Here is a 125,946-nt window from a genome sequence, read left to right as displayed (position 1 = left end):
GAGTTTTTAGTTCTGTTAAGCAGGACATCAGAGTCATAGTGAGTTTGTTCATTTAACTTTGTGTAGCATATTTGTATAATGCAATAATGCATAATTTTGTCCACAGACCGAAAAAGTCACATTCATTCTATTTAGACAAGGTTTGAATTGTGTAAGTGAATGAGCAAATGTGTACAAGACATTATTAGACACAAAAAAAATATTGAAAATAATAACTATTCTAGAATTTTACATTACTGATAAAAGATTTTGGTCAGTGAGATTTAAAAAAAAAATGTTTTTGAAAGAAGTATCTGATGCTCAGTCACCAAAGCTGCATTTACTTGATAAAAGATACAGTAAAAATAAATATTGTGAAATATTATTACATTTTTTTTCTATTTTAATATGTCATTTATTCTTGTGATGCCAAAGCTGAAATTTCAGCAGCCATTACATAGAAAAATGCTGATTTAGTGCTTAATAAACATTTTTTATTATTATCATCAGCTTTGTGAAAACCATGATACAAGAGAATTTATTTGAAACAAATCTTTTGTAACATTATAAAAGTCTTTCCTGTCACTTTTGATCAATTTAATGCATCCTTGTTGAATAAAAGTATCAATTTTTCTGTAAGTTTTTTAAGAAACCTACGATTCTACAGTGTTTAATTGTCATAATCCATCTGATCCGAATCATTTGCATAAAAAGAGACAATTCTTTATGAAAACTGAGGATGTTTTTGTTCATATATTATAGACTATAAATAGCCTACTGTAATGAAAGGGAGACATCTATTGATCATTTTGAAGAGTGCACTTCTAGAAGGACCAACTTTATACATCAGTAAGTCTAAAGTTACAATCACACACACCACAATAAAATCAGAAACGTGCATACATATATACCATCCATTATTCTCACATTATACTAAATTGTCTTCTACGACAATCACGCTGAAAAAAATTATCAATAAATTATGACAACATGTTTTTACAATGCTTTAACTCATCAAAATAAGTTAAGCAATTTTCAACTTTCAACTAATTTAAGTTGAAATTACTTAAACAACCAAGTTGATTGTACTTAAAAAATTAAAGGCAGCAAGTCTTTTTTTTTTCAGTGTAAATATAATGTGAAATAAATGTCTTTTGTAATTTGTTGTTATAATAATGGCTTTTTTTATGTTAGCATGCCAATCACTACACCTCACCAGTCATAGGCAGAACCACCTGGCCTCATTAATTCATCATTAATTCAGTTATGCTAGGCTACTAAATCCAGAAAATGCAAGCTATGCTTACAAAAACTGCTGGTGCTTGCTTGCGTAGGTAATAAAACAAAGCTTACTTTTGTCATCTAATGCCTGTCAGGCATATTTTACCTCAGCATTGTAGATCAGAGAGCAAATGCCATGTAGGAAAGCATATTCAGAGCAAGTATCTGTTAATTGGCTAACGCTGTCACTACTGATAGGCCGCTCGGCTCTCATTGGATTAGTTGCTAAGCAACCTATTTGCTAAATGTGTTGTCATGGATTCAAATGTTCGAAACGGTCTGCTGACCACTGATAACAGGGTGGTGAAGGTAGGCTAGTGTAACACTCCAGCTCGGGATGCCCGAGGATGATTGTAGGCTATGTGTCGCACCTGTCTGACATTTGCAACTGTTCAAATATCTTCTGCGAGCGCGTGCTCGTCTCTCGTGATGCTGCATCATGATAGACAGCACGCATTGTGTAGACACGCACGTGAACAGCAGTCGGTTACTGACAACGTTTTACGACGTCGGTTACAAAGAAGAGCAAATCGAAGCGGCAGCTACATTAATTGTGTCTGTGTGTCTGCTCATTATATTTGGTTTCTCTCATTTGTGCTCATTTCACCCCCGGAATGCAAATTTTAATCCTGATTATTTCCGCCAGATTAGTGGTGCAGCAGAATAAGAGGGGGAATAATGCATTTACACCGAACAATTCCAGAATCTCACGTTTTGTCTTTTATAGGCCCGTTTAAGCGTAGGCTATTTCACTTCCTTTGTGTTTTGGTATGAGCATGATTGGTTTAGCAGCCTGGTGTGAAAATCGAACATTAAAGGTTTGCATAGATAGATGGTTGTCAAAAAATATCTGAAATTCAAAAGACGAAGAGCTCATTCAGAAACAGCCCGAGGGTTCAATACTGCAGCTCTACACCAAAGGGTCATTCAGTCCTATAAAATGCTCCATCTCAGTTCTCCAAAAAATTATACAATAATTTGCAGACTTTTTGATTTTTTTTAGTGGTTTTGTAATAACATAGTAGCTAGTTATAAATTCGTATTCAAAACTAAATGAACAGCAAATGTAAAAGCAAAGGAGGGTAAATAATACAAAAGAATGAAAGATCAAATGTACAAGCAAAAGAGGGCAAATGTGCAAAAGAACTGTGAAAGAAAGAAAGAAAGAAAGAAAGAAAGAAAGAAAGAAAGAAAGATCAAATGTACAAGCAAAAGAGGGCAAATATGCAGTAAAAGAAAAAAAGAAAGGCATAGGAAGAATGAGTGAAAGAAAGAAAGACTGTACAAGCAAATATGCAAAAGAAAGAAAGGCATACAGACAGAAAGGGAAAAAGAAAGAAGGAAAGAAAGAAAGATCAAATGTACAAGCAAAAGAGGGCAAATATGCAAAAGAACTGTGAAAGAAAGAAAGGAAGATCAAATGTATACAAGCAAAAAAGCCAAATATGCAAAAGAACAATGAAAGAAAGAAAGATCAAATGTACAAGCAAAAGAAGGCAAAATGCAAAAGAACAGTGAAAGAAAGAAAGAAAGAAAGAAAGAAAGAAAGAAAGAAAGAAAGAAAGAAAGAAAGAAAGAAAGAAAGAAAGAAAGAAAGAAAGAAAGAAAGAAAGAAAGAAAGGTCTCTCCCCCAAAAAAGTCTCTCAATTGTGACTAAAAAAGTGACTGCTATATCTAAAATTTCTTTTTGGTTTAATAACTGTTCTGTAAATGAATAAAGATTTTGTGAAAATACTCTTATTGGGACTCTGTTATAAGTATATTACTGTGTTATGCTGTAGAACAAGTGTAATTGTTATACATTTGGAACATACTGTATAGTGGCCAAAACAAGAGTGATGTTGTTTTTAATAACCCTAAAGTTCGATTAAACCATCAAAATATGAGGAAAATGTTTTTATTTTGTAAAATATTTTAAACATGAGGGAAGAACCAAACACTATAAACTGGGTTAAGGTATTTATCTGACAAAATTAATTTGGCAAAAAAGGGTTAACTACAGCTACAGGTTTTATTTATCAAAAAAAAAAAAAAAAAGATTTATAGAAAAACTAAAAGGTTACAGATTTCATTGGTTCTGTCTTGTTTTTGCATGTGTTGATAATTTCTTTGTATGACAGCCAGGCCAAAACGTTCTGAGCAACTACACAATGCTTACAAAATCTTTAACACATTTTTTAATAATATTTGAATAAAGATTGAAGATATACATTTTCCTTGGCCAGACATCACTGTAGCCACTACTGTATATAAACTTACATCAAAGTATACATTTTTATCAGTAGGCTATGTGTTTCCTGGGAATTGAACCCATGACCTTAATGTTGCTTTTTTACTGACATCTTCGACAAAAGATACAAGAGTTTGTTTCCTCCTTTTAAAAGTAGACAAGCATATTTATGTTGGTTATGATTTAATTTGCATATACATTTACCAGCATGGAAAGAACCAAACTACATCCTCACTTTACATGGATTTTCCTTCTCTTCCCATTCATCCGCTCAGAACTCTTATAGGTGCGCTGCGTCTGGATGCGGACTGAACCGGATTTACTGCAGGCTTATTCAGTGTGGCAACTGTTGGCACAACTGGAGGAAGAGATCCAGCCATGTCGTAATTGTTCTGAGAGCTGCGCTGTGCCTCTCAGACTCTCAGTGCAGGTTAAGTGACTGTCTTTGGCCACTGCCATGATTCCTTGGCGAACGAGCAGCGGTGTGAAACAGAATGATGTTGATTGTTCCCCGGGTCGCTCCATCATGCGTGTGGATTCCCGAGGCTTGTGTCTGCGCTATTGTGCAGCGCTTTACTCCAGATGCCAGTCATGCCACATCTAGCCTATTCCCAGGCAGAGAAATCAGGAGTGACGAGTGGCACCATGCCACCACACATTCAAATATTACTACTGAACCTGAGGCGGCATTGCAGCATAGTAAAAAAGAGTGTTATGTAACATCATTTACGTATTATATAGTATATACACTCACCAAAAGGATTATTAGGAACACCTGTTCAATTTCTCATTAATGCAATTATCTAATCAACCAATCACATGGCAGTTGCTTCAATGCATTTAGGGGTGTGGTCCTGGTCAAGACAATCTCCTGAACTCCAAACTGAATGTCAGGATTGGAAAGAAAAGTGCATGGTTGTTGGTGCCAGACGGGCCGGTCTGAGTATTTCACAATCTGCTCAGTTACTGGGATTTTCACGCACAACCATTTCTAGGGTTTACAAAGAATGGTGTAAAAATGGAAAAACATCCAGTATGCGCCAGTCCTGTGGGCGAAAATGCCTTGTTGATGCTAGAGGTCAGAGGAGAATGGGCCGACTGATTCAAGCTGATAGAAGAGCAACTTTGACTGAAATAACCACTCATTACAGACGAGGTATGCAGCAAAGCATTTGTGAAGCCACAACATGCACAACCTTGAGGCGGATGGGCTACAACAGCAGAAGACCCCACCGGGCACCACTCATCTCCAATACAAATAGGAAAAAGAGGCTACAATTTGCACGAGCTCACCAAAATTGGACAGTTGAAGACTGGAAAAATGTTGCCTTGTCTGATGAGTCTCGATTTCTGTTGAGACATTCAGATGGTAGAGTCAGAATTTGGCGTAAACAAAATGAGAACATGGATCCATCATGCCTTGTTACCACTGTGCAGGCTGGTGGTGGTGGTGTAATGGTGTGGGGGATGTTTTCTTGGCACACTTTAGGCCCCTTAGTGCCAATTGGGCATCGTTTAAATGCCACGGCCTACCTGAGCATTGTTTCTGACCATGTCCATCCCTTTATGACCACCATATACCCATCCTCTGATGGCTACTTCCAGCAGGATAATGCACCATGTCACAAAACTCGAATCATTTCAAATTGGTTTCTTGAACATGACAATGAGTTCACTGTACTTAAATGGCCCCCACAGTCACCAGATCTCAACCCAATAGAGCATCTTTGGGATGTGGTGGAACGGGAGCTTTGTCCCTGGATGTGCATCCCACAAATCTCCATCAACTGCAAGATGCTATCCTATCAATATGGGCCAACGTTTCTAAAGAATGCTTTCAGCACCTTGTTGAATCAATGCCACGTAGAATTAAGGCAGTTCTGAAGGCGAAAGGGGGTCAAACACAGTATTAGTATGGTGTTCCTAATAATCCTTTAGGTGAGTGTATAAGTGCTTGAAATGATTGTGAATATACATGCGGTATTGCTATTAATTAAATTACCATTTAGGCGCCTTTATCCAAAGCAACCTGCAGTGCCTTCAATGTATTTTTTTATTTGTGCAATCCCACTGTAAAAAAAAAAAAAAAAACTTGTTGCCTTAAATTTTTACGTACAGTCAACTTGACTGTGTAAGTCATTTCAACTTAAATTGCATTAAACTGGCTTAAAAATTAGCTGAATCTCGTATAACTTAAAAAATTTAGTTTAAAATGGCTTAACTTATTTTGATGAGCTGTAGTAATGTAAAAACATGTTGTCATGACTTATTGACCATGTAATTTTGTTTTTTACTGTGTGCTCTAACAGAATACAGCAACCCCTAGCATCGATTAAGAGCATTACATGATTGCAAATCTAGCAAAAGTGCAATTGGAGACTCGAAGAAGAAATTCAGCTTAATTAGAGTTTGTATGGTTGCTGTACTGGTTTGTCTGAAAAGTCTTAACCCCTCAACTGTAACTGAAAGCATTTTTTTAAGTATGAAAAAGTTATGGAAGTTTAAATTTACTGTAAATCAAATGTACTGTAGCCTACTAAATATTTTTTATTTTTTACTATAGACCTTATGTAGCCCCGCCCCTTTTCAGCGCTGCGCTCGTTGTCTTTTGACTTCCGGTTTTATTTTCACAGCGATCTTGCGTATTAATGAATGAACGGCTCGTTTTAAAATCTTCCCGGTCTACTGACATTTGTTAAGACATCTGATTTAAACATTACAATCCTCATGATAACTTTAACTTTATATTAAGTAAATCCACTTCAAAAGCTACCCTATTATCTAAGCTAGCTCTTGGACAGCAATGGCATAGAAATATATATAGAGCGACTGCAAAAACGGAAGTTCAAAGACAGTATTCTAAAGATGGCGGCGCCCTTGTTTCCCTGGCGCATAAGGTCTATACAATTACTATAAAATCAAAGCCACATGTGTGTCTAACCAAGTTGTGTTACAAATTTGAAGTTGATATCACAAAAGTTCCTATGAGAATTTGTTTAGGCGCTGTACCAAAAATAGCCACCGGGTATTTCTCACATTCCATTGAATTTTGATTTGATGCATTCTCCTGTAACAGATGAATACATTTCTGTCCAAATATCACTTCTATCACAAAATATGGAACATTGAGACTCAGGCCTTTCCGATGATATGTGTTTTGTCAAGATTAGAAAAGGTTTTGATTATAAAGTAGTTAAAATAAATTTTGTAATATGAAGCATAAAATTTAAGTCGTAAGCTTTAGAATGATACCTAATGGTGATTACTAAAATATGTAAATATGTGATATGAAAAAAGGCGTTAAAAAAAAGAGCGCCAAGCGGAACGGTGACAGTTACTGAAATATTTATTGGTTGGATCCTCTGCATAAAGAGGCATTCAGGTTTGTAAAAAAAAAAAAAAAAATATTGGGATGTTTATAATTTTATGCTGCATGTTAATTATTTAAAGCTTAATCATGCAATCATGCATTGCTGTAAATGAGTTTTAGATTAAGTGGTTGCTGTTTACTTTTACATAGCCTTTTTGCCAGCACTTTTTTCTGGGCCCTATGAGAAGGTTATATTACTGATTAAATATAAGTCTCTTATGCTCACCAAGGCTGCATTTATTTGGTCAAAATACAGTAAAATTACACATATTATTACAACTTAAAAATAACTATTTTCTATTTTAATGTATTTTAAAACATCATATGTTGGCAAAGCTGAATTTTCAGCATCATTACTCCAGACTTCAGTGTCCCACGATCCTACATAAATCATTCTAATATGCTGTTGTGATGCTCATGAAACATTTTATTATTATTATTATAAATGCTGAATCAGTTGAAACAAAAAAACCATGATGCATTTTTTTCAGTTAGCTCCAAAGAACAGCATTTATTTGAAATCTTTTGTAACATCATAAATGTCTTTACTGTCACTTTTGGGAAATTTAATGCATCCTTTTGCTGAATAAAAGTATTAAATAAGACCTTGCTGAATAATATATTGTATTGTCCTCCATTTTTCCCTAAAGCGATCTGAATCCAGGTTTTTATTCTGTCTCGGGGTGATATGAGTGTGGACACCTGTCTGTGTGATGCACCTGGAATAATCTTAGTGTTACTTAAGTATCGCCACAATGTATGCATACAAAAAACAATACTGTGACATTTCACGTTTGCTGATTCTGAGATTCCTTTGTGCTGGAGAAGTAGAGGGCAACTGAGATGGCATCAGGTGTGTGCGTGTTTGGGCTCTTTCTCATAATAAGTGAAAGAACAGTGATCGGGGTAGACTTGACCTTGGACTTGCAGGCAAACACAGATCTAATACCCACTAATACACAGTGAACTTTAAATGAACATTGCCTATTAAAAAAAAAAGAAGAAGCTCTTTGGGGCTCATGTCCCTGTAGGCTTCATTCTGACACTCACACTTCCTGAAGTCTTTTTTCCATCATTCTCTGTGACTGCTTTAGGTCCCTTAAGCAGTATATGTGGTGTGTGTGTGTGTGTGTGTGTGTGTGTGTGTGTGTGTGTGTGTGTGTGTGTGTGTGTGTGTGTGTGTGTGTGTGTGTGTGTGTGTGTGTGTGTGTGTGTGTGTGTGTGTGTGTGTGTTGCAAGCAAACAAACAAAAAAGCCATTGATGACTTGATTCCAGCTGTTTATCTTTGTACAGTATACATGGTGACAAATAGGCTAATATTATTCATCATGAATGGATAGCCTACATTTAGAGTGCACTGACATTTTTAAAAAGAGCTGCTCTTCTCTTTTTAAATTCTCAAAAAAATGGGTTTGTACACCCAAGCAAACTCAAACTATGCATCTATACATGCATAACATCTCCATGCATATTTTCATGTTGATGCTTTGCCTGGCCTACTTGGTCGAGTTAAAGGAGATCATGATTATGTAATGTAGCTGTGTTGGAATATGTACTGTTTCCACACACTTGAATGAGCTTTAAGAAAATGTCACTGGACATAGAATTACGCCTACAAAATGCTGAATGGTAAACTGAATAAAACCAAATGCAGAGACTGGGTTTATCTTGTCAATGCTATCTGCTAAGTTTGAGAGGAAAAAAATCCCACTTAAATTACAATAGCAATTGACAGAAATGTTCTGTCAATATTTGATTCCCAGTCAAACGTATTTTGGACTGACAAAACTACATTTTATAGTCAAATAAATTGTAATTTGATAACATCGTCCAATAGAGAAAAACATTATGGTCACGGTTCATTTTGTTAAATCCAATCCGCGTCTGTCTCCATGGAGCTCCAGAGCGTCTCTCAATGCCGAACACACTCGGCTCTTTCCGTAAAGAGGAACGGTTTTTGCCGAAGACACTCGGCTCTTGCCCTTATGGAGATAATAGGTAGTTACTCGTGGAGGAGTAGTTATAACCGTCTCTCGGCTCTTTTCGTTTGGAGAAACGATTAATGCCGAAGTCACTCGGCACTTTCCGTACGGAGGCGCGATTACAGCCGATTCCCTGCTCTGCGCTCGCGACTCTGGCAAATCACTCATTAAGCGTTGTTTTGGTCTTGTCCTATCCTACTTACAAGCGCTTTTCTCTCCAACAAGAAAATGGATACCGCTAACCAGGTAGGAAATATGTTAATGTTTGTGCATTTGACAATATTGAAAATCACGAGAAGTGTTTAAAATGTAGTCGACTGAAATGTGCCAAATCAAACTGCATCAAATGACGTTATTGATGTTCTTTGTTTTTACTACAGATTGTGTCACTTGGGACATTCCAAGTTCTTAAATTACCTCTGGGATTCATCCGCGTTCTGGAATGGGTAAGTGTGCGTAAAACACGCGTTTTTCCTCTCACCTTTCTCAAACTCTCTTTCTTTTACTTTTCTCAGTTGGCTCAATAAACTTGGTCCAGGCATGTGTAGGGGAGATAGAGGTTTTTACAATCGTTTTCTTTTCTTTTTTTAACCATCATTCTTATGTTGTAGTCAGTTTTGAATAAGTAGCTAGCCTATTTGCCACAGCCATATTTATAATAGGTCCCTTAATCCATTTGGGCATTTCTTTGTATCGGAATTGGGCACGTTAAAAGGAACCGTTTTGAACCGTGTCATTTATTTTAAACATGTAAATTACTCCTCATAAGTGTAAGTGACATATTCTGCTGATGACATGATCAATCCCATTTAAATGAACCGAGGGGCTCGGGTTTATATAATGCACCAGCAGTCAATTTTTTCATGGGTTCTGCTCTTACTCGTTTTTTACTGCAATAAAGAGGAAATTGGTAAATGTAAATGGAGTCAATTTTAAGATGACCTCTAAACTTGATGTCTACGTAAATTGAGTGCAAATTGTTAATATATAATTGGTGATAGTAAGGTTTACCATTATGCTAAAATCACTGCAGATTTTTTTTTGCTTTCTGCACATGGTCTGTCCATGCATAAAATGTGTTTTTAAACAAGCAGATGTGTATATACATAGCAAAATACATTTGCTTTGATATTTATTCCTTGTGCTAAGCTGATATTTGTGCAGTATATGCAATATATAATGGAGTATATACTGGGACTTGTTTGTTTGCATAATGTGTCACTTGTTTTATACTTGATGTACTTGATATACTTGATACTGTGAAACCTGAAATTACTATTCTGCCACTAATTGTAGCCTCTAGTGTGAAAAAAAGAAGCTAAAATGTGTTTTCCCACGGCCATCTGATCTGGGAAGTGTGTGCCATTCGACTTGCCATGGTGTCACACTCTGATGCTCTGACATAATCTAGTTGATGAGACTCAGAAAGTATCTGATCTATAAGGACATGTCCAGTTGTACAGTGTATGTGTGTCCTTCTGCAAGTCTTTCTGGACTGTTAGTGGCAATATGTGGCTTTAGTACCCTATTATCAGGTTCTTTGCACAACAACAGGATTCACAGAAAGCAAAACTTATAGAAATGGTATTTTCATATGAGATGCTATCATTACCATATGGCAAGACATATGTGCAGAGCACTTGCAGCTCTTAAAGCTAATTTACTGTGCTAAGAAAAACAATTGTGGTCTGGTCTGCCTTAAAAAACGATTTAAAATGGCTAATTTATTGTGTTATGACCTGTTCCACAGATAGAATTAATAGAATAGAATAGAATAGAATAGAATAGAATAGAATAGAATAGAATAGAATAGAATAGAATAGAATAGAATAGAATGCACTCTTAGGAAAAAGAGGGTTCAATGGGCTATGTGTTTTTGACTCAGTTTTAAAGATCTTTTAAAGAAATATCTTAAATGATTGCAGAATACTTTCATGTTTCATGGGTTGTTTAATTAGTGATAAAGCATGTTTACTAACCGTTTAATTCATAAAACTTTATTTAAAAAAAATATTAAAGCAAAATTAATTAATTAAAACTAAATTCATTAAATTATCCCATTCTCATGATGGGAACTCCTAAAAGGTTCTATCAAGCGCCTGACAGAACCCTTTAATGTTTTTCTTCTAATAGCGTAGAATATATATATATATTCTTTTTTTTTTTACATGAGCAATGTCTTCTAATTTTGCAGATATTTTATTTATTACATCAAAAATAGAATTTCTAAGCCTCCCCTGTGCTATCCTTACTGTTCGCTGCAAAGTCAAAAGGTCAAGTGCTCTCTCAGTCCCTTTTTCCGTCATTAAACTGTATGGAGAGGAGAAAATTAAAACATTTACAATGCCAACCATAAACGGCTCTGAGCTATGAGCTATGCAAATGTGAGGCAGGCATAAGTGGCAGCGCCATTTTGGATAATTATTGCAATTGAATGCTGGGGGATTGGAGGATGTGATGCATCTTCTCCTGAGGAAATTAATCTCCCCGCTCTCCATTTGAAGTGTCCTCTGAAAAAAAAAAAAATTAGAAGCTTATCACTGGGGAAACATGCTGTCTTAATCACTTTTGGTCACACAGTGTTTTTTCTCTGTGTGTTTCTGTCTGTATCTCTCTCTGCAGGTCTTTAGTTTAGTCTCTGCCTCTGTAGTTTCCTCTCTGCCAGTTTTTTTTTTTTTTTTTTACACAGTGATTCCTGCACAGACGCCTCTTGATATTTTCTCCCTCCCTCTGTCTCTCAAAAGCAATTATTTGTGAATCGTGATAATTAACCAATTATTAGGCTGTTGAAATTAGATGACTCACCGAGACCAATGACACATATTAAAATATGCAAAATGATGTATTATGGACGAGTGGATAAATGGTTGGTTGGTTGGTTGGATGGATGGATATAAATGTATGGATGGATATATAATAATATAATTTAATGATATAGGACTGCATTCAACAATACACAGCTAGCCGTGAATTATCCCACTTATACCATGGACTTTTTCCAGCGTTGACAAGTTAAAGCTGTCATTGATGTTTGCAGTGCTAAATTTGACTGGAAGGGTTACAATTTTCATTTGTTAGATATAGCATTCTGTCCTCTTTAAATCAGACACAGAGATAAAGTAGCGCTGTTACATTAATTTGTATGAATTATAACATTTGTCTGAATGAATTAGCCTATCGCTGGATCGAGAGAGAGAGAGAGAGAGAGGCTCTGTTTACACCTGGTATTAAGATGCATTTTGTACTGACCTAATCAGTAAACATTATGAGAAGTGTGCTAACCAGACGGCCAGGATTTATACTTTGTTGGCTGAAGACCCAAGTTTGGTTTGAAGATGAAAAATGTACCAAGCACAATGTTCTCTCACCATTCCTGATTTCTAACACACACTCGCAGCGTTCGCCGTGGTCTTGCTGCTGTCAGAGCAGAAATTAAAGCTGGTGCTTTTCGTGTTTTTCCGTTGTCTCCGGGCATGTTCATATGTAAATTGCAATAAAAAATAGTGATCTCTAAATTAGGCTATTATAGACAGTGGACTAAACGCTACTACAGTTAGCCATCTCATTCCAAGATCTTTTTGTGTGAAGTTAACAAATCCATCACACTCAATTTTTCATAACTCGCCTGTTTGTACTTAATAAACCAATAAAAACATTTGGCGCGAGGTCACAGCGTTTGGGTTTGCGCGCTCACGAGGTTTGCGAAAAGTAAAGGCTACAGGCTAAAACACTCGAGGTTAAAGCGGCGTCTCTTCGGAGCTGTCATTTTCTTAAATGAGCTGCGGCAATGTTTCAAATGAGCTTCTGACGCTAGACAAACATCTTTATTTTCAACGCGATTACCTTGTACCCAAACCATTTCGAAACTAAGGAGCCATTTGTCCTCCGATTACATACAAGCTCCTCGGCGCCGCGTTTGCGGGACTCATGTTTCGCGCTGTAGGGGATTTAAAAAAAGTGACGTGAGTGTGTGTGTGTGTGTGTGTGTGTGTGTGAGTGTGAGCGGGAGGTAGAGCGGCAGAGAGATGCGACGCGACAGAGTTGCGAAATTGCAGGCGCGGCTCGAAATGGCTGTTATTTCAAATAGCGTAGCATGTTTTAAACTAATCGGTTAACCGGTTTCAACCGGCTAATGAGGCTCGGTGGTCGGTCAAGAAAAATTTTAGTTTTCGCCATCCCTACTTGTGATCCAATCGACCAAACGCATCTAAATACCAGGTGGAAACAGGGCCAGAGAGAGAGAGATGTGTGTGTGTGAATTACCTGCATCTGTACAGAGTCTCTCTCTACTGGCAATGAAGCTGTGAGTTTAAAACAGACATTAAAATCTCTTTGCTGCTTAATGTAATGTGGCAATTCAGTTCCGAAGTTCATTTATTGATAAAAAATTGCGGGCAACATTGACAAGTTTCTGTCCTCCTGTTTCTGTGTGTTCGCAGCGCGATCTCCAATGTATGCGAGTGACCTACGTGTGAGTGTGCTTCAATGAAAGCAGCGCATTAATATAGAACGATGATTAAACTATTGTGCATTAAATGTTTTTTATTGCACACCTTCCAATCAGTCAGAAAATACATTTATATTTTGTTATCCATTTTATCCATTTTCCAAAAAGCTTGTCCGATGTAAGATCGGGTGGATGCCTGAATATTATATTATATTATATTACAGACAAATACAATAATAATTGTATTTTAAAAACAACATTAAATTATACACATTATTTGTTTTCTATGGCTAAGAAACCGTAAGTAGTTTATGAAGTCAATTCATACAGTCGATTTATTTGAAACGTTTTTTGACTGCTGAGACTGAGCAGACTGGTGATTCATTGATGTAAAGTTGACTGACAGGATGGTAGAAGGTTTTACAAATTCACAGAAGAAATGTTCTTTGACTTTAGATGTTCATCAAGTTCACTGGAAAGGTTGACTGGCTTTGGGCAGATGTGCTTTGGCTGCCTGTGCGCAGATGTGCAGAAATTCATCTGTGAAAGGTTGGCTGCCTCTCTGTTTTTCGATCTCGAATGAGGCAGTGGTTTCATGACCCACCTTTTTGTCACATGGATAAGACACAACAGAGGAAAGACTGAAGAGCTAAACCCACACTATCTTGTGACTTAAAGTCCTGTAAAATATAATGAATAGTAGAACAACAGCTGTAAATCTATAAAACATTTTTGTTAAAATCTTTGAAGAACCAGTTCTTTTACATGTTTTGTGATTAGTTTATGACAAAAGCCAGTGGCAGGGTCAACACATAAGCTCCAACCTATATGCAAACAAATATACAGTCGGATTGCATCCTGGTCGGGTGTCCGATTCTGACTAACCGCTGTGACAGTTACCTCAGGGCAGGGGGAGGGGCTTGTGATATCATGTGACCAAGTAGCCATGGAAACTCCATAGGGAGACAGCAACTGAGGAAAAGAAGGGGGGACAGTGTTTTAAAAATAAAATGAGATTTTATGCCTACTTATGATCAGTGAAGCATACAAAGAGCGCCCAGATACACACTGGCTGAGTGTGTACAGTATAGGCCTGAGTGCATTGTACAGACTGGTAATGATCTCTGGGACCATTCAACACAGCTTATCTTATAAAACAATACTTGTAGTTTGCAAATTGTGTTCCAGCTGTGTAGAGAAAGACACTCATGTTCTATTTATAGACTTATTTAAATCCCTTAAACATTGTCTGTGTTCATCAGGTTATCTGGTTAATGCTAAATCACTGTTTTTAGCCGTCTGGCATCTTGCAACTAGACTGATGCTTCCGTGCGAGAACATGGGATATTTTTACTCTTGCCACATACTGTGGGAATCATTGGAATGAAGCGTGGCATGAATGCAGCGGTTGGGGGATGGAAAGGTTTGGCTTTTGTGTGTATGTATATGCATGTGTGTGTGTGTTTACATTCAGCAGCATTTAGAAACATTCAGGAAGTACGCTGTCTGAGAGTTCAATACGGGCTGAAAGTGAAGAGGTTAACTGGCACGTCACTCTTGAGCGTGTTTTGTGTGTTCACCCATGGATAAGAGATGAGTGGATGCTTTAATGTGACACAGGTGCATTCTGATCTATATCCACTGACAAAAACAACAAAATCATTTTTAAAAGCAGCTTAAATAGGATCACGTTGTTCTTTAGAGTTCACATCTATTATGCAGTTCTCTTTCAGTTGCTGTACTAACATTTCTTATTCTTTTTCTACTTTCCTATAAGCTCAATAGAGCTGTGATCATGGTAATCTACTAGTTGGTTAGTTTGTTGTCTGAACAACTAGTCAAGTAGTCAAATATAAGTATGCAAGGTCGCGTGCACTAGATATCAATCAGTACTTTTCTTTTTCTGCCATCTTCAATTTTTAACAACTGACCTTTTTCCTGAATTATAATATATATATACAGTATATATACAGTATATATATATATATATATATATATATATATACATATATAGTACATATATATATATGACCTATAGATAGATAGATAGATCTATTATAGATAGCTAATTAAAAATATGAATCAATACTAATCAAATAACACACACACACACACACACACACACACACACACACACACACACACACACACACACACACACACACACACACACACACACACACACACTCACACACACACAAGAAAATAATAATATTTATTTTTACATAACGTTTTTTAAAGTACAAAGACTGATATTTGTATATTCTCTAAGCTGTTTGGTGCTTTAAACACACCAGTAGTACCGTAAAATCATTCATAAGATCTCAGGCTCTCCTTTTTTCCTTTCCCTCCATCATTTTGCTCCTCTCTCTCTCTCTTTCTCAGAGTTGCTGTGTGTCTAAGAAGTCAGTGGGTCTGTGTTGGTGTAATCTTCTCCCCCTCTTCTCCTCTCTGCGCTCTTCATCTTTGCCCTGCAGAACACAGCTGGGGAAGCTTGATAAACAAGCCACGGCATCGTAACACTCACCCGCTCGTAGTCACACCAGTGTGCGCATGTGAGAAAGAGCGAGACAGGGAGAAAGTGAGAGCGGAGGGATGGAGAGGAGAATGCAGCTGTAATGGATGAGAGGAGAGGGGGTGGGTCTCCAGAGCTTCTCGCCATGCTTGAAGCGAGTGTGTTCAGGGCTTAGTTTGTGTGCTTGTTTGTTTGGGCAAGCATGTGCTTATTCATGTGAGGGTGTGCATCTAGTGCAGTGATGTGAGCGTCATTGGCTCACACTACACACCAGGCTTGTGCACAATTCAGAATTGAATTGAGAATGACTCCTTAATTCCAATTAAATTCTTGAATTTGAATTGAATTTGAATTGATGTCAAAAACAGGATCTAGAATTACAATTCGAATTTGAATTAAAGGAAGCAGAATTGCAATTCAATAAAAATTCAAAGAAATTCATATACATATTTGTATATTTAGATATGATTGCATTATAATATGTGGGGTGGCAGTGGCTCAGTGGTTCATGTAGGTTGTCTACAAACCGAAAGGTTGGTGGTTCAATCCCCGGTTCCACTTGACCAAGTGTCGAGGTTTTCCATGAGCAAGACACCTAACCCCAGACGAGCTGGTTGGCGCCTTGCATGGCTGACGCCGTTGGTGTATGAATGAATGAATGTGAGGCTATGGCGCTTTGGCGGCCATAGGTCTGTGAAAGCGCTATATAAATGCAGTCCATATACCATTTAGTCACAGAACAAATAATTAAGTTTGATTTATTGTAATTGTAATTTTTTGGAACATGATGGAACATGACTCCATTTCCCAGAATGCTTTACTTTAACCAAGTATTTAAAATGGTTGCTAAACAATTTGAGGTGGACATTTGTTTGAAAGCACAATTTGATGGCCAACACTTACAACTTCACTCTGCACCTGTTGAGAGAATCTTTAGTGTTGCAGGAAAGATATTCAGACCAGAACTGTGCAGACTCAATGAAAAGGAGTTGAGGAGCTATTGAGAATTAGATGCAACAGTGTTGCTCAGTAATTTTTTGCATTGGAATAAATGATAACTTCATTTACAACAACTTTGTGTTTGTGTGATTACTTTGAAATGAAAATTACATTGGAACAAAACTAATTAAACAACACTGAGGGGGTAATTTATTTCAAGAATTTGATCAATATATATTTTAGAACAAAATGTACGCAGGGTTGAGGAGTAAATAGTTATGTGAAATGAAATTTCTGTTATTAAATTAAAAAATTAAAGTAATTGTATTTAGTTGTATTACTGAGGTAAAATGTTTAATTCAACTAGTTACTAATCAACTTAAAACGAAATTGCTTTGCTTTGATAAAGTTATCCAAATAAAGTAATCCAAACCACATTTATAATGGGTAACTAATAACAGTAAGCAATAACATTTACAAAGTAACCTTCCTAACACTGAATGCATGCGAGACTCAACACATTCTTTCTGTTGTGTGACTGTGTGGAATTTCTTTGAATTGCCATGAATTTAATTCCACTTCCTGTCATTCCAATTCAAATTCAATTCAATGTCCTGTGGGGCGGAGTAAATTCAATTCAAATTCCAATTCATGAATTGAATGGAGGCCAATTCTGAAATTCTGAATTTTGCACAAGCCTGCTACACACACATTCACACACATGCTTGAGACTTTGACTCATATGGTACTGACACTTGCGGCATAATTTTTACTACCACAAACATATATATTTTTTTTTAAAGCAAAAATTTTGGTTGAGGCACTTACAAGTGAATGGGGTCAATCTAAAATAGTGTTGTTGTTTTTTTATATATATATTTTTAATTTTCATTTTCTTTAAATATAATTTTTATTTTGCTTTAATTGATTTTTATTTCAGTTTTAGTTTTTGTAATTTTAGCACTTCATTTTATTTTATTTGATATAGTTGCCAACACTGTAAAAAAAAAGGTATTTTTTCAAGAAAATACTATTTCAGTGTTTCTACTTTACAATTTCACATTAAATTCAATGTTATTTGCCATTTCTTTTTAATTGTTTGGGAAATTTACTGTTTATTTTTGACAGATAATTGTTTCTATGCCATTTTTTTCAGTGAATGCAACATTTCTAATTTCCATCTAATATTTTTATATATATGGATTTCAGTGAACAAAAACGATTTTAAAAATAGTTTTAGATAACAATAACAACACTGCTGTAAGTTTTAAATACTTACTGTTTTAAGAATAAAACCAGAAGACGTCAACAATGTGAGTGTTAACATAATTTTCGTGAAAAAAAAAAAAAACGCTTACTAAACTTTTCTGTGTAGTTATAAACAATTTTAACTTCATTGCCACAACAACATACAGTCTAAAATACTAAAATCACTGTAAATTTACATATACACTCACCTAAAGGATTATTAGGAACACCATACTAATACTGTGTTTGACCCCCTTTCGCCTTCAGAACTGCCTTAATTCTATGTGGCATTGATTCAACAAGGTGCTGAAAGCATTCTTTAGAAATGTTGGCCCATATTGATAGGATAGCATCTTGCAGTTGATGGAGATTTGTGGGATGCACATCCAGGGCACGAAGCTCCTGTTCCACCACATCCCAAAGATGCTCTATTGGGTTGAGATCTGGTGACTGTGGGGGCCATTTTAGTACAGTGAACTCATTGTCATGTTCAAGAAACCAATTTGAAATGATTCGAGCTTTGTGACATGGTGCATTATCCTGCTGGAAGTAGCCATCAGAGGATGGGTATATGGTGGTCATAAAGGGATGGACATGGTCAGAAACAATGCTCAGGTAGGCCGTGGCATTTAAACGATGCCCGATTGGCACTAAGGAGCCTAAAGTGTGCCAAGAAAACATCCCCCACACCATTACACCACCACCACCAGCCTGCACAGCGGTAACAAGGCATGATGGATCCATGTTCTCATTCTGTTTACGCCAAATTCTGACTCTACCATCTGAATGTCTCAACAGAAATCGAGACTCATCAGACCAGGCAACATTTGTCCAGTCTTCAACTGTCCAATTTTGGTGAGCTCGTGCAAATTGTAGCCTCTTTTTCCTATTTGTAGTGGAGATGAGTGGTACCCGGTGGGGTCTTCTGCTGTTGTTGCCCATCCGCCTCAAGGTTGTGCGTGTTGTGGCTTCACAAATGCTTTGCTGCATACCTCGGTTGTAACGAGTGGTTATTTCAGTCAAAGTTGCTCTTCTATCAGCTTGAATCAGTCGGCCCATTCTCCTCTGACCTCTAGCATCAACAAGGCATTTTTGCCCACAGGACTGCCGCATACTGGATGTTTTTCCCTTTTCACACCATTCTTTGTAAACCCTAGAAATGGTTGTGCGTGAAAATCCCAGTAACTGAGCAGATTGTGAAATACTCAGACCGGCCCGTCTGGCACCAACAACCATGCCACACTCAAAATGGCTTAAATCACCTTTCTTTCCCATTCTGACATTCAGTTTGGAGTTCAGGAGATTGTCTTGACCAGGACCACACCCCTAAATGCATTGAAGCAACTGCCATGTGATTGGTTGATTAGATAATTGCATTAATGAGAAATTGAACAGGTGTTTCTAATAATCCTTTAGGTGAGTGTATATATAGCTCAATTGAAATTTATAGCTCAAATAATACACAAGTTTTAAAGGGGTGGTATAATGCCCTTTTCACAAAATGTAAAATGTGTCTTTAATGTCCCCATAGTGTGTATGTGAAGTTTTAGCTCAAAATACCCACAGATATTTTTATATAGCATGTTAAAGTTGCCACTTTTTGAGGGTGAGCAAAAACACACCGTTTTGTGTCTGTTCCTTTAAATGCAAATGAGCTGCTGCTTGCGGCGCAGAGGGCGGAGCTTCAACAGCTTGTGTCATTGTACCTCACTTAGACATGCACTGAAAATTTCTAAAACTTTTAGCCTTTTATGTTCAGACCGGAGTCAGATGATGTCAACGGAGTCAATGATGGAGAGACTCAAGAAGAAGTGATAACATGTAGAATGCAACAGGACGTCTCTGAATGGTTAGTTGATGAATTTATGTAGTTATCTTCTAGTCATTGATTAGCATATTCTGTCTTGATAATCTATAAATCGTGTTCAGGGGGCGGGGTTTATGTAAATTCTAGGGTTGGTAATGTCACTAACCCGGGAGGAATGTCGTGTAGTCCCTACCAGCCATTTGTTGTAGTCCTTAATAAGCAATTTCTTTAAAAGCAAATATCTCCCTTTGCTTTGAACTTTGAGCATTGTAACTTTGCAGATGTTGTTTATGCACAAACAGCAACATTACACACTAACTAAAGTTAAAAAAGTGAAATCATACTCAACCACCCCTTTAACTGAAAATTAAATGAAATCATACTCAACCACCCCTTTAACTGAAAATTATATATAAGTGCTTTTATAAAATTTCTAACTTCAAGAATGGAACCCATTTACTTTAATTGTAAGCACCATTTATTGTGGTAATAAAAATAATGCTACAAATACTGTTAATTAAGCTTAAACCTTATTAAGACCTTTATTCACTTTTGGTTCCCCACAAAGTTGGTAAAAACTGACCCACATACACACACAGGGCCATCACTATATGGGAGAAAGGTGGTGACGATTCTAGCTTTCTGCTGCCCCGCGATTTCAACCTAGGGATTTCAACGTGATTTCAACCTAGCCCACAGCAACAACCTGCACCGGGGCCCCAGATACCCTAGCAAAGGCCCTGCACACAAACACACACACACACAAGCGAGTCACATTAGGATGAGTTCCTCTGCTTTAATTACTGCAAGTGAGTAAGTGGCAGTAGATGAAGCAGGAATAAATTAAAGCATCATAATTATGACTCACCTACCTCTTCTGGGTCTTGATTTCAACTCCCAGAAGTCCACATTAACTGTACTACAGAGATTCTGCAGAAAAGTGATCAGATCAGACCATACTCATTTACTTAAAATTAATTGGTATTTTGTGTGTAAATTATTTGATAATTTATTTCTAAGCTAAGAGTTAAATGTGATGAAAACAATCCCCTACAAACAAATCACTGTCTGTGACTGTAAATGCTCAAAGTGTTGAGGCTCATCTTGGTGCTGTCACCAGATGGCGCTAATTCATTGCAAGTTATCACATCCATTATTGTATAATAATCTTCTTCTTGCACATTAATATACAGTCAGTCCAAATGGCAGAGGGTCCAAATAATGATTACTAAGAAATGACAATGTCAAAAGAGCAAAATTCTGAAACCAAAATATTTTTTGTGGTATCTGCATTCAAGATCACTTTATTTGTATAATATATATAAACATATATATAGTAACAGTTTCAGCCGTTTCATCAGCTGCAACTCCACCCACTCATTCAAACTCACCTGAGTACTGATTCCCAGCACCTGTCACTAATCACCTGGGACTTGCCTATATACACATACTCACCAACTCTCAGAAAAAAAGGTACAAAAGCTGTCACTGTGGCGGTACCTTTTCAAAAAAGTACACCTTTGTACCTAAAGAGTGCATATTAGTCCCTCAAAGGTAAATATTGGTACCAAAAGTGTACATATTAGTTCCAAAAGTGTACATATTAGTACCTAAATGGTACATATTAGAAACATTTTGAAGGGTACTGTCCCAGTGACAGCTTTTGTACCTTTTTTTCTGAGAACATGTAGTTGTCTGGTCTTGTCTCCACTATGTGCAAGACTTACCTGACTCTCTACCTTATTGTTTACCTGTATCTTCATAATCATAATCATCTGCAGTCTGCAACCTTTCCGGGTCATCCTGCAAAGACAAAGAACTATTATCATCAGGTTAAATCATTTTAGTGCCATTCACCATGCTGTGATACTTGTGCTGTTTCTCTGAATCTCTTCAATAATTAGGCTTCCTGTTGCCTGTTCTTCAGTATCGCTGACAGAAGCCCAGACCGACTAAATGAAATGGATCCCGGGACTCCTTCAACTTCTCCCGCTGATCTGTTCGCCGACCTGATCCATCAACTCCGTCAGTCGCTCCTTCCGCAAGCCACCTCTTCCTGATCTGCATGCCAGTCCCATGGCCCTACCAGCGACATTCTCAGGCGAGAATTGCAGTGGCTTTCTTCTCCAGTGCACTTTGCTGTTTGAAATGCAACCGCAACGATTTCGTACGGATAAAGCAAAGATCGCATTCATCATTTCTCTGCTTTCAGGCCGAGCGCTCTAGTGGGCCAAAACCATTTGGGAACAAGCAGGCAAGGTAACAAACACTCTGGATGCCTACTTCACTTTAATGAGGTTTTGATCAAACCACAAGTTCACTATCAGTTCATGATCAACTGTTTTGACTAAAACAAGGCAAATATTCGGTGGCTGAGTAGTGGATGGAATGAAACTGCCCTTATCACTGCTTACCGACAGGAACTGTCACCTTCTCTGCGAGCCATCTTTGATGACAGCTTTGGTTTGGAAAACCTTATTCACCGATCCATGTGTGTGGCTCAACACTTAAAAGCCTGTGAACATGAGGAACACATGGAAGTTGATTAATTTCATATATCACCTACTGAGAGACAAAGACGCATTCAAAAACATTTGTGCCTTTATTGCGGGGCTGAGAGACATTTATATGTTCGACCACTTCGCCCAGCGGTGAGCAACATTAATGTTCATCCCAATGTAACCTCTCTGCTGCATATTCCTGTATCAGTGATGTCTGCCCATCATTATGTTTCAGCAAAGGCCCTTATTGACTCGGGCTCCGCGGGAAACTTCATTTCAAGAAACTTCATCGACCGCTTCTAAATCCCGAAGATCCCTTGTCAGAAGAAATTTAATGTTCAATCCATTCTAGGTAAGCCGCTTGGAAAAGGCTTTATAACTCACTGCACTCCGTCCCTCACGCTCCGCATCGGAGTAACCCACTCTGAAACAATATCATTGCTGGTGCTGGATGGATCAACGGTCTACATCATTCTGGGACGCCCCTGGTTACAACAACATTGGTTGCTCCTAATATTTCCTGGACCACTGACAACATTCTGGAATAAAAGGACTGCTTTAATTCCTATTTAAAACTTCCTACCTGAAATCAAATCAGCAGCTGATTCGTCCAATGTGTTTCTCCAAGCAACCACCATTGAAAGTCCAGAGAAACATCACCAGGTCAAGATTCCTGAGGAATATGGGACGCTTCAGGACGTGTTCAGTAAACAATGAGCCTCCTTTAACTCCTTATAGGCAATGGGTAGAGTGTACCTGTTATCCATTCCTGAACAAAAGACCATATAGGAGTATGTAGAAAAGGCTCTTCCCCAGGGATACATCCGTCCTTCTACATCCCCTGCCGCTTCCAGCTTCTTTTTCGTGGCAAAAAAGGACTTGGCTTACGGCAGTGCATCGATTATCGAACCCTCAAAAAACAAACTGTCTTACATATATCCCCTTCCTCTGGTTCAAGTGGCTCTGGAAATTCTGAGAGGTGCTACTATCTTCACCAAGTTGGACCTAGCGCGTACACTCTCATTCGGATACGGTGGGGGGATGAATGGAAGATGGCCTTCATAACACTATCAGGGCACTACGAATATCGGGTCATGCCATACGGGCTGTCCAACACACCCTCCATGTTCTAGACCTTCGTGAATGAGGTGTTCCGGGAGTACCTCTATCGTTTCGTGATCATCTACATTAAAGGGATCCTAATCTACTCCTGGAGCGAGGCAGACAATCGCCTCCACGTTATGCAGCTCCTTCAAAAGTTAGGAGAAAACAATCTTTACCTCAAGTTGGAGAAGTGCAAATTCCATGGTTCATCCATGCAGTCCCTGGGCTACATCATTAAGACCAGGGGAAGGTAGACGCAGTGCAGAATTGGCCCACTCCCACTACCGTGAAAGAACTTCAATGATTCCTGGGCTTTGTAAACTTCTACCACCGCTTCATCTTCAATTTCAGGACCTTGTCAGCTCCTCTCACCTCCCTATAATGCAAGACGCCCAAGTCTCTGTCCTGGAGAGGCATTCCATCAGCTCAAGCTTGCATTTAGCACTGCTCCCACCTTAATCCATCCAAACCCAGATCTACCATTCATCATTAAAGTTGATGCTTCCTGAACTAGTGCAGCAGGGGGACCCGCCAAACTCTATCCATGTGCCTTTTTGCTATCAAGCTGCCCTTGGAAGAATGGTGTCACTGGCTGGAGGGGGCAACCCATCCATTCGAGGTCGCATTGATGTAAAGTGGTTGTGTTTGTCTTATCCTCCTGTGAATTTAATAAAGACAGTTTGTGTTTAGATATTCTCATTTGTTGTGCGTTTGACAGTGTTGACCAGTTCAACTTGTGTTACACTGCTTAGACATTGAGCTCCAGCCTCTTAGTGGACCCATTACAGTGAGCCAATGTTAAAGCCACATTCAAAACAACTGAGCAGTTCTCTGATGAGCATGAGTGCGCTGCCGATACAGGGCCACTTCTGCCGTGCTCTACCAATTCACATAAATGAGAAATTGGATTCCCTGAGTCTTTCAAGCTAAGAAGACCACTGGGTTTAAATAAATACTTCCCTGTGCAACTCACTACTAACCACAAGAGAAATTAATTTCAAGCCAGGTTTCAAAGGCTTTTCCTCTGTCTGATACACTCAGCCGTGGAATATGAGGGCTGTATGATTTACAGCACTGAAATAAGGGTCCCGGATGCATTTTCTTTTAGAATCATCATTGGTTCAATTCATTTTTTAACATTAAAATACAGTCATTTAGAAGTCAATCCCTAAATAACTTTTTTTTCAATAATAAATGTTTGCTTGTTTAGATATTCTATCATAAAGTACAGAAAGCTCAAATGTAATGTTGTTAGTTAACATAATCAAAATTGTGTAATTATTGTCTATTGAACATATCTGACTTGAAAAAAGCTCACTTTATGAGTGTTTTGGCAACCATATCTATAAATAAATAGGCTTTATCTGATTTTTATTTGAGAATTGTAATTAAAAAACTATTTGATTCCTTATGATTTTTTAAAAAATTATTTACTGTTAAATTGGGGGGGGGGGGTGACATTTGACATCATATAGCCTATATAAGTATGGTTTAAGACTAAATTTAAAAAAGGGGCAAATGTAATAGTTCAACACTCTGGAGAAGTAATTAGAGACACAGTAAAAAGGTTTAAAAATATTGTAAACTTTCTATATTATTTATAATTTAAATAAAAAAATTGTTTGTTTTGATTGGTTGTTTGAAAAGTCAGCCTAAGGGACACAAATCTTCTAATTCTTCAAAATAAAAATAATCTATTTATCCACAGAATCATCAAAATCCATACATGTAAAGCTTTTTTTAAATTATTTTTTTTAATAAAAGGGCAGAGAGAGAAATTGGCAGAATAATTTTCATGGAGTCATTCAGTGCAGTTTATTAATGACATAAAGCACTCTAGAGACCTCTCATTCTAATCAAACGATACTGAAATATAGCTCTGAAACATTCATCACACCATAAACCAGTTGACAGTTTTTATCAAAAATGATTTACTACTAAATAACAGCTGTTTCATATCCATTCCAGCATGTAACATCTCTCCCACTGGGAGAATGTTCTGTATCCCTGCAATACATTTCAATGACATGGATCATTGTCAGTGTACAATGCAGCTAGTGCAGTGTTCACCCTGTCTTGTAGCTTTCTGAGAATGTGTGTGAGGGCGAACATTTGTGCCTGTGTGTCTGATGGTGTTCTCTCAGCACAAGTTTCAGTGAGGCTCAATGATAGACACCTCAATGAGGGATTGTGGGAGCTGTCTTCAGCGAGACAGTGGCATAGGTGGCTTTGAAGATGCACATACTGAGTTCTTCATTGAAATGCGTTTGTTACCATTGATCTGAGATGAGTAATCCCGATATACTGTAAGTCTTAATCAAAAAACAATACAGAAAAATGTGGAGGCCGTGAATCTAGATATTAGATGTAACTTCAGTTTGGTTTGTTCTGTGGCAGTTTCTTATTAGCTATATGTGTAAAATTACAAATTTAAATTGAAAGGACATCCTAAATAATTATGCTTTTAGGTTTACTTGATGCATTTCGCAATGGTCCTAACTTTTCTTGATGCAACTTTTCTGTTTGAGCTTTAGTGTGCAAATTCTCGGTTAGCAGTTAAAGCAGTAGGCTACACTATCAGCATGCCTATAATTTTTTTTTTTTTTTTAAGTAGTCAAACTAGTCAACTTCTCTAATTAACTAGATGATTGTTGAAAAACTTTTTCATCAGTTTTTCTCATAGTTTTAATATTTATATATTTATGTTTTATTATAATTGTTCTATATTATTATTTTATTTGAATTATTTTATTTTATTTTATTTGGATTTTTTTATTTTATTTTATTTTATTTTATTTTATTTTATTTTATTTTATTTTATTTTATTTTATTTTATTTTCTTTTATTTTCTTTTATTTTCTTTTATTTTATTTTATTTAATTTTATTTTATTTTATTTTATTTAATTTTATTTTATTTTATTTTTTCACAGCAATTCCGGGACTACCAAAAATTAAAGTATTTTATTTTACATGATTGCCATAAATGACATGGAAAGAATAAAATATGTTACAGAACAATGTTTTTCCAACATTGTTTTATGGATAGCCACCAGAACTTGTTTATTATTTATTATTATTATTATTATTTATTATTTTTATATATTGTAATTTAATTGTAAAATGTTATTTTACTTTACTTTACTTTATCTTATTTTATATTTTTACAGCAATTCCTGCACTGCCAACAATTAAAGTTCTTACATAATGGTTGCCATAGAAATTTTAAGAAAAATATATATGTTACAGATCATTATGTTGTCATCATTTTATGGATAGCCACCAGAACATCTTAATGTGTTTTCTCAATAATCAATCATTTATATGTAGTAGAGTATCAGAGTTTCTCTGGGGATTTCAAGACCTATATTGTGATCCACAAGCACATAGAAGAACCATATGGTACCTACAGTTTTCTCCTTAAAATAAGGTCTTCTATTTCTGTGGAAGCCCTTCATCTTAAAATTGAAGTGAGGCATTCCCCAAACCCCAGGTCACTCAAACCCTCCTCTGAAGATAGAAGCATGACACAGTTTCTCTCTGGCACAGATTTAAGTCGTCTCATTACTCTGTTGGTTAGAATCCGTGAAAATATTCTGGTGGGGAAAGACAAAGACGGGACAACTCTCCTCATTACCAGCTCAACAGGTGCTATACGCACATATGGGTCGTTGAGAGAGAAGCGTCCTTTCTACTGGCTGTCGAGCTCCCACGCACTGCTCACCCATTCTCCCATGGGTTTCTCACACCTGTCCATTAGATTCAACCAAAATGGAGTGTTATTGTACCTCTGTCAGACACACTTTCATTTGATTGCATCAGCACAGGGTCTCTGGTTTGACTCCTTGTGGTGAGTGGATAAATCCATCACAATAGGATCTCAGCTCTTGGACTGGATACTAAGTGGAGTCTAGAGGCCATACTGGGGAATCCTTAGACTTAATACTTAAGTTGAATTCTTGAATGGGAAATAGAGAATAAATGTTAAGATAAAAGAGTTTGGTGTATATGGAAGACATGCCGGTGCCTTCGGAACACAACTGCACTTGTATTTAGTGAAAACAGCATTATATACACATTTTTATTAAATTGCCTCTTTAATATAAGCTATTGCCCCTTTAATATAAGCTGCAGTCCGTAACTTTTGCCGCTCTAGCGATTAATAAACAGAACTACATGCGTCTTGCGGAAGAACATTGTAGCCTGGGATACTCCACAGTGGGACGACCTGAACCAATCTAAAATAGTAAAACATAAACACAAACACTTATTATAGGTGTATGATTCAGAATAAGACAAAAACACGGTTTGGAAATAGATTCACGATGTAGGCCACTCACTCATTATATAATTTTTTTACATTTTGAACACAATTATTTTTAAATATAAACTGCAAACACCATAATTTCCAGGTGTAGCAAGGTTATTATTGTTTACTCAAACTAAAAACATTAAAAACAATTTTTTTTTGACTTTTCCTTGGATGAAACTTCTTGAATGTGTGAAATTCACCACCAGTTCTGGTATGTTGAGGGTTTAACGCACATCATGAGACTCTAATGCTTATTTCCATTACCTAGACATAAGCTTCATTGTTACGGGGTGTAGCTTTTCCAAATTATTTTGGCATGATGTGAGCAGGCAATTTGAGGTTAGTCTTGAGAAGGCATCACTGTTTTTGCCATAATGACAGGCCAGTGAATTCTTATATTAGTAGCTGTTGCCTATGGTAATTAATCATGTTGTTTATTAGCAGAGCTGGCATTTTCCATACATCTGAAATAGGCGTCTACATGACAGTAACAATAAACTCTAACACTATTATCAGCATGTCATCTAACAGTTTCATAACATACAACATTATTGTTGCCTTAACAGCAATGCTAAAAAAATGTGCCTTGCATAGAGGTGAAGTGTCACATCCCATTGATATTCAGATCAGAGTTCTCTCATGCTGCGTGTTTACAGGAGATTTTATTTGTTTACATCTGGGGATCTTCCAATTCAGTTCTTCATATTACTGATAGGCTACAGCACCTTTCAGCCATAAAAAATAGGTTTCATCTTTTTCAATGCATTGCTGTAGCTTTGAGAAAAATGCCATGAGTTTCCCATTTTTAACAAAGGGTTTGAAAGCTTTAAACCCATGTGACTGCTTTCAGTTCCAGAAAGGCTGTAAAAGAACTGTTTTTTCCTCAAAACTTTAGTAGGGTGTCTTTTGGGCTTTGAAACTTTTTAAAAATGAAAGATACTTTCATAAATATCTTTTTTGCATCATCATTAAAGGGACATCTTAACATTTTTAAAAGTCAGTTCAAGCTTAATGACAAAATACACAAAATGCCACCCTGTTATGAAATACATAACAGCATATTACCATGAAAAGATTATGTGTGCTTTTAATCTTATTTGATCAAATATTAGTTATAGTTTTGTATTTCTTTTTTTTTTTTAAACTCACACATTTTACTCTTAAGTTTAAAGTATAATAACTTTAATCAATAAAGCTTTAAACTATCCATTAACATGCTAAACATTTAATTGAAATATTTTAAATGTTTTTATTTTTTGGTTGTGCAAACGTTAAAAGAACATTACATTTTGCAAAAATTATATTTTGAATGTTCTCTGAACTAAACAAGTAACTAATGCTGTCAAATCAATTAATCGCGATTAATCGCATCTAACATAAAAGTTTGTTGTATATAATATATATATATATATATATATATATATATATATATATATATATATATATATATATACACACACACACACACATTTTACATATTTACAAACTTTTATTTTAGAAGCGATTAATTGCGATTAATCGATTTGACAGCACTCGTATGGTAACATTTAAAAAACATTAGACGAGCATGCATCTGAAATGCTTCAGAAACATTCCATGAACGATGCATAAATAACTTTTTAAGTTAATGATAACATTATTAAAGACCAGCCAACTCTGAATGAATGTTATATTAACATTACTGGAAGAACATTTGTTCATAACTTTGAGATAACCTTGCCAGATTGTTAGCAAAAGTTCAGAGAACGTTCCCTGTTAGCTGGGTCTTCCCTTATTGCTTGATTTCATTTATTTCATCTGAATGCAGATCTGTAGCATTCAGTGTACAGTCTTGACTCATGACTTTGTGAAGTGATTTTAGTTAGGGAGTTCCTCTGTGTGTTTGTGCCTGTAGAGCAGAGCAAAGAAGGGAGTGCAGGGTTAGACTTTGAGAGCCACACAGAAGTGCCAACCCTCTCCTGAGCTCACAGTCGAGGAGACACAAGCTCGCAAGACGAGGAGATAGAGCAGAGAGACGAGGAGAAGATACAGATACTCTTAAGAGCATGTTCTGAAGCTGGATATCTCTTTAGCTTTTAAATGTGTATGGTCATATTTGCTCCGGTAAGTCCTGGCTTCAGAATCTCTGCATGTCCGGTGTTACATAGTGATTAATAGAGCTAAACTGACCTAATATTAATAATATTCTATGGTAGTTTTTGTTGTAAGATCTGAGATTTTTGTAAGTTTTGTGGTGCAGTTTCTCCCAACATCCCATTTGTCAGCGTCTCAGAGACCTTTTAGGTGCGAAAATTGCTCTCTCACCATACTGAATCATTCATAATTCTGAATAAGTGAGATTTCTATTTCTGTTTTATGAATGACTCATTATTCATGATCAATGAAATGCTAGCAAAAAAAGATTTGGTTTCCAGTGTTTCTCACAGATGTTCAGAGGTCCTTGGACTCATATGGAATCTGTGCCGATTTGAGCTTTTTTGAGGTTTAAGAAACTGGAAACTGGATTAGGAAACAAGAATGTCTGTAGTTCAGCTGTTGAGGAGGTACTCCGCATATGTCTTATGTGTTACCATGGTGACTGACTATTAATCGCTGAAGGTATCGTGTTAAGATAATACCTTATACCTTGACTTGTAAAGTAATAAGCTAGACTGTACATCTATTAAAATAGTCTCACAAAGGACTATATGTAAAAGTATAAGTGATCCAAGATGAATATATGTAATCAGAAGAGCTTCTGAATTCTGAGAAACTGAACCTTAAAATTTGTTTTGCACCTTTTTCCAACATTTTCTGTTCTGAACAATGTGTATATTATAATTTCTTTTTTAAATGTTTTTAAAAGAATTATCTTTTTCAGGAGAATTTTTTTCAGGATTATCACTCCAGTCTTCAGTGTCATGTGATCCTTCAGAAATCATTCTAATATGCTGATTTGATGCTCAGTAAACATTTCTTATTATTATCAAAGTTAAAAACATATGTACTGCTTATTTTTGTGGAAACCATGATACATTTTTAAGAAATCTTTTAAGAATCGAACATTCTAATGAACAGCATTTATTTGAAATAGAATTTTTTTTAACATTGTAAATTTCTTTAAAAAAAATCTGTACATTTGTTTCCATGGCCTGACATAGAAACAACCAATGATGTGACCAATGACAGATATGCTGAGTATTTGGGGGAGCCTGTTTGAAAAAAGATAATATTTTTGCAATTCCATTTGGTGTCAGTTGTGGAAGAGAAATGACACAATTCACTTTTTATTTTTAAGGGAAAAAGTTTGTATTGCAGTACTTATTTTATTATTTTTTACATTTACTGACACTATAATTGCATCATTAACATAGTTTTGCCACAGGATTCTTTATATTTTGCATATTGAGCACTATATCGATCAGTACGCTTTCAGTCCTTCACATTGCTCTCTCTTGAATTTTGAATATATTCTCATCATTGATTTTTTTTTCAAGCTGCATATCTGCAGAATGACTTGTATCTGGGTTCAGTGAGATGTATCACCTCCTACAGAGAACCCATTCTCATATCAGTGTTGCAGAAATGTGTTTTAGGCGAGTCAGATTTGTTCTCATAGAGCTTGTCCTCTGTGCTTAATAAGACTAGGCTTCACAATAGATCCACAGCCTAAATAAAAAAGGATAATGGACATATAAAGAGAAAAAGACTGGGAAAGAGGCGGAGGTTATAGAAGAATCTGTGGAGAGACTGTGTTAAAGAGAAAAATGTTAAAGACAAGATAATTGGAGACAAAGAGTGACAGAGAGCACCTCTTTGTGTGTGTGATCATGAAATCATAGTTTCACTCAGTGTTTGCAAACACCTTTTGCAAATGTGCTTGACATCTGCGGATGAGAATTAATCACGTTTACAGTGACTCCGACTTAATTGAGATTGGCCACAGTCTCATGTCGCTGTAATCCAGTATCTAAATAAAACAATGTTTAGAGCAATTAACTTTACTAGTTAGAAACTATCCTTTAAGCTGGTGTGGAAACAGTATCTCCCTTCACTTTTCATAATTATAAAGTCAACATTGAACTTCTGTAATGTATAACGGATATTTGAAAGGAAAAAAATGTGACAGAACTTGATTGGGTGAAAAGTGGTCTCATTACAGGTGATTGCTTGGTGACATCAGCTGAAAAGGAAAGTCATTTCAGGTCAGGGGCGATGCAAGTTATTACGAACATTTTTGTAATGAGATTTATAGGCATATCCCACGAGTTTGTTATGCCTGTATATAAGCACAACCTCAAAAGATGTGCCTAATACACTGTTAGACTTTTCAAGGGTTTTTTACAGTAACTTACTGGCAACACTGTTGCCAGTAAGTTACTGTAATTAAGAGTTACAGTACCAAACCGTATTTCAGTTTTGTGTAAATACAGTGCATTACTGTAAAAACGAAGCTAATCAGTACAGTGCATTACTGTAAAAACGAAGCTAATCAGTACACTACTGTAATTATTTTTATTTGTACTAAATATAAATTAGATTTGATAATTTTGATATATGATTAATTTTATTTTTATCCTACATAAGTACTACTTTCATACAAACCAATTAGACAAAGTTATCACAAAATACCATTTTTTTATTTAAAACATTTCGGATATATCACAAAATAAACATGCCAATGCTGTAAATGATGTGTGAAATTTTTACACATTAATGGGTGAGTTTAGAGACAACATTTTTTTGTGTTAATTTTAACTCATTCATTGTGTTAATGATTTTAACAAAGTAAAAATGTCAGAGAGGTTAGCACAAAGATGTGTAAACGTGTTAAATTAACACATTATGTGCTGTCCTTCACTGCAAACATTTTTGAAAACATACATAAAACCATAAACAAAACATTAGCATTTGACTAAATGAATGTAGAGTCATTGGTTGTTTAGCTTATACAAGTATTATAATGAAATATCAACCATTACATTCATAAAACTGCAGAATATAAATACATTTTTAAGCATTCAAAAAGGAAATGTCCAAAACAGGACAAAACACAGTTCTTTTCACAATACAAGACACATAACCCCACCTTAAAAATAATTTCACTTATTTCCAAAAATGTGTTGGATTCATGTACACTGGCCAAAAGAAGTATTTAAGTGTCTTAATGTTTTTGAAAGAAGTCTCTTTGATGCTCAAGAAACATTTCTTATTATTATCAATGTCTGACTGTCTACTCCATCTTTTCTACAGCATAGGAGTAAAAATCATCATCAAAATAATCTTTAAAAAGCCAACACAATGTTTTTGTCCACCTTTGTGAATAAATGAACTTCTCCAAAGATTGGTTCCTGTTCAGAACTTGATTGACAACATCAGAATGTTCCCTGGTCAGCATGCGTGCCCACAAACACAAATGTACTCAGTCCTTCAGAGGAGATCCCGGTTCCAAAACTATATGAGAGAGAGAGAGAGAGAGAGAGAGAGAGAGAGAGAGAGAGAGAGAGAATATTAGTGTCACATTATTTTTAACCTCCTTTTTTAATTTTTATTTATTATTTTCACAAAAACTTAAGAATATATATTTGTAAACAGCTTTTGTCAATAAATAGCATACAAAAGAACTAAATTAAATTATGCCAGATTAATTTTTAATTCTTACAAATCCTAAATTCTGTCCAAAAATGCTGAGATCCATAGAAAAAAACGACTGAAATCGATATTTTTAGCCCATTTCAGCTTGTCTGCAGTGAAGGGGTACCTGTTTGAGACAAATACACAGTAAGACACATGCAAGAAATCACTGTGTGATGATCGTTCTCCTTCCTCCAGTATAACCCACCTGTGCGCTGATATTAGGACCTTCCTAGTCAGGTGGGACTGCAATGGTAGAGTCTTCTGGCTAATAAAATATCAAAATAATGCAAAAATATGAACTTAAGTTGTTTAGAATGCTAGATTTGGTATGAATGAATTAGTGAGAGTTTTACTGCAGTGTTTACCTGGATACATTTATCTGGTGAGACTGAACAAAGACAATGGTCCATCTTCTGATTGGTTCATTTGCTGTGTAATAAAATTAGACATAATGCAAAGGTCACTTATTTGATATAAAGTTTATAGAGATTTTATAAGATATTGTAAGCTACCTAGTCTGCACCAGTGGCTCAAAGCAATTTTCACATAGCGTATGCTAATCATTTCAGCAAACTTATCTCAAAATATATCACAAATCTGGGCTGGCCTAACTTACCTCTGGAATCTTGCTAGAAGTCTGGCGCGAATTGGCGCTTTGTTGCAGTTGCCTTTAAACACAAAAATGGAAGTAAATATTAAATTCCATTAAAAAAAACTATAATATGGAATAGTTTGAAAAATAATGCTAAAACTATAAAGGTTCTCATCAGTAGGCCAACATTAGGCTATAAACAGAATTTCACATTAGTTTATTCACATTTATTGTTTATGTAAACGCGTTGCTCGTTGGCATATTCACAATTCAATCTAACAAAGTGTGTAAAATTGAACGTTAGCTCAGTTTACCATGGTAAAGTTCGTTACCGCAATGTTGACGACGAGTAACGTTAGGCTAACGTTAAGTTATATCATAGGTTAAACTGGGCACAATCCTGTCAACACACACAGAAGGTTTTTTTTTTTTTTTTTTTTACCTTGCTTGCTGATCTCTCTCTCGGTGAAGTGAATTCCGTCTCTTCCCCGGGCCAGACACGAACGTCGCGATCCAACAAAACACAGACCCCATTACCTACACTGGATGCTCTGACGCGACACGACAAATCCCAGACAGATGCGCCGCGGCCGTTATATTTCTGACGTAGTCCGATACGAGTCCAAGCGCTCGCGCTATTTCTGACAAGGGTCAAACAGGTTTGCATTTAAAGGTCCAGTCGCTTCAATGTGTCCAATATAGACAGCCTCTGGCTATTATAGCGTTGTAGACACGAGGTGGAAGGCAAAAATTAGGAAATAAAAAGCACGGTGGAATGTTGCCAGCCAGAGAGGCAGTTACGTCAAATACAGTAGTATACAGCAAATTTAAAAAATACAGTAAGTCTCTGTATGTGGTGTTAGACGACACAGAAAATTCCCATGATGCAATGGGAATCACAGTTATTTACTGTAAAGAGAAATAGCAGTATAATACTGGGGGATTTAAAGTAAATAACTGTAGAAATTACAGAAAAGTCTAACAGTGTATGTCTCTAACTAGAAAATGTTAACAACAGAGTGAGCCATTATTTTAGGTTATTGATGTGATATATTAGATTCCTGATGTTAGATTTTTTTATTCAAACGTTCAATAATGATATTATATATTAAAGGCACACTATGTAGTTTCAGTTTTTCTCAAACAGCGACCTCTAGAGTCGCCGTGGAGTACTTGTATGTAGCGTTACTGTCATAAATACCACTCACGCAGAGCCGTCTCTGCACTCTTCCGACCGCGCTTTCTTCGTCGACTCTGCCATGATTCACGTCTGAAATGCGTGCTAGTGTCCTCCTTAGAGGCTGCTTCATATGTTGTTCATGTATGTGATGTAAAGCAAGAGGCACCACCTCTCAAACTTGCATTGCTGGTTTTGCCAGCGGCTTCTCCCCCTGCTTTGCTATCGGGATGATTCGCCCTACTACGAGTTCGTTTACCATCGAAATGATTTCGAAGCTGTTATATTAAGGTACAAATTAAGCAACTTACGTTTTAGACAAAGTGTTGCTTGTTACTTTGTTTGTGTTACCCCAGGGGTTCCCAATCCTGCTCCTGCCGATCGACTGTCCTGCACAGTTCATCTCCAACCCTAATCAAACACACCTGCCTTTAATTTTCAAGTGAACCTGAAGACCTTAATTGTTTGCTTCAGGTGTGTTTGATTAGGGTTGGAGATGAACTGTGCAGGACAGTCGATCGGCAGGAGCAGGATTGGGCACCCCTGTGTTACCCTAACAAAAATATATTAAAAAAAGTTAAATGTTGCAACATGCTTAAGTGGTATTTCTTTAACAAATGAATCAGTTTTTGAACAAATTGGTTGATTGAATGATTCCATGACTCGCTCAAATACAGGGTGCTTCTCAAACAGAAGTCTGCATCCTAGTGAGGCTGAGTGCTTCCTAGTCCAGTCCATAAAATATCAAAATAATGCAAAAATATGAACTTAAGTTGTTTAGAATGCTAGATTTGGTATGAATGAATTAGTGAGAGTTTTACTGCAGTGTTTACCTGGATACATTTATCTGGTGAGACTGAACAAAGACAATGGTCCATCTTCTGATTGGTTCATTTGCTGTGTAATAAAATTAGACATAATGCAAAGGTCACTTATTTGATATAAAGTTTATAGAGATTTTATAAGATATTGTAAGCTACCTAGTCTGCACCAGTGGCTCAAAGCAATTTTCACATAGCGTATGCTAATCATTTCAGCAAACTTATCTCAAAATATATCACAAATCTGGGCTGGCCTAACTTACCTCTGGAATCTTGCTAGAAGTCTGGCGCGAATTGGCGCTTTGTTGCAGTTGCCTTTAAACACAAAAATGGAAGTAAATATTAAATTCCATTAAAAAAAACTATAATATGGAATAGTTTGAAAAATAATGCTAAAACTATAAAGGTTCTCATCAGTAGGCCAACATTAGGCTATAAACAGAATTTCACATTAGTTTATTCACATTTATTGTTTATGTAAACGCGTTGCTCGTTGGCATATTCACAATTCAATCTAACAAAGTGTGTAAAATTGAACGTTAGCTCAGTTTACCATGGTAAAGTTCGTTACCGCAATGTTGACGACGAGTAACGTTAGGCTAACGTTAAGTTATATCATAGGTTAAACTGGGCACAATCCTGTCAACACACACAGAAGGTTTTTTTTTTTTTTTTTTTTACCTTGCTTGCTGATCTCTCTCTCGGTGAAGTGAATTCCGTCTCTTCCCCGGGCCAGACACGAACGTCGCGATCCAACAAAACACAGACCCCATTACCTACACTGGATGCTCTGACGCGACACGACAAATCCCAGACAGATGCGCCGCGGCCGTTATATTTCTGACGTAGTCCGATACGAGTCCAAGCGCTCGCGCTATTTCTGACAAGGGTCAAACAGGTTTGCATTTAAAGGTCCAGTCGCTTCAATGTGTCCAATATAGACAGCCTCTGGCTATTATAGCGTTGTAGACACGAGGTGGAAGGCAAAAATTAGGAAATAAAAAGCACGGTGGAATGTTGCCAGCCAGAGAGGCAGTTACGTCAAATACAGTAGTATACAGCAAATTTAAAAAATACAGTAAGTCTCTGTATGTGGTGTTAGACGACACAGAAAATTCCCATGATGCAATGGGAATCACAGTTATTTACTGTAAAGAGAAATAGCAGTATAATACTGGGGGATTTAAAGTAAATAACTGTAGAAATTACAGAAAAGTCTAACAGTGTATGTCTCTAACTAGAAAATGTTAACAACAGAGTGAGCCATTATTTTAGGTTATTGATGTGATATATTAGATTCCTGATGTTAGATTTTTTTATTCAAACGTTCAATAATGATATTATATATTAAAGGCACACTATGTAGTTTCAGTTTTTCTCAAACAGCGACCTCTAGAGTCGCCGTGGAGTACTTGTATGTAGCGTTACTGTCATAAATACCACTCACGCAGAGCCGTCTCTGCACTCTTCCGACCGCGCTTTCTTCGTCGACTCTGCCATGATTCACGTCTGAAATGCGTGCTAGTGTCCTCCTTAGAGGCTGCTTCATATGTTGTTCATGTATGTGATGTAAAGCAAGAGGCACCACCTCTCAAACTTGCATTGCTGGTTTTGCCAGCGGCTTCTCCCCCTGCTTTGCTATCGGGATGATTCGCCCTACTACGAGTTCGTTTACCATCGAAATGATTTCGAAGCTGTTATATTAAGGTACAAATTAAGCAACTTACGTTTTAGACAAAGTGTTGCTTGTTACTTTGTTTGTGTTACCCCAGGGGTTCCCAATCCTGCTCCTGCCGATCGACTGTCCTGCACAGTTCATCTCCAACCCTAATCAAACACACCTGCCTTTAATTTTCAAGTGAACCTGAAGACCTTAATTGTTTGCTTCAGGTGTGTTTGATTAGGGTTGGAGATGAACTGTGCAGGACAGTCGATCGGCAGGAGCAGGATTGGGCACCCCTGTGTTACCCTAACAAAAATATATTAAAAAAAGTTAAATGTTGCAACATGCTTAAGTGGTATTTCTTTAACAAATGAATCAGTTTTTGAACAAATTGGTTGATTGAATGATTCCATGACTCGCTCAAATACAGGGTGCTTCTCAAACAGAAGTCTGCATCCTAGTGAGGCTGAGTGCTTCCTAGTCCATTCCTTCAGAGAATTGTAGTTTAGAGTCCTATTCAGCATTAAACGCTAGAATGAGACGGTTTGTAAGTGTGCATATGTAACGGAGGCCAGCTAGTAGTTGCTGTGTGAGTAAACCTCACTCCTCTGATCTCAATAGGCGCTCTAGCGACAGATTCTAGAGGCTGCAGTCTTTAGCCTCCTTGTTAGAGCGCCTGACTCTCATGCCGGAGACCCGGGTTCGAGACCCGCACAGAGCGGGGTGTGAAGGACCCGGTGAGAGGGGTTACATTGGTGTCGTGACCCGGATGGGGGTGAGTGTAACAGAGGCCAGCTAGTAGATGCTGTGCGAGTAAACCTCACTCCTCTGATCTCAATAAGTACGAGTAAACCTCACTCCTCTGATCTCAATACTCCTCGTCTTATTCTAGCGTCTCATTCAGTTCATTTCTAATAAATATTGCTATAATCCATTCCACACACACACACAATTAAGAATGGTTCATTTTGATTTCATGGTGACTTGAACTGTTCTTCATGTTATATCTCCTCAGCTTTTTGCCATCTTTGCATTTGCAACATGTGGAGGTTACTCTGGGCAACTGCGGGTTAGTGTGGACTGCATCAACAAGTCCGACAGCAACCTCAGTATCGGCATCAACTTTGCTTACCCATTCAGGTAAGGCTTGTTTAAAGCACCCCTGCGTATACTCTGCAGAGCAATAGAGAGAGATAATTACATCGCTTTGATTCAATACTCTAATACACAGGAGCATTTGATTATGTGCTAATGGTTTTATCTTTATATTCTCTGTGTGCTGCCAGTTACAAGATTTGTTTCTCGGTGAGCACAGCTGGCTTCAGTGTTTTGAACGGAAACACAACTCTCAGCATCACAGCTAATTTGTAAAATTAAATGATTGTGCTATTTGGGCTGATGTTTATAGATCCTCAGTATAATCAGATATTGTTTTCTTCACATTACACGTCAAAATGAATGATTTATACATCATGTAAGCGCTAATCAAATAGCTTATATACACTGGCGGTCTGATATTTTTTACTTTATCTGCACACCAAGGCTGAATTTATTTGATCAGAAATACAGTAAAAGCATTGTGAAATATTGTTTCAAATTAAAAGTTTCCAGTTTTCTATTGTAATATATTTTAAAATGTAATTTATTCCTGTGATGGCAAACCCGAATTTTCTGCAGATATTAATTCAGTCTTCAGTGTCACATGGTCCTTCATTTTTAAAAGTTTAAAATGTTTGTGATATTTTGTATACAGTATACAATGGAGATATCAAATTAAAATACTAGTTCAGTTTAAATCAGTAAATCAAAGTGGTATATTCAGTGTTTTCATGACCCAAATATATGACTGATTACCAATTGAAAGATTAATACATTTACTATATTTCCAAAGGCCTGTTTGTCTGTGTGTGAATAAATTCATGGTTAAATGAAAACTTTAGAAAACTTAGCCATATCTTCCATTTCAAGTATCTCACAGTATTTACAGCTCTGTCTTAAATATAAAAAAAGAGAAATTATTTCTAAGAGATAGAAACACACTCACCCATTTGTACTCAATAAATGAGTTGGCTGACACATACGCTAGAATCATGCATCAGGTCTGTCTTCATTGTTATCCATTGTGGTAATAAAGTTACATGAAATCATACCATGTCAATTTAAAGAACAGAAGACAATAGAGTTCTGTATTGAATCACCACCATAATTCTGAGTAGGCTGAAAATGCTTTCGACAGACTGGTATTCTTCTGTAGCCTCATTATGCGTCCAAGTTGTTATTTTTTTGCCCTTAAAGGTCAAGAACACACACAAGATGCCCACAGTAATGCAATGCTTTGAAGTAGCCCTAGGTCCTGCTGTATTCACTAGAGTTGACAAGTTCATAGTAATCTAAGGAGGATAAGGCAGAAATAGACAGGAACTAAAGTAACCTTGTGACAGGAACTTAATGTGCCCCTACCGGTTCCTAATTTTTTGGAGGTCTCCTATAATATTTATATGCATCCAAAGTCAAAAGCAGTTGAATTTTCTTATAATAAACATTGCAGCATCACCTCTTTTCTCACAGTGTCTGAATCCGGTCTTTCTAAACCCCGCCTTTTCGAGAGCCTACTCTGCTCTGATTGGTCGGATAGTCAAGATAGTCAGTGCGTGTCGGAAAAGAAATGGCATTACCATATCTGAATTTCAGCTCCGGGGCTTTCCTCAGCACTTGTTTACACAGTGATATGAACAGTAACAATGGCGTAACAATCCTTTCAAAGTGCATGCAATGTGGATTTGCTTTCGCAGCACAGAAAACAGCGTCTTGCTTGACTAGCTGACAACACAAACCAAACACTTCCAGGTCTCAGCTATAACTGCAGTGTTTAAGGGTGGGTCAATATAGACATTGTTGTTGGGCAGCCAATGATAGCATCAGTGGCTAGTGTGACTCTATAGAGCTGGTAAGTCCCGCCCCTTCCGCTAACCCCACTGGACCTCTAGGTTGAAAAATCGTCAATGCAAGTGAATGGGAGAAAATAATTATTTTCTGGTCTTGTTTGAATTGTGCCATGAATGTGAACATATGTTGTCTGTGAATTTTTAATATAATTTTTCGTGTAAAGAATGCTACAATTTAGCGGGTAGAAGTTTGATACGATTAGACTTTGTGTGAGAGCACTTTGTGGACTAGCCTACAACTCTTCGCTGCTTTCGACGCGTTTGAAACGTCACCACCACTCGCACATGGACGCTAGCTCACGGATCCCGCTAAACATGGCTGTGTCTTTGGTGCACTTCACCGCCAATTTTTCAGGGAGAGGACAAAATCGTTGAGGTTAGCGAAAACCACGGGTAAGTCAGCTTTATGGGGTGACGTCACATAGGCGACATGTAGTCTTTCTCGTTATGTCTTTTCCACAACTGCTAGCCGAAGAATCATACCATATACTGTCAAACTCGTAACATGAAAAATTATATAAAAAATTCACAGACAACATATGTTCACATTCATGGCACAATTCAAATGGGACCAGAAAATAATTATTTTCTCCCATTCACTTGCATTGACGATTTTTCAACCTAGAGGTCCACTTGGGGTTTTACGGATGGGTGGGACTTACCAGCTCTATAGCGTCAGTCGCTAGTGCACCTCTTGGTCTAAAGGGGTTCATACGTGAGCAATATGCTAATTTATCACAAACCTACATTGGTGTAACTCATCCAGTACTACTCGCACCACTCTGAGCAGGATTCGAACCGGCATTTTTTGCATGGGAGGTGGACACGCTAACAAGTACGCTAAAGACCATAGCCTCTATAGCGTCAGTTGCTATAGTGCACCTCTTGAGTCAAGGGGAGTGAGGTTTACCTGCACAGCTCTCACTAGGCCTCCGATCGAGCGATTTTTGCAGGTTGTGCAAAAAAAAAAAACATGAGAGTGAGTGGTATTTACATCCACTCGAGCGATTTGTTTGCTAAACTAAAGAAGCCATTGAGCATCGTCGAGAGGTTAAAAGGAATTGGATTGGATTAAACCCGCCAATAGCGTGCCAGGTGGATAAGCCAGTTTGTGATTGGTCCCCGCAGATTTGTAACGGAAGCAGGCTAGAAGAATGTACAGGTTTCCAGCCTGAGTTGCAGGGCGAAATCAAATCGCCGGCAGATCGGGCTGGGTTTACTCTACTTTTACATACATTTATATTACACACTACATGAAAGGTAATATCCAAAAAAGCATAAAAGCGGCATAATGTTATTCTAGCCAGGTGTTGACACTGAATAATTCCTAATATAACTGCAAACTGTATAAAAAAGTATGATTTTTTTTGTGGCTTACATTAAACAGGTTGAACCGGGTGGATTTTGACGTGCCGATGTGTGAGGGAAGGAGGCAAGAGCGGCTTTACCTGATCGGAGATTTTTCTTCCTCCGCAGAGTTCTTCGTCACCATTGCTGTCTTTTCCTTTCTCTACTCCCTGCTGGCCACAGTGGTCTACATCTTTTTCCAGAACAAGTACCGCGAAAACAACCGCGGACCTCTCATTGTGAGCCCTGCCGTTATTTTAGACAAGCTAATCACTCAAACCTTTGTGGACTGTCAAAGCATTGCTATTAGAGAAGACTGACATACAAGACATGAGCTGCTATTTACTGTAAAACACCCACATTAAATTTAGTCCTACTTAGCATATAGTAATGCATCCTTGCATACAAATCATTGTAATCGAGTTTAAAGCTGCAGTTTGTAATTTTATTAATGTTAAAATAGTTCTTCAAATTAGCAACAGAATTTGACAAAAAATACATGTAACACACTTTCTTCATGCTCCCCAGGACTTCATAGTGACGGTGGTGTTCTCATTTGTGTGGCTAGTGAGTTCATCTGCGTGGGCAAAAGGGCTTTCAGATGTGAAGACTGCAACTGATCCAGATGAGGTGGTTCTGCTCATGTCTGCATGTAAGGTGCAGACAAACAAGTGCAGCTCAGTGTACGGACCTAGATGGTCTGGCCTGAACACATCTGTGGTAAGGCATGAGATACTAAAATGTTGACACTCTATAGCCACACATATCTGGTGGGTGTCTAGACTTTCATTTACAACACTTAAAGGGATGGTTCAGAGTAAAATCAACCTATAGGGTCCTTTGCACCATGACCTCGAGCCAAACAAACCTTTTTCCCTTGGTCGAACATTATTAAAGTTAGAGCTTATTTAGAGATATCAGCCGAATGGCTTAGTGCAGGTGCTAATGGATCCAAGGATGTATCTCATAAATTACCCCACTAATAATGCCCAGAATGGTACCAAACTTCTACAGTAGTACAAATAGCTTCTGTACTCATAAAACGAGGCATTGGAAAGTTTGTAAGTACATCAGGAGTTTATTTAAATAACACTTGCCTGATGGCTAATGCTACCGCTAACCTGGACGTCGAGGTCACGTCAGTGATTTGGGAAAAGCACGTAAAAGTCCCGGCAGAAAGCGATGCATAAGGATGTAGTGTAACAACGAATTATTATTTTTTCCGAAGTGTTGTCAACTTAGTGTTAACTAATAATTGTTGCAAACTGGTACTACCAACAAAATATTAGTGCATTCCTGGAACTGGGCGTCATTACACTACATCCTTATGCATCGCTTTCTGCCAGGACTTTTACGTGCTTTTCCCAAATCACTGACGTGACCTCGACGTCCAGGTTAGCGGTAGCATTAGCCATCAGGCAAGTGTTATTTAAATAAACTCCTGATGTACTTAACTTTCCAATGCCTCGTTTTATGAGTACAGAACCTATTTGTACTACTGTAGAAGTTTGGCACCATTCTGGGCATTATAAGTGGGGTAATGGATGGAGCCTTCACGTGCTATGGTAATTATGGTAAATACCAAAAGCCGACGTGGAAAATGCACATGAACACCCCCTCATGTGGTATTTTCCACTGGGCAGCTCGTAGAATATTTTGATGCACGAGTTGCTGAGATGAGATAACCTTTGACCTTTTCAAAATGGCAGAGAGCAGACTGAGACACAACCGGACGTAACACACAAAGCATCCCACAACATGCTGGAAACTCAGGTAAACTCCCACTGCAACGTTAAAATAATAAGCTACTTTTATCAGCTTGATGTTGAACTAATGCTCCATGCTCGTACCATGATAAGTATGGAACCGCAACCGTGCTGAATTCTGTCACTGCAAGCACCACTTCACATTTTCTTCAGGAAATGTACATTCTAGGTTTGTAGATAAGGTTTCTTCATTATTCAAATGCCCTGCCGATGTTGATCCGTGTTTTTTACCCAAAGTTCATCCGATTCACATCTGGCCTTACGAGCTTCAGCAGAAAAAAATTATTTTTTTTTTTTATCAATATGTTTAAGTTTGTGTTGGAGTCTGTGTTTTGCTGGGCGCAGGTCGTTTCTTAGTGTTATCAGACATGTCATAAGTTGCATAAGTCATAAGTCCATGTCATAAGTTGCAGTGTCGTCGCTGTTGAGTGCAAAGGCTAGACGAGGCGAGAGGCTCGGGAGCGCGCATGTAGGTGACGTCACTGGCGGTAAATCCGACCCGGGACCTTCACATAAAAATAAGAATACTTGCTTTCAGAGGTAATAGCAAAACCCGCAAAGTGGATAATTTGAATGTGAGATTACAACCCCTTCACACACAGGCAATAAAAAAAGGATTCATTTTGGTAGAAACGGTCATGTTGCAAAGGACCCTATAGGTTGATTTTACTCCGAACCATCCCTTTAATATTGATAAGAAAAAAGAATCATTATCACTGTGTGTATAAATATTTTACAATAATTTAAAAATAAAAATATATACATTAAATTAAATGTGCTTAAGATGTATTGAAATGCATTTTATTTTTTACTTTAAAATTGATACAAAAGTTTGGGGTCAGTAAGATAAAAAAAATGCAATAAAGAAAGAAATAAAGAAACAAACAAGCAAAGACTTTTACATTGTTTCAAGTAAATGCAGTTTATATCATGGTTTCCACAAAAATATAAAGCAGCACAACTGTTTTCAACATTTATAAAAATAAGAAATGTTTCATCAGCATCAAAGCATGAATATGTGTGTGTGCGTGTGTGTATGTATTGAAATATATATTATTAAATAAAAATAATTGAATATAATGATATTTAAAATTAAATTTTATTTAAAACACTTTAAAAATATATATATATATACTCATCTCTTGGATTCATCAAGGCATTTATTCCACAGGTATTCGGCTATTTGAACTTCGTGCTGTGGGCTGGAAACATCTGGTTTGTGTTTAAAGAGACTGGATGGCACAAGGGAGGCGCAGCAAGGTACCCTGCCTCGTCCTCAGAAAAACAAGCCACGGCCTTCAACCAACAGGTCTACAACCAGGGAAGCTTTGATCAATCAGGAGCTGCTTTCACTGGAACGGGGGACTTTGCCCAATCAGAGTACAGCCAGGTGGGAAATTATGCTTCAAGTGGGCCCGTCTCCTACACCAATCAGTAACCCCATCTGCCTCTTTTAATCCCCTACTACAGGGGGGACCCATTTCTAAGGGCAAATTTCAAACATGGAGCGCCAGAGAGGAAGGAAGAGATTAGTTTAACAGATATATTAAAAGTACATCCTTTATTTCTGATTAGATAATACTATAATACCATAATACTAATATATTTTAAAAATGAATTAAAGGGATCCTCAGATGTATTGAATGGTTTTTCAACTTCACCTCTCTGTAAATGTTACCGAAATATCAGTTTACTGAACAAAGGTCGTTACACCCAAATGTAAAACTCAGTGCAATAGTTCTGGCTGCGTCTTAAGAGTTTACAAAAGTGGCATTATGTCACTACGACCAAAAGTTTTTACTCCGACGGACCATTCGGGATCTAAATAGTGTTTCTGCTTCATGAAACTGAACCAACTCTTTCCATAACCTCAAAAAATTATTCGTATTCATCAAATGCTCCATCAGAGCGTTGTTTTTGTGTTACAAAGTTAACATAAATTGGCGTTTGAAACCTATTTTACTTCCATAATGTGGCATATTTTACATAATGGAACCATTATGAATACAAAGTTGCTAAAATGGCCATTGGTTAACACCATTCATCGATATGGCAATGCTGTTTCAGAGACAGAGCAAGTTATCACATTTCCATCAAGCATCCTTATGAATATCTTCATAAATATCATTTATATTTGTGACTATCTTTTGAATAACATTCACAGATGAATCTTCCACGATAAGAGCACGTGCTTTAAGAAAGTAAATGGGGTCCGTTTTGATTTCATGTCGACTTTTAAGTGTACCTGTCCTGATGAGTTGGTGATGCAGGTGTCTGTAATTTACACTATATAACAGAGATTTCTGTTTTAATTTGTCAGTATTGATGTTAGATTGCTGTTTGTCAGGTTTCTGGATTTCTTATCCCCGGAATAATGTCATGCCGGTGGTCGTTGGTTTGGTGTTTGCACCATTGTGATTTAATGTTTGCACTGTATTTATGAACTGCATGAAGTCGTGACATATTAACCTGGTTTCAGTTTGTACATAATTTCTCTCCTCACTAACAGGGTCATGTTGTCTATTCAGTGACCTTTATTATGATCACAAGGTGATTGAAATACAATCAACACTTTATTTCCCTGCTTTCTTGTGATTTTCTCTTCTTCCTCGTCCGTTCTTTTTAAATGCATGAGGCTTTATTAACCAGAAAGACTATAAAACAAGACAAAACATCCCAATATATGTTAATGTTCTTGTTCTGATTGCTGTTGCATTTCAATGTGAATGAGTTTCTGTCTTGATATACAGTACTTGCATTTTCGATCAGTGGGTGTGAATGCTTTGATGCCAATAAAGATATTGTGCATTCCTCTAGACTGAACTTACTGCAGTGTGTCTTCTGTTCTGTTGATGAATCCTCAGTCCACGACAATGAATCAGCTGTCTCAACGACAATATGGAGTCGTGCAAAGGAATTCGATGACTATCTGACTGCCATTAAGTTAATAGACAAAGTCAGTAATCAGATCTAAATTAATTAGGAGCAGAAAATTCTCAGACGGTGCAGTCTCTTACGATATCGGATTTCTCATGGGCATAAGATTTGTGATGATTGTTCTCATCTTTTCTTCTAGCCAAGGTTTATGTCTATATAGAAATTGACATTCAAAACTACACCTATGCTAAGAAATGGGATAAGAAACAGGATAAGACATTTGACAGCTTACCTTTTAAAAAAAAATCCATGCATTAAAAATGTATCTCTGGGCCAATGATATGAAAAAAAAATGTTTTGTTAATTTATTAAAAAATATATTAAATATATAATTCATATATGCAACGACTTGAACACACCTCTTTATGACAAGCATGTTTTTAAGTTCTAAATGAGTTTTATAAGGTCAAAATGTCAGGGAGATACAACTGTCCTGATATCATAGTGAAGTAAAAAAGCAATATCATTATTGAACTATAATCTAATAATTTAAGACTTTTATGACAAGGCAAGGTTGTGTTGTAAAATGTCATGTGACTTCCCAAAAACCTAATGATAATAATTCATGATATTTGTGGAAAAAATTACCTTTAAAAATACATTAAAGGGGGGTGAAATGCTCATTTTCACTCAATCTCCTGTTAATCTTGAGTACCTATAGAGTAGTATTGCATCCTTCATATCTCCAAAAAGTCTTTAGTTTTATTATATTTATAAAAGAAAGATAGGCTGTACCGAGTCTTTCCGGGAAAAAACGAGCGGCTGGAGGCGGGCCGTGTGGGCGAAGCTAAAGCTGTGCTAACGCGCTGAGCTAACAACACATAGAGACATTTGAAGCAGTTTTACTCACCGCCCGGTTCCAACGCACGACCGCGAACCTTTATCATTGTGACTGCTCGATCCTTAAGCATTAGACGATCTGCAAAACCGTCGAATGCAGGGAACAAACAGTCCGTTGATGCTCAGGAAAAACAAACTCCATCCCCTGGTCCCTTAACGCCGGGTTCTTTGGGAATCTGTGCAGGGCTGTCTTGCCCTGGCAACCAAAAACACACTTTTTTGGTGACATTGACTTCCCATAAGCCGAGCAGAGCGCTTTGATGGCGTACTGCTTTCGCTCTCTTGCTCTGGTCTACGAGTGCGCGCGCGCCCGCGCTAAGAAGTGCCCTTAGGACCCATATAAGGAAATTCCGCCCCAGCTGACGTCACGAAGACCCATACTCGAAAAAAACTTTACGAAACTTGTGACAAACCGGAAGGACAATTTTTGGCACAGAAATACTCCTTCAAACGTACAATTTAATTTGTGAAACTTTGTCCATGTTTAGCATGGGAATCCAACTCTTTAACAGTTTAAAAAACTCAGTATGCATGAAATAGCATTTCACCCCCCCCCCCCCTTTAAAAATGGTTTCACTTTATTTTGATGGTCCCTTTAACACATTCTGTTGACTTTAAGTAACGTTGCAAGTACATGTCTATTAACTCTCATTATAATGTTATGAATAGACTGGTAGGGTTAGGGTTAGAATAAGTTGACATGTAGTTGCAAAGTTACTTGTAGTCAGTAGAATGTCTGTTGGGGAGCATCAAAATAAACAGTTAGCAGATATTTGGTAGACAGTCTACAAATACTCTAATGAGAGTTAGTTGACATATTCTTGCAAAGTTACTCGTAGTCAACAGAATGTTCAAGAGGGACCATCAAAATAAAGTGTAACCAAAATAATGATTAAGCTACTTTTCTTGAAAACAGTTTTGTCAAAAGCATTTGAAATGAATAGAACAAGCACATATAGAAATAGATTTTTAAAAGCTTTTTCCTTTTCTGTATCGTGAACTCTTATATGTCAATGATCCTTCCATCAACTAGTAAAAAAGTGATTTGAGAAGTTCACTTGCCAAAGATGCAAGCCGCAACATTTCCAGCTCAGAAATGCGACTAAGAGATGCAACTGGCGAAGCTCAGGTACTTCACAGAGTGTACTGTGAGTGTCATTGTTCATCGGACAGCTTTACTGGGTGAATGGATTGCCAATAGCGGGCCATTCTGACCTAGTCCTGATCTAATGTTCCCGTGTTACAGCACATTGGTTTGACTTCTTTTCATGTACACCTCAGTGCCGTTACCATAGAGATGGCAAGATGTGCCACAGCATGTTATAGTTGCTCTCAGGGAGACGAGCTCTGTCTCTCAGAAAGGAAGAATAGGACAACCTGGAGTCACATTTACTGGTAGTGAAAGAGAGTGTGTGGAGTGAGGAGAAACAGGCACAAGATAGATTAGTTTTGCGACCTCTGGGCATTTAACTTGCTTTAAAATAACTGTAAAATGTGGCTAAAAAAAATCACGTAGCTTTAACATTTCTATCAGCATAGATTATTTCAGGGTGCAAATGCAGATTTACACATTGGGTTTTCAGTAGTCTAGTGGCAAACATGGCTTCTTGTTAGCATGTATGTGACCCTGGATCACAAAACCAGTCTTATGTTGCACGGGTATATTTGTGGCAATAGCCAACAAAACATTGTATGGGTCAAAACTATAGATTTTTCTTTTATGCCAAAAATCTTTACGTAAAATTAGGATATTAAAGGGATAGTTCACTTTGAAATCAAATTTTGGTATGTTTTAGCTTACCTCAAGGGCATCCAAGATGTAGGTGTCTTTTTTTCCGCAGTAGTTTCAATTTTGATATTTTTAGGTCAAACCGTTCTTGTCTGGCAGTCCTATAATGCAGGTCTATGGTCACTGTCTCAAAGAGCATGCACAGAGTCCAAATTAAAACAATTCCCCATGGTCCAAATTAAACAATTCCCCATCGTAAGTACACATTGATGGCCTAAGACACGAAACGAGCGGTTTGTGTGAGAAAACGAACAGTATTTATATAGTTTTTACCTCTTGTAACACAGCCACGTCCAAGTGATCTGAGGGCCCGAGCGCTTCCTGGTGTGTGACGTGTACGCAGACTGGTGCATAGATATATATACACTAGATGTCGCATTGGCTACGGCAGTTCATTGGAACGAATGTCTTTAATGCGAAATCTAGTGTATATATATCTATGCACCAGTCTGCGTACACGTCACACAGCAGGAAGCGCCCGCGCCCTCAGATCACTTGGACGTGGCTGTGTTACAAGAGGTAAATACGATATAAATTCGTTTTCTCACACAAACAGCTCGTTTCGTGTCTTAGGCCATCAATGTGTACTTACGATGGGGAATTGTTTAATTTGGGCGATGGGGAATTGTTCTAATTTGGACTCTGTGCGTGCTCTTTGAGACAGTGACCATAGACCTGCATTATAGGACTGTCAGACAAGAACGGTTTGACCTAAAAATATCAAAATTGAAACTACTGCGGAAAAAAAGACACCTACATCTTGGATGCCCTTGAGGTAAGCTAAAACATACCAAAATTTAATTTCAAAGTGAACTATCCCTTTAAGTAAAGATCATGTTCCATGAAGATATTTTGTAAATTTCCCACCTTAAATATATAAAACATTTATTTTTGTGAATGGATGCAGCACTATCGCCAATAGAAATGGACAACTTTAAAGGCGATTTTCTCAATATTTCGATTTTTCTGTACCCTCGGATTCCAGATTTTCAAATAGTTGTATCTCGGCCAAATATTGTCCTATCCTAACAAACCATACATCAATGGAAAGATTATGTAAATCTCAATAAAAAAAAATTACCCATAAGGTCACATATGTCCATCAAGAGGAAATAATGGTCTCCATTGACTGAGAATGACAGTGACACATTGTGAAATCCATGTTTCCATACCTTTTCTAATTGGCCCATTATCACAGACAAATTACGCCAAGCAAAGGCTTCCCTCATGACAATAAGATTATGCTGGGAAAGTTTTGTTTACTCTGAGAGACGGTGTTCTTCATGTTTATCTACCCAATCTGAGTCTGAGTCATCTGGATGTGTCTTCCTGAGAGCTGATCTCCATTTCCTCAGGGCAAGGGGAATTTGGCTTAAACGTTTTAAATCAGGAACCCAATTAGAAGCACTGCATCGACTCCACTGGATTATTCATAGGATGGATGTGGCAGAATGCGTAATACTCTACTGTTCTTCATCTTGCTGTGTGCGTTCAGCTCAGCTGTAATTAAACAGTGGAGATAATCAGATGTTGTACACATGCACGCGGCGGGAAGTGTTTACCTGAGTCGAATAAACCAGATAATGGAGATTTGGCTCTTATGGTGACATTGCAGATAATGAGTCATTTTCTTCAGTTTTTATTCCAGTATTATGAATTATTAATGTGGTTACACTTTATTTAAAGGTGTAATTGATACACTGTCATTATACATTTAAGTGCTGAGTAATATTAAGTAACTACATGTACTTACTATAGGATAAATACTTTAGGATTAGGTTTGGTTTAGGGTTATTTGCATGTAATTATGCATAATTTACTTTGAAGTATATGTAACATATGTAACAAGGACACTGTAAAATAAAATATTACCATTCATGTGAACATAAATTTAAATGTAATGCAATATAACATGAAATTGATATTTATTAAAAATACATTGAAAGTGTGTGTGTATGTGCGTGTGCATTGAATCTTATTTTCTAATATTTTGTTTACATTTTTAGATCTTTTTTAAGATCAACACATTTCTTTAACGCAAATGAAAAAATTACAGTGTGAGTGTAACATTTCTATCCAGTCATTCTGGCATTCATGTAAATGCCAAATTAATTCATTGAATCATGTACAGTGTATCAATCTAGTATCTATCAAAAGTAACACAAACAAATACAAATGTAGCATCCCCAACCAGGCTTAAAAAGCCCAATTTTCCTTAGAATAGGAAAGTAATTTGGAGTGTTTTGGTAAATGCAATTGTTATGGTGCTGTATGACAGCTCTGAAGTATTAAAACCGCCAAAAGAGGCCTTGTTTGTAACCTTTAAAATACTACAGTTTTGTGCAAATGGTAAATACAATTATTTTTCTAATTATCCTCTGACACTAAGCTGATGATTAAAACAACCACAAACTGTATTTTAGGCATAAATGAAGATGCAAAAGCCATAAAAAGATGCCATTTCTCTTAACATGCCATTTGAAACCTTCAAAATACAATGTAAGCCAAAAAGTACAAACCATTTAAACAACATAATTACATCAGTAATTAAGAGTTAGGCATAAATGTATTTCTAACAGCGATAGTTCACCCAAAAATGAAAATGTTGTCATCATTTACTCACCCTCAAGTTGTTCCAAACCTGTTTGAATGTATTTTCTATAAATCTCCAATTATCTGAGATTGATAGATCATGTCTAGTCGTGTTAAATATTGTGGCAGTAGCGACATCTGCTGGTTGAGAGACACATAGCATATGTATATTACTTACATTTCTTTCAGTGAAATATTTTGCTTTTTTAATCTTTCTTTAAAATACATGCTTCTTGGTTTGATATTTTATGATATATAGTTATTCTAAATATTGCATAGGTGTCCAAATACTTTTAGATTTACCATTGTTACAGCACATTCAAACACATTAAAGGGATAGTTCACCCCTAAAATGAAAATGTTGTCATCTTTTACTCACCCTCATGTTGTTCCAAATCTGTATGAGTTTCTTTCTTCTGTTGAACACAAAAGAAGATATTTTGAAGAATACTGGTAACCAGACAGTTGACTTCAACTGTTAGATTAACAACGTTCTTTAAAATATCTTCTTTTGTGTTCAGCAGAAAAAAAGAAACAACATGGCTGAGTAAATGATGACAAAAATTTTATTTTGGGGTCAGCTGTCTCTTTAATGGGAGTGGCTTGACTCTTTTTAAAAAGCATAAATGTTGGGTCTAAAATGTTGTTTTTATTGCATTAATGTGCATAGTTTCCTATTTTAATGTTGTATACAAAGTTATTTTGCTCTGACCTCACCGATAAATAAAACCACACTGAAAGTGGTAATATTTTGGTGATGTTTATAACATTCTCTCTGTACTACAACAGTTAGTTTACAGTAAAAGTGATTTAGTTTATGAAGCTTTTGGATTAAATGGCACAGTACACAGGTCCATATTTGTTTAAAGATGGTTTATGTTACGCTCACAAGCCCAAACATTTACTTAGAAGGGGCCATAAGCTAAAATTAAATAACTTAAACACAGTTTCAGTTTGTAAAGAAAGCACTTTAATTCTGTACATGACCAACAAGAAAAGAAAGACTAAAATGAGAGAACATCTAGTGCTCATGAAAATAAAAATCAGTACATCCTAATGCAAATGTCTAGTCTCCACTGTCCATCAGACTCTCCTGGGTGTCGTCGCTATCCATCTTCTCATCATCTTTAAAATGAACAACCACAATTTTAGACGATACAACAGGCAGTATAACAACAGCAGCTGATAAAAACCTGATCTGAACTAAAACAAATTGTTTTGGGAATCAGATCAATATAAATGTGTGTCCTTTAGAATTTATACAGATAAAACTACTTACTCTCCAAAGTCTGTTGAAGTTCCTGAATGGTGGTGAGAAGGACGTGGAACTGTTTCTTACGAAGTTCCAACTGAAGATGGGTAAATAAATAAAAAAGAGAGATCAGAGTAAATATTGGAAGATGTATGATGGTGTATGTCTACAAAATCATCAAGAAATATCACATTTCCTCACCTTGTCCTCCACATTCTCTTTGATGTGTGAAAGCTGCTGGAGCTCTTTATCTAAAGCCTCAAGCTGCCTGCAGAAATAAGATCAGAAAAACACTTCACTGTCCTGTTTGTTATGTTTATAAAGGACACACAGACTACAAATTGAACAAATGTGATTTTACCTAAATAATCTTTTCAAACTTACTTTAAGGTCTCATGTCTGTCTGGATGCTGCTTGATAACTCTGGCCAAAGCATCATACTCTACAAATGAGACATGCCGTAATAAATTAGTGATAAAACCAAATAAAATATGAATTAAAATTTCTCCAAATGAGCTGTATTGAACCTTGGCGGTTTTTCCGTATCCGTTTCGCTCTCTGGATTTCCTTTTTGCACTCTGCAATTTTTTCATGGGCTGATGTTATACTTGTCTCTGTATCGGAAGAAGTTAGAATATTTTGCTACGTGATTGAACAAATGGTGATGACACTAAACAAAGTCACATTAACTTGAGGACTTACCAATATCTGCATAGATTGCTTCATAATTCTCCATTTCTTTCAGGTTCATGTTGTACACGAGCAGGGTCTTCCCCATGGAGAATTCACATTGAGCCAAAGATGTCAACATCCTTTGATACTGAGAGAACCTGCAGCAAAGTCAAGAGCGAAAAGTATTTTTAGCTAATGCTATGGTAATTAATTGATGGAACAAGGTATATAAGGAAAATTAAATCTAATGTCGGATGTATATTTTGACCCAAGTTCACACATTTTAATAATAGGTTAAATTACCCTTCCTCTGGTGAGAAATTGGAGTGGCACCATTTGGAGAAACTCTTCATGAGCACATTAATGCGCCTATCGTCTCCAGCTCCATCTCCATCGATCAGAAGACGCTTCCGAATGACCTCATCTGCAAAGATACAACAATACTATTTAAAGGTATAGCGGAGGATCTTTCCGAATTTTAGATAAGACCCGCCCTCTCCACTTTTTGAAAAGTTTGATTGATTCACCAGAATGATTGACAATTAGGAGGACCAATAGTATAGGCTATCCACCCGGAAGTAAAAAATCCTCCGCTATACCTTTAAGTCTAGCTATATATGGGTTTACCACATAGCAACAAATTTATTGGGAACTTAGTTATTACAGTTTGAATCTTCCAGTGAGTGTGCCAAAGTCACACAACATGCTTAATGACTGTTTTGGATCAAAGAAATCTTCCAAGAAAGACAAACTTTTATACAATATATAAAATATTTTGCATATTATATATATATATATATATATATATATATATATATATATATATATATATATATATATATATATATATATATACACACACACACAATTCTGGTATATATTCACATACACACCCACACCCACACCACACTAAGTCTTTCCAAATTCACAATACTTTCGATGGAATCGCAGTAAATACAATAAGAGATACCTACATCATTTTGTGCATTTCTTTGCTGCATCAGTTTTAGCATATCACATGGCTAACTAGCTATGACCCCTCATGTTAATCTCATTTCAAATGGGTTCCTTTAGTTTACAAAAACACATAGTCGGGCACAGTTGAAATTAGTCATACTGGTTTGCCAAATAAATAGAAAACACAAAATGAACACCAAAACAAAGAAATTCTTACCATCAGTGATACTACCCATTCTCCAATAGGCTAACTGAACTATTCGAAAAAGCTTTATTGACAGGCGCGCGCGAGGACACACAAGGCAGCGCTCCGCCTCTGTTGCGAAGCAAATGAGCCGATCCCGCCGACCCCACAGCACGTATCACAGCAAATATTGTGTTTATGGTTTTGTTTTCAACATTATTGAGCCATTTCAAAGTTGTGCTTAAATTACTCTTTCAAACGTTTCAACCATTCGTATGACTTCCAGTCCAGAAATGCTGTATCGGTGAGCAGTTCAGTAGTTTTTACAGTGGTTCGAAGTCCGACTCGTTTCTTTGAATCGGTTCACTAGAACCGTTCTTTAAAAGAACCTTTTCAAAAACCGATTCAGCCGTTCTTTTACGCCATAACGTCAGTTCAGTTTGTTGTATCCATGATTCAGTTTATAAAACCATTAAGTCATTAAGGACATGAATATAATACGCATTTATGTTATTTAATATTATTTAATAGTAGCCTACAATGGGTTAAAACAACGATTCAGCAAGTCTTTACCCCATAATATCAGTGCACTGTTGCCATGATTCAGCTTCTAAAAACAAAGTAATTAATATAGGCTAATATGTAAGTCATTAAACATAAATATAATAAGCTACATTAAGAAATATGACTGAAATGGTTTTTCATGTTTTGTTTACTATCAACTCATCGGCTGTTTCCTAATTCAGAGGCTGCAACCTTCAAAGACCGTGAAGGTCGTGACAGCAACGTACTAGATTTTTTTTGAAAGTTATTAAACTGTCTGAAAACAAAACAGGGTTCACAAATTGTCTAAATATGTTCACCATGGTCCGTTTCTGTATAGTAAAAAGAATATACTATATATAATCACATCTTAGTAAGATATAAGTCAACATTTGAACAACGTTTTTTTTTTACATTTGTATCATTAGATATTTGAGTAAGTTGAAACCAAACATTTACATTTAAAAGTGTAATTATACACTTAAAGTGCAATAAATAAAGTGCAAATTCTCTCAAAAATCCTGCCGTCGCTGGTGCTTAATAAATTCAGGGGTAGGCAAGGTCACGAAGGATCTATCTGTTGTATCCTTCATTTGGAGGCCGCATTTGAAGGAGCCTTCGAATTGAGACAGGCTTCGTCGCGCCACGTTGACACAATCAGCCTTCGAATGCACCCTCCGAAACGAGGATGGAGCCTCTGAATTGGGACGAAGCAATCGGTTCTTTCCGAACTGGACATAATATGCGTTTCAGCGCATCGCTTGCACACTGCAAGTTGAATCAGTTTTGTGAATAGGCTTATTCACTGAAAAGGTCTGACTCAAATGTTTCAGGAATTGCTACAGCCTAACTACCATTTTTTCTCATTGTTATATCACCAAAAAGTCATTTCAAAATTGTGTGCAAATGCATTTTAAACGTTCCAATCATTAGTTTGTCTTCCAGAAATGCTGTCTTTAGGTACAGTTTAGTATTTTTTGACAGAGGTGATAGGGTAGGTCTGACTTAGGCGAATAGGTTGATTAGAACAGTTCATTTTAAAGAAATTTTTAAGAAATGAAAAAAAATATAGCATTTCTTACATCATAACATCAGTTTAGTTTTCTGTAGCCATAATTCAGGTCATAAAAGCATAATTCAGAACAGGCTTTTTTAAATTGGGGACCCCTAGGGGGCCACAAGGGAATGCTAGGGGGTCTATGGAAAAGTTTAGACAAAAAAAAAAAAAAGATTCAACTGAGTACCTAAATAAACAAATATATTCAATTAAATAATAAAGTAATTGTAATAAATACATTTTAATTTAGCTAACTAAATAAATCGGGTGCAAATGCATTCGATTAACACATACATTCAAATTAATAATAAACTAATTAAAATGAATTAATTAAACTAAATAAATAAATGAACAAAGTAAATAACATTTGTAAAATATAAATATATATTTTTGATTTTAGTAGGTGTATTAAAATATATTTAAAAATATAGGCCCTATTTGACTAAAATAGTACAATAATACAGAGAGTAAAAAACACAATGATAGGCCTAATCAACATATTTATAACAATAATTTTCTTTATACTTGAACTTATATAACTGTATTCATAAAATATTTATTTACATTAGAAAATACCACAATTTATTCACATCTCTTGCCTGAAACCGTTTTCATGTTTTATACTCTTAATAGCTCACTCACTCATCGGTTCATATCCGAAACGTGTCTCGGTTCAACGAGTCTTTGTGAACCGGTTCAACTTATTCATTGTAAAGATCCGACTCAAAAGATTCACTAATCGTTACAGTATATCCATAAACCGCAAGTTTTTTTCTTTTTCTCGTTATTAGATTGCCAAAGTCATTTTAAAGTTGTTTCGGCTGCATGTGTCTCTGAGTTGTGTGTTTTCGTTCTCCACAGTTTTGATAGTGATCTAACGTTATAGCGAAGTGCAGTAGCAGGCTGCGTTTCAAACCCCAGTGAGCTAAGCTAACGTTACCTACTTAGAAAGCCTATTTGGGCACCAAGTCGCGTCTGAGACGCTCGAAAAGCTGTTGTGAAAGCGTCCCAACTGCTCAAATGACTCACAAACACGCACAGGAATGTAACAAGCGCGAGTACGACGCCCAGAAATGCTGTCTAGGCAGGCAGCGCTGTAGTTTTTGACACACCACCATCCTGTCCAGTGACAGGCGTGCTCGGTGCATGCGTGCTGCTGGAGTCAGCCAGTGACGTTCTTGTCCCAGAATGCTGCCTGGTAAACAGACATGGAAGCACCTGGTGAAGACCTCCACAGTCACTGAGCACTGCACTCGCTCTTTGAACTGATCTTCATTTTCAATACACCCTAAAGCCTGCGCCTTTGTTCTCTCTGGCACTCCACCGGGACCTCTGAAGTCCAGGGCATTGGTAAGAGAACAATGATGACATCGAGATCAGCTGCTAATGTCTGTTCTGCCAGTTAGCCAGTTGCATGCTACAGCAGTGCCACCAATGGCTCAGCTGCTCAGTTAGCGAGGAAGCTAAACCTGCTGCCGTCCCCCCTCCCCCTCTTATGTGTGTAACATTTTATTTTGGTGATGTAATAGTCAAGTTTACTTTGTTCGTTTCCCACCGACGACAAAGCCGCTATGTTTAGTCCTTGTAGAAAACTTGTTGTAGGAGCATTTCTAATGACTTGTGGATCTCGCCATTATTGCTTTCACTTTCCCAAGTGCACTTGCTCATTTTTGAAGTTGCATAGTGGACGCGAACTAGTGGACAGGGCAAGGAATTAATGGAGACATAAGTGTGAAAACATTAGCAAAACACTTATAAAACTTTAAGGACATGTCGTTTGACAGAAAAGCTCATGGCTTTTAAAGTTGTAAATGAAACTTTACACAAAAGGGGCATCATTGAGGACGGGAAGAGCAGGGGTGTTTTCAGAACACACTCACACACACATACAGGCTATATGTAATAAAATTGTTGGCTGTGTATATATTTTCAGTAACACTTTACAATAAGGTTTAATTTGTTAACATTTGCTAACTACATTAGTAAACATGAACTAACAATGGAAAATGCTTCTAAAACTTATAGTATCCTTAGTTCATGTTCTTTAAAGCTGCAGTCCGTAACTTTTTTGGGTTAAAAATTATCCAAAATAAATTTTTGAGCAAGTACATAACCAGCCGGTGTTCAAAACTATCTGCTTGCCTTAGCTCGATTCAAAACGATAAGCTTGTAATAATGTTTTTAATTCCTGTGGTACTGGTGGATTTCCGCGGGAAATTCGAGAATGTCTGCGTTATTACGTCACATCTGTACTGTACACATAAGGAAGGTGTCCCGGCTATGAGTGTGAGGATGTTGGAGGTGGAGATTTATATCCTTTTCTCACAGCACTTGATATAATTAAACTTGTCAATTTGATGGCGGATCCAGAAAGGTTCAAATGACAATCTCTAGTGACAACTGTAGATTCACCCATTGTAAAACGCAAGAGACTGCAACCGTGCTCATGCAAAAACAAGGATAAATATTGGAAGGGCATTAAATGTAGTCACGCAATGCTGATGTTGTTAACATTAACAATTTGAGAACAAAGTATAATTTGCACATTTTGACGTGATATGATAAGCGATCGTTAGATTTAATCAGCGCGATTTACTGCAATGCTTTTTTGCCCTTAGTTGGTCAGAACAAAAATGGATGTTACTTGTTCAGATGACATTTTCCGGTGAAAATTCTTATGTGGGTCATACTTCCAAAAAGTAGAATCTGTGATCCCGAATGACAGTATCCACACCGGCGTGGTGACTGACAGCCACACATTCTCCTCAAAACATTGGATTCTTCCGCAATGTGCCTTGCCGAGGCACAACCCACGTAAAGTTGATAATTCCGCGAATAACTGCAATTGCAGATTTCGAACAGAGAGGGCGACGAAGAGGAAAAACTACGGACTGCAGCTTTAACGTTAAAATCAAATCAAATCTGTTAATATTATATTATTTAATGGACCTGCACTAACATGAACTAACAATGAACAGTTGCATTTGTGTTAACTAACATTAACAATGATCAATAAATACTGTAGCAAAATATTAGATCGGATGGATCTCCACGTCAGAAATATATCAGATCCGACCCCGGCTCCTGTCAAAATATTTTTTTTCTTTGGTGTCCAAAACCAGTAAAACCTGTCTAAAGCAAGTATTGTCTGATAACCAAGTCTTCTATCCGCAGAAGGAGACGAAAAAGAAGAGTTTATTGAATAATGTTAGTTGTGTATGTTCAGTGCTCGGACTACGTCTGACCAGTACAAATTCAACAAGTGTAATTATACCAAAGCAGAAGCGTTTACGTCCTGTGACGTTTAAAACCTTGAAATGAAGACATTCTCTCATCTCTTACTCATAAAGACAAAAATCCATTGAACCACACAATCATAAGATTAAACAACAATAGAAATAATAAATATACTGGCAACTACATAAATGACTAATGATTTTAAAATGAAATGTATTTACACAACAGATGGACTATTTCTTCAAATTCAAATCTCTGATGGCTCATGTTGTTTTCACAGTAGTTCAAATGTATTGGAACAAACAAGCTTTGTATGTAACGGCTTTAGCTGTGCATGCTAAATTTGAAATATTAATTGTTTTTAGTGTAACTCTATGCACGCCCTGTGTTGACATAGAGTGGGTGTTAGCGCTGGTGACGGAAAGATCTTTCATAGTTCTGTTGATTGGTAGAAACACTGTAGGGGGAAGTCTTTGACATCACAAAGAACATCTCATCATAAGTCATAAATCAGCCTCCGTTTCCCTGAACACTTGATGTGTAATGCATTCATCACCTTCCTTTGACAACAGGCTAATAGTCATTCAGTTAACAGTAGAATGATGCTGTTTGTTTATGTGTTATTTCCTTATAACTGATTCAAATATGTATTGTAATGGCTTACCAGAAACATTTTTCATTTTACATAAATGGATGAAGTCATTCAGTGCAAATTCTGCTGATTTCATGCAAGTTAATTAGGTTATGAATTTGATGTTGAACTGAGCATATGCAAGAAAGTCAAAACATTTTCACTAGTTCCTTATATCCCTGAGACGGATTATCAGGCTGTCAACTGAAGGGCTCTCAGATGGTTAGCTGGGGATAGTCGTTATTGGATTGGATTACTCTGTAGCGACGGGCTCCTCCTTAAGCTTGAGCTAGTAAAAAACTGTAAAGAAAGCAACAGTAAGATTCTGTTGGCCTTAGGTCAGGAAGGCTCCTCTGTCAAAAACAACACAGTCTCATGGCAGTTCATAGCTATTTTACGTTTTGGCAAATTGTTGTCTAACGTTTATGTACAATCTGCTTACTCCCCACCCATTGGCTGTTAGGGAATGATCCTCATGCTTACTTTTTTCTAAAAATATTAACATTTTTGTACACTTCACATCATATGAATTTTATATGAAATTGCCACCTGGTAAAATAGTTATATTTTCCCTTGAGACTGGGTTAGTCAAAAAACAAATGGCCAATTCCCTAAACTGTGATTAGTACACACTGAGTATGGAAACAATGCTGCTAACAAGCCTTTCCTCTGTTTCCTTTCCGCAGATTCCCTCACTAGCTTGTGTGGCAGTCTGGAATCACCAAAGCTGATGAGGATCTACTGACTTGACCAGTTTTGTTCCAATTTTTACTTTTGACAAGGTATGATGTAAACTTATGAACACAATTTCACTCTAGGGTTTTATTTTTATCAAACCTATCAGATTAATTGTGTAGTTGCAGAATTTGTTTAGCTAATTTTTAAGTCATAGCAGGTATTTCTATGTCTTTAATGGGCTATGGTAGTGAATTGTTAATAGATTCATTATTACATAATTACAGTGAAGGTCCGTTCATACCAAGGACGATAACGATAAAGATATAGTTCTAAAAATCGTTCTCAATATCAAGCTATAACAATAACGGCACAGAGAAACAGTATCGTTGGAATCACTTTCAGAATGTTTTTATCCAGCTGATGAATGATAAAAACATTGACAGCCAATTAGAATCCATCCTGCTATAATGAGCTCAAGCATTTAAATTGACAGACATGCATGCACTTAGAATAAACAGAACGATGTCGTCCACTGGTGTTTATGCTAATATAGTTTGGGTGTAACGATACCCTCATATCACAATTCGATGTATATCACGATGCTGAACTCACGATACGATATTATTGCGAAACTCCAAGACATATGGTAAAAGGTTAACAAAAAATGCATTGATTGATTGATTAAAATGCTAAATTTGGTATTACTTTGGGGGTGAAAATGAATAGGCTTTGAATTGGTGCTGGTAACCCAATGCACAGGACAATGGTGACACTAGAATAAAAATAATCATGATTCTGAAACTGAAAATACAGAATTATTTTAGACGAATATGCTTGCACTCTGTCACTGACTAGATATATTTAAAATAATGTAGGTCACTTTTTACTGGTAACATAAGACATTTGGCATTATCAGGACCCACAAATATTCCCCATTGCATTATTATTATATTCAACATTATATAGTTTAATCTAGTACTGACACTAACTTGAATTTTTTCTCACACAGTAATTTTCATTTTGGGTGAGCTATGCACAATGCAGATTGTCACTATCCACAATACATATTGTTGTTGTTTTTTTGTATTGTGATATATTGTGACACAATGTATTGTTACACCCCTATAATATAGTTATCTTTATTGTTATCGTGCTTGGTGTGAACGGACCTTAAAGGTCCCATGGCATGAAAATTTCACTTTATGAGGTTTTTTAACATTAAAATGAGTTCCCCTAGCCTGCCTATGGTCCCCCAGTGGCTAGAAATTGTGATAGGTGTAAACCAAGCCCTGGGTATCCTGCTTCGCCTTTGAGAAAATGAAAGCTCAGACGGGCGAATCTGAAATCTTCCCCTTATATCGTCATAAGGGGAAAGGTTACCCCCCCTTTCTCTGCTTTGCCCGCAAAGAGAATTTGGCCCGCCCATGAGAAAATGAGCTGCGCGAGCGCGATATTGGTTTTTCCTCGAGAGACATCATGGCTTGCAAACGAGCGAAGCATGGCAGTTGCTCACTGTTTGGAAGTACAAATGAACACAAAAGTATTTTTTAGTTCCTTCATCCGAGCCTCTGAAGTACCGGTGGGTTATGTGAATTTCTGATGTGTAATTGTTCAAGTTCAGACAGATAATCTTTCTCTCAAAATCGTTTAATACTGTTTATGCATCAGTAAATCAAGCCAGTGACTAAACGATCAACTTCACGTCGTTTCTCTTAGTGGGATGAAAATAATTTTATTTAAACAGTGATTAAAATATATACAGAAAGCGATCAAAGAACAATCCCTTTCCAATCGCCCAAGCTGTCAATCACACAACGCGAGTTTATCTGGACATTTGCCAAAAGTCGTTATGAAACCAATGACGCTGTTACACTGCACAATGAAGCTCTTACTGTATTTACATCATGCTTGCATTGGTGAAAGCTTTAGTGAGAGTGCAGAAACTGCGTTGCAATGATAAGATCTTCATTCACACGATCAACAGACTGTCATCTGCTCAATGCTCATCACTGCAACCTTTTATGTGATGGGAATAGATCTAAATACTTTAAAAACTTATCACGATTCGTTGATCTCGATAGCTGTAATAGTAAAAACGTATAATAGCTGTAATAGTAGAAGTTTTCGAGAGAGTTCCACGTGTAATGCTAAATATTTCATATGCAAGCATGTCAGCCAATCACAGCAGTGGGTGTTTACACTGAAGTCTCACAGCAGACACGCCCCTTCAAACAGAGCGTTCAAATCCGAGGGTTAAAATCAGGCTAGGAAAAACACCTTTTATTTCTAAATTGACTATTTTTGGTCTAAAAATCATACTAACATTATAAAGGCACCCCAGGAAACATGATAAAATAATAAAATAATCCATGCCATGGGACCTTTAAGTACTAGTCCTCTTATATTTGCACTAAAGGCATGATTTTTCACGGTGGAAACAAGTTTGAATACAAGTAAAGGGTTAGTTCACCCAAAAATGATCCCCTAATTTACTCACCCTCAAGCCATCCTAGGTGTATATGACTTTCTTCTTTCAGCCAAACACAAACTGAGTTATATTAAAAATATCCTGGCTCTTGCAAGCTTTATAATGGGAGTGAATGGTACCATTTTTTTAAAGGGATACTCCACTTTTTTTGTAAATAGGCTCATTTTACAACTCCCCCAGAGTTAAACAGTTGAGTTTTACCGTTTTTGAATCCATTCAGCCGATCTCCGGTTCTGATGTATGCTAAGCTATACTAAAAGTGGTACTGTCAGAACCGGAGATCGGCTGAATGGATTCAAAAACGGTAAAACTCAACTGTTTAACTCTGGGGGAGTTGTAAAATGAGCCTATTTACAAAAAAAGTGGAGTATCCCTTTAAGCCCAAAAAAGCACATCCATCCATCATAAAAGTAATCCATACAGCTCCAGGGGGTTAACAAAGTCCTTTTGTAAGAAATATATCTATATTTATAACTTTATCAACTATATTCACTGGCTTCCGGTTACGGCCATATGCGAGTCAGGTGGAAGAGTGACCTCTGACCTGACGCATGATGTGTTGACGAACACGGAAGCGCAGAGGATAGAGCAAAACAAAACATCGTCATGAATTAGAAGCCTAAAATGAGAATTTTTAAAGAGAAATGTCGGAGGAGCTTGAGTTTGTTGCCCAGCCCTATTTGTTTGAACCGCGAGAGGCATCTAGTCTCAGGTAAGCTTACGCTACTCCTACATCCTACGTCATAGCCGGAACTCGGACAAACGTTACTGGAAGCTAGTAATCACCGTCTACAAAGTTATAATTATGGATATTTCTATTACAAAAATGCATCGCTTCGCTTCAGAAGGCCTTTATTAACCCCCAGGAGCTGTATGGATTACTTTTATGATGGATGGATGTGCTTTTTTGGGCTTCAAAAAATGTTTACCATTCACTGCCAATATAAAGCTGGAAGTGCCAGGATATTTTTTTAATATAACTCCGATTGTGTTTGGCTGAAAGAAGAAAGTCATATACAATTAGGATGTAAATTATGGGATGATTTTCATTGTGAAACAGAGTAAATACTGTTAATTAAAACATTTTTGCAGTACATTTTTACAATTAACCAGCTGACTTGTTGTAATTTGACTTCATAAATCACAAAATCAGCTTAAAGCTATTTTGCATCTGATTAAGACATGTTTGCCTCTACTATCTGTTCTTATTCTAGATGAATTGGCCCAGACATATTTGATTGTGTATGAGAGACACATTCTTGCAAGAGGAGAAATGGCTAAGTATAGCCTAGAAATTATTTGCTAATGCCTGTGCTCCAAAATGTAATTCATAACTTGTGGCTGATCAGAGTACATTAAATTTAGAGCACGCACGTATTTATATACTTTATAACAGTCTTTAACTACCTCTAACTTTAATTATCAACCAGTTACTGTTTGTGAAAGTTTGGTAAATAATTGCAGCAATGCCGGTTCATGCAACTGAGTCAAACTGTTCTTTGGATAAATGACTGTTGAAAATGTCAAATCACTCAGTATTTGATGCTCAGTGCATCAAATGATTAATTTCTGGCTGTCTTTGAAATGGCCTGCCAACCTGCCATGTAGACGTCTCTCCATTGTTTGCCATGTGCACTATTGTTTTAACCTCTTTAATCCCCAATTTTTTAAGTGAACACGTGTTTTGCTCCTTGAATTGCCCAATGTAACAAACTGCATGCATTGAAAAAAAATATATAGTTTAATAAATTATGTGATTTATTTCTTGTCACAATTGCCACCGGGGGAAACTAGAGAGTCAAATATTTCTCAAATTGCTCATTAAGACCAAACAAACAATAATTATTTAATGTTTTATTTCACTATCAAGCAATTGTGGGCAAATGGTAATCCATGAATAAAAGCACATTTTATAATGCAAATAAATAAAATGGGGCTCTGAGTTTCCTACTGGTCACAAATGTGACCATGGACATGTTTACATGTTTTGTGATCAAGTTTTATATGAAAAACCAATCTTAATAATACAATTAAAATAGACTATTTAAGTATAAATATTTAATAATTATGTATCAGATATAGTAGTGGTATCTGTATGAACTGTTTTACATGCTTCCTTTCAGAGGGACACACTGAAATTAAACGGGTCTAGTCGTGACTATTTACACAAAAATGTTCACATGAAATCAAATCAGTATGCACTTTTATTTATATTTAATAACGCTGTATAAAATAAGCTAAACAACATTTTTAGACCCTTCAAAATCGAAAGTAAATTTGGTCAAAAACAGAGAGTGCCAGTGGGATTAGACTGTTTAGCATTTTGTTTTTGTAGGCCAAAGAAAGTCATACAAAGGAATAGGTGTATTTTTTTTCTTGGAAAAAATATGTGGATTAAATTTGTCTAGTAACATGTTTTCTTATTGTCTGTCTTAAATTTAGGGGCGTCAATAACAAGAGAATGGGGAAGTTCCAAATCCGTTGAGTCGTGTTTTTTTTTTTTTTATTACAATTAAAAAACATATTAAGATATACGTTTTAATATGTGTGGCAGTATAATAAGGTAAACATTCCGGTGAAACCCGTCAGTGAAAGCAAGTTTTGAGGTCGTGCTTAAACTTTTATCTCCGTAATCTACTCTTAACGTATGTTTCGAAACACGCCGTCGCGTGCAGGGGGGGAAGAAAGAAGAAAGACGACCGAGCTCGCGAGCTAGTGAATGAATCGCGCGTTCGGCTCAATGTCATTCATTGAAGGAATCCGCTCGGCTCATTGCTGTGTTGTTACATTGTAGCGGAAAGAATGTCGGAAAGGGCCGATGATGACGTCAGGGGGGAGCAGCAGCAGCGCAGAGCGGCCAGGCTGAAGCAGCAGCAGACACAGCTCCAGCGGGGAGAAGCCTCCACAGCAATGGCGACTGTTGCGGAGCGCAGATCCCTGCCTAGTCCTGAAATAATGCTGGGACAGCCTTGGAGCAGCTGGGTCGATGCTGTGAAACTCTACGGGAGCGACGGTGAGTTGATCGGCCGCCGTCGGCCATTGCGTTTCAGCGGGCAGCCGCGTCAGATCGCGAGCGTTTGCCCGACTGCGTGCAGTTTTGAAATATTAAGAAACGCGAGAACAAGCCAGCAAGTGTAACTATTTATGTAACACGACCCAAATTGCTTCCTCAGGCACAGAATTGGAAGAAAGTTTGAAAGAGTGCGGGAAAAATCGCGAAGCCATGAGACTCTGCAGAGACGGTGAGTAGTGTTGCTTTCTCTGGTCAAAGGTGTGTTTTTGTTTTGGTGGTGTGTCCACACTTTTCACGCACCGGTTCACTGTGAAACAAGTGCGGCTGACTTTTGACAGAACTGTCCCTGAAAACTCTGCTCTTACGATAGTCAAAAGTGTTAGAAACTAGCTTTTTACTGCGTGTGTTTACATAGATTGTTCTATAGGAACATTAGACACTATACATGTCTGGGTTGCATGTTAGCACATGTGAGTTGGTGGTGAAATGAAAAAATAATGTAAAAGTAGAATACATGCTATATACTTGTAATTGTCATGCTTGAAATGTTTTAAATGTGTTCAGACACCATTATAACATTTGAATAGAAACCTGCAAGCGTAGTATATTTGAATAAGTTTACTCTAGTCACACATTTTGTTTTGTATTTAAATGTCAGAGTTATGCAGTCTGGATTGTATTCTGAATTATACTTATTTATTACACATCTCTATGGAATATTTAGATTCTGATTAGTCAAATATTTCTCTGTGTAAGGGACAATTTATCCAGGAAATAATTCTGTTTCTCTGCATCGTCTAAAACTACACTACTACTGACGCCATTTAAATACAAGTTCAATATTTCATGCCCATGTATTTATTTACCTGATAAGTGGACTGTAAAACCCAAACAAATTGCGGAAACTCAAACCATTTGAGTAAACCAATTGCCTTAAACCATTTAAGTTTTAAAACTAATATTTATTGAGTCCACATAAAGGGAGTATTTCTTAAATTAAACAATAACTTCACTTAAAATACTGTGTGTAGTAATTAATTAAATTGCTTGCCATTCAGCATCACTGTGCGGAAGTGTGAACAACCATTGCTTTTTAAATAAAGCAATATATAGTCTTAATCGGCCTCATTTATAAAATGTTGTGATAACACCATCCTACATGTGATCTTACGATCATTTCTCCATACGTGTGATTCAGAGAATGAACGTAAGCACAAAAACCTCTCTTCCAGATGTGAACTCTATAAAACGCAAATTATCCTGAAATTGTGCACAGCTGAATGGTTTCAAATCGCCACCTTGTAAACGCCCCCTAATTAATGTAATTAACATATAAAAGATCACCACGTCAAATATGAATGTGGATTTTAGCGTACTAAGTTCAAATCTTTGTGCTAGCGTACGCATGTTTTATGAATGAGGCCCAATGTGATTTGGTCAATCCTCTACTTGATATACAGGCCCTACTCTTAGGCACAATGATAACGCCCAAAAACTCAGACATACCAGTTCCAACATAACAGAACATTAAACACTAACAGATCTCTCCCTCTCCACAAACCCATAAAATAACACTTCATCTTAACTTTTTAATTTAAACTTGCTCTACTTTAAAGTCAGGAACAAAGCATGCCAGGAACTAGAAATTTGCTGTAACTCGTTCAGTTTAATATAATCAATCATTGAGTTCACATAACTTTTTTTTCTATTAAGTACAATTAACTTAAATATTTGAGTAAAATTAACTCATTTAGTACTGTTAGATTTTACAGTCAGACAACATAATCACAGGTTGTTCAGGACTCTGACACCATTCAGAGATTGTCTTCACTGTTCATGGACACTGCAGTCTTTTTGTCTTAAAATAATCTAAAGGAGTAGTTATTTTTAATTTATTATTGATTTGTTAACTAGCTGCTTCACGTTGAGGTCCTGATCACCCTGTTTATTTTGTGATAATGACTGTCTGTCTGTATATTATCCCTTACTTAGATTTAAACGAATTTATACCATGGTCTGGGTGAATACTCGATTCTGATTGGCTGCAGGGTATCCGTTAAAAAGTGATAATGGACACCTAGGAAAGGCGTCCCGTCAATTTGCCTGATGACAGTTCTAAATGATTGCGCTGGCTCAAACTCACTGATCAACTGCTGCGGTCGGGTCGCTGGCCACGTTGCTTGGCAACGCCTGTATACGGGAGATATTAAATAGTGCGCTCGACTTAATAAATAAAAACCCTCATGATTTTTACTCTAAAACACATTAAAGTATTATTAATTGATTAAATATTTCTTTCTTTCGTAAGTAACCATGGTATAAGCGGGTTAATGCCCTTCGAGGGGTCCATTATCAGGTTTTAATGGACTTTGGCGGAGGCAACCGTCGTCCATTAAAACCTGATAATGGACACCTCGTCGGGCATTAACCCTTACATAAGTGACAGCGGTATCATTTACATGTATAATGGTCAAGGTAGTTATAGTCGATCATATTTTTAAATCCTTTTTGTTGATTAAACATGTATAACTAGCATATTAATGATCCATACAAAGTAGAGGACACCTTGCAATTACTGTCATGCCTGTTTGTAAATATATTACTTTTGAAATCGCTTTGATTTAGATAATTCTAGTAGATCTTAGCTTTGTCCTAAGTTGCCATGAAGTTAATAAACGTCACCACGAGGGCTCTTTTTCTCTATTTTTCTTTCAGTATAGGAAGTGTGAGACACTGTACCTGTCAGGACACTTATCTAACAGGACATTTGCATTGACAAACATCATGTGCACCGCTGCTCCATTGCACAGTTTAGAGTAAATTGGAAGACTCAAAGACGTCGCACAGGAGTCTGTCAGATATGTCAACCTTTTGGGTTGCGTAAGAAAAAAACACCTTTCGCCTTTATGGACTGAAATCAATGGTGGTTTTATGTTATGCTTTAATTAGTGTTTTCTATCTAAATTCTGATTTATTTTAAGCATAACTGTTCTCAGGTCAGAGTAAAGTCAAAGTCTTGAACACATCTTTATGAAAGTTGTAGTTTCAATTTCAGCTTGGTCTACGCCTGAAATATTTATGTGTTACTGGATGTATTGAAAGCAGCTTATGTTGTGCTGTAGATGTGGAAATTATTGCTTCTAGCCTATACCTTACCTTAAGAGCACCATGTGTTATTGTATAGTCAGGAACTGGGCCGCAGGATGGTCCAAGCAAGGAAAAAAAAAATGAGAAGGAAAATATCCTTTAAAAATTCACATCTATATAATATATTATAATATAATTTAATAATGATTAAAGGGACAGTTCACACAAAAATTAAAATTCTGTCATCATTTACTCTGTTGTTCCAAATTGAATTTGTCTCATGATACGATTCGATTATGATTCAGAGGGTAACGATAACGATTGGATTATAAAACTATTCTCGGATGCATCTTTTTCTCCAGTTCTTTTATTAAAAATAAATACTATTTAATAATCACAATATAGTCCTTTTTGCTATTTTATAACTGTTTTTAAAAAATAAGAACTAAGATGCAAATAACAAACTTTAGAACAAATAAAATGAAATCTATTCAACTGAAGCATTCAAGTACAAAAATTCAATAATCATATGTAAAAATAATCACTGGCTGCATAGTCTTTAGTGTATTAATTACAAATATGTAAATTCTTATTAAAGCTATGAAAGTTATTCAGTCAAGAGCAGTGAGTGTTTCCCTCTGTTGCTTGATATACATTTTTTTCTAGAAATATCTGCTTTCAAGAAGTTAGGTACATTTATCTAGTACAAACATCAGATGTAAATGCTTTGCTTCCGAAGGACATACACAACTTTTTTTAATATATAATAAGAATACTTTATTTACACTGAAACAGTATATTAATATGTATGATAGGCCTATATAATTACATTTTTAAAAATGTAATTATTTTGTTTTTATGCATTGATGCAGAATTGTTCACATTAGCATCGCGATGCATCATAGAAACTAATTCTATTCCACAGCTCTAGTTCCAAACCTGTCTTTCGGTCTTTCTTTCAAACTCTTTCTTCTGTAATACACAAAAGACATTTTGAAGGATGTTGGTAACCAAACCGTTTTGATGACCATTGACGACCATTGACTTCCATTTATTAAAAAAAATATATATTTTTTTATTATTATGTTCCGCAGAAGAAAGAAATTCATATGGGTTTGGTACGACTTGATTAAATTATGGTGAACTGTCTCTTTAAAGCTTGTAGGCTACAGCTTTTGGTTTTCAGCTGAAACTGAATCTGTGAATGACACTATCCCAGAGAAACCCAGTTCATTTTCCAATTTTGAAGTTTGCAAGAGTCCCTCGCAGCAGTAATTAAAACAAAGACAGGTACATAGAAGAATATTATAAAAATAGATTTTCACGTTTCAGTTTTCCTTGAATGATAATTAGGGATATTAATACTGATCCAATGTTGCTGCTATTTGACTGAGAAGCGAGCCTGTCGTACAGTTTCCATCTTTAGCCATACTTTTGTGTAAATGTTCTGTTTTAGACAGCTTATTAAAAAGCTCTAAATGTATTATTTAAAGAACTAATGTAACTAGCGTCACTAATTCCTGTTCTTGACAATCTCTCACAAACTGCAGAACTGCCCTGAGATTAGTAAAAATCCAACTTACTTGGTCGCAAATGTTTAAAAGGCAATGGAGGCCAGAAGTTGTAATTAGGCTCTTTATTACCCATTTGCGACTCACTTGAGAGAAGAAGGATGACATAACCGAAACCGACCGTGTAACACACTGTTACTAACATCAGTGACTATGACAAACAAACAACCTTTAAGTTTTGCTTGTAGTTTTGAGAATGCATTTGAAAAAAGATACAAGTTTAATTGTCTGTCTTCGTGCCATCACAAACATCTACTGTTTGTAACAGTTATTTTGATTATATATTTAGAACAGAACATTTAGTCAGTTCATGCACGTACACTACCATTTCAAAGTTTGGGGGTTGGTTAGATTTTTAAAATTTTTTATAAAATGGGTCTCTTATGCTCACCAAGGCTGCATTTATTTAGTTACCAATTCAGTAAAAACTGTAATATTGTAAAATATTATTATAATTTAACAAATGTTATTCTATTGTAATTTTTTTTATTTCATTTATTTCTTAGATGGCAAACTGAATTTTCAGCAGACAGTACTCCACTCTTTAGCGCCACATGAATATTCAGAAATCATTCTCATATGCTGATTTGGTATGCAGTCATGTTTTAGAATTTGAATGTATTAATATTTTGTAGAAACCATTTCACAGTGGCTTGCAAAAGTATTCAAACCCTTGTTTGCTGCCTTATGTTAATCTACTTTAAATTACTTTTCCCCCACATTAATCTACACTCCATACACCATAATGACAAAGCAAAAAAAAAAGTTAGGTGTGGGCGATAAACCGGTAGACGCGATTAACTGGTAGAAATTTGTCAACCGGTAGAGATTTTGGACTATTGTATCTATCGCTGTTACACTCACATGATGTTGCTGTGCTGCACAGTTATGAAAGCTTATCATTTGCATACGTTTTTAAGCCTTGTGGTTTAAAAACCGTTGAAGTGCAGTAAGCCGCGAAAGAGAACTCATTTCAAGATATGCACGTGCTCTCTGAGAGACAATTTTTTGCCAACTAATTGGGCTTGAATGGTTAAATGCACATACCTATGTGTCAATGTGACCATGTATTTACAAGTAAACAGAGTCATTTATGTCTTAAAGGGATACTTCACCTCTGGGAAGATGAATGTGTATTTAAAATAGGTAATTTAAGTAGAAGAAATGCAAAGAAATTTTTTAATTTGGAGCTTTCTAGACTGAGAAAACCCAGAAAATGTATTTTTGGCTTATGTGGATGAAAGACAACAACTCCCAGAATGCACATGCTTCGCTGCCTTAGGAGGCCACGCCTACCGGTAAGGGAGCGCAGTTGAAAACAAACAACAAGGCTAGCCTACGTGATGAGTTTGCCAGGGATTTAGAGATCGCCCAAAATGTCCAGGATTCGGCTTTTGCGTTCTACAGTCGCCATTCATTCATTATGTTTACTGTGGCGAGCAGGACGAGGCTGACGGCCGCGGGAGAACGGCGCGAGGCCGGTGGCGTGATTACTGAGACGCGCCGGGTCTCGCATCTCTCACGGAGGAGCGGGAATTTTCTTAGCAATGGTAAAACGCACATCAACCGATCACTTGTTTAGCGTTCATGTAAACACTACATTCAGATTCACCAATCGGAATGAATTCAGTTAGATTGAAACAAAAGGTGTGCATGTAAACAATGAATGGCGACCGCAGAACGCAAAAGCTGAATCCCGTACATTTTGAACGATCTCGACGGCCGGACAAGTCCGGGAAAAGGAGGATGGTAACCCCTACTTACTCAGCTTTCTCCTACTATTCAGCTTTCTCCACAGAACAAGAGCCTGCTAGCTTAGCTTCCAAAGAAAGATGGCTGATACTGTGTACATTCTGTGAGTGAGATCCAACCCTCTATGGGCGGGCTGAAAACATGCGGACCAACGCCTTCTACTGGCTGTAGTCTTTAGCCTCTGGCCAGAAAATCCTCCGATGACGCGATGAAAATCGTCATTTTGCGTCATCGGAGGATTTTTTCCAGACAAAAAATACATAAATCTCTTGTCTCAGGGGGATATGAGGGTGGAAAGCATGGTAATTCGAAAATACTACAGGTTTTCTAATAATACAAAGCTTAATGCTAAATCCTGAAGTATCCCTTTAAGTGAACGTAAACAGTTGAGAGAAAACGCACAAGTAAAGTGACATCATCCAAATTTACCTGCTGTCATTTATTAATGCTAATCAAACAAAAAAGTGAAATCTCTCACCACTCTTGGCTGAATCACTTTTCTAACTTTATTAAGAATAAATGTGTATCTAATTTACACAGTACAGACTGTGCATAGTTCTTTTTTTATACATTTAATTTTCTAGTGCTAGAAGTTTTTCAGGTAGGTCAATTTCATTAATGTCTGTCTATTGTAGCTTGTTTTCTTTACTCTTTCTTTACAGGGCTGCCAACTTTTGAGTTTAGCTTGGAGTGAGTTTTTTTTTTTTTGTAAGGGGTATGTAATTATTATGTAAACATTTGGTAACTAAATAGAATTTTATGAAGTTTAGTGACAACATGTTACAATGTTTACATTGTACAATGACTGGTAGGATACAGTTTTTATTATTGCTTGACAAAAATTTCAAGATTTCAATTCCATTCTTGTGATTTGATTCCGATTTTGATTCAATATTGACTAATTTGGATTAGGGCTGGGCGATATGGCTGAAAACTGTATCACGATATAAGTGTTTCATATCGGTCGATATCGATAATTATTGATTTTTTTTATAACATATTTAAAATAAGGACCAGTCCAGGAGACAAATATATTACATTTAAAGATTTTTTTATTTTAAACTTAACCTACCTTTGATTATAATCCCATCAGTTATAAAGGCAGAAATGTCAACACGACCATGGAAAACTCAAAAGTCTAAAATCACAATGAACACTTAACAATTATCTCTTAACATTAAGGTGCAAAATTAAAGAATACGTAAGAAATGCTTTATAAAGGGGTGGGCGATATGGCAAAAATATAATATTATGATTTCTTTCTATAAATTCTATAAATCTATTTCTTTCTATTTTCTATAAATTATACATTGATACTTATTAAAGCTATTAATAAAGTTATTAGTCAAGAGCTGTGAGTGATTTTCTCTTTACATTTTGTTGTTTTATTAACATTAAAGGGATAGTTCTCCTTAAAATTCTAATTTTCATAATTTACTCTCTCACATTGTTTTAAACTCGAATAAGTTTCTTTCTTCTGTTGAAAATAAAAGTTATTTGGAAGAATGACCAACAGTTGATGTACCCCAGTGACTTCCATAGTATATTTTTCTCCTATGGAAGTCAATGGGGACCAGCTACTGTTTGGATACCCACATTCTTCAAAATATTAATATTAGAAAATATTAGAAGGCAATTAATATAGGGTTGGAACAACATTAGAGTGCGTAAATAATGAGATAATTTTTATTTTTGAGTGAACTATCCCTTTAAGGACAAGCGGCAACGTGTTTACTATTACTGTCTCTTTAAGAGCTGCGCGCGACGCGTCTATTATACACGCATTTGACAAGCAGATTTTCTCTCAATTTTCTCAAGTTTGCTTTTACTTTAGACATATCCGACTAGTTTATGTAAACCTTGTGTGTATATAATAGTATTAGCAAAATAAGACTCGAAAGATAACTTAGTATTCAGGCGCTGGTAGACAGGCTTTTAGTGCATGTGAGCTTCACATGTACGCGCTGAGAAACGCACACGCTAGAACAGCGCATCAGCGCGCGAATAACAGAGAAACTGACGACGGTCTTGCATTATCTGCAGACGACATTGGTCTGACTACGGTCAGACTTTAAGTCAGGCGAGCTGACTTTTTCTGTTTTATCTAGTTACTAGAGAGTGAGTGCCTTTGTTCATGCAATCAAACTTGCTTTGCTGGTTTCTTCCAACGAAAAAAATAAATAAATTATCGAACGTTTTATCGAACGCATTTTTTATTGATATTGATTAAGTGTCTATCGCGATACATATCGTTATCGTTTTATCGCCCAGCCCTAATTTGGATACATGTTTATTTTAAATTTTATTTAAAAAATAATCTCACCTAATGCTGTAAACATAGAGGGCCCAATCTGCTGGTATTATTAAAGGTTAAAAATAACATTAAATTAAATATAATGCAGTTTTTGTTATAATAACAATTATTTAATGACATAAGTAAAAATATAATAAATATGTAATATAGTGCTCAGCAAAATCTCCTCTCTAGCTATTTTTTCTATTCAATTAACATGCTATGGTCATTAAATGGCTTTCCTGAGGTAAATGTAACGTTATGTGACATAATTGTTCTCCTGCTGTTATACTGACCTCTTTCCGTGGTTGAAAAACACTAATTGGTCAATATTATGCATACTTTCGGTAAGTTGTACTGCATCTTTAAATAAAAAAGTAACAGATGATCGGTTCACGTGCACTTGAACTGAGGCGCTCAGCGATCTGTCACGTCACAAGCGCCAAACTTATTTTTGTCTGAATTTCGTAATAAAATTGACAAAATCTAAGAGCTGAGAATTAGTTTAATATTAAAAGTACCTCTTTTCTCCGCAATTTTTCTGTGCGTGAGAAAATGGATGTGTGGCGTGAGAGCGTGTGAAAAGTGTCAATTGCGTGAGTCTCACGCTCAATGCGTGAGAGTTGGCAGCCCTGTTCTTTATCAGTTTACTTGTCTTCAGTTATCCTAACAGTTTTTTTAGCCTAGCATTAGTTTAATTATATTGAAAATGGTAAGAATTGTAAAAAAAAATCATAAAAATCTTATTAAAAGCAAAAATATCTATATCGTGATGTATATCGTTATTGTGAAGAATTTTTTTTTAGTAATATCGACAAATGAAAACCCACTTGAAATTTACAAAAAAGCACCTAAAGGACTCTCTCAGACTGTGAGAAACAATATTCTCTGGTCTGATGAATCTCACTTCCAAGCATCATGTATGTAGTAAACCTGCACAATACCATCCCAACAGTAAAGTGTGGTGGTAGCAGCATCATACTGTGGGGGTGTTTTTCAGCAGCAGGGACTGCGGGACTCGTCAGAGTAGAAGGAAATCTCAATGCAGCAAAATATAGAGTTAGAATTAATGAAAACCTAGTCCAGAGCATTCAGAACCTCAGACAGGACAGAAGGTTCACCTTTCAACAGGACAATGACCCTAAGCACAGAGGTAATAAAATGCAAGAGTGTCTTATGGACAACTCTGTGAATGTCCTTGAGTGGCCCAGCCAGTGCCTGGGCTTGAACCCACTCGAACATCTCTGGAGAAACCTAAAAATGTCTGCCCACCGACAGTCCCCATCCAACCCTACATAGCTTAAGAGGATCTGAGGAGAAGAACGGCAGAAAATCGGCAAATGCAGATGTGCAAAGCTTGTCGCATCATACCCAAAAAGACTTGAGGCTGTAAAGGTGCTTTAACAAAGTACTGAGTTAAGGGTTTGAATACTTATGCAATGTGCTTATTTCACAAATCTGTTTTTTACTTTGTCATTATGGTGTATGGAGTGTAGATTGTAATTTAAAGTAGTTTAACATAAGGCAGCAACAGGTTTAACAGGCCAATGGGGAGCCAGTTTTGGGTATTTAAGATTACCAGTCCTCATTTCCATCAGTAACTAAAGAATGATTACCAAACCAAAAAACACCTAAACAAGCAGGATCTGAAAGACCCCCAGAAGCTGGTAAACACACATAAAAACTGTGAAACACTCTATTTCACACTTGCACAACTGCCGTACGATGATCAGTGAAAGGTGACTGAATGGAGAGATGTGTGGTGAGGATCTTGCAGCTCTTCATCAGATGAGGAAAAGCGAGAGGGGTGGAAACGCAGACACACCAGGGGTGGAGTTAAACCTCCGAGTGTGTTCGTGCACTGGGCTTCTAAGAGCTTCTCTACCTAGATCATTTATCAATGACAGTAAAGGGGATGGTCAAATTATACACTCACAGTCTCTTTCTCTCTCTCTCTCTCTCTCTCTCTCTCTCTCTCTCTCTCTCTCTCTCTCTCTCTCTCTCTCTCTCTCTCTCTCTCTCTCTCTCTCTCTCTCTCTCTCTCTCGTCTCTCCCTCTCACCTTATCGCTATCTCTGTCTCTCTCGCTTTGTCACAATATCTTTTTCTCTTCCTTTTTCTCCCTCCATTTTCATATCCACCGCTTCCGTCTGCATCTCTGTTCTCTCTCTTTCAGCACATTCTGTCTGTCCTCCACTTCCTCTCAGACCTGAGACACATGATTAGAAGACACTAGAATATCTGGTTTTAATGTCAAGTCAACCCAGCTCTGATGGAGCGAGCGTATCCTGTCTGCATCTCGGATATGCTGTCATAAGCATGTTGTTGTCTAATGTTGGGATTGATATCCGGAGGAGCGCTAAGGCTCAGGTTTTATTTCATTGTTATGCCGGAAAGCTCATTTGGAATTTTTAAAGGACACGTACTGCTGATGGTTTCTCTCTTAAACATATAGCATGTAACCTTTGAGGCTACTCTGAATGAGTCACTATCTGTGTGTTCTACCTGTGTGCATTTGTATAATTTAAATGTGCGTAAAATATGGAGATGTTGCCTAGTGTAGAAGTACTTATTCTGACAATTTAAATATACCTTGCCCACTCATATGACTCAGGCTTTGAATATCTGCTGAGAAAAATCCCCAACATTTGTATAGAATATAAGACGATTCTTAAAACATACAGAAATATGTTAGGCATATGTATGCATCTGACAGACAGACTTCGGCTGTTATCACATCTTAATGTGATTTTTTTTCAAAATCATTTTTGAGAGGCCATGTCAAATTAAGTTAAATATTTTTAATATAATCAATTGTATTAAATTAATGAGTTAAATTTACAGCACTAGTTTTAATGATATTGAGTGTGTGTATGTATATACCAGTCAGAAGTTTGTGTTGGAAAGATTATGTATTATTTTTAAGATTATAAAAAGGTAAAAAGGGAAGAATTTGATTAATTATCAGTGACAGTAAAGACTTTTTACATTCTTGCAAAAACATATTTCAAACTACCATTTTTATAACTTTCTATTCACCAAAGAATCCTAAAAAAATAAAAATAGATCATGGTTTGCACAAAATACACTGCCTTGCAAAAGTATTTGTACCCCCTTTTTTTTTTTTTTTACATTCATACTGTGGGGTTTTTCAGCAGCAGGGATTGGGGGATAGAAGGAAATCTCAATGCAGCAAATATAGAGTTAGACTTAATGAAAACCTAGTCCAGAGCATTCAGAACCTTAGACAGGACAGAAGGTTCACCTTTCAACAGGACAATGACCCTAAGCACACAGCTAATACAATGCAAGAGTGTCTTTTGGACAACTCTGTGAATGTCCTTGAGTGGCCCAGCCAGTGCCTGTGCTTGCTTGAACCCACTTGAACATCTCTGGAGAAACCTAAAAATGTCTGTCCACTGACGGTCCCTATCCAACCCTACATAGCTTAAGAGGATCTGAGAAGAAGAACGGCAGAAAATCGGCAAATGCAGATGTGCAAAGCTTGTCGCATCATACCCAAAAAGACTTGAGGCTGTAAAGGTACTTTAAGTACTAAGTTAAGGGTTTGAATACTTATGCAATGTGCTTATTTCACAAATCAGTTTTTTACTTTGTCATTATGGTGTATGGAGTGTAGATTGATGTGAAAAAGTAATTTAAAGTAGTTTTACATAAGGCAGCAACATAACAAAATGTTTTTAAAAAATGAAGGGGTACGAATACTTTTGCAAGGCACTGTATTAAGATGCACAAGTGTTTACAACATTGACAATAATAAGAAATTCTTTATTGAGCACCAGATCAGCATATTAGAATGATTTCTGTTGGATCATGTGACACTGATGACTCCAGTAATGACGCCATCACAGGAATAAATTAGATTTTTTAAAATATATTAAAATAGAACAATATTTCAAAATATCACTGTTTTTACTTTATAGATGAGCATAAAATACCTCTTTCAAAAACATTAAACAATCTAGACCATAATGTTTGAAAGGAAATGTATTAGCAAGCTGAATGTTCATAAATGTAACATAATGATGTTTAACATACACCTAAAAGCATAGACTGATATTTGATCAAGTGATTTTCATTTAGCCTGTTTGACCTTGTCATCAGATCATGCTTCAACTTTTGAATTGTTTTGTTTGGAAATGAATGCAATTCAGTTGCACTCGCACAGTGATGTTTTTAGAGATTAATAAAGGGAGCAGTTTTTTAATGATGTGTTATGTAGTCATTTAATTGAACATGACCAAACTGGTTTGGTTACTTGGACGCAGTTATAACAGACATACTATATAAGGCAGCAACTCACACATTTAATTAGATTAATAATGGAATGTTAGTGCGCCATATATTAGTATTTCTCTGAAGAGATGACAAGTTTTAGGTTTGCAAACATCTTGAATCAGAATAACTGGATCAAAACCCTAGCCCTGGATATCTTCTGCTTGATCTTTTGTGAATTTCTGAAGAGGCTATTGTCCTGATTTGCAGTGATTACTGTGAGAGCAACACAGGTACGCCCAGGTGACGCTGGCGACTCGATGTCATCTTTTCAGGCAGTGATGTTTTTTGGAGTGTCCTTGTGTCTCTGTGTGAAGGAGCTGCAGTGGAACAGCAGTAACAGCGCTGCTCCTGTCCCCTCTTTTAATCACTCACACTAATTAACCTCTTGGCTCTCAGACTAATGGACAGTTAGTGCCTCTCTGAGCTCCACATCTTCAGCCGACAAAACACTTCTGAATATAATGCTTGCTGCTCGTTTACCCCTTTGGTTTATGTTTATGAAGTCTTAACAAAAGGTGTTGCAAGTTAAATGTGAAGATGTATTGTCAGTGCATTTAAATATCTATCCCAGTGAAAGTTGGTCGGAGACGTGTTATTTTTAGAGAGAGAATGCAAGTCAGACTCAAACCCACATTTGCTGCATCAAGGGCATCATCCCAAACACATTGAGAATAACTGATCTTGTGGCTTTGTTTAACAAATAGTTCAAAAAAGGACACAAGCCGGAAACAAATTCGCATCTCCTGCATGAGCACCAAGACTTATCGTGCAACTGCTAGGCCTTTATATCCCAAACACATTCTCAACGCCATGGTGAAAATCTGATATTGTAGCATTTTTGATTAATAGTTTAAATTAAACCCAAATCTCTTGCATGAGCTCCAGGGCTCATCATGTCAACTGCTAAGCCATGTTTCGCACAAACACATTCTCAACAACTTGGATCATTCTCAACAAATGGATCTTATCGAATTTTTCTTAATATTATTCTATAAAAAAAGAAGTCAAAATCAAACCCACATCTCTGGCATTAGCACCATGACTCAACATGTCAGCTTCTAGGCCATGATTCAAAACCCATTTTTAACGTTATCATATATAACTGATGTTGTTGCATTTTTTTCAAAAAGACTGATTTTTCGAAAATCTCTGATTTTGTAGCATTAGCCAGGATCACAAGTAGTTTCATTGTGTGGAAAAGATTAACACGTTTGATCTATAATATACAATATAGTTATGCAACAAATGAATGTAACAAGCATGATTTTGAGAAAACATTTAAATTTCATTTTCATGAAGAATTTAAAATGTACTTTTCTTTGTCCATTTACATGAAAAATTAGTGTATCATTAAATCGTTTTGGATGTTTACTTATTTGTCAGTTTTAAATGTGATTATTGACATTTTTAAATGTGAATTAAAAAATAAACCGCTATGGGTGTGACTATTTATATTCGAAGAATGACATTTACAGTGGCTTTGGTGCCGTTTCACCGATTATTTGAATGTTTTGCCCATAATCAAATAATGTTGTTTTTCCCTGGTTCAGCATACAATCTGTTTTGTTAGAAAATGGTCATTTGCATGTTGCTGACCTCAGGTCAGGTCAAATATTTTAGATTTTTCCCAGAGTGTACAAAACAGGTAGTTTGCATTTGGAGCATGTCCTTGCTAAATAGCCAAGAATAGAAGCCATTTTCTTTCTTTCCTTATTTTTTTTAACATGCAGATATTTTTTCAACTGCTTTCATCTATTTTCAGTGCAGTTATTTGTGTGGTTTGGGTAGACTTTTTACCACAAACTCTGCTTGTCAATTCAGGGCACTTTCTGAAAGTATGAATCTTGAAAGCCAAATGCCACCTACTGTACGGCTCTCCTCCACTTGCTTTATAATCTTTTGGCCTTGCAGATTTCACTACTTTACAACTGCCACTCTTAATCAGCAATCTCACTTTCTTTCCTCTCCTCGTTTTCCCACTCAATTACTCTTTTCCTCACTGGCTCTCCCACACACCTCGCTTGCCAGAGGACCCCCTCCTCGGGCAACCTTTGAAACGCTGGCACAGTAGCCGGCTATCCCTTATCACTTATTTGTTTCCTTTCTTATGAAAACAGAGTAGCGCTGCTGCAAGTGACCGTCTGTACTGCGTGAACTCACCCATGCGCTTTTCCCGGAACGTCCCCGGAATGGTCTGGGTGGCCTCAGCTGAACTGGGCCTTTGACAAGTGTGGTGGATAGACACTGTTTATTAACTTGGGCATTTTGTGTGTGTATAATCTGATGGCAGATTCACTTCAGGCTCCATTCACTGGTTAGGTTAGATTCTACATGCATCTTACACTCATTTACTTCGCGAGTCCTAATCAGGAGTGACCTGATTCCAGCAGGAAGTCATCTGTCTTTCCACAATGAAAGTGAAAGCTGCACAAGAACATGCAACCCAAATAAATTTGATCTGTAATGTACAGTAGAGTTAAGTGTAGCGTGATTTTGATGTTTACCTCATGTTTAAAAATGTTGTTAATTGTACACTACTATTCAAAAGTTTGGGATCTGTAAGGTTTTTGAATAAGTTTTTTTATGAGGCTGCATTTATTTGACCGGAAATACAGTAAAAAAAAAAAATATTGTGAAATATTGTTGCAATTTAAAATGATTTTTTTCTTTTTTCTTCACATATTTTAAAATGTAATTTATTCCTGTGATGGCAAAGCTGAATTTTCAGCATCATTACTTAAGTCTTCAGTGTCACATGATTCTTCAGAAATCATTCTTTTATGCTGATTTGCTTCTCAAGAAACATTTCTTATTATCAGCGTTATCAAAACAGTTGTGCTGCTTAATATTTTTTGTTGAAACTGTGATACATTTTTTCAGGATTCTTTGATGAATAGAAAATTCAAAAAGAAGCATTGTAAAATAAATATTTTGGAATATTTTGAATATCTTTAGTCACTTTTGATCAATTTAATGTATCCTTGCTGAATAGTATTAAAAAAGTATTAATAATTTAAAAAAAAGTATCAACCCCAAACTTTTGAACAGAAGTGTTACAAACAATATATTGATAAAACACTAAAATTTCAGCAAATTCTGTATTTTTAGTACTTTAGTACTTCGTCCATTTGCTTTAAATGCTTTTTAAAAATTTAATCTCATTAACTAAACTAAATTTTTAAACAATAAAGTTTATTTGTTTGTTTATTTATTTGTCAGTTTGTCATTTATTTATTTACATTTTTATATTTGAATTAATACATTGATCAATTATCAGTTTTTGATGTCTTTATTACTCTATTTGAAAAATAAATTACTTGTTATTATTATCTTTTATTCAATTTATGTTTGATTCTTCGAAGCAAAGCAAAAACAAATAATAAAAACTCAGTGAGTGTTTTAGCGCAATTTTCTGACGTCATGGGATCACAACACTAAGAGATAGTAAATCTTTTTTTTTTTTTTTTTTTTTTTTTTTTTTTTTTTGTGCAATCCCGAGATTAGACCTTCCTTAACATAATGCCGAAAACCCGAAGTCTCTAGGTGGTCTGGTTGAGGAGGAGATAGAAGTGCAAGATTGGTGCTCACAGACAGAACAGAAATCATGAGTTAACAATCGCAATTTTGTCCGTTGGAAAATTGCGCTAAAAAAAAAGGTTATTATTATTCTTTCAGCTGATATGAAAAGCCATATTTATTAATTTGTCTTACATTGTAAGTTTTTCTAATAAGCAGATTAATAATATTAGCTTCTATAGTCATGCAAGTAGCTACATGTGTAACTGCGTTGTTCAAATCGCTTGCTTGTCTGAAGGGCACGAAACTTGGTATTTTGACCTGCTAATGAGTGTTTGTGTGTTTTCGCAGATATGCCCATCTTTGGCCAATGTCCTGCACAGGATGACTTCTACCTGGTCATGTGCAGCCACTGCAGTCAGGTAGTCAAACCCCAGGCCTTCCAAGCACACTACGGTAAGACCACCTTCTGCTCTCCGCAGTTGACTTGCTCTCTCTGCTCTCCCTGCTGTCTTCAATAGAGGTGTTTTAGAAAAATCTTATCTCACTCAAGGGAATTAAGACCGAAATCCCGCCTCTGCTCTGCCTCAACTATCATAACATGAAGAGGGAAGAACACAAGCCTTTGATACCCACCGCCAGAGTTCTGTTTACTATCCTCAAGTTAATATTTGATGTGCTCTTTTTAGTTGGCCCATCTGTGCTGTTTTATCCAATCTAGCACATGTAAAACCTCCCCGAAGACGTCAGAAAATTCCAGGAATAAAAAATAAAGTAAATCAAAATCACTCCCATTTCAGTACACCTCTGATCTGTGTTTTGAGGAAAACCCTTACTGAGGGTTTTTATTTATTTATTTTTGAGCCGGTTAAAATGTGTCAACAGTGTTTCTATCATTTATTTTAGCACATGAACATTGCAAATCCATTATACTTTGAGCATTTTTGCCAATTTTAAGAAAGTGGTGTCAATCAAATGGTTGCAGATGGCTTCTATGATGGAGCTGGGGTCTTTTTCTTATGTTTTAAAATGTGTTAAAAGTGGTTACATTCTTATTGATTTTGAAAACATTTGGTCCAGTCATGGGGCCCTATCTTGCACCCAGCACAATTGACTTTGTACACCGACGCATGTATCATTCCTATTTTGCACCCGCGCACAGAGGACTTTTCCCTCCACAGATGCACGTCGGTAAGTTAGGAAATACACTTGCGCTCCCCAGGACGGTTCAGCGCAAAGAGGAGGCGTGTTCCGGCGCAAACATTCCTTCATGCTATTTTGCAGGTTTAGAAAACAATTGCGCCACTAACCAGGAAAAAATAGTTTAAAGTCAGTGGTGCGTTGCGCATGTTATTCATATGCTATTTTAAGGGCGCATGCTTGGCCATAATCAATGTAGCGTGTGCACAACGCGCACTTTGATTCTCTCATCTACACAGAAGCAGCAGTTTTCATTTTTGCAAATCATACATTATTACGATAGATAGATAGATAGATAGATAGATAGATAGATAGATAGATAGACAATTTATTATAAAAGCATACATCTAGCTTACACATTTACCCAAATTATCATACGCCTGTTTAACCTAAGTTAATTTGGGTGGGTTTCTCCATTTCAATGTCACTTCTCTGTCTTTTACGGCCGTGACGAGAGCGTTGCTCTCCTCAGCTGTGAACCGCTCCTGGCGCGCGCCTGGCAAATCCGCCGTTACAATAGCAATCCACTATGGAAAAAGTGCGTCTGCTCTTAAAGGGAATGTGAGATGTCGCTCTGATTGGTTTATTTCATGTTACGCCCAAACCACACCTATGAATAATGAAGCTACTTCAGACCAACCCCTTTTAGATTTGCGCCGGGCGCAAGAGTCATTTATCCCGCCGGGAAAAGCAACAGCGCCTAAAACCCGCCCACAAAGTTACTTGCGCTTTGCGCTTGACACTTGCGTTTCAGATCGTTAAAATAGGGCCCCATGGTCTTGCTTTGTCCCAACTGTTTCTCTGTACACAATAATTAACCTTAAATGAAAATGATGGTGAGCCACTTTGTTGTTTACGGGTGTGTTCACACTTGTAGTTCTGTTCTTTTGGTTCGGTCCAAAACAGAAAATAATACATTTAGTCCATATTTTACAATGGAACTTTTTGAACATCCAAAACAATGCTATGTGCTGGGCTAAACGCGCTGGTTGTATGTGCGTGCATATGATGCTATATTTACAGGCTGAGAACTCATGAAGAGCTTAGAAAACAGCGCCAGGAATTCCTCTGTTGCCCACAAACAAAGATCTGCTGCAAGGAGACGTGTTTCCGACTCAGAACTGTGAAGTGTAGCTCCTATGATGAGAAGAACCAGAGATGCTTGAGCATTCTGTCATTTTTAGGGTCTCAGTTTGTGACATCACGTCCTGTTTTTGGTTCGTTTAGATGTCTTTGATCTGTATTGCATTAATATTTCAGTCGAACCGCACCAGAGTTTGTTTGGAAGCGCTTGTTTGATGCACACCAAGGTCTGGACGGCAGGGTTCACACTTATTCAAACTACACTAACAGAGCAGTCGCACCAGAGTTCATTTTAATCGAATCGAATTACTAAGATTCTGGTGCACTTGAACTTATTTTTTCAGCATTGGCCACAAGGGGGAGACAAATTTTCATTAAATCCCAGTGGCAAAATGCTTACCAAAAGGCTGTAGGACAGCAGAATCAAAATCCAGAAGAAAAAAACGAAATACTGCTTTTTATTTACTAAAAATGTTGTCTGCATATGTTGTGTGTTACAAAGTGAATTAATTAATCTGATCCGACGTGCATCTGAGTTGGTTTGCTTGAAGTCTGCAGAGCATATAAGATCCAATGAAATGCAAAACTCTTCAGATTCAAGTTATATGCTGGCATGTTTGTTATTTTTTACTAGAGGTCGACCGATAGTGGATTTTACCGATAACGATAGCTAGGTTGGGCCATACTTGCCGATAACCGATTAATCAACCGATAGTTTTTAAAATTGATACTGGATAAAAACAAACATAGCACTCCAAGTAAAACAGTGCTGAACTTTATTATAAACCTAATAAAACTGTATTGAACCATGAAAACATGCTAAATGAAATAAATATATAATATGAATAAATATTGAAGTCAATAAAAGACATTCATTCAAACTGAAACAAAAAGTAATACTCTAAATAACAAATAAAACCAGTTACATTCAAAATGTAACTGTTTAACTGTTCTTTTTCAAGCCAACTTAATGAATAAAAAAGTACAAAAATTTGATCAGTATAATATTTGAGCAATACAATTGCACCTTGATCATTCATGTTAGTTTGATAGTGCATTAACTATGGTTAACAAATACATTTTTGTCAGTGTTTTAACCGCTTGAGGTACTACTAAAAACCTTAATTTAAAAATGTATTAGTACATGTTAATTAACAAATAATGAACAATCCTTATACAGACGTTATTAACTTTAGTTAATGTTAGGCTACATATGGAATTTTATTGTAATTGTTATAATTTCATATAAACCCAAACAGTCATGCTTAAATATCTACAAGAGCATTGAAATGACATACATATTAAATGTATAGTCTTACACTTTTGCTTGTATTTTATAAACACTTGATGATTATCTAATCAAAATAACAAAATATGTATTAAAGTGATGATTAAAAAATAACTGAAATCGAATGCTTTTCTGATTTGTTTATATGTTTCTTTCGGCTGTATGAACATATCAGTTTGATATCTTACGTCTCTAGCTTTAAATATGCAACTTCTCTGCATATTCAATGCATAAAAGTGACCAGCTGGATATAAACTAATGCAAATAGAGGTAACAATTGGGACATTAAACATTCGGGTCGGACTTACGTTTATTTTTGTCAGTGTTTTAACCGCTTGAGGTAGGCTACTACTAATGTTAGCGTCCTCTCAGCCTTGAAGGCAAACAAACATACTGTTGTGCTATTCTTTCTCTACTAATGCAGCATTTAGTCAACAAATGAATCACTTTATAATGATATGACAAAATGTACTGTATACATAGGCTACCTTTTAGCTGTCGGTGCTTTAAACGCGCGTCTGATGTCAGAGCTCTCCACGCAGCGTGTGCTCTCAGTGCAGTGCAGCACGCAGAATCACGTGTCGAAATAAACAACACGAGGCATCAGCGATAGTTTTTATTACACCTCTAGAGGCCGCTCTTGTACTGCATGATGCCAGCAGACCCTTCTCAGCTCTCCCTTACTGTGTAATGAATGACAGCGCGCGCTTCTCAGCTGCTCCAGCAGCGGACGCAACCAGGAAAAACTATCAGTATGTATTTTTGCCGATAACGATAGTTCCACCAATCAACTATCGGTGCCGATTAATCGGCAAAACCGATGAATCGGTCGACCTCTATTTTTTACACCATTTTGTTTTCCCTTTTACTTTCTGCTTTTTTTCTTTTCTTTTCATTTCAGTGTTTTTTGGCCTTTAATTTGGCCATAATTTCTTAGTAGCATCACTGTCACCGTTCAAAACATAATTACAAAATGTGTCAGAGTAATCAGAATGGTTTTATTAATGAAACCTGAAAATGTGACCATTGTTTTGAAAGATTTTGTTTAATTTTTCTCTTAAAATTGTGTAGCATACATAGCATTTTTTCATAATTTTTTTGTATGTCATATTCCTCATATGTGAATATTTTAGTTTAGGTTTTGTAAAACTGTCTGCTTGGTGTACACAAGCATTCATGAACCATTCATGACACAGTGCAGCTGTTCACAGGCTATTAGAACCTAAAATAAAACTTATTTGTTTGGAAGATTTCCCGTAGCCATAACTGAATCCAAAAATATGTCACAGGACTCCGAATTTGTGCAGATTGTGAAAGTTGCAGCACACTTGAGAGAGCCAAAACATGTCGACATCAGTGCACTTGACGCTCTGTTCAGCTTCCAGAAGATCAGTTTTTCAGAACTGCATTGATGTTCAAATATGATCTGTTTATTGCACTCGGACTGAGCCAGTTCTCCTGCAGTTTTTTTAGAGATCATTACACAATCACTCACTCTAGCAGTGAGAGTTTTTTTTTTTTATGAACACTGGGACTCCTTTATTCTAGAGACTGAAAGATTAATGAGCAGATTAACTACGCGGACCATGAAACTTTTAAATGCTCAAGTGCTTGACTAATAGTGTAGGGAAGAATCTAGTTCTGGCAAGTGCTTATCTGAGATGAGGATTAATAAATCATAATGAGCTGAAACAAGCTGCAGTACTAAGGAATATGTATCGCAAACTACATATGAATCTGCAATCAAAAATGCAAATACATTTTAAAAATGATGTTAAAAGGATTGGCTTTAGTGAGAATTTAAATATGAGTCATTATTTATATGACTTTGTGACATGACACATTATCCTGCCAGATGTAGCCATCAGAAGATGTGATTATGCAGTGATAACTCCAGGATGAGCTTTGAAGAAACTAACAATCGTCAACAGAAAAATCTAGATAATTGAGTAATCCACGTATAAAGAACGGGCCCCAGGCAACTTTATTCTAGCCTTCTATTGCCCAATTTTGGGGAGCCCTTGCGAATTGTAGCCTAAGTTTTCTGTTCTTAACTGACCGGAGTGGCACCCGGTGTGTCTTCTGCTGCTGTTACCTTTCTGCTTCAAAGTGCGATGTGTTGTGTGTTTAGAAATGCTTGTCCTTTGGATTTCGCCAAGTCCTTTACATTAAAATCAGTCTAGACTAGAGGTTTTCATAGCCAACCTAGGGAGTCAGGAAAGGTCTCGTTTTTTAAAGTTTAATTGGCTCTACAAAAAGTGGTTAATGTGTGTACATTCTTACATTTAAGCCCCTTTAAGAATAATAAGAAATGAATTCGCATCCTTCTCAACATTCATCCGTTTAAAATGAACTCAAACTTTTCCTGTACTAAAATTGACTGGCTGACTGTACATTATCCTTAATTTTCACTGCATTATGTATCTGTGGATACTGTGGGGTTTTGCCGTCACACTGAACCTCAGCTGATTAGCTGATTGGATATTTAATCTTGCTGTCCTTCAAGCAATGTCGAATTTAAAGTCTTTGAAATAAATTCAATAGGGTTTACTAGGGCTGCCCTTGAGTAAAGATTTTTTTGTTGTTGTTGACAAGTTGCACGTTTATGATATTAATATGATATCATTGTTCTACGTTACAGAGAAATACTAAACCATAATAATGAGCATTTAAAAAATATATTAAGAGCTCAAGCGCATGCATAAAACTTGTTGCAGCGCACCAGCAAAAGTAATGATTATGAACAGAACATTTTAATAATTTATTAATAAACTAGTGTTTTCTGAGTCCATGTCGGCTGCATAGATGATGACGATGCCGACTCACCTCCAGTATAGTGGATATTATAGAGATGCCATAGAGAGAATTGCATTAAACATAAATTATCCTAAACATATCATACAGTAAGCTCTGTATTATTTCAGCTTCCACACAAACACTTGGATATGCATCTAATAATAGCCCACATTTATCTGTTAATGTTAACGTTAGAGGAAGCGGCCATGCAAAGTGGCTAATATTAGGCTACTGCTTACATGTTTTAAATGGTAAGCCATGTTTGAGATAAATGATAGGTGAAAGTTTGGATTTTCCTGATCGAAATATAGATTGTGTTAACAATCTCCTCTAGAACATCCTGACGCCGACCACTGCTGACAGCGTCGTTTAGATGAATATGTTAATATGTGCTGTGTACTTTCCTTTCTAAAAAATGGATAGGGGTGAGAAAACAGTAGTTAAGAAAGCATCTGATCATAGCGATGTGGATGTTTGCACGAGCTCTGCAGTTTGGCACTCCAGTAAAGTCACGTCACGTTTATTTATATAACACTTTATACAAGAGATTGTTGTAAAAATTCAAATTCTGTCATCATTTACTCACCCTAAAGTTGTTCCAAACCTGTATTAATTTCTTTCTTCTGCTGAACACAAAAAAAAAGATATTTTGAAGAATATGGGTAACCTAACAGTTTATAGGCCCCATTGACTACCATATTATGGAGGAAAAAAATCAACTGTTTGGTTACTGACATTCCAAAATTTCCTCTTTTGTGACAGAATTTTCATTTTTAGTTGAAGTACTATTAAAAGCAAGCAGCTTTGCAGTATTAAACATGAAAAAAAATGAACACAAAAGAAAACAGTGTCAGCGTTCCATTTCAATTAGAATTCCAGCGACTCTCTAGTGTGTTCATGTTTTTGCTCACGGGTGTCTGACCTCGAGTAAATGTACAGAAGAAATTAACCGGGGATTTCCATGTCAAAGAAGCACACCTACCTATTATTGAATCGCCACAGACCAATGGTAGTTTGAAGGTGTTTACTGGCCAGAGTAAACTTTTCCAGAAATTTCACTTTGGCAAGCTGTTTCAATTATGGTTAATTTTAGGGATGTTCTGATACCACTTTTTCCAGAACTAGGCCAATACTGATACTATCAAACCTGTGTTTTCATTCGATTTGTTATTTTTAATTATATTAGTAAGGGAAACCAAACGAATAGGAATCCTTTATTTCCTTCAGTTATTTTCATGCTACTTCCACTATTCATTCTATTGCTCTATCATATTTTATTTTTCATTTAATAGCACAGGGCATTTTTTTTTTCTACTGACCCATTTTCTCAATTACAATTTTGATACTACAGCAAAAACTTCTAGCCCAATTAATGTAAATTTAAAAACATTGTTAAAGACAAGTAAACAGTCAGTAATAAAATAAGAACAAATCATCCAATCACAAAAAGCACAAATAAATACAAAAGAACAAAGATACAAATAAAAAAGTGCTTTTCAGGTTTTCAGGTAGGTCTAACAGAAGTTTTCAGGTACATAATTTTAATAAAGTAAACAAATGTAAAATAACAATGCATAGTCTTCACTGTATAAATTAAATATAGATTTTTTTTATTAAAGTTACAAAAGTCATTCAGTAAAGAGCAGTGAGTGATTTCTTTGTCCTTTGTTGTTCAATTAACATTAAAAGCACAGAAGCAGTTTCTGTCCCTTTAAGAAGCGCAGAATGCATGGATCCAATATACTGTTACACGTGTTTTATTTCTCAACTGTTTATGTTCACATAAGACATTATCAACTATGTTAACTAGGATATTGCCAAGACGGCGTTTTTACATAATTTTGTGTGAATTCGTCATTTCAAGCGCAAGGCGACGTGAAAGAGAATTCAGTGCCGTATTCAAGCACTGTCTGAGACGCTGCTTTCCGTGTTCGCGCTACGGTAGTGTGCGTGCTGTAAACTTCTTGTCCTGTAACAATGTAGGGAGCCACTTGTTCTACATATCACATAACAGTTCAAGTTTTTACTTGCATATATAATTAAGTTTAAATTCAAATGTTTTAATCCAGTTTTAATTAACCTAGTTTTAATCCAATTTAGTTTTAATCACTCAGCACGTTCATGTGAACGATCAGCAATCAAGAGCATGCAACAGGAGTGTGCACTTGCTCCCTCTCTCTCTTTACATTACGTTAGTAATGTGTTTTACCTTGTTTGCTACCGACATATCCGACCAAACTACAAACTTTCCAGCATCTGTGAAAAAGGGATGCGCTCAACAAGCTCACGCGTTTGTCCTGCTGCGCACTCAATCCACTTTGTTTTGTTTTTTATGAGCTCGCACACAGCAGCTAGGCGTAAATATTTAATTTCTTTAACATTCAATTAATTTGATATATTTATTTTATAGACATCCTTCTCTGGTATATCCATTCTGCTCTCTGTTTGCTCTGTTGTCAATGTTTCTTTGTCATATGCACTGTACTGGACACGATGCGTGGTATCAGTTTTTGGTATCGGAGCATTTCTTTTTTTTTTATGGATTTTTGTCAATTAATTTGATCGATTACAGCTCTAGGAAGTTTTGAAAGGCTGATGGCTTCTTAAATTGTTCTCCATTTCTATTTTCAAAGTAAAATACAAAATGGTAAATTTCTACACTGTGCCTTTGTCCATGCTGACCATACCTCATTTGCAAGAGGCTCTTGATTTTATGTCGGAAGTTCCCTGTGGTCATTTGTCAGGTTGCAGTATTTGGTGTACAGTTTCCTTACAACAGTCGCAGATTGCTTTTCAACATGGGGCAAAATGATATTACGGACTGTTGTGGTCTATTCAGGGCTTTGTCGATTTGGCCTTTGGTTACTCAAATTGATGTTGGCTCACTTTCTTGGAGCAATGCCAACAACCCGGCAAGAAGCCACAAGCCTCTCTGAGAAATAAATAAGTCAAGGATTTCTTCCTGGTGTCCTCCTTTTATTTATTCTTTTTTTGTGCCTTTGCTGTAGTTTTATCAGCACAGATAAACACTGGCGAGACATCAGACTAGTGTGTGTGTCTGTGTGTGTTTGCCCCTGATTTGCTGGAGGGCTTAGTGACAAACACTGGGCCAGAGCAGCAGGACTGTGTGTTTTTGACAGGCAAGTGTGGAGAGACCGAGACGTTTGTTAGTGCAGCACAGCAGTTAATTCCTCTTGCACATTTGTGCCTTGTAAATTACGACTGAGAGAGCGCAAATGTTTATTTAGAAGAGGAGAGTCTGAATAGGCAACATTAATCTACTTAGATTAACTACAAGTTAGGTCAACTTCCCTTTAAAATAGTTATCATGGACAAAGTGCAAAGCTAGACAAAGAATTTGTGGTTCAAAGCTCATCAAACTCCAAGTTAAGCATATATTTGTCCCTGGCTTTTCTTCTCTTGCTTGTCTCATTTATTTTCTTCAGTCTTTGCTTTTTTTTTTGACACTGAAACTTAAAAAATAAGTTAATCATTTTTGTTACACTAACAACATAGAATACTTAAAATATATTTGATATTGTTAACTGAGAAAAAATGAAAAAAACATTTTCATTACAAATAACTATTAAAAAGAATATTTTTAGTTTTTGATACTTAATTATATTATAAATCTTGAAACTTGAAATCTACCATTACCCTACTGGACATCTTAAAGGTGGTATCAGTGATTTCAGGCCCAAAATTATTTATCACATTCATCTAATCTTTCCTAACGATCCGCTAGCTGCCCGCCCCATAAGCATGCCGTCAAAAAAAACGCGTCTCTGTAGGCAGCCTAGGCTCTGAGATCTGCACACAAAAACAAATGGTTTAGCCAAACACTCAAAACCAAAACAAATAGTGTTCCAACCAATCACCGACAGGGGGAGGGTGTTGTGAGGTTTTGAGCCAGCTTTTTCTTCAGCTCTGACTTCGCGTGCAGCCGTGCACGAGCACAAAACCTCACAACACCCTCCCCCTGTCGGTGATTGGTTGGAACACTATTTGTTTTGGTTTTGAGTGTTTGGCTAAACCATTTGTTTTTGTGTGCAGATCTCAGAGCCTAGGCTGCCTACAGAGAAGCGTTTTTTTGACGGCATGCTTATGGGGCGGGCAGCTAGCGGATCGTTAGGAAAGATTAGATGAATGTGATAAAAATATTTTTGGGCCTGAAATCACTGATACCACCTTTAAGGCCCGTTCACACCAAGAACTACGACTATAAAGATAAATATATTTGCGTCCACACCAGCGGACGATATCTTTCTGTTTATTCTAAGTGCATGCATGTCTGTCACTTTAATTGCTTGAGCTCATTACATCAGGATGGATTCTGATTGGCTGTCTATGTTTTTGTCGTTCATCAGCTGGATAAAATTATTCTGAAAGTGATTCCAATGATACTGTTTCTCTGTGTCATTATCGTTATAGCAGTGGTGTGAACTGCTGTTCTTTAATATTGAGAAGGATTTTTAGAACTGTATTTTTATCGTTATATTTATAGTTATCATCCTTGGTCTAAACGGGCCTTTACATGTGTTTTACTTACATTTTTGCGTCAACATGTTGAGCAATAGAAGGGTAAAATCTTTCAAATGTCTCGCCCCTCAGAGAGAAGACACAGCTCCAGCAGCAAGCCCCCATCCAACTATCCCGCCTCTGCTGCATTTGCAATCTCTCGAAATAAGGGCAGCATTGGGGGCGGAGTTGGGGGCGGGACTGTCAGTGGAAGCACACTGGCACGCACCTCCAGCACAAACAGCAGCGTCCCCACTAAAATCTACAAACCAACCAAAGAGAAGCCTCCTCACCGGAAGCCTCACTTCCCCTATAGGGTGCTGCAAGATGAGAGGTGAGTATGTGTGTTTTGATGGAGTGAAAGTGAATTTAGTGGATAAATTTGTTAAGATAAGCAGCCCATTCTTACGTAAGACAAAAGATGTAATATGAAACACACCCACCTTTGGTACAATATAAGGCTGTCTTTATTTCTCTGCCTTCCAGTCCAATTCTTGCTGTCAAAGTAGACAAGGTCCCTCTGAAGGGGGAATCTTCAGCCAAGCTCCCCCACGTGCCCACCTCTTCTTCCACCTCCACCTCCTCTTCCTCCAATACTGTGAGCACCTCTCCCTTGAAGTCAGGCCTTAACTTCCCCTCCATACCAAAGGCTCCTCTGCTGGCCCCTGGTCAGATCCCTAATGGAAAGGGCCACCTTTCATCCCAAGACAAGAAAACGGACAGCAGCAGTGCCAGTAGCAGAAGACCCTTGTACAAGAGACAAGGTAAATGCTAATAGTCACTGCTGCTACTGTATATTAATGCTGTTTGTCTCAGGAAATTCTACTAAATTGTATTGGGAAAAAAGTACAACCATTTTCTTGATCTTATGTGTTCTGTTTCTGTTATGATATTTTTCTTCTAGAGCGAGAGTTTAATCCAGATATTCATTGTGGGGTTATGGATATGACAGCACATAAGCCATGCACAAGATCCTTAACATGCAAGGTGTGTCTCCTTACACTTCATTTTAATTTTGAATATAGCCCTAATATAATATTATAGCATCAATAATATAGCAACAATAAAAAGGTCAGATATTATATTATATTGTATTTTATTACTTTTTTTAATATTGCCATAACATTATAATATAGCAATATAGAGGTAATAATAGCAGATAAAAAGCTCAAATATTATCCTGGTTTTATCTTCCTAATCAGAATGTTCTTGGCTTATATCCTTATGGTCACCAATATATTGCGGTAAAGTGCATATCTAGGACGTCCCTAATGAGTTACTGAACCAAACATTTAACTACTTGACTAAACGGTTAAATATCACCCCCATGTCTCCACAGACACATTCCATAAGCCAGAGGAGGGCGGTGCTCGGGCGGCGGCAACGCTTTGACACGCTGCTCGCTGAGCACAAGAGCAAAGCGCGTGACAAGGAGTTGCACTTCAGGTTGGACCCCTCACACCCAGCACCCCCTCTCAGGGACCCTCACCCTCCCCACTCCCGCCTCCCACAAGACTCTCACCCGGTCTCCCATGGCAATGGCACTGCTGATGCCACCAAGCCTTTGCCCCTCAAACCCAAACCTCATAATTCTGGGCTTCCACGGTGAGTTGCTTCCTCCTGCCCCACTATTTCCTCTAAATCAGATTCCTGTTTGATTGATTAGCCAAATTGTGGGAGTTTACAGTCATATTTATAGATCTCCAGTTGTTTTTGTTTGGGTCAACCAAGGCAAAGGTTAAGATGCTCTTCTTTATCTTCAGACTCAACAACAGTAACTTTCACAGTGGAGGAGACCCAGCCATGGCCCACGATCAGGCCCACCACTCTCACCCGGCCCCTGTTAGTACTGAGAGCAGCCGGCTCTCCAGCGACGAGGGGGAGAACGAGGAGAGGGAGGAAGCTACGGAGAAACTGGACTGCCATTATTCAGGTTACCACCCACGACCAGCCGCTGTAAGTACAAGAAACCTTGTGATCTTAAAGTGTTAGTGAGGTTTTTTACTCGACTCAAGTGCCTGCATAAACAATCTCTTGCATTTATTTTGAGCTTTTGAATCACTAAGCTATTCTTAAATGAGTTTGAAATTAATATCCAGGGCCTCGTTTTAATTAAATTTTGTGGCAAGCCACCCTCTTAAAAGTGAGATTCAAGTTTAGTCGGCCTTCATCTGAATGATTGAAGAGATTATTCTGAATAACTCATATAAATGTACTATTCATGATCTGTCTCTCACCAGTACTGCACTTTTGGAAGTCGATTGTACGGTAGAGGATGTCATGCGTTTGACCGGCGCTGGGATCAAGTACGGTGTGCTCTCACCACCATGCTGGACAAGCATGTCAACTCACAAATGTGGAAGTGAGTGTGTTGAGACCCTTCCTGCAAGCAGCTGTTTTTCTGATGAACACAGTCCTAATTGTGATTTCTTCCATTCACTTTGTAGGAAAATCCCTCTGGCGTTGGAGAACTCTGCAACAACACCGACAGCCTCTCACCGGACAAGCACAAATTCCCATTCTTCCTCATCCTCCTCCATTTCCGCAGGCTTTCTCAGCCTGTCTTCGTCGCCGCCTTATGATAGCAAGCCTGTCCTGTCGTACGGCACCACCCTGAACGCCCGCTCTTCTCCGCAAGCCTCCGCAAGCGAGCAGCCCGCCTACAGTGGCGCTTCTAGACAAGTGTCAGCCTCATCACCCCAGATGCCTTCAGCCCACTTGTCCTCGCTACCCTCGTTGGGCTCCAACCGACCCCTCAAATCCCGATCTGGTACAAAGTCCTTCAGGGCTCGGGAGCCATCCTCCAGCCTAAGTAACTCTGTCGTCAAGGGTAGTAATAATAGCAGTGTTAGCGTCAGCGGAAGTGCGAGCGGGAGCCTCAGTTCGGGAAAGAAGCGGAAAAACAGTTCCCTGCTAACCTCCCATAGCACTTACACCTCGGAATCATCCTCATCCTCCTCTTTTAAAAAGAACTGCGCAGTAAACGCGGGTAGCCTGGGCAGTGCCTATCATTCCTCGCTCGCCTCCACCCCCACGTCGTCTTCATCGTCATCAGCGTCGTCATCATCCCACAGTGGGGTGTACAGTGTGGGGGTAAACTGCACGCCAGGCAGGGCCAACTCTCTGAGCTTGAAGCAGGAGTCGACGGGACGCGGCCCTCCTTCTGGCAGCCCCGCTGAGTCTATTAAACGCATGAGTGTGGTGATGAACAGCAGCGACTCCACCCTCTCCCTCGGGCCGTTTGTTCACCAGAGCAGCGATCATCATGCAGAGGCACGTCTAGAAGCCAAACGGAGGAAGGGTTCGCCTGGCTCAAGTAGCCTCAACAGCACAGGTACATACATCTCATCAATACAGATTCACTGTGTTTCATTTTTATTTGTTTTAATCCAGATTCCTGCTTCGTTGGAGTTTAGTTTTGATCTAGCTTCTCTTTCATTTAAGTTTCACTTCATTTGCTTTTTGTTTCATTTTAATCTGGTTTCTGTTTCATCTCAATTTGGTTTCAGTCCAAATCAATCTCTAATGTCATTTTAGTATTAATCCAGGTTCAATTTATTTAGTTTGAATTTGGGTTTTCATTTTAGGTTATTTTTAATCCAGATTCCATTTAATTTCTTTTTAATTTGTTTTCTGTTTAGGTTTAATCCGATTTCTGAGTTTAGTTTTGATCCTGTTACTGTTTTAGTTTAGTATTATTATTACAGTTTCAGATTCAAACAAGTTTATCTGAACCCGTTGCTGTTGATTAGTTTCATTTCAGTTTAGTATCAATCCAGTTTCAATTTGATTTTAGTTAGATTTAATCTGGTTCCTGTTTCGTGTCAGTTTGATCTCAAATTGAATTCTTTAGGTTTTTTTATGTCAATTTAATTGTAATCCACACTGTAAATTTCGTATTATTCCAGTTTTTATTTTTATTCTAGTTCATTTCAGTTTAGTTTTTTGTGTCATTTCACATAAGTATCAACCCCTTTTTCATCTTACTTTAGTTTTGATCCAGATCTATATTTCTTAAATTAACTTTAATGTGTTTAATCCAGTTTCAGCTTCATACGAGTTTATTATTGATGCAGTTTCAGGTTAATTTCAATCTAGACTCTGTTTGATGTCATTTTAGTATCAATCCGGTTTCTGGATTCATTTTGATCCGATTGCTTTTAAATTTCAGGTCAATTTTAACGTGGCTTTTATTTCATTTCAGTTTAGTTGTACGTTTTTGTTACTTTTCACATGAGCTTCAATGCACTTTAATCACCGCTCTTCAAAGTTTACTTTGAACAAACTGGATCTCCATCCAATCCTAGAAACACAATAAACCAAAAATCATTTGTAGACTTTACATAATCATTATATGCCGTTTGCTTGATTCCAAGTGCTGTTTCTCATTCAAATTTTGCAATGACTTTGACAGTGTCTGGAGCAGGAGGGGGAGGAGGACAAGGTCCTGGCAGGCCCAAAATGGCCAAGTCTCCATCAATCAACAACATCCACAGCAAGCACGCTCGCTCTATACCCGGACCGCCAGGGCTCCCTAACAATTCACTCATACATCAGGTTCGTTTCTTTCCATCATCCGGTTGCTTCATTGTTTTAGTTCAGAATGTAACATTGCCTGTTGTTTCCGGCAGCCAAAGGCTCGTCCCTGACACCGGTGTGGAGGCTCTGAGCGTGCTGAGCAGTAAGGCTGGACCCAGAGCTCCCTCAGCCCCCTCATGCCACTCTGCACGAGGCCTTCTTTTTCTCTTACTCTTCCCACAATCCTCAGGGTGGAATGCACACTGGGTGGCCCATTTGATGTCCTTCGTGGGGATTTCCTCCCAAAGCCATGCAGGGACACTCTCCTGGGATAGGATAATAAGCCAGAGAGATCTAGTTCTCCTGTCGGAGGTTATAATGAATCTATACAATGCACCATTGGGTACAACGCCTGCTGCGTAGAGCTACCCAGCCTGAGCACTCGCGCTGGGGTCTGAAGGTACAGACTCGGGCTGGTACGTAGCCTCACCAACACTACCAAGCATAGGAGGGATGGGTGACACAAACAGTATGTGTGGACTACTGGAAACTGAAATCCTACTCAGCCTTGGAGGAAGTGTACAGGAGAGGAACATCCCTACAGTAGACACAATCAACTTAAGTTAATCATAACACATGATCTCTCACTGGAAGGCTGAATAAGATCGAAAGAATAAGATCGAGCTACGCTCACTGCAGACAGACATGACAGGAGTGGAGTTTCAACACGAGCAACCTAAACTTAAAAGATTATGCAAACTAGACATTTTTACACCACATTTTGTTTACAGGCTAGCAAATGTATAGCAAACAGAACAAAATACCATTTATCATACACTTTTTTTGGAAAGAAATGAATCATGTTTAAATTTAGAGTTTGGTTTTATTTCAAGGGAATTTTTATGAGTCACTTTTTTTACAGAACAATCCAACCCTGACTTGAACTCTAACACCCTGCATTACCTATAGCACTTGATTTCCCCCCCACCACCCCGTTCATTTGAATAATTTCAGGTTTGTTAGTAGCCTAGCATGTCTTTACTGAATCTCTGAGCGACAGTTGTCTCTTGAAGCTCCAAAAAATATTCAGTTTTAGGTACATTAAGGGCTTGATTCAGTAAAGCTTTTTAGCACATGCGAAAACAACTGCAGGAACAAAACGAGAGACAGCAGGTGACGTCTCACCTCCTCCGATTACCATTGTAGCACTAAAGAAGCATGTGCTGAAATCTTAATGTACTCAAATCTGCAGTCTTGCTCGAAAATGATTGTAGGAGAGCCATTTCCTGGTGTCAATGCCTTAGGCATGGTCTTGTTTTTTTGCCGTTTCAATCTCAGAAAGGGGCTTATGGCTAGTTGCTGTTGAGCCATAGACTAACATTACAGACACACTATCATCTCAGCAATGGAGTAGACATCTTCATGACTCAATACTGTGAGACACATATACAGTAGTCTGGCCATCTCATGAAATAACCACTAAGTTACACTGCAACCCAACGTTCTGCATTGATCCGACACGAACCTAAAGTGGACATTCTGATTTAAATCTCATTTTCATTGCGGGTCTGTCAACTTAAAAAGGCAATAGATCCTTTTTTGGCTCGTTGATCTTCAGAAGAGATGTTGAGCTGGATTTTGTGTAAGTTGGGGCTTCTCTTTAAAACTCCTGTAAATTCGTGAACTCCACTGATGTCAGTCAGCAATCGTTGCTGAGAAGTAGAGCATGATTTTTTTTGTGTGTGTGTGTGTGTGTGTGTGTGTGTGCGAGCGTGTATTTTTTCCCTTCGGCTTTTTCGTACACGAAACCGAATACAAATATTGAAGTATCCCTATTTCAGAAATACATATTTTGTTAAAGAATTGTACATATGGAGATGTATTTTTGCACAGGCATTTTCGTAAAACTTTTTGGTACAATTGAGATCATTATTATTTATTTAGTAAATGGAAACATTCTAAGATTATTAGAAGTGGTTCACTGCCAAGCAAATAATGCAATACGCCACTCTATCCAAACACAGCTTCTTGTTAGTCACATGCCGAGTTCCCCCAGACAGATTGTTGCCACAGTAGTGGGAAATCATCCACAGTATATATATATATAATTTTTTAGGTGTTAATAGTGCTTTTTTTCCCTCCCCATCTCAATCCAAGAGGTCAGAGAATGTGATCAAAATAGCCCGTTACAACTGTGCAAAAGATTTCTTGTTGGCTGATATATTTTGTAGGACTTTTCTAACTGGAAGAGGGAACAAAACAGTTGTACAGTGCAAAAGGTGCACCACTGTTGCCAAATGTTGTAATTGGATACATTGCTTTTTAATTACTTATTCATTTGCTTTTATTTGACGCTGACAAAAAAAAAAAAGAAAAAAAAAAAAAAAGAGAAAGTGCCTGAATTAGTTTCTCATTGACTGTTGTTAAGGCAGAGCTTTTTATTTCATGTATTCATTTTTCCACAGTACTTGAATGTTATATAAAGGTTTAGAAACTTTTTAAACCTGCCTAGGAATCTCATACGTCGCCCTTTTCCCCTTCAAGTAGAGCGGTAACTGATTGATGGAAACGCATGGCAGAGGAGTGACACCCGACACTGACGTGAGAAAAGCTTCCCGTCTGTCCCTTGTATTCTTTTATGACTACTTTTGATATTAGAAATTTTCAAAGCGAGCGGGATAGATATTTTTGTGGCAAAGTCAGTGATTTCAACCAATGTTTTAGGCAGATAAATGTACTGTTTACCTTGAAATTGTAACTCCACTGTTTTCAGATGACGAAAGCTTTGTGAAGATGTTTGATTAAACACAATAGATTTGGAATGTGAATCGAAGATAAAAACAGTTTGCTTTTTGGGGAAGAAGCCTCTACATATAAACCTATGTACAAGTGTGTATATTTTGATTTCTTTCTTTTTTGTATACATATTCAAAAATCATTTGATCAGCTGGACTTTTGTGTGTTGGCTGCTATGTAATTCATGAACAAACACAGTAGGGTAGATTTACTTAATATTTAAAGAAAAGATTGTATAGTATATTTGTTTTGTAACAAGTTTCTGTAAATATATAAAAAAAATAATTTATACAGTTATTTATAAGAAAAACGTGTCAGACTCATCTTTTTTTGCCCCCATTTACTCGCACAACAAAGACAAACTCAAAAGTTTCCTCCAATTCAGTTTTATTATATACTGTACATAAAACAAAAGACAGGCTGCTCACAAGAAAAGATGGGTATCGATCAATCGCCACATGCTGGACTACATGTTGATCACTCTGGACAGCTTCTGCACTCTGTTGAGCAGGAGATCGCCTTTCTTTATGGTTTCTTGGTACTGCCAGTTCTTACTATCAGGTCTGGGAGAGAAAAAAGGACAAGTAATGCACAGTTATATCAAACAGGGATTTAAATGATTAAAAGACACATTTAGGTCTTCACCTGTTGGTTTCCACAATCTCATTGACTTTGTCGATCTTGCAATGTAAACGTCCAGCAGCGATAAATCGTGACAGCTCCCTTGGGAAAGGAAAAGAGCAAAGTGAGTGAAGAAAATATGTTTATGTAAGTTTTAGTATAGAAGTTTATGTGAACGTGGGAGCGTACTGGTCGATGAACTCTGTGCTGACTCCAAACGCTTCGGCCATGTATCCCAGCGTGAGGGAGCGGTAGGATTCCAGCAACTGGCTGTAGGCCAGGATGCGCATCTCTCGAACATAGTAACGGTAATGAGGAGCAAACAACCAGTCTTGCTTCATCTCCTGTTCCACTCGAGCTACAGAAGAGAAACAGATGGAACATCTAACAATCACATTTTTAAACAATGACAGAAGACTAGGAGAAGTGCTTTCAATAAACACTGCAAATGATACAGCTTACAGCGTCTTAAAGTGGAGAGAGGCTAGTTAAGCAATAACATTCTCTTAAGTGAGTGACGTGTGAAGGCCAAGTATGGTAGACCATACTCAGAATTTGTCCTCTGCATTTAACCCATCCAAGTCCACACACACACACACACACACACACACACACACACAAACACGGAGCAGTAGGCAGCCATTTGCTCAAGGGCACCCCAGTCTTTTCATGCCTGTATTGAGAATCAAACCCATGACAGTCTTAACTTTCTAACCATTAGGCTCCACTGTTATTTTACTCACCCAATGATTGGAAGAATACAGAATAACGGCACTCGTAGAGAGAGAAGAGGTACTGACGGACGGCAGGTAAACTGTGCAACACCTCCAAGATCTCGGCACCTTTAATCACCTGAAAGAAAGCCAGAGATTCCAGGGCTTATTTCTATTAGATTGAATTGTATCTGTATAAGGTTTTAGCCATATAACACTTGAAACGCTTAATACAGGAAGCCCTTTGTTAGCAGACTACTTTATGAATTGCACACTTGCTTTTTAATGAATAAAAAAAAAAGGATCTCTTATGTGGAGCTAAAGCACTTTGTGTTGCTCTGGATAAGTGTTTGTTAAATGCATTAAATGTACATTTATAGATGTGATTCAATAAAGCTGGGGTTTTCAATCTGGGGTATAAGGAGCCTCAAAAGGGTGCTAGTTAAAAGGTCTAAGGTAAAATCGAGGAAAAATATTTTTAGGGCTGTCAAATTTCAAGTTTTAAAGGAACACTCCACCGTTTTTTAAATAGGGCTTATTCACCTTCTTTCCTACATTTAGATAGGTGGGCAAATGCATTTTTGTCTCAGTGCATGTATTGTTTTAGTTTGACAGGGTCGGCGCTAGCTTAGCTTAGCATAATGAATGGAATCCTTTGTTGCCAGCTAGCATGTCCTGAGTAAAAGTGATATAAAAAACAAAAAAAACCACCTAATTACTTCTTGTGGCCTGCGTATTCACAACGAGTACAAATAGTGATGTAGATTTACACTAGGCGATTTCCTAGGCAGATATTGACATATATTAAGGACTATATTAGGGGGAAGCACAGGCGAAGCACTGCTACTTGGGCGTGATCTCTGAGCCCAAGTAGCAGTGCTTCGCCTGTGCTTCCCCCTAATATAGACCTAAGTCAATATATGCATAGGAAACCGCCTAGTGTTAATCTGCATCGCTATTTGTACTCGTTGTGAATACGCAGGCCACAAGAAGTAATTAGGTGTTTTTTTTTTTTTTTTATATCACTTTTACTCAGGACATGCTAGCTGGCAACAAAGGACTCTATTCATTATGCTAAGCTAAGCTAGCGCCGACCCTGTCAAACTAAAACAATACATGCACTGAGACAAAAATGCATTTGCCCACCTATCTAAATGTAGGAAAGAAGGTGAATAAGCCCTATTTAAAAAAACGGTGGAGTGTTCCTTAAACTCAAATTAAAAGTTTAACGTGCTGATTTTTAAAACTTTTAGAGAATTTCATATTACCGTTTCATTGTGCTTTCTAAAGACTAGTCTTAAATCATGAAATTAACCATAATTCTCCTGGCAGCCATAGTGTATAACATTAAGAAATCAACGAAAATAAAATTAGAATTAGTATTTGTAAGAGTTTCATCACTACCTTTTAATAAATTGAACTGAAAATATTTATCTTTAGCTATATAGGCCAACAGCTATTTTAATATTCAGTGATAATCAAATAGCAAATTAATTTTGCAAGCAACATAAAATAAAAATCACTCCTTTTTCTCACAGTATAAATTGGTCATGTTATGCTCACCGACTAGAGGCTGCATTTATTTGATGAAAAAAAGTTAAAACAGTAATATTGTGAAATATTATTACAATTTAAAATGACTGCTTCATAATATATTGCAAAATGTAATTTATTCCTGTGATGGCAAAGCTGAATTTAAGCATCATTACTTCAGAGTCACATGATACTTCAGAAATCATTCAAATATGCTGATTTGCTGCTCAAGAAAAAATTCTAATTATTATCAATGTTGATGAATAGAAAGTTCAAAAGAATCGCATTTATTTGAAAAATTATACATGTATTAACTGTAACTTTTGGTTAATTTAATGAATCCTTGCTGAATTATAGTATTACATAAATAAATAAATTCTTACAGACCCCAACTGGCTTTTCTGGAAAAATATAACATTATAGCCCAAAGCAGGACTTTAATCACATTTGTAAAAATCCATCAGCACAACATTTAGGCCAGATCTTACCTTCTCTCTCAGGTCAGGCCTCTTCAGTGCGATCATACACACATACACAGTGTACGTAACAAACGTCTTGTAGTCCATAAGCTCATACGAGGTGAATGTGGAGACCGTGTCCAGAAAGAGCTCCGCTGCCTGCTTGAAATCCCGAATGGCCACACAGTAGAGACCCTGATACACCTTCAGACGATTCCTCCGGTCCCAGTCACCACCTTCTTCAATCAGACTGTTCAAGCATGCAAAGTTCATGTGTCAGGCCAACATTTCAGCTCGAGATGCATTTGTTCATTAAAAAGAAGTATGCGCTCTATACCACACCTTTTGGCTTTCTCAGTGTTGCGGGTTATGAGGTCGTTGTCCATATAAAACAGGCCGATCCTCAGCAGGTAGAAAACAATATCTAAGCGATGACCAAGAGCAACAGTCTTGTCATAGGTCTTCCTGAAGGCAGTCAGGGCCCCTTCCTAAATGAACGGCAGAGAAACATAATCAGTGCTAAAGATGAAGATGAAATAGTGTAAGAATCAATACAGCAAAGCTGAACAGATAGAAAGCAGGACAATGAATGTACAAATGCAACATGCCGATGAACAGATGTTTTTTTTAAGAAATTAATACTTTTATTCTAGCCTGGTTAAAACCAGACCATTCTCAGTAGTAACTGAGTTATGGTCTGGCAAAGCTTCATTAATAACTCATTTCCAAAGGGGCGTCACCAACGGACGTCGCTCAAATGCCTCTGGGCACAACTGGATAGACCTAAAACGTCCCAATTCGCCTAAGTTACACTACGCCATAAAAGTACATACTCTTTTTGTGAAGTAAATGTATTTACTTTTGAATGTGTAGCAAAAAAGTAGGCAAGCTTTGGGACATACAGTACTACTTCGTCATCTTTATCGGACGGATCTGTCGCGTGCGTCCTGCCCTGTCAATCATCTTGTCATAGTTAAAATCCTCTATTAAATCTAATTTAATTTCCTACCGTTTCGGAGAGAAATGTAGTAGCACGTTCATCTGCCAGTGGGTCTTTCATGGAGACTGCCCTTATGTGTTTGCGATTTAAATATAATAATGCATTTTAAAAGTTGAACAAAAGTCGCTCAAATGCCTCTGGGCGCAATTGGATAGACCTAAAACCAATCAGAGCGATCGCCATTGTGTAAAGCTGCCCCAACGTTTCTGATTGGTGCCGCGATTTCGACAGATTAGAAATGGGCTTGAATGAGCTCTTTGCCAGACTACTCGCAGAGCAAATCTAAATTTGCCGGAAGTTGTCTGGATTTTCCCAGGCTACTTTTATTCATCAAGCATGCATTGAATTGATCAAAAGTGACAGTAAAGACATATATAATGTTCCAAAAGATTTCTATTTCAAATAAATAGTAAGAGATTAAGAAGCACAACTGTTTTCAACATTGAGAAGAAATGTTTCTAGAGCACCAAATCATCATTTTAGAAGGATTTCTGAAGGACACTGAAGATGCTGAAAAATCAGCTTTGCCATCACAGGAATAAATTACACTTTAAAATATATTACTAATAAAATATTACCATTTTTACTGTATGCTTGATCAAATAAATGCAGCCTTGATGAGCTTCTGTTTAACTTTTTTTTAAAAATCTTATCAACCCCAAACTTTAAAATGATGTGTATATGTAATTCAGGTCTAAAAATGAATTATACTTAACAGAAAATGCAGTCCACAGTTCTTTCAGGAATTGTTCAAATCATCATCATCATCGCTGTGTGAATTTTTACCTTGTCACCGATGCGTATGAGATATTCAGCCCTGGCCATCATGGCATCCCGGATCTCACTCTCGCCGAGGTTCTTCTCGGCATCTTCCAAAACATCATCCAGCCGTTTCAGCTCGTCCTCATTTTCTTTCTTCATCTTACTCAACAGATCCGTGTCCGCCTGCCATTTCAGATCTTTGCACAGAGCTTCATAGTATGGGGCCATATCTACAAAATAGAGCATCACACCATCACCATATGCACATTTTAGGAGTTTCAATTATATAATACACCCAATTCTTAAGGAAATGCATTCAAAAGAGAAACAGAGAAACAATGATCTAGACCAAGGGTTTTCAATCTTTTAGATGTCACGAACCTCCAAATATGATTTTTACTTATTTAATCTATTTAAATTAAATGTACTTTAACTGAACTTACTTATAAATAACTAATATTGTATTCCACTTTAATCACACCTACATAAATGTATACAATTATAGTGTTTGTTGGCAAAAACGAATGATTTGATAGCAGTTCGCAAAAGGATAATATATTTTAAATACAGGAATATGTCGATTAAAATTTTCGATAGCATGTAGTGTCACTACAGAAAAAAATAGCCTACCTTTCAAAAAATCATCTAAAAATTGTGTAAACAGAGTGTCAATCGGCCCTGGATTAACGTATATTATAAAATAGCAATTAAGAACATTAATAAACGACATTCAAAAGTGCCAGAAGAAATGTATAACCAACAAATACAGTAGCAGCTAATTAGCTAGTGTGCTAACTTAGATTAGCCTGTCAACCAGCTAAACCACAAATGAGAGGGAAACGATAAAGCTCGTGCACGAAACAGCTGAATATATCGCAGTAGTACAGAAACTCTGTAATATATTTGCTAAACGAGCAGCATGTGTGAGTGAATGAACTCACTGTTGAGTTTGATGGCGTCCATCAGCTCGCTCTTCACTTCAGCATCCTGTTTGTGAGTCAGTAAAAACTTCAGCTGAGCTATTCTCAGATTGGGGTTTTTAGGTAAACCCTCTTCCTCCAGGTTTTCCAACGGCATATTTGCAGAGTTAAAAAAATGACTACAGAACAACGGGAGAATATGTTACGGCTGGGAGTGATAGCGATGAACTAGTATTGGCAACGATGACTAGGGGGAAATCTAAACAAAAAAAATCGGCACATTCACTTCCTCCTGCTTGAGACAACGAGGCAGGGTAAAGACCGTCAATCGAAGTCAAACAACGTAACAACAAACAAAAATCACACTGCCCCCGTCTGGTTGTATGATATATTGCATCTACAATTGTAAAAAAGAGGGTTTTATTATTTTTAATCAAATGTATTTATTTTTTTACACTGTTTTTCTTTCTTTTGACTTTTCCACATACTCCCTTGCGGCCCCCTTGGGGTCCTTGGGCACCAGTTTGAAACCCCCTGATTTTTAGACTCAAGTTCACAGCCTTTCAATGTTCAATATTCATACAAAATGATACATTGCACACATTTAAAATAAAGCTATTTTATTCTGGACAAATCCTTCATTTTTATATAGCTAGAGGTATTTTTAGAAGACAAAATGTGACGAGTCATCACAGAGTCAAAAATTAATCAAAATCCTCCTAAAACTGCCTAACGGAGATGACTCTGTATTTATTGAAGAGAAGCTGTCGTGCTTCATGGACACAAAACAAGAATATAAGCATGAAGAGCATACTGAAGGAACTGGTAGGAACATTTTACTAGCTATGTAGTCTAATGATTATATTACCAGAACTTTGTAATAGATGAAATCTGAACTATTCTAGGATGATAAAGAATCTCGTTATTTAAACAAAATCATAATGAAGATACGTATTGCTGGATCATGTCTCTGTGAACTATTTTCTCAATTTCTTTCAACTAAGTGCAGAGTTAAACTCTTAACCAAAGTTTACTCATTTACTCAGAATGTGGCTGTGTGTCATTCTTGAACTAAAGAAAACCCCTCAGTGCTCGTTGTGAAGTATCGACATGTTGAATGTAGTCAGTGAACACTGTGGCTATCATTTCAGGTTGGCGGGAAAGCGCTTGTCTTTATCATTGTGCTTGGTTTGGGTGGATCATTTCAGAATGGATTTCACCTCACAGCGATCAGCTCTCCGTCTCCAGTGCGCACTTGTATTTCTATTTATTTTGTCACTGTTATTACATTAAGAGTGCAGGTTACATTTTATTTTAAAGTGTCCTTGTTAGTGCCACTCTTGGTGAAATATGGTTCAGTGGAGTTCTATATAGAACCCTCGGGTTCTTGACTCAATTTTTAAGAACTCTTTATGCCAAGAAGGTTCTACATCTCTTAAAAATTATTATTTTTTGCAGTGATGCCAGCATGATAGAAGAACAGTTCCCCAGTTGAGTTCCCCAACTTTTTCAAGAACATTTAAATCTATGAAAATGGAATGGAACCTTTAAAGGGATAGTTCACCCAAAAATGAAAATCTTGTCATCATTTACTCACCCTCATGTTGTTCCAAACCTGTATGAGTTTCTCTCTTCTGCTGAACACACAAAAAAAGATATTTTGAAGAGCATTGGTAACTGTTCAACAGAAGAAAGAAACTCATATAGGTTCAAAAGGTTCTTTATAGAGTAATTAAATGTTCTTCACAATAAGAAAAACATGGTTTGTTTAAGAACTTTTCACTGAAAGGTTCTTTGGGGAACCCAACATGGTTCTATGACTATGAAAACCCCCTTTTGGAACCTTAATTTTAAAGGTTATTAAAGGTTCTTCATGGAACCATTGATGCCAATAAAGAACCTTTATTTTTTAAAGTGTAAGGATAAATGTCTTTAATTATTGCATACTTTCAGGTTATTTAATTTTTTTTTTCTAGTGATGTGTGCTTACAAGCTGCTCAATTCATAAAATGTATTCAAAATAAAAATAATTTAAAACAAAATTAATAAATGAACACCCATAAAATGAAGCGAACGACAGAACCCTTTAAGTTTCTTTATAAAAAGTGATCAGTTGACTTAACTTAAAAAAGTGAGGGAACGGCGTTGACTTACAATTATTAAGTAAATAAACTTCATGCGTAATAGTACAAAATTAGGTTAAGTGGAATTTTTCAAATACACATTAAGTTTATTAGGCTAGGCTACTTAATAATTTTAAGACAACAGGGTTCCTTACTTTTTTTTAAGTCAAATCAACTGATTAGTTTTTACAGTTTACTTTTAAGATGTAATTACACATATAAGTAGGGTTCATTAACAACATTACTTACTATATGGTGAGGGATAGGGTTTGGTTTAGTTGCTTGTAATTATGCATAATTTACCATTACTATTTCTATAGCAAGTAGATGTAACATGTAACAAAGACACTTTAAGATAGTGTTACCATATAAAATTATACAACATTTTAAGTATCAATTATTTTTCTATTGCCTGTTGCCATCTAGGCCAATCAATTCAGGATTTGTGTTGAATCTGTGTGCCCACAGTACATTCAGAGCTTTATTAACAGCAGCTGGATGCATCACTATGGAGATGTCCCAGGAGAGAAGACCATCACCTTTATCTGGTCTGCTGTGGTGGCTCTATACGCTTTTGGCGGTCTCGTTGGCTCCATATCTGTCCGATACTTAACCAGTCGTCTGGGAAGGTTAATGTCACCCATCCTCATCACCTTTCTCCATTCTGACTTTTAACTTGTGATAAGTAGCATTATCATATCACTGGCAAAATATTTTCAGGGTAAAAAAAAAAAGGATGCTCATTTACTGTTCACATTCTTCTTTCAGAAAAGGAGCCATGCTGTTGAACAGTGCCATCGCAGTTGTGGCCACAGTAATCATGTACATTAGCAAACCTGCATACTCATTTGAGTTGATCCTTGTAGCACGCTTCCTAATTGGATTCGGAGCAGGTATGTCAGACTGTATTATAAATAATATCTAAGATGTAGCTTAATAATAATTATAGCATGGTCTGGGTGAATACTCCTGATAAGAGGACAACTAGTATTTAAACCGTCAGACGTAACCAGGGAAACCAAGTTATTGTTTGTAAAAACTTTAGATTTCGATTGTAAAACTAATTAAAATATAAACTAATGTTTTAAAAATGTGTTATTTGGCAAGTGACCATAGTATAAGCGGGTTAATGCTCTTCGAGGTGTCCATTGTCAGGTATTAATGGACTTCGGCGGAGGCAACCGTCCGCGAATACCTGACAACGGACAACGCGTCGGACATTAACCCTTATGTGAAGTGTATTGTGATTTGCTTTCGCTCTTTGTTGGAAGGATTAGGTTTGAATGTCCATACCATCTACCTTGGTGAGAGTTCACCAAAGAAAATCAGAGGCATGGTGACACTCACAGCCGCTACCTTTTTGTCCCTTGGTAAACTGGCAGGACAATTTGCTGGCCTCCGGTAATAATTAAGTATTAAAGTTGCTATGAAACAGAAGAGTAACCTGAGAAATGGATTAAAGTCTGCATGAAATGAAAGTTGCATAGGATTTTCATCCCTTTTGTGACGGCTTCTTGAACAAGAACAAAAGGGCGGGATTTTTGTCCATCAGGAATTAATTGGATTGTTGGCTCACTATTGGTCGATCGCATGTGAGTGCCAGGTTGCCCCGCCCTCGCCCCAGTAAACACGTCATCAGAGAAGAATAGAGATGTTGCTGCAAGAGGTAGCGGAAGATATTTTGATTATAGATTATGAGGATGAATTAAAAAAAGTAACGATGTGCATGGATAAATCGGCTATGTTCCTTAAAAAATTCGATTTCATGATGACTAATGAAAAAATAAACAAACAAACAAACAAAAAGTAGGACGAGGCTTGGTTCTATTGTTGATTGGATGGAGGCAGATCTTAATGCGAGCTTGAAGTCGATTGTAAGAAAGAGGCGGGGTTTAAGAAAACAAAGTTTAATTTCACCGAAACATTGAGTTATGACTTTTTGATTGAGAATAACAAACATGCTAAATTGTTCACAATAACATTAGCATAAAAAAAATAGATTTTCATTTCATGCCTACTTTAATGTTTGATTTAATTTACGTGGCTTCTGGAAACTAATCTTTTCATTATCAATATTTTTTTTGAATTGCTCTAAGATTCTCATTTCATTCACAGGGAAATTCTTGGCCGTGAAGAGTGGTGGAACATCCTGTTGTGCGTCCCGACGTTTTTTTGCGTGGTTCAGTTGGCAGTCTTGCCATTCTTCCCTGATGCTCCACGATATATTCTGATAGAGAAGGGCAACGCTGAACAGTGCAAAAAGGGTGCATTACATTTAACCAAATAAATGCAATTTTATGTAGCTGACGAACCTCTTGTATGTCACTGCAACAACCTTTTGTGTTAAATCACGGATATGTGTTTCCATCGGCAGCACTGCAGTGTCTATGGGGACCGGGAGATTATAAATTGGAGATAGAGGAGATGATAGAAGAGCAGGCCGTCATTGGAGAGGAGCACAATAAGAGTCTGATGGATCTTCTGAGAGCCAAACACTTGCGCTGGCAGATCTTTTCCCTGCTGGTCATAAACGGATGCATCCAGTTCAGCGGCGTCTCTGCTGTAAATCATTTAGCTTTTATCGTCATATTGTGCTTCTATATATAGAAATGTGTTCTGATTCAAAAGTGACCAAGTTTTCCTATGTCATTGTGTTGTCAAAAAGTATCCAAGACATCCTTTAATGGTTACAGAAAAATGGTTACAGGTACCTTGTGAAAATGTGATCTTTTACCCTTCTCGTTCATAGATCACCGTCTTCTCTTTCAATATCTTTTTGGAAGCGGGAATTCCAGTGGACAAGATCCGTTATGTCACTCTGGGCATAGGAGCATCAGAAGTTCTTGTCTCCATAACCTGTGTAAGTTCCAGAGAAGCACACATGAAAGTGTGTGATTAGGATCATTTTTCATTAAGGAACATCATAAATCACCTTTTTTTAACAGTGTTTCTGCTTGTGTGCATGTTTAGGGCCTGTTCATTGAGAGTGTGGGGAGGAGAGCCTTGATGTGGAGAGGGTTTGGGGGAATGTCAGCCATTATGGCATTAATCACAGTCACCCTGTACCTAAAGGTGAGTTTCATTCATTTAACAGCCCACAGCAAGCACCGAACAGACCTTTATCATCTCATCTCTATTTCACCTGCAGGAATACAGCTTTGTGATTCCATACATCACAGTCATCCTCATTTTCCTCTTCATTATTTTCTACGGAGGAGGCCCAGGTAAAGCTATTTGCATATTTATATGACATTTAGTTTTTGTTTTTTTTATTTGATTGGTCGGTTGGCATTTCAAAAGTGCTGTTATAACAATTAAATATAAGGGGAAGTTCACATAGAGAATTTTTGGCATTTCACTGCGCTACATTTTCATTGCTTTCTATGTAAACACGGGCTCGACGAAAATTGAAAATTGTAGCGCTCAAGGTAAAAGAAGCTTTTAATAAATGCATCTCTAGACCTTGCGTTTTTGTTTTAATTCCACTATCTGCGTCTCGTGTTTTAAATTGCGTTCTGTGTGAATGGCCCCTAAGTTATGGAATTCTATTTATTGAATTGTTATTTTGGCAGCTTTGGAATTCCATTAGGGGCCATTAATATGAATGCATTTTTACATTTCACTGAACAGCATCTCCATTAGTTTTTAAATGTACTACATGGATGCTTGACAGTTGGGCTCATGTATCGAAAACAGCATTCTTTGTGTGATATTGTTTAAGATAAGAACATATTGGTTATAAACTGACTAGTCAATGCAAACAACTCAAACCAGTTTGCTCTGACCAGCTGGAACAGTCATATCGCTCGCCAATGAGATCTTCATCCAGTCATACCGCCCAGCTGCGTTTGTGTTTACCGGCTTCCTGCGCTGGCTGGGATTCACCATGCTTGGATTCATCTTCCCATTCCTTATTGTAAGTCCATCAACTAAGCAATACCACAAAAATATGCACCTTTAGCAATGTTTGTGGATTCAGCCACTTCATTAATGTTAAAATATATAGTAAAGTGTGTGTGCTCCACAAATGCAGCATTATTAAATGTCATTGCTATTACTGTAGATGTTTCATTAATGGTTCACTTTTGCCATCATAATTAAAGCCATTTATTATGGCTTTATTGTGATTCTCTCAAAGTCTGTCTCCTCTTTATTTTATACAGTCACAAAAGACAAACTAAAATACAGAATGATTCTTTTATGTGCCCTATTATATGTCTTCTTCCTGAACAATGTGTAATACCAGGTTTTCATCACACCTTGCTCCTATGAAAGCCACTCTGCTGTCTGTTGCTGCACTTTAACAAAAGGCCACATTTCTCATCCATGTTTCTGCAGGCCGCTCTGAAGTCTCTGAGCTTTGTTCTCTTCTCCTGCGTCTGTCTGATAGCTGCTCTCTACGTCTTCTTCATCCTTCCTGAAACAAAAGGCAAAACTCCACTTGAAATTTCCCAAGAGTTTAAGAACATCAGAGCGTGTGGATCCTCCAAAGAAGATGCCATGTGCTTAGAGACTAAGCTTTAAAGTTGCCATATTGATTTAAATATGGATGAATGTGGACTGGCATTACTTTAACATCATATTTATTTATCTATCAACATTATATTTATAAAGACTGTTTAGTTAATATTATAAGAAAGTGATGCTGTACAGTCAGCTGGATGGATGTTCTTGGATTTATTTGATTAGACACGCGATAATGGCCGGATGACTGTATGTTATCCACCTTAACGCATGGCTACTTAACAATAAATAAATAAATGCACTTGATTCTAGACTAGTTTTTTAATGAATAAAAAATTTTGAAATACAAAACTTGTTCTGCTATTTGATCTGCGTGTTTTATTGCCACTCAAAACACTGTGAAACTTCAGGACCTTTTAATTCTAGTTTCTTTTCTTTCTTTCTCAATGACTGAAAAATGTCTAACTACATAAGGTAATGTCGAGAGTAACCCATGTTTATTTCTTAAATGTTCATTAACCAGCCAATCAAATATTATAATGTCAATACAATCTCTGAAGAGCTAAGTGAGGTTAACCCCATTGTATCGGCCCACCTAGGTAATTTCGCACCCTGTAAAGGTTTAGCACAGACTCTTATCAGTCCCAGACAGACTGTACGGGGCATCCCAGCCTCATTAGCAGTTTAATAGGTACTGTGTGAACTTCGTAGACCAATAATGATTGACATAACTAGAAGCTTTATCACCGCCTCAGCTGTTTCACAGGATTAACTGGAGGAATAATTTAACTGACTATCAATGATTATGGACATCCCACATTATAGGAACTACTTTTTTATTAACATGTTCTACATGGGAATGACCCATTTCTAGTTAGAAACTAGTGAGGAGATTCAAATAGGCACAGGTTTTGACACAGAATCTCACAGACCCAAAGTCAATCATGTTGATACTTGTTACTAATATACACTGTCAGAAATAAGGGTACAGTAGAAGTCCATTTCTGTCCCCCTAGGTACAATCTACACTAAAGTTAAAGACCTCAAGTTAAATATATGTACCTTTTTAAGGGTCAAAAAGCATTAAAAGGTACATATATGTACTGTTTCTTTTAAAGGTTAAGGACCAATATTGTACCCTTGAGGATACAGCCCCAGTGACACCCCTAAAGGTACAATTATGTACTTTATTTTCTTAGAGTGTACCTAATAGACCTGATATGTAGTTTACACAATACAGCATCACATGTATATATTACTTTATTATATATTTTGGTGTTTCTTCAGATTTTGCTAGGTTTTTCATTCAAGTCATACTGGATGAAAGAGTCTGATAAATAAAAAAAAAAATAATTAAATGAAATGAAAAATGAGTGTTTACATAATTTTAAATGTGCAGTCTATTCAAAATTTCATATTCAGATTTCATAATTGAAATCTAAAAAATATATTTATGTATAATTTCTCAAATGTATACACACACACACACACACACACACACACACACACACACACACACACACACACACACACACACACACACACACACACACACACACACATATATATATATATATATATAAATATACATATTCTACTTACTGTTATATATATCTGTATATCTGATATATATCTGTTATTTTTAACACAAATCAATCCCTGCGTCATAAGTTAATAACCACCCATCTATACATAATTTCATTTCGATGTAAATTATGGGACATTATACAATATTTTCAACTGCCAAAGGGTGGCGCTGTATATTCACTGCAGAGTTACAGTAAAAAACACTGCAGTGCGATCAGCTTTTAATAAGAACCAAAGAGTGATGTGTTATTAAATTCCTTCAACATTGATACACGAGAATGTTACACCAAAAGTACTTTTCTTTATTACCAACTATGATTTGACCTCTTGGTAAACCTCTTTTATGACAATGTTAATATAGTCGTCAGCAATGTTTCCTTTCAAATGTTGCCATTTGAGTGGAACTTATTACTTGAACGTTCTGATTCTTTTTAAACCTATTTTTGATCTATACTGTGACTTTGTAAAACTATTACTAAAGTTTTACACAAAAATTTAGCCTGCCATTTTTTAAACGACTCACTTTTGTAAAATGCTTTGCTGTTTTTTTTTCTTTTTTTCTCACATTCTCTGGAGAGAACACGGTAAAATATAGGCCACTCCACAGTTCTTAGCTTTGTGCTGTGCTGAGATATGATATGCTTATGGTTTATTTTTGCTAATAGAGTAAGTCGAATACCCATTTCTTATTAATATCAAGGCTGAAAACATTTGTGCTGGAAACTGATTTTTTTTTTTTTTTTTCTTAGATTAAAGCATTTAGTATTCAGTTCTAAAAAGAAAATGATATATATAAACCCTTACTAACCCTAATCTTTTGAACGGTAGTGCAACATTTGTTTTTTTTTTCTTCTTTATGTTCTCCATTAAGATAACCTAACACAGCTAAAATGCTAACAATGCAACCAGTTAGCAGTCACCGCTCAATCACATAATGGCATGATCTCATGAAAAGCTCATTATTGTAACTACAATGTGACACCAGTCCTCTCTCTGGTGTGCATATGGATTTCGTTCATTCTGAGTGTCCTTGGCTTGTTAAGTGGTGGACAATTCTGAGAGTGTAAAATGAATTAAGGGCTGAACACACTAATAATAGCTGACCGGCATACTGACACGGCACTCAGCAGCAACGAGTAATTTGTTCTCCAGTCATATCGCTGACACTCCGCAAATGACTTAATGCTATGGAATCTGTGAAGGGACGGTCAGCCAATGTTAATATAATTAGCTTCATTAACATTCCATATAATTAATGTTCAGTTGCCATCCCATCAAGTACATAACTGTTATCGATCATTAATCTTGGATGAGTGTGCAGACAGATGCATCACAAGGTCAGAGTGCAAAGCAAATATCCATCTCACCGTCAACGTTTACCATTTTTCATCTTTTAGAACATTCACACTGTAAAAAAACATAATTCAACTTAAAAACTTCATTTTTTTAAGTATAATCAAATTGGCTGTACAAGTCAGCTCATTTCTTAAAATCTTGTGCACTGTAAAAAAAAAATATTTGAATAATAGAATGCTATTTCAGGTTTTCTATGTGAAAATTTCATGTTTAATTCTATGTTACTTCAATTTCTAAATTGAAATTGGTTCAATAATTTTGACGTGATAAAGCAATAGAAAAACATATGTTGCATGACTTATTGATCATATATATATATATATATATATATATATATTTTTTTTTTTACATCTGTATTATAATACAAGCAGCAAAAATTATAGAACACAAATATCCTACATTATGGACTAAATGTTACTTTTATGCAAAAAAGCACACAAAAAACAACAACAGCAAGAACATTCACATTCAGAAAACCTTAAAAGTATAATTTAGAATGACGAAAATTTAAAATGATATGCAATTATCAGCTGATTTATTTGGATTGGATCGGCAACATGCCATAGTAAATGAGCGTAAGTGCACAGATGGGTCTGCTCAGTAAGGTCATTAATATCTGTAAAATGACTAAGGCTGCAGCTGGAAATCATGGGGCCTTTGGCACTATGGGATTATCTCCTATGTGTGAGTAAGAAATGAATATCTCTATGAATGTTAAACAGTCCTGAGACCTCCTGATCCGAGGATTATGAGCTCTGAATAGCTCCATTTAGCTGTGGTGGCATCACAATGTAGACACACAGCGTTCATTGTAATGGATTTGTCATTGTGGTCAAATACCACAGGTTGCTGTATGGGTATTTCTGAATGGAAACAAATAGTGCAGAATGGATTTGAATTTAGAATTTTGAAGAAAATTTACCGGCCATGAAACAGATTAATCCTTATTAAAGTTACAAAAATGATTCAGCCAAAAGCAATGAGTGATTGTTCTTTGTCTTTTGTTGCTTGATTAACATTAAAAACACAGACAGCAGCAGGAATATAAGGCTGCTGTCACTTTAAGAGCTAATGCACAGATCCAACATACTGTTACACATGCACTTTATTTCTCAACTGTTTACGTTCAGTTAAGACATTACTGAGTATGTCTACAAGGATGCCAAGGAGAATTTTGTTTGAATATGTCTGTTCAAGCGCAAAAAGACGTGAAAGAGAGCTCAATACTGCATTCATGCGCTTCAAATACTTGCACACAGAAAACTTCCCACACAAATTGACTTCCCTTTTGCGTGTTCTTGAGCTCAAATATTTAAATTGGCAAGGCTTATACTTTTGTGACGATGCAACACTGCCCTGTCAACTGTCCCATTCACTTTTTTGTTACATTCATGTTTGTTATCACAATTTTGCATTGTTAGAATTCATAAAAAATTACCGGCCAGTGCCAACTGGCAATTGAAACCGTTTCATATACTAGCAAACACAATTTTAGGCCCTGGGTGCAGGGATGATGTATAAAACCTGGAAGACTAATTCATCACTGGTTACTTCGAGTTTTTTAAAACAGTTTCAAAATGTGCATTATTGATATGGGTGTGTGTAATTTAAACTGTAGAGAAAAACGTTCAAGTATCAAGATATGTTTACCAGGCTTTATTTGTAAATTGAAGAACCCCTTAGGAAAATCTTGAGGGAACCAGTGGCAAATTAGTCTTCCCAGTTTTGACATCATCCCTGCACCACTCTATTGTATTTGTCGATAATGTGTTGTATCATGGATCATTGTTTCTGATAATATATTCACAGCATTTTAAATTAGCTACAAGCATGACGGCTTCCTGTGCATGGATATATGCGTTTTGGCATAACTGACTGAAATGATAACTCCCGCAAGAGGTTTGATGTCATATATTTGGCGTATGACTGGTGACATCCAGCTGGTGACATGAGAATCTCATCAATGGATAATATCATGCAGACTGAAATTAAAGCTTCATATTTAGTCTACCTCAACATCTCCTGAATGAGCAATGAATATGAAACCTTATATAAGGACAGGGTTTGAATTATAAGAGGGAGAAGTCATAACAAAAGAAGTATATATATATATATATATATATATATATATATATATATATATATATATATATATATATATATATATATATATATATATATATATATAAACATTGATGATATGACATCTTTTTGCTCAATAGATATATTGAATACACCACCAAGTTAGTCAGGTCACATATTTTCTCTGGTAAATAGGCACTCGCAAAAATTGCTTCCACCTGATATGGTAACCATAGAAACAGCAGGCAGCTCAAGAACTTTTCACTCTTTTTGGAACAGTGACTAAACATACTGTCAATATGTATCACTCTATTACAGATTTAGATATCACACAAAAAAATGTTAGTTATTAAATGTCTTTAAAGTCTAATCTTATAGCGAACAATTCAGCTGTGCACATTTATTTATTTTTGACCTCTTAATGATTAATGAAAATGTCATAACTAGACCTTCCGGTGAAACAACAGACATCACTCTGGTGACATATGCAGAATACTTGAATTTCATGTACACAAATTATGTGAATCAGATTGCAAAGTTTCAGGTTCAAATAAACTGATCTTTCAGAAAATAGATTGGATTCATTTGGATTGAAGGAAAATGGTGCATGCAAACATACCTAATGTTTTAGAATAACATATTACAGTATAATTGTCCCAGCTAAATTGGGTCAAAAAAAAAAAAAAAAAAAAAAAACCCATATGGAAAACCCTAAATAAGACCAACTATTGTTCAAGTGGTTTCAAGCTTCCGGAAGTCTGAGGCCAATTTTGCTCAATCTTTAATTTTTCAGTTTGAAACTGGATGACAATAGAAAATGCTTTGAAACAACAGTTAGAATCAAAATGGCAAAGGTTCATGGCTTTAACTTCAATGCCCCAGAGATAAATTAGCATTAAAATCTTTGGATAAAGACAATAATATTTAAATATTATTATACCAGCAGTTGGCTCTCTCAAGTCAACAAATAATGACTGCAATGGCCATGTCACGTCATTGAAAGTGCTTTTTACATCAGTTACCTCTGACATAAATGCTCTAAAAGCATAAAGTTAACCACAAATTGCTAAACCGACATTTCATTTCCACAATAGATGGATAGACTATAAACTCATATATTTTATATATATATATTGTTTTAATGGTTTTAAGTATAATGCCCGCTTTCAACTCTGGCCCTTAGATTAATGCAGTCATGGCCCACAGATTAATATTGGGTCATAAGGGGGATGAATGTCAACTCTAAGCCTTTTTCTGGTTTTATGAGGTGTTTCTTCAATAAAAGACAGCAGAAACTCTTGGTCAACGTAATAGGACTTTTTTATAAATGAAATGGTCAAGGAAAAAATTACTTGTGAGGTTAAACATGTCATTTATAATCTTATTAAAGATTTCATTAAGATATCATTCTCTCTGAAGGTAAGGGAAAGATAGATAATATTAAAGGTACCATGTTGTCAAAACTGAAATTTCCTGGCTTTTTTTCATGATAACAGAGGTCTAGGGGGGCTATGAAACTACCATATAAGTTTCAAAACAGTCAATCCACAGACAAATGCACACAGCCTGCTTAAAGGGGTCATATAATGGTATATGCACTTTTACAAGTTTATTGTACTGAAATGTGTGTTGGCAGTGCCTGTACACAACCATCATAAAATGATAAAAATCCATCCAGTGTTTTTTTTTTATCTTTTTATATGTTTTACCCTCTCTGAAATCAAGCTGTTCGATTTTGTGACGTCACAAAATCGACGCCCCCCCACGATTGTTGATTGACAGAAGCGTTTCAACACAGACCCGCCCTCCCTCATGAGCGAGCTGTCAATCATAGTCCACGCATCATTGTTGATACCCTCACTGGAGCACTGTCTATGAGCAAAATGGCGTCTGCGATTGTGGTGTTCTGTTCTTGGGTGTAATAAGGAACACAGCAGTCATTTTGATGTTCCTAAATCCGAACCACTGAAGACACAGTGGTTGAGTTTTGTTTTTGAAGGGATATGCCCAAAGCATTGACGCGGGGATTCCCTCGCGGGGATTCCCCACGATCAATGTCCATGCTTTCATGTTTGGGCAAATCATTTCACACCAGACAGCTTTACAAACGAGAAAAAAAGGATTGGTACCAACGTGTTCCTGCTGAACCTCCAGAAGAAGTGTGTAGCCTAATGTTTATTAACCTTTATATTAATATTTATATTAATATTTGCAAATCGCTTGCACGCTTCAAGATGAATGTGTCTAAGGTTTACACTCGGGGTACATTACGGCATGCTTTCTATGTACGACGTTCTCAATATAATTCATAATCCCACGTTTATAATGAACAACGCCTTATGGTTATTGTGTTATTGTGTTACAACGGTGTACGCACAGAACAGAGGGCGGGGTGAGCAAAGCTCATTATCATTTAAAGACACATGCACTTAAACTGCGTGCTGAAAACAGAGCTGTTTTTGACCAGGTAAAACGAGTGTTTTCTTACAATACTAATGAGAATTTTTAATTAAAGTATATTACAAACTTTTCATTTAGACCATAAAGAATCATATTAGCTTGTACAAAAATGGCATTATATGACCCCTTTAAAGTAGCTGAGCCATTGTGACTTCCGTATTTATGTGATGTCAGAACTACTCAGTCACCGCCCCAAACACTGCCCACCGTCAGGACATCATTGCACAGGCTTCTGAACAACATTAATATAAGAGAACAGTGGCTAATGTTTATTTATTCATAAACGCCACAGCAATTTAGTTCGACCTTAACCGTCTGTTCTGCATATTTCACGAGTGACTGCTTCGTCAGTCAGGCTCAGTTCAATGCCGTTTTTTCAAAGAAGCTAGTGCTACTCCTCAAAGATGCTGCAGTCCCTACAGTTCATAGTTTTACAAGTTTACCACATTTACCACAAGTTACACCTTTTAAAGAAAAAAATCTACTGGGAAATTGATGCACGTCAACTTACTGTATCAGTATGCAAGCAATTAGCTTACTGCATTCGGTGTCTGTCTGCTAACGTTAGCCTACATTATAAAGCAGTTAAGGGTTTCAAAATCATGTATAACTAGCTATTAACCGTACGTACATATTTTGGAGATTTAAATCGAATTTGACCAAAAAAAAAAAAAAAAGTTGTCTGTCTCGTGTCGCCGATTCGGGGTCTGAGTCCAGCTCGAACATATAAGGCCGATAACATTTCCCTCAGCATGCAATGTCCATCATTACAGGTGTTTTATTTACCTTACTTGTGGTGAGCATCACCAAGACACAGCAGGCCAATCAGAAGAGAGGCTCATGAATATTAATTAGAAAGGCCAAAATCGGCCTGTTCTTAGCAGAGCTCCCGAGAAAGGAGCTGTAAAAATATATTGGGATGTTTTTGGTAGGCTACTTATACCGCAAATATATATTCTTAAGGACATCAAAATACCTAAAATAAAACTTCAAAAAGGTGTACAATATGGGACCTTTAAGTAAAATGTCCAAATAGAAGTTGCAAGCCTTTGCCACCTAAAATGTGGTAAATGAGAACAGACAGGAGAATTTGTGTATTGCAAACACATGATCATCCAGCAATCAGGGATGCAGTAACACGGTTGATTGGAGGCCGATTGCAAATGATCCGAAATTGTCAGGGAAAAACAGACACGGGCTGTCCCTTAACAGCAAAGACAGGTCTGACACTTTCCATTATGACTATAAGTTACGCCTGGGCAGTTTCACAATTTCATGGTTTTGCTTTGTCTGCAGTATCAGCCCTCGGTAGACCTCTGGGAGCTATTTTTAACATTATATCATGCAGTCCGTGCCAATTTGCCGTGCTTTCAAAATTGCCCCTGACATACAGCAAAAATCACTATGAAATATTGTGACATTAAATAACCATCAAATAGAAATGTGTTTCGTGTGCTGAAGTGGCACTCTGATGTTGAGCAATTGTTTATCGATATGGAAGAATCAGACTGCTCCTCGGCATTCACGTCATTGATAAAATAAACTATACTGTCATTAAAGGCACAGTTCAGTTACTCACCCTTATGTTGTTTGTTCAGAACCACTGTGACTTTCAGACGTTTTGAAGAGGTTTAGGTGTAGGCTACTGAATCGTTTAAGCTTCATAAAGGACACAAAAGCATCACAATTTTAGGCATGATACGCGCGTTACTTTTTTGTAGCCTAAACCGACATGTAAGTTACGTAAATATCCTACAAGCTCCAAGCGCCGAGTCAGTATTGAGATCCGACTCGTGAATGAATCGAACTTTAACTCTTTTCAATGAATCGAATGATTCGTTCATCATTTTTATACTGACTCAATGAACCGATCGTAGTCAACAGTTTACTGCACGTTAAGATTATCAGTGAATAAATACACTTAAATGTAGGTCTGTTGTTCACACAAAGCTAGTGAAACTAATCAACCGTTTCGATTTAAAATAATTGTATTTTTTTGTGCCAGTGTAAACGCAGTCTTAAAGGGATAGTTCACCCCAAAATGAAAATTCTGTCATCATTTACTCGCCCTCAAGTTGTTCCAAACCTGTATGAATTTAATTCTTCTGCTGAACACAAAGGAAGATATTTTGAAGAATATGGGTAACCAAACAGTTGTGACCCACAACTGGTTGCACACATTCTTCAAAATATATTCCTTTGTGTGCAGCAGAATAAATAAATTCATACAGGTTTGGAACAACTTGAGGGCAAGTGTAATGATGTAAATCAAGTAAATGATGACAGTTTTCATTTTTGGGTGAACTATACCTTTAATTGTGACATATCTGCCAGAATACACAAACCCTGGCATCAGGGACGTCGTTAGGCCTATTTTAGGGGGGCTGAAGCTACCCCAAAATGTTCCTAAGCCCCCCTAAATGAAAATAAGAACAACAATAACAATTCGATTTATCAATAACCGTATCCTCATTCATATTTAGACGCAACAAATGATATATACAGCTACAAAAAATAGCCGAAAAGTCGGAAGTTGGACTGAAGTACAAAGAGTCGTTGTGCTATCAAGATGATGCACCGCACCGTCTCGTTGCATTGGTGTGAACTGTGGCAGCTTTCAGAGCGTTGCAGACCGGAGCGCTGCAAGAAACTGGAGGATTCATCTCGTCTCGTCGTTACTCTAGTCTGAAGTTGAACTTGCTATGCACCCATACCCTCCCCCCCTCATCACGGTAAAACACAATGAAACGTGCATCACTCTACTTTCGTTTTCAATAACGTAATTCTCTTCAGGGAAAACCAATCAAGGCAAACATCGAACATATCGAAAACAAGGACTCGACAATACCGCTTTTTTTTCTTTTTTGAAGGGAAAAGTGAGAGAGAATTGTAGCCCATCCGGACAAATGCCCTGATTAAAACAATTTTTAATATAAAAATAAAAAAACTAGGGAATCACCGAAAACGTGAGGAAGATTCTGTTTTATTTCATTTATTGTAAGTGGCGATTGATAGCCCTATAATGTAGGCTACTGACGGTCATAGATAGCCTATGTAATCTATGCCCACGGTAACAAAGTTGCGCTGTTGAGGCTCGCGCTGTTATTTATAACATAGGCTATTATAGTTAAGAAACAATATATAGCCTAGGCTACACACGACCAGAGAGCTGTTTTCCTGAATGCCATCAAGATTGAAACCGAGACTGATTTCATAACAGTTCAATAAACAAATAATTAAAATTAAGTCACTTACATGCAATGACTGTTTTTGTTCTGTTTCAGCATCAGCGAAAATAGTTCCAAACAACAGAACAATAGCGCATCTCACAGCAACACTCAGCCGTGTTTCATTAATGAATGATTCAGCGTTTTGAACGAATCTATTGAGTCAAAGATTCAATTATCCATTCATAAACTGCCTCATTCTGAATAAATCAGCCTTTTGAACGAATCGTTTGAATGAATGACTCAATGACTCGCTCATTAAGACGGTCGCCTGCCGCCTCCTACTGGCGGTTTAGTTTCATAAAGTATCATTCTTTTCAACATTCCTTATGTGTATATTCAAAAATATTTAAAATAATCTCATTTAATACAGTTATAATTTTTCAATGTAAATTATTTAATTTGATTGGTATAACTAACAGCCTAGTGTCTTATTATTTTAATTGAATATATTGATCAAATTTAAGAATTTGAAATGAAAGATGGAGCAAACATTTAATAAAATTAGGGGAAAATGCCCTTTATAAAGGAGTGTTTTCAAACAGTGATGTAATGAAACATTGACAATTTAAGTTTGAAGGGAGTAAAGCCTCTGTTTAGGCTATTAAGGAAATGTAATTTTGCCAAAAGAAGAACTTTTATTTTAAATAAATGTTCATTTTAAATCAGCCTACTTCAGTGTGATATGTTACCATATTATCATGCTTAACACTGAGAATTTGAATAATTGTAATGTGATGATCAGATGCAGATATCTAAATCAGAGAATATGGGCGGTTTGCGGGTGGATTATTTATTTTTAATAGTTTCGGGTGACTCAAAGTGCACCAGATTAATGAATTTATCTTTAAAATGTACAAAATTTTCTTACGGGGGGGCATGCCCCCGGACCCCCCTAGAGGTACACCAACAAAAATAGTGTGAGAAACACCATGATGATATACAAAAAATACAAATTTAATTACCTTATTATTAAAATACATCATTAGGATTTTACCACGTCCGCCTCGTTTTGAACCAGGAAAAACCCTGTAAAGTGTACCCTGGGGGCTAAGCCCCCCCTTTCTTCCAATCCTAGTGACGTCCCTGCCTGGCATAACATTATTAAGTATTTGGTTTAAATACTTTTTATATAACTATTATAAGGATGGCCAATTAATCATTCTCTGAGGTAAAGGAGAGGAAACAGAAAGAGAGATAGAACAGGAAGAAAAACTCTAGTGTAGATCAAGTTTATGCAGATGGTTATACCAGAACGCCATCTAAACTTTCTTTCAAGACTCTTCTGACCACTACTAAGTACATATGAAGACAAACATTCCTCAGACAGTAGCGCAAAGCATCTCATGTTTCTGGCCTGTCGGGGACATTAACTCTTTGCCGCTTTTAAACAAGTTCAGATACATTTTCAGG

The 125,946-nt window shown here is 36.9% G+C and overlaps 5 protein-coding genes across 6 annotated transcripts; 3 read left to right on the top strand and 2 right to left on the bottom strand.

Annotated features, from left to right (window-relative positions):
- Nucleotides 1–9,071: 9,071 nt before the first annotated feature.
- synpra (synaptoporin a) lies at nt 9,072–45,079 on the top strand (the record flags this gene model as incomplete). Its single annotated transcript, XM_081357601.1, has 6 exons — nt 9,072–9,089; nt 9,224–9,289; nt 38,599–38,723; nt 41,916–42,114; nt 42,404–42,595; nt 44,813–45,079. 6 exons carry the CDS (start codon nt 9,072–9,074, stop codon nt 45,077–45,079), a joined length of 867 nt encoding a protein of 288 aa, XP_081213727.1.
- Nucleotides 45,080–52,348: 7,269 nt separating this feature from the next.
- On the bottom strand, nt 52,349–55,216 carry thoc7 (THO complex 7). 2 transcript variants are annotated; one of them, XM_081357535.1, is made up of 8 exons: nt 54,898–55,216; nt 54,027–54,147; nt 53,754–53,881; nt 53,579–53,665; nt 53,436–53,493; nt 53,253–53,319; nt 53,079–53,148; nt 52,349–52,924 (listed from the first exon to the last, which is right to left on the bottom strand). In XM_081357535.1, exons 1-8 carry the CDS (start codon nt 54,914–54,916, stop codon nt 52,866–52,868), a joined length of 609 nt encoding a protein of 202 aa, XP_081213661.1. In that variant the 5' UTR covers nt 54,917–55,216; the 3' UTR covers nt 52,349–52,865. The 2 variants fall into 2 exon arrangements, with proteins under 2 accessions (XP_081213661.1, XP_081213660.1); XM_081357534.1 differs by having other exon boundaries at nt 52,373–52,924; nt 54,027–54,166; nt 54,898–55,023.
- A 2,457-nt stretch (nt 55,217–57,673) lies between these two features.
- Nucleotides 57,674–100,790, top strand: atxn7 (ataxin 7). The gene is made up of 14 exons (XM_081357533.1): nt 57,674–57,814; nt 61,019–61,114; nt 66,293–66,511; nt 66,672–66,740; nt 83,380–83,484; nt 94,007–94,247; nt 94,400–94,677; nt 94,818–94,900; nt 95,253–95,518; nt 95,677–95,869; nt 96,154–96,275; nt 96,361–97,247; nt 98,328–98,470; nt 98,545–100,790. Exons 3-14 carry the CDS (start codon nt 66,301–66,303, stop codon nt 98,560–98,562), a joined length of 2,616 nt encoding a protein of 871 aa, XP_081213659.1. The 5' UTR covers nt 57,674–57,814; nt 61,019–61,114; nt 66,293–66,300; the 3' UTR covers nt 98,563–100,790.
- A 769-nt stretch (nt 100,791–101,559) lies between these two features.
- psmd6 (proteasome 26S subunit, non-ATPase 6) lies at nt 101,560–107,611 on the bottom strand. The gene is made up of 8 exons (XM_081357532.1): nt 107,256–107,611; nt 106,339–106,544; nt 104,895–105,040; nt 104,583–104,802; nt 102,592–102,700; nt 102,038–102,206; nt 101,873–101,950; nt 101,560–101,790 (listed from the first exon to the last, which is right to left on the bottom strand). Exons 1-8 carry the CDS (start codon nt 107,389–107,391, stop codon nt 101,694–101,696), a joined length of 1,161 nt encoding a protein of 386 aa, XP_081213658.1. The 5' UTR covers nt 107,392–107,611; the 3' UTR covers nt 101,560–101,693.
- A 424-nt stretch (nt 107,612–108,035) lies between these two features.
- Nucleotides 108,036–113,881, top strand: slc2a9l1 (solute carrier family 2 member 9, like 1; the record flags this gene model as incomplete). The annotated part of the gene is made up of 12 exons (XM_081357675.1): nt 108,036–108,059; nt 108,386–108,481; nt 109,826–109,986; nt 110,126–110,250; nt 110,629–110,758; nt 111,473–111,621; nt 111,732–111,919; nt 112,107–112,217; nt 112,328–112,429; nt 112,506–112,581; nt 113,146–113,273; nt 113,696–113,881. The coding sequence occupies 12 exons, from the start codon at nt 108,036–108,038 to the stop codon at nt 113,879–113,881; spliced, it is 1,476 nt and encodes a 491-aa protein (XP_081213801.1).
- Nucleotides 113,882–125,946: the final 12,065 nt, after the last annotated feature.

Source organism: Scardinius erythrophthalmus (assembly GCF_964197995.2).
Source record: "Scardinius erythrophthalmus genome assembly, chromosome: 25".
NCBI lineage: Eukaryota > Metazoa > Chordata > Actinopteri > Cypriniformes > Leuciscidae > Scardinius > Scardinius erythrophthalmus.
The sequence above is the reverse complement of the archived record's forward strand: the minus strand, read 5'-3'. Positions and strand labels throughout refer to the sequence as shown.

Coding starts and splice junctions, on each gene's coding strand:
- thoc7 (XM_081357534.1), bottom strand. Junction 53,666..53,753: donor AGCAATCTATGCAGATATTG/GTAAGTCCTCAA, acceptor CTTCCGATACAG/AGACAAGTATAACATCAGCC. Junction 53,320..53,435: donor GACAGACATGAGACCTTAAA/GTAAGTTTGAAA, acceptor TTATTTCTGCAG/GCAGCTTGAGGCTTTAGATA.
- atxn7 (XM_081357533.1), top strand. CDS start 66,301: ATGTCGGAAAGGGCCGATGATGACGTCAGGGGGGAGCAGCAGCAGCGC. Junction 66,741..83,379: donor CATGAGACTCTGCAGAGACG/GTGAGTAGTGTT, acceptor GTGTTTTCGCAG/ATATGCCCATCTTTGGCCAA. Junction 83,485..94,006: donor GGCCTTCCAAGCACACTACG/GTAAGACCACCT, acceptor CTCGCCCCTCAG/AGAGAAGACACAGCTCCAGC.
- psmd6 (XM_081357532.1), bottom strand. CDS start 107,391: ATGCCGTTGGAAAACCTGGAGGAAGAGGGTTTACCTAAAAACCCCAAT. Junction 104,803..104,894: donor AACACTGAGAAAGCCAAAAG/GTGTGGTATAGA, acceptor ATGCTTGAACAG/TCTGATTGAAGAAGGTGGTG. Junction 101,791..101,872: donor GAGATTGTGGAAACCAACAG/GTGAAGACCTAA, acceptor TTTCTCTCCCAG/ACCTGATAGTAAGAACTGGC.